Source organism: Odocoileus virginianus, chromosome 29 (genome assembly GCF_023699985.2).
Source record: "Odocoileus virginianus isolate 20LAN1187 ecotype Illinois chromosome 29, Ovbor_1.2, whole genome shotgun sequence".
NCBI classification, from domain to species: Eukaryota; Metazoa; Chordata; class Mammalia; order Artiodactyla; family Cervidae; genus Odocoileus; species Odocoileus virginianus.
Genome location: NC_069702.1, coordinates 18,258,288 through 18,384,615, shown reverse-complemented (window position 1 = coordinate 18,384,615; position 126,328 = coordinate 18,258,288). Strand labels below are relative to the sequence as shown.

General features: G+C 42.3%; 2 protein-coding genes and 1 non-coding gene across 4 annotated transcripts; all 3 read right to left on the bottom strand.

The window, feature by feature from the left end:
* Positions 1–3,878: 3,878 nt before the first annotated feature.
* LOC139032077 (U6 spliceosomal RNA) lies at positions 3,879–3,985 on the bottom strand. The gene has a single exon (XR_011484626.1). It is a non-coding gene; the product is annotated as a U6 spliceosomal RNA (small nuclear RNA).
* Positions 3,986–53,904: 49,919 nt separating this feature from the next.
* On the bottom strand, positions 53,905–74,337 carry COQ2 (coenzyme Q2, polyprenyltransferase). The gene is made up of 7 exons (XM_020892866.2): positions 74,036–74,337; positions 66,698–66,864; positions 62,530–62,651; positions 60,646–60,731; positions 58,987–59,120; positions 55,452–55,640; positions 53,905–54,582 (listed from the first exon to the last, which is right to left on the bottom strand). The coding sequence occupies exons 1-7, from the start codon at positions 74,286–74,288 to the stop codon at positions 54,418–54,420; spliced, it is 1,116 nt and encodes a 371-aa protein (XP_020748525.1). The 5' UTR covers positions 74,289–74,337; the 3' UTR covers positions 53,905–54,417.
* A 6,036-nt stretch (positions 74,338–80,373) lies between these two features.
* Positions 80,374–120,699, bottom strand: HPSE (heparanase). Of its 2 annotated transcripts, none has more exons than XM_020892868.2 (12): positions 120,447–120,699; positions 107,392–107,537; positions 104,743–104,868; positions 97,857–98,030; positions 95,345–95,513; positions 94,622–94,669; positions 94,054–94,147; positions 93,485–93,591; positions 91,872–91,986; positions 88,677–88,795; positions 87,377–87,523; positions 80,374–82,140 (listed from the first exon to the last, which is right to left on the bottom strand). In XM_020892868.2, exons 1-12 carry the CDS (start codon positions 120,674–120,676, stop codon positions 81,981–81,983), a joined length of 1,635 nt encoding a protein of 544 aa, XP_020748527.2. In that variant the 5' UTR covers positions 120,677–120,699; the 3' UTR covers positions 80,374–81,980. The 2 variants fall into 2 exon arrangements, with proteins under 2 accessions (XP_020748527.2, XP_020748529.1); XM_020892870.2 differs by lacking the exon at positions 120,447–120,699 and adding an exon at positions 107,961–108,142.
* Between the last annotated feature and the right edge of the window lie 5,629 nt (positions 120,700–126,328).

Here is a 126,328-nt window from a genome sequence, read left to right as displayed (position 1 = left end):
TGTAGTGTGGGAGACCTGGGTTCAATCCCTGGGTTGGGAAGATCCCCTGGAGAAGGGAAAGGCTACCCACTCCAGTACTCTGGCCTGGAGAATTCCATGGACTGTATAGTCCATGGGGTTGCAAAGAGTCGGACACAACTGAGCAACTTGCCCTTCACTTCACTGGGAACTAAGATCCCACATGCGGTGGGGTAACTAAGCCTGTATGCTGCAACAAGAGAAGCGTTTGTTCTGCAACCACTGAACCCATGTGCCCTGGAGCCCCAGTGTGCCATAACTTGAGAAGCCCGTGTACTGCAATGAAGAGCCCCCTGCAGCAATGAAGACCCAGCACAGACCAAAAAATAAAAACAAAAAGTGAGAAGAATAAAACAAATACAGGGTCCCTAGTTAAGTCTGAATTTCGGATAAACAATGAATACATTTTAAGTATAAGTTTGTCCCAAATATTGCATGAGACATACTTACACTAAAAATTATCTTTTGTTTATCTGAAATTCAAATTTAACTAGGTGTCCTGTATTCTTATTTGCTAAATCTAGCAACTCTACACCCCTTCAAAAGGGGAACAGGTAAAAATATATAGGAGGAAATGGGACTGGGAGGGCAAGTGAGAAGGGAGTGAGATAACTGTGTGAAAATACCCTAAAATACTACTTTTCACATCTCACAAAATCCCAGGCCCTTAGGTCTGTGTTGTGCTTAGTCATTCAGTCATGCCAGACACTTTGCAATTGCGACTCCATGGACGGTAGCCCGCCAGACTTCTCTGTCCATGGGGATTCTCCAGGCAAGGATACTGGAGTGAGTTGCCATGCACTCCTCCAGGGAATCTTCCCAACCCAGGGATCAAACCCAGGCCTCCCACATTGCAGGTGGATTCTTTACCGTCTGAGCCCCAGGGAAGCCCAAGAATACTGGAGTGGGCATCCTGTCCCTTTCTCCTGGGGATCTTTCTGGCCCAGGAATCAAACTGGGGTCTCCTGCATTGCAGGCAGATTCTTTACCAGCTGAGCTACCAGAGGTGCCTCCCTTAGGTCAACCACGGTGCAAATTTTCCTGAGTTACTCCAAGGAAAAAGATAGTGAGAACATGAACTCTTTCTTTTACCTTGCCCAGAGTGTTCTTTCTAGACAAAGATTTGATCCCTTCCCTACTTTAATCATTGATTTTGTAGGGATCTGCAAACTCTGACCCAGGCAAAATCCAGCTGCCTTCTTGTTTTTGTAAATTAGGTTTCTGGAATACAACCACGTTCATTCATTTTCATTTGGACTGTATCTGCTTTCGTGCTTCCATAGCAGAATTGAGTAGCTGTAGCAGAGATTGTCTGGTCTGCAGAGCCTAAGATGTTTACTCTCTGGCATTTTATTAAATAAAAAAAAATTCTTCCTCCTCATTTTTTCCTGGTAAAATCCTGCCCTAATGTGAGATGTCTCTCTATTTACACCCTATAATACATGCTTCTCTGTGCTCCCATAGTATTTACCCATCGCAGCACTTTTTTAAAAAGCCTCTTGTAATTACAGGTTTGGTATCTATCTCTTCTACTGGCAGTGGTTTTCTTGGGTTCCAGAAATCATATTTTGTTTTTCTTTGTAGCTTTCTGAGAGCCTAGTACAGGGAAATACATACTAGGCATCTGTTGAATAAATAAGAGAGAGAAGAGTCTGGGTGTTAGACACAAAAAGACCTATTTTGAGATCCAATCTCTTTCTTTTACTATCTACTTATTCAGCATTGATGGAACAAATTACTAAACCTTTATGAGCTTCAGTTCTCTCAGCTATAAAATGGGGATATAATACTTAGTGAAATATCAGTGAAGAGTTGACTCTTTGCTGGAAAAGACCCTGATGCTGGGAGGGATTGGGAGCAGGAGGAGAAGGGGACGACAGAGGATGAGATGGCTGGATGGCATCACTGACTTGATGGACATGAGTTTGAGTAAACTCCGGGAGCTGGTGATGGACACGGAGGCCTGGCGTGCTGCGATTTATGGGGTCGCAAAGATTCGGACACGACTGAGCGACTGAACTGAATTGAATGCATATAAAGTACATGGTGTATTATTCACTTTTTCTCTCATCCTGTTTGAGTGAAAGGAGAGAAGAGAGAATAAAGGTGAGCAGTGATTTCTAAAGAAGAGGTGGATAGAGGAAGTGATAAGGATACCAGATGGATAATTTACCAGCATCAGAAACCACTGAAGACTGACTTGTTTGATGTGCCTGTCTCCAGACCATCTCTCTGCCTGTGGTTGATTCTCTCTGAGCGTGGGAACAAGATTAGGTACCAACACAGATGTGTTGGGCTCTAGGAATAGGCACTGTACCACAAACCAAAGATTTGTCTGGACAGAGCCAGAAATACACACATAATGTCAAGATGCTCAACAAACCACATGGTCTCCATAGCTGGTTCTGATGACCCTTCCCCAGACTGCAGGCATCTCGATGCCTGAGTCTTCCAAGTCCATGCCACGTGTAAGCAGAGCTCTGCCTTGCCTTGTTCCTAATCTCGCTTAAATAGAAAACTTCCCCCCTAAAACTAGGAAGTCAGCCCTGAACCAATGGGTCAAAGAGTAAATCACAAGAGAAATTAAGAAATATATTGAGACAAATGAAAACAAAAGCACAGCATTGCATAATTTATGGGATGCAGCAAACACCACTAAGAGGGAAACGCTTATATGTTAAAACTGAAGTGAAAGTGAAAATTGCTCAGTCGTGTCCAACTCTTTGCGACTCTATGGCCTATACAGTCCATGGAATTCTCCAGGCCAGAATACTGGAGTGGATAGCCTTTCCCTTCTCCAGCGGATCTTCCCAACCCAGGGATCAAACCCAGGTCTCCCTCATTGCCGGCAGATTTTTTACCAGCGGAGCCACAAGGGAAGACCAAGATTACTGGAGTGGGTAGCCTACCCCTTCTCCAGCGGATCTTCCTGACCCAGGGATCAAACCTAGGTCTCCCGCATTGCTGGCAGATTCTTTACGAGCTGAGCCATAAGATAAGACCAAGAATACTGGAGTGGGTAGAAAAATCTCAAATCAAAAACCTAAATTTATACCTCAAGGAACTAGAATAATGAGAAAAAGCAAAATGCAAAATTACCAGAAGGAATGACTAATAAAGACTAGAGCAAAAATAAATGAAATAGAAAATAGAAAAACAAAAGAAAAAAATGACAAAAATAAGAGTTGAGTTTTTTAGCCCATTAAATTGTCAAAGCTTTAGTTAGACTAAGAGAAAAAAGAGAAGACTCAAAAAACAAGAATCAGAAATGAAAAAGGAGACATTACAACTGGTATCACAGAAATAAAATGGATTATAAGAGACTACTTGCAACAATTATATGCTAACAAATTGGATAACCTAAGAAAAGAGGTCAACTTCTGGAAACATACAACCCAGCAAGACTGAATCATGAAGAAATAAAAAACCTAAACAGACTTATAATTAGTATGAGAACTGAATTAACAGTCATAAACCTCCCAACAAAGAAAACCTCAGGACTAAATGGCTGGAGAATGCTACCAAATATTTAAAGAAGAATTAACACTAGTTTTCAAATTCTTCCCCAAAAGAAAGAAAAGGAAACCCTTCCAAATTCATCTTGTGAGTTTAGCATTACACAGATGCCAAAATTAAACAAAGACACTAAAAGAAAAAAATTACAGACTGATATCTCTGATGAACATTGAGGTAAGAATTCTCAGCAACATACCAGCAAACTGAATTAAACAACACATTGAAAAGATTATACACCATGTCTAAGTGGGATTTATCTCTGGAATGCAAGGATAGTTAAACATACAAAAATCAGTCAATCCAATACACTATATATATATATATATATATATTTTTTTTTTTTTTTTAATATGGAACGCTTCACGAATTTGCGTGTCATCCTTGTGCAGGGGCCATGCTAATCTTCTCTGTATCGTTCCAATTTTAGTATATGTGCTGCCGAAGCAAGCACCCAATACATTATATTAACAGAATGAAGGAAAAACTCACAAGATTACCTCAACTGATGCAGGAAAAGTATTTGACGACATCCAATACCTTTTTGGGAGAAGGAAAAGGTAACCCACTCCAGTACTCTTGCCAGGAGAATCCTATGGATGGAGGAGCCTGGTGGGCTACAGTCCATGCGGTTGCATAGAGTCAGACACGACTGAGCGACTTCACTTTCACTTTTCGCTTCTATGCATTGGAAAAGGAAATGGCGGCTCCAGTGTTCTTGCCTGGAGAATCCCAGGGACAGGGGAGCCTGGTGGGCTGCCGTCTATAGGATCGCACAGAGTTGGACAAGACTGAAGCAACTTAGCAGCAGCAGCAGCAATACCTTTTCATGAACTCAACAAATCAGCATTAGAAGGAAACTACCTGAACATAATAAAGGTTATATGTGAAAAGTCCATAGCTAATATCACACCCCAATGGTGAAAAACTGAAAGCCTTCCCTCTAAAATCAGGAACAAGGCAAAAATGTCCATTCTAACCATGTCTATTTAAAACAATACTGGATGTCCTAGCCAGACAATTAAGCAAGATAAAGAAATAAAAGGCATTCAAATTGGAAAGGAAGAAATAAAATATTTCTATTCACAAATGACATTATCTTGTATGTAGAAAAGTCTAAAGACGCCACCAGGGAGGGGATATATGTATACATATATTCACTTCACTGTGAATGTGAAGTGAATCACTTCACTGTACAGTGGAAACTAACACAGCATTGTAAAGCAACTATATTCCAATTAAAAAATAAACAGAATTGTGGGATACAAAATTAACACACAAATATCAGTTGCATTTCTATACACTAACAATGAACAATCTGAAAATGAAACTTAAAAAGGAATTCCACTTAAATATTAATAACATCAAAAATATTAAAATTCTTGGAAATAAATTTAACTAAGGAGTCAAAATTTAACTAAGGCTCCAAAATTGCCACTGATGGTGACTGCAGACATGAAATTAAAAGATGCTGGCTCCTTGGAAGAAAAGCTGTGACAAACCTAGACAGCATATTAAAAAGCAGAGACATTACTTTGCCAACAAAAGTCCATCTAGTCAAAGCTATGATTTTTCCAGTAGTCATGTATGGAGGTGAGAGCGGGAACATAAAGAAGGCTGAGCTCTAAAGAACTGATGCTTTTGAACTGTGGTGTTGGACAAGACTCTTGAGAGTCCCTTGGATTGCAAAGAGATCAAACCAGTCCATCCTGAAGGAAATCAATTCTGAATATTCATTGGAAGGATTGACGCTGAAGCTGAAGCTCCTATCTTTGGCCACCTGATGTGAAGAACCAACTCATTGGAAAAGACCCTGATGCTGGGCAAGATTGAAGGCAGGAGGAGAAGGGGATGACAGGATGAGATGATTGGATTGCATCACCGACTCGATGGACATGAGTTTCAGCAAGCTCTGGGAGTTGGTGAAGGACAGGGAAGCCTGGCATGCTATAGCCCATGGGGTCACAGTCAGACAGGATTGAGTGACTGAACTGAACTGAACTGAACTGAAGGAGTCAAAAAACATGCACTGTAGTAAACTACAAAACATTGTGAAACAAACTTAAAAATACATAAGTAAATAAAAAGATATCCCATGTTCTTAGATTGGAAGACTTAACATTGTTAAAACTGAACACTGCCCAAATTAACCCACAGATTTAATGTAATCCTCATTAAAATCCCAATGGTAGAAATAGAAAAGTCCATCCTAAAATTCATATAGAATCTCAAAGCACCTTGTATTCAAAAAAAATCTTGAGAAAGAAAAACAAAGCTGTAGGCCTTATACTTTCTGATTTCAAAATATATTACAAAGCTATATTAAACAAAATCATATAGTACTGGCATAAAAACAGACATGTAGACCAGTGGAACAGAATATACAACCCAGAAATAAACCATCACATATAATATATGGTCAAATTATCTTCAAAACCACAATGGGAAAAGGAGAGTCTCTTCAGTAAGTGATGCTGAGAAAACTGGATATCCACAGGTACAAAAATGAATTGGACCCTAACATTATGCTATATATAAAAAGTAACTCAAAATGGATTAAAGACCTAGATATAAGACTTAAAGCTATAAATATCCTAGAAGAAAACCTGTCATACATTATGATATTGTATTTCAGAATGATTTCCTGGTATGATGCCAAAAGCACAGGCAACAAAAGTAAAAATAGACAAATGCAAATACATCAAGTGTTAAAACGTCTGTTCAGTTCTGTTCAGCAGAGACAACAATCAGCAGAGTAAAAAGGCAACATACAGGGTTGGGAGAAAATATTTGCAAATCATATATCTGATAAGGGGTTAATATTAAGAATATCAAGGACTCAACAACAGCAACAAATCTCCCAAAAACCCAATTCAAAAATGGGCAAAGGACTTGAATAGACATTTCTCCAAAGAAGATGTACAGATAGCCAACAAGTGTATGAAAAGATACTCAAGATTACTAACCATCATGGAAATGCAAATATAAACCACGATGAGATATCACCTCACACCTATTAGGATGGCCACTACCAAAAGGAAAAAAAAAAGGAAATAACAAGTGCTGGCCAGGATGTAGAGAAATTGGAATTCTTGCATACTGTTGATGGGAATCTAAAATGGTCCAGCCGCAATGGAAACCAATATGGAAGTTCCTCAAAAAATTAAAAAAGTAATTACTATGCAACAGCAATTCTACTTCTGAGTATATATATATATATAAAAAACTGAAAACAGGATCTCAAAGAGATATTTACACATCCATGTTCATTGTGGAGTATTTACAATAGCCAAGAAGTAGAAGGAGAAGCGGTCCCAATGTCCTTTGAGGAGTGAAGGCATAAAGAAAATATGTCATATATGTAAAATGAAATATTACTCAGCCTTAAAAAGAAGTAAATTCTGTCATATGATACAGTGGATAAACCTTAAAGATATTATCCTAAGTGAAATAGACCAGCCACAAAAAGGCAAATCCTGTGTCATTCTACTTTTTCTTGTTGTTCAGTTGCTAAATCATGTCTGACTCTTTGTGACCCCATGGACTGCACACGCCAGGTTTCCCTGTCCTTCGCTATCTCCCAGAGTTTGGTCAAACTCATGTCCATTGAGTCGATGAGATATCTAATGTGGTCAAATCCACAGAGACAGAAAGTAGAACGGAGGTTGCCAGGGGCTTGGGAAGTTATTGTTTAATGGGTACAGAATTTCCATCTAGGAAGATGGACAATTCCGAGAGACGGATGGTGAGGATGGTTGCACATCAATCTGGATATACTTAATGCCACTGAACTGTGAACTTAAAAATGGTGACAGTGATGAATTTTATGTGTATTTAAACAACACACATGCAAACAGAAATATATATTTGAAAAAATAGATATCCCTAAATGGCATCCTGAGAAATCCTGGTTCAGTAAATCCAGGGCCCAGGAATACACATTTTGAACATGCAATTGTGGTGATTTGATATGTGTTAACAAGCTGCTGGGCTTCCCAGGTGGTGCTAGCAGTAAAGAACCCGCCTGCCACTGCAGGTTAGATGTAAGAGACATGGGTTCAATCCCTGGGTCGGGAAGATCCCGTGGAGGAGGACATGGCAACCCACTCCTGTATGCTTGCCTGGAGGACTGCAGTCCATGAGGTCTTATACAGTCGGACACAACTGAAGCATCTTAGCACGGACACAGGAAAATCAACGCTTATTCCTATTCTGGGAAGCCTCTCAAGTGAGCTGCCGGTGGAGCCCTGCATGGCTGAGACGCTTCCTGCTGCTGGACTGTTCCTTTTCCCTTTGCTGAGAAACTGGTTGAACACCACCAGTGTGTGAGGTGCTGTACTAGGATTTGGGTGGAGAATATGAAATCCAGTTTCAAACTCAGGGGAGACTGTCAGACACAGGGAAGTACAAAGAAATAGAGATCCTTGGTAACTTGCAGCACCGTGGCGCTTCCCGTCCTCTTCTGAGCAGTGGGGCAATGATGCCCAGCTCACAGAGTTGCTCTGGAGACAGAAATGAAATAAAAGGTGTGTGAGCATTTTTCAATTTTGTAACCGTTTATTCACTGTTTACTTTGAGGGCGAGTGCTTGCATCTTGGCTCCATAAAGCACCAGAGCAGAAGTTCTTAATCCTAGGCATTACCATTACCTGGGAAGATTTTTTACATTTTTTTCTTTTTATTGTTTTTTTTAATGGGAGTATAATTGCTTTATGATGTTTCTTTAGTTCCTGCTGAACAAGAAAGTGAATCAGCGATACGTATGCGTATGTTCCCTCCTTCCCTCCCACCACCACCCCCACTCCCCTATCCCACCCCTCAAGTCATCACAGAGCGGCAAGCTGAACTCCGTGCGCTAGACACCAGATGCCTATTAGCGATCTGGTTCACACATGGCAGTGCCTATGTGTCAAAGCTACTCTCTCAATTCGCCCCACACCCCCCTTCCCACACTGCGTCCACATATTCATTCTTGACATCTGCATCGCTATTCCTGGGGAATTTATTTTTAAACATCGCTATTGATTCACCCTCCACTGGGGTTCTCATTCCGTTGGTCTGGGGAGTGGCCCGAACATGGGCCCTTGTTTCAGAGTTCTCCAGTTTTTCAGCCAACAGCCATCTGACGAGCTATTGTGCCATGAAATACACAGAAGGGGATGCTGAGTTCAAACCGGTAGGATGGGAGAGGCTCACAGAGCCGGTCATGTCTGTGCTGGACCTTCGGAGGCTGTGTGAGATTGGGAGATCGTCTTTGGAGTAGTTATGTACACATGAAATAAAATTCAGAAGTTTAAAAGGATCTCTCTTGACAGGCTAATCCTTTTCCTCCTGGGCCCCTCCCCTGTCCTCCTCTCGGGGGCAAACACTCTCAGCAGTTCTTGTTTATACCACCGGAGATATTCCACACAGTTGTTAGTAGGAACTTGTCAGCTTGGTAAGTGGGAAGGAGAAGAGAGGTGCAGGTGTCGTTTTCTGTTTCTTTTTTTTGGTTTAGCCACACGGCATACAAGATCTAAGTTCCCCAACCAGGGATTGATCCTACACCCCTTGCATTGGAAGCATGAAGTCTTAACCACTGGACTCTAGGGAAGTCCAGGTGTCATTTTCTTTAAACACAGGTTTCCACCTGGCACAGAATAGCATCTGTGTGTAGCTTGATTGAGGAAGATCATCTAACAAAATAACAGAAAGGTGATTTTTCAGAATGATTTTCTTTTCTTTTTTTGAGGAGTGGACAGTGTTCTTTCTTCCTGTAACAGTACATACTGAGAAGCTTGGTTTTTCAAATCACACTTTTTATTTAGAGATAATTGTTGATTCACATCAGTTGTAAGAAATAATACAGAGAGATCCCATGTACCTTTTGCCTGCATGGTTTAATTTTAATTCCAGTACTAATCAAGGTACTTCAAATCCAATTTTTTTATGGTTTTGAAAAAACTGTGCCCAGGAAATGAGAGCGAGCTTGCAGCGGAGGGTGGTGAGCAGAGAGGAACAAAGTATCTTCAGCTTGCCCTCCTGGTTGCTGAGAAATCGAAACTTAACATCTGAATGTGCTTTCTTCTCCGTGATGACTCAGATCCCTTCTCGATCAGAGTGAATGCTGGTGAATCAGGGCCACACCAGGTGAGAACACCAGCTGGAACAGAGACTCCCTTAGAGCAGTCCAGCAATTTATAGACCAGGTTCTCTAGGTTGGAACTTGCAAGAGCACTGGGACTGCTTCTTTCAAAGCTCACCTTTCCGGTTTTCAGACTCCCAAGAGTGAACACATGGAGAACCATTCCTGACTTTCTCTTGGGTTTCCAGTATCCTCTGTTAAAAGACAGATGTCTTTGTTAAAAGACAAACAGATGTCATGATCACAGTGTCACTGCGATCCCTTCCCCTTCCTGGTCTCTTCCTCTCTGATCTGCAATGGCAGGGAAGAACAGCTGGTTGGCAAAATTGTGGGTGCCAAGTTGTTTCAGTCGTGTCTGATTCTTTGAGACTCCATGGACTGTAGCCCGCCAGGCTCCTCTGTCCATGGGATTCTCCAGGCAAGGATACTGGAGTGGGTTGGAAAGACTGATCTTCCCTCAATTCTCCTTCCACTATTTACCCACGTCCTGCATAGCAGGAGTTCTACTGATTGAAAATGCAAATTGTCAGGTTTGAGATTCTGTCAGCAAGAAGCTTCTGAGTTATACATCCCCACCCAATGGAAGAATTAGGCCCAGCATTTAGTTCTTACACTGATGTCATTTGTATTCACACTTCTGGATAAAATAATACTTTGTTTTATTAATACATGGCTTTCTTGGTGCAGGAGCAGGTACAGACATTGGTCTTCATCACATATGTTTCTTAAGATATTTAAAGACTATAACAGGGGGAAACAGTGGATTACAATCATTAATAAACATGACCTGGGGCTTTGTAATTATGTGAAATAGAAGACTATGCATGTGTGTGAGATTTAGACATATTGTTTTCTATACTGATAATAGCTATCATTTACTGGATCTTCAGTTCAGTCAGTTCAGTTCAGTCGCTCAGTCATGTCCAACTCTTTGCGACCCCATTAATCGCAGCACACCAGGCCTCCCTGTCCATCACCAACTCCCAAAGTTTACTCAAACTCATGTCCATCGAGTTGGTGATGCCATCCAGTCATCTCATCCTCTGTCGTCCCTGTCTTCTCCTGACCCCAACCCCTCCTAGCATCAGGGTCTTTTCCAATGAGTCAACTCTTCTCATGAGGTGGCCAAAGTATTGGAGTTTCAGCTTCAACATCAGTCCTTCCAATGAACACCCAGGACTGATCTCCTTTAGGATGGACTGGTTGGATCTCCTTGCAGTCCAAGGGACTCTCAAGAGTCTTCTCCAACACCACAGTTCAAAAGCATCAATTTTTCAGTGCTCACAGTCCAACTCTCACATCCATACATGACCACTGGAAAAACCATAGCCTTGACTAGATGGACCTTTGTTGGCAAAGTAATGTCTCTGCTTTTTAATATGTTGTCTAGGTTGGTCATAACTTTCCTTCCAAGGAGTAAGTGTCTTTAAATTTCATGGCTGCAATCACCATCTGCAGTGATTTTGGAGCCCCCCAAAATAAAGTCTGACACTGCTTCCACTGTTTCCCCATCTATTTGCCATGAAGTGATGGGACCAGATGCCATGATCTTAGTTTTCTGAATGCTGAGCTTTAAGCCAACTTTTTTCACTCTCCTTTCACTTTCATCAAGAGGCTTTTTAGTTCCTCTTCACTTTCTGCCATCAGGGTGGTGTCATCTGCATATCTGAGGTTATTGATATTTCTCCTGGCAATCTTGATTGGAGCTTATGCTTCTTCCAGCCCAGCGTTTCTCATGATGTACTCTGCAACTTAGGAGAAGGCAATGGCACCCCACTCCAGTCCTCTTGCCTGGAAAATCCCATGGACGGAGGAGCCTGGTGGGCTGCAGTTCATGGGGTCACTAAGAGTCAGACATGACTGGAGCGACTTAGCAGCAGCAGCAATGGATCTTAATATATTGGAGAAGACTCTTGAGAGTCACTTGGACTGCAAGGGGATCGAATCAGTCCATCCTAAAGGAGATCAGTCCTGGGTGTTCATTGGAAGGACTGATGTTGAAGCTGAAACTCCAATATTTTGGCCACTTGATGCGAAGAGCTATCTCATTTGAAAAGACCCTGATGCTGGGAGAGATTGAAGGCAGGAGAAAGGTACGACAGAAGGTGAGATGGCTGGATGACATCACCGACTCAATGGACATGAGTCTGGGTAAACTCTGGGACCTGGTGATGGACAGGGAGGCCTGGCGTGCTGCAGTCCATGGGGTCTCAAAGTGCCAGACACGACTGAGTGACTGAACTGAACTGAACTGAATATACCCAAGCAGAATATTAATGTTTTATATGCAGGATCTCATTTAATCCCTACAACATGTCTGTGATACATACTATTGTTGTGTGTGTGCTAAGTCATTTCAGTCATGTCCAACTTTTTGCAACCCTATGGGCGGTAGGTAGCCCACCAGACTCCTCTGTCCATGGGATTCTTCAGGCAAAAATACTGGAGTGGGATGCCATGCCCTCCTCCAAGGGATTTTCCCAACACAAGGGTTGAACCTATGTCTCTTACATCTCTTGTGTTGGTAGGAGGATTCTTTACCACTAGCACCACCTGGGAAGCCCACACTATTATTATCTTTATCTTATTGTTGGAACAACCAATGCTTGCAAAGGTGAAATAATTGCTAAAGGTCCACATGGCTGGTAGGTGAGGCAGGGATTGAACCCTGATCTGTCTGGCATTAGAGTAGGATCTCTTAACCTAAATATATGCTACATATAGGTGGAGAAAGGTGGATCCTTTCTTCGAGTAATGATTTTCAGTTCAGTTCAGTTCAGTCGCACAGTCCCATCCGACTCTTTGTGACCCCACGAAATGCAGCATGCCAGGCCTCCCTGTCCATCACCAACTCTGGGAGTTTACCCAGACTCATGTCCATTGAGTCGGTGATGCCATCCAACCATCTCATCCTTTGTCGTTCCATCTCTAGCTGCAAAGAATATAATCAATCTGATTTCAGTATTGACCATCTGGTGATGTTCATGTGTAGGGTCTTCTCTTGTGTGGTTGGAAGAGGGTGTTTGCCAAATGCATTCTCTTGGCAAAACTCTATTACCCTGCTTCATTCTGTACTCCGAGGCCAAATCTGCCTGTTACTCCAGGTGTTTCTTGACTTCCTACTTTTGCATTCCAGTCCCCTATAATGAAAAGGACATCTTATTTGGGTGTTAGTTCTGAAAGGTCTTGTAGGTCGCCATAGAACCATTCAACTTCAGCTTCTTCAGCATTACTGGTTGGGGCATAGACTTGGGTTACCATGATATTGAATGGTTTGCCTTGGAAACAAACAGAGATCATTCTGTCATTTTTGTGATTGTATCCAAGTACTGCATTTTGGACTCTTTTGTTGACTATGATGGCTACTCCATTTCTTCTAAGGGATTCCTGTCCACGGTAGTAGATATAATGGTCATCTGAGTTAAATTCACCCATTCCAGTCCATTTTAGTTCGCTGATTCCTAGAATGTCAACGTTTATTCTTGCCATCTCCTGTCCGACCACTTGCAATTTGCCTTGATTCATGGACCTAACATTCCAGGTTCCTATGCAATACTGCTGTTTACAGCATCGGACCTTGCTTCTATCACCAGTCGCATCCACATCTGGGTGTTGTTTTGCTTTGCTCCATCCCTTCATTCTTTCTGGAGTTAGTTCTCCACTGATCTCCAGTAGCATATTGGGCACCTATTGACCTGGGGAGTTCATCTTTCAGTGTCTTATCTTTTTGCCTTTTCATACTGTTCATGGGGTAATGATTTTAATGCCAAAAATAAAACACACTGAATTACAAAGAAAAGCAATTGTGTGGAACCATAGTTATCAATTACGGTAGGTTCAAGGGCTTTCCTGGTGGCTCAGATGGTGAAGAGTCTATCTGTACTGCAGGGGACCCAGGGTTCGACTCCTGGGTCGGGAAGATCCCCTGGAGAAGAAAATGGCAACCCACTGCAGTATTCTTGCCTGGATAATTCCACGAACAGAGGTACCTGGTGGGTACAGTCCACAGAGTCGCCAAGAGTTGGACACAACTGAGCAACTCAAGCTTTCACGTTCATAGTTATCAATTATGGTAGCTAGCCTTTAGGGTGATTCTCAATGATCCTGCCCTTGGTATTCATGCCCCCTCCCCTTATGTTTAGGGTGGACCGAGTGACTCACTTCTAGTGAATAAAATATGGCAGAAATTACAGGATGTCACTTCTGTGGTTACACTGTAAAAAGACTGTGGCTTTGTGGGGGCTTTCACTCTCTCCCTTTTGGCTGACTTCTGCGGCAGGGAGCCAGCTGCCCTGTCCTGTGGTGACTCTGTAAGGAGGCCCATGTGGTGAGGACCTAAGGCCTGACCACAGTCATGTGAGAGCACAGAAGCAAATCCTTCTCCATCCAGCCTCGACAGCACTGAAGCTTAGGCTGACTAACCCAGACCTCCGGGCTGAACCACCCCAGAATTCTTGACCACAGACACTGTGAAATAATAAATGTCTATTATTTTCAATCACTAGTTGTGGGTTATGAGCAAAAATAACTAACACATCAACATGTTAAAACAAATCTGGGGTACACGAATGGTAGTCGGTAATGAGAAAGTATGTTTAGAATTTAAGCAAATTGAACATCCCTGGTGGTACAGTGGATAAGAATCTGCCTGCCGAGCAGAAGACATGGGTTTGGTCCCTGGTCTGGGAAGATTCCACATGCTGGAGAGCAACTAAGCCCACATGCATCACAACTACTGAGCCTGCGCTCTACAGGCTGCACGCTGCAACTGCTGAGCTGATATGCCACAACTACTGAAGCCCGTGTGCCTAGAGTCTGTGCTTTGTAACAAAAGAAAACATTGCAATGAGAAGTCCTTGGCACTGCAACAAGGAGTAGCACCCATTTGCTGCAACTGGAGAAAACCCACACACAGCAACAAAGACCCAGCACAACCACAAATAAATAAGTAAATATAGTTTTTCCAGTAGTCATGTAAGGATGCGAGAGTAGGACCATAAAGAAAGCTGAGCATGGAAGAGCTGATGCTTCCAAATTGTGGTGCTGGAGAAGACTCTGGAGAGTTCCTTGGAGAGCAAGAAAATCAAACCAGTCCATCCTAAAGGAAACCAATGCTGAATATTCATTGGAAAGACTGATGTTGAAGCTGAAGCTCCAATACTTTGGCCATCTGATGTGAAGAACCAACTCATTGGAAAAGACCCTGATGCTGGGAAAGATTGAAGGCAAAAGGAGAAGAGGGTGGCAGAGGATGAGATGGTTAGACAGCATCAGTGACTCAATGGACATGAGTTTGGGCAGACTCCAGGAGATAGTGAGGACAGGGTAACCTGGCTTGCTGCAGTTCATAGGGTCCCAAAGGGTCAGACAAGACTGAGCCACTGAATGAAACAGCAACAAATAAATAAAAATTTAAGCAAATTAAAGCTAGATTGTATATTTTAAGTCACATCAGTGTGAAGGCTGTTTCTTAGCTCAAATCAGTCAGTTCAGTTCAGTCGCTCATTCGTGTCTGACTCTTTGTGACCTCATGGATGCAGCACGCCAGGTTTACCTGTCCATCACCAACCCTTGAAGCCTGCTCAAACTCATGTCCATTGAGTGGGTGATGCCATCCAACCATCTCATCCTCTTGTCCCCTCCTCCTCCTACCTTCAATCTTTCCCAGCATCAGGGTCTTTTCCAATGAGTCAGTTCTTCACATCAGGTGGCCAAAGTATTGGAGTTTCAGCTTCAACATCAGGCTTTTCAGTGAATATTCAGGACTGATTTCCCTTTAGGATTGACTGGTTTGATCTCCTTGCAGTCCAAGGGACTCTAAGGGTCTTCTCCAACACCACAGTTCAAAAGCATCAATTCTTTCTCTGGTGCTCAGCTCTCTTTATAGTCCAACTCTCACATCCATACATGACTACTGCAAAACCCATAGCTTTGACTAGACAGACCTTTGTCTGCAAAAAATGTCTCTACTTTTTAATAAGCTGTCTAGGTTTGTCATAGCTTTTCTCCCAAGGAGCAAGTGTCTTTTAGTTTCATGGCTGCAGTCACCATCTGCAGGGATTCTGGAGCCCCAAAAAGAAAGTCTCTCCCTGTTTCCCCATCTATTTGCCATGAAGTGATGGGACTGGATGCCATGATCTTAGTTTTCCGAATGTTGAGTTTTAAGCCAACTTTTTCACTCTCCTCTTTCACTTTCATCAAGAGGCTCTTTAGTTCCTCTTCACTTTCTGCCATAAGGGTGGTGTCATCTGCATATCTGAAGTTATTGATATTTCTCCTGGCAATCTTGATTCCAGCTCATGCTTCATCCAGTTAGACATTTCGCATGATGTACTCTGCAGGCAAGTTAAATGAGCAGGGTGACAATATACAGCCCTGACACACTTCTTTCTCAACTTGGAACCAGTCTGTTGTTTCATGTCCAGTTCTAACTGTTGCTTCTTGACCTGCATACAGATTTCTCAGAAGGCAGGTAACGTGGTCTGGTATTCCAAGCTCTTTAAGAATTTCCCACAGTTTGCTGTGATCCACACAGTCAAAAGCTTTGGCATAATCAATGAAGCAGATGTCTTTCTGGAATTCTCTTGCTTTCTCTATGATCCAATAGATGTTGGCCATTTGATCTCTGGTTCCTCTGCCTTTTCTAAATCCAGCTTGAACATCTGGAAGTTGGACACAACTGAAGCAATTTAGCAGACATGTAAGTTGAAATGAGACCATAAGGATGGACTCTGATATCATTGGTGTCCTATTTTTTTTTTTGATGTGGACCATTTTTGAAGTCTTCATTGAATTTGTTACAATACTGCTTCTGTTTTATGTTTTGATTTTTTTTGGCCTTAAGGTATATGGAATCTTAGTACCCTGAACAGGAATCAAACAAGCATCCCCTGCATTGGAAGGTGAAGTCTTAACCACTGGATCACCAGGGAAGTCCCCATGACTGTCCTTAGGAAATCTGGACAAACAAGAAACCCCAGGATGCACACTTACAGTGAACAGAGCACCTCAAGAGACAGATAGAAGGTGACCCTCTGCAAGCCCAGGAGAGAGGCCTCAGAAGACACTGCACCTGCAGACACCTTGATCTTGGACTTCCAGCCTCCAGATCTATGAGAAAATGAATTTTGTTGTCTAAGCCACTCAATCTGCAGTGTTATGTTATGGCAGCCTGAGCCAACTAATACAGTACACATCATCTTTCAACCCTGGGAAGATTTAGATTTTAAAACAGAATTTTTTTGTTTGTTTGTTTCCAAATGGTTATTTATTTATTTATTTTCCATGTATTTTTATTAGTTGGAGGTTAATTACTTTACAATATTGTAGTGATTTTTGCCATACATTGACATGAATTAGCCATGGATTTACATGTAGTCCCCATCCCAATCCCCCCTCCCGCCTCCCTCCCCACCCCATCCCTCTGGGTCTTCCCAGTGCACCAGCCCTGAGCACTTGTCTCATGCATCCAACCTGAGCTGATGATCTGTTTCACCCTAGATAATATACATGTTTCGCTGCTGTTCTCTCAAAACATCCCACCCTCGCCTTCTCCCACAGAGTCCAAAAGTCTGTTCTGTACATTTGTGTCTCTTTTTCTGTTTTGCATGTAGGGTTATCATTACCATCTTTCTAAATTCCATATATATGTGTTAGTATATTGTATTGGTCTTCATCTTTCTGGCTTACTTCAGTTTGTATAATGGGCTCCAGTTTCATCCATCTCATTAGAACTGATTCAAATGAATTCTTTTTAATGGTTGAGTAATATTCCATGGTGTATATGTACCACAGCTTCCTTATCCATTCGTCTGCTGATGGGCATCTAGGTTGCTTCCATGTCCTGGCTATTATAAACAGTGCTGTGATGAACATTGGGGTGCACATGTCTCTTTCAGATCTGGTTTCCTCGGTGTGTATGCCCAGGAGTGGGATTGCTGGGTCATATGGCAGTTCTATTTCCAGTTTTTTAAGGAATCTCCACACTGTTTTCCATAGCGGCTGTACTAGTTTGCATTCCCACCAACAGTGTAAGAGGGTTCCCTTTTCTCCACACCCTCTCCAGCATTCATTGCTTGTAGACTTTTAGATAGCAGCCATCCTGACTGGCATGTAATGGTACCTCATTGAAGTTTTGATTTGCATTTCTCTGATAATGAGTGATGTTGAGCATATTTTCATGTGTTTGTTAGCCATCTGTATGTCTTCTTTGGAGAAATGTCAGTTTAGTTCTTTGGCCCATTTTTTGATTGATTGGGTCATTTATTTTTCTGGAATTGAGCTGCAGGAGTTGCTTGTATATTTTTGAAATTAATCCTTTGTCTGTTGCTTCATTTGCTATTATTTTTCTCTCATTCTGAAGGCTGTCTTTTCACCTTGCTTATAGTTTCCTTTGTTGTGCAAAAGCTTTTAAGTTTCATTAGGTCCCATTTGTTTATTTTTGCTTTTATTTCCAATATTCTGGGAGGTGGGTCATAGAGGATCCTGCTGTGGTTTATGTCGGAGAGTGTTTTGCCTATGTTCTCCTCTAGAAGTTTTATAGTTTCAGATTTTAAAATAGAAAAGTTCAAGAGACTAACACTTATGGTATTAATATTTCTATGTGAATGTAGAACCTACACACACTTAGTGTTCTAATTTCCGCCCTGACACAGGAGGGCGGAGGTGGTCTCTTGTTCAGGTTCGCTAGTTCAGTCGTGCTGCAGGCAGATATTGCTGTGTGTGGGGAGCACTCACCGTGTTCCGGCCACACTGGGTTTGCCCCGCTCACGGGTGTGTGCTCTCCCAGTCTACGCTGCTCAGGCTCCCTGCTGCTGTATATGGAGCGGGCCCTGCGTTGCATGCAGTTCCAGTTTTCGGGTATTCCCCAAAAGCGCAGACTCGGTTGCGCCTGCGTTTTGTGCCTTCCCCGCCCGAGTGGCTCAGGCAGCCAGGAGCTTGACGGGCGCACTCTCCCCGGGTGCAGTGTGCCCTCTCCCCTCCGCAGCCCCAGCCTCAGTTTCCGCCCGTGCCAGTCGGGTGTGTGCGCCTTGTGTTTATCTGCGACCCTCCCGGCGGATGGCGACCATCCAGAATCTCAGCAAGTCTTTGGTTAGAAGCTGGAGGCCTGTTTGCAGTGTGGTAGGGGATGCAGTCCTCGGGGCCGAGCCTGCCCCTTTCCCCTGCCCCCTGCCTCCTGCCTCCGGCGGGGCTGGGCCGGGCCGGTCAGCAGCTGGCTAGCTCCTCTGGACTTGCTCGGTCCCTTTGTTCTGTGAACGGCCGGCAGTGTGTTCCGGCCGGTTAATTTTCTCTCTCTCTTTTGTTGTCCCACAGTTTAAGTTGGTAACTCACAAAAGCTCCCTCTGATTGCCCTCAAGGCACTCCGGCCCGGTCCTTACCCTAAGCAATGCTGCCCGTTCCTCTCTGTTCCGCCCCCACTTGCTGGTGGCGGATGCGGGCGTCTGGGGTACTTTTCTGCTGGGAGTTGCTTTTAGGCACGTAATCTACGGGTTTTATTTATTTTTCCTCCCAGTTAGGTTGCCCTCCGAGATTCAAAAACCTCCCCCAGACCCAAGAGTGTGAGGGGTTCCTGGTGTTTGGAAACTTCCTATATTAAGACTCCCTTCCCGGGATGGATCTCCATCCCTAGCTCTTTTGTCTCTCTTTTTATCTTGTCTATTTTGTCCTACCTCCTTTCGAAGACAATGGGCTGCTTTTCTGGGCACTTGATGGCCTCAGCTAGCGATCAGAAGTTGTTTTGTGAAGTTTGCTCTGCGTTCGATTGCTCTTTTGATGAATTTGTAGGGGAGAAAGTGGTCTCCCCATCCTATTCCTCCGCCATCTTGGCTCCTCCCTCTCGACTTCATGTTCTAAGTACCAATAAAGTTTAAGAGACTTTGTCCTGTTGGAATAAGAGATTAGTCTTGTGATTCTATTTTAAAATGTCAAAGGGAGTATAATTGATTTGATGCAATTTAAAGTCAAGTTCTCACTAGATCTCTTAAGAAATTAAAAATCATCATGTTCATTAGTTGTTTATTGTATTTGTATGTATTATGTAAATTCCCAGGAAAATTTTGAGATTAAATCAAATAATTATATATTTATGAATATAATAACATTAAATTTATAAAGGTACTTCAAGAGATTTTAGGGAGTTTATTTAATAACATTTAGAAATGATACCAAATAACATTTAAGGCCTTTCATAGTGGCTTTTAAAATTTGCTATATTTATAAAAGAAAAATAAAAATTTTCACTTGAACTTAAAATCCTAAGGTGAACTAGGTTCTTAGACTCAACTTAAGTAAATTAAGTATTAATTTTATAAACAGATGTAGGGACTTCCCTGACAGTTCAGTGGTTAAGACTCTGAGCTTCTTTTTTTTTTTTTTTTTTCATTTATTTTTATTAGTTGGAGGCTAATTACTTTACAATATTGTAGTGGTTTTTGTCATACAGTGACATGAATCAGGCATGGATTTACATGTATTCCCCATCCCGATCCCCCCTCCCACTTCCCTATCTACCCGATCCCGACTCTGAGCTTCTAATGCAAGGGGTGCTGGTTCGATCCCTGGTCAGGGAACTAAGTTCCCAAGTGTGGCATGGCAATAAATAAATAAGGATCACCATAGATCACTTGTGTTAAAATAAAGATCACCATAGATCACTAGTATTAAAAAAGATGTAACCTCTGAATTTTTTTATGCACAAAAAACAATCTCAAGAGCATCTACAGACTCACACTGACAACTTATAATTTGACTCTGTGATCCCTGGATATTGTGCACAGCACGTCCTCTAGAACGAGAAGGACCAGTGTATTGGGTAATTGCACTCAAGGGTCAGAAAAACGCAGCATTCTTCTTTGCTATAACTATTCTCTCTCGTTCTGAAAGTTCCATTTTCTCTGATAGAAAGATGATGTGATGGAATGAGGGTAGATCACCAAACACCAGCTCTCCATTTAAAGGTAAACAGAGGCAACTTTGTGTTCATCCAACCTCTTCTGGGTAAGAGCTCAGGTTTTCAATCATGCTTCTTTCTCCCTCTTCTCCTAGCCAAAATGGCATCTGGGAGAAGGAAGGTGTATGTATCCACAGAGCATTGAGTGGAGGGGTGACAGGCCCACAGTGAGCTTCTGTCTGGCCCTGTGGGCCATTCCTGGGCTCTGGTTGCAGGGTCTAGTCCCACTTAGCCCAGGACATCAGCATCTGCTCACACTGAATCCTCCTGGCCTCCAGCGGCATTTTTGCATTGACCTTACTAGTCTATTAGGTCTTCCATACTATTCCTGACTCATCCAAGGCACAAGGAGGCACCTTACCCAAGGATACATTTCATGGTCTCAGGGAGCTTTTCCAGGCTGTGCTTCTGAACTTCTCTGTCTGTCCTGCTTGTCTTCTACTCAAGACCTCTCCCTTAGGATGAAGTTCTGGTCTCTTTGGACGAGGCCCTTTATGTCAAACTGAAAGCTGCCTTATGTGGTGAGGGACTTAAGTCTTCCTTGGCTCTCATGCTGTAGCTCTGGGCCAGCCCTTCTCATTTCCAACTGTCTTGGGCCCCAAGATTCTGGACGGGGTCTGCAGCTGGGCCCCTGTTTCTCAAGGAGTTGAAGCGAAAGACATTCAATCTGGGAATGTCCTGGAATGCTTAAGAATTAATAGCTTTTGAAAATGATGCAATAAGAATTGTTAGGAACATGAAAGTTTACAGGGTACTAATTCTTTCAAAACAAAAATTTCTTCCTAATAAAAGTTTAAATTTGAAATAATTTGGAAGAAAATGTAATCATAGATCAGAGCTACTATTAGCCAAGTGATACTTTTATGAAAATTAGAGAGAGGTCCTTTCTTCTATGGAGGGGCATGTCCCTAAGCAGGACTCAGCTTGGCAAAGGAAGCAGAGCGCAGGCTAAATTCAGCCCTCACCCATCCCACAGCTGGTTGCTTTCAGGAAATAGACATCCTGCTCAACACTACAGGAGATGAGAGAGATGCTATTTCGATGCAGAGTTTTATTAACTGCCTGACTGGGGCAAACACATCAGTCCTTAAAAGCTTGGATGTCTTATATAACACGTGAACGGGTCATTACTGATCTGTAAGGTCCTTTTTATCTAAGAATGCCACGCTCCAGGGGCCACCAATTATTTTCAAGTGGGAGTTTTCTCAGAAAGTAGAGGAAGTAAGTACCAAATACTCACCACAAGAAGGAACCAGGCAGAGAAGTGGAAGTGATATGAATTCATGGGAAGAGAATGATCAAATTATTTTAGAGTTCATGATAGTCAGGGAGAGTTGGATGCATTCAGATACATACTCTAGACTTTGATAAGGCAGAAGTTTTTTTGATAAATGGTAGGACTTCCTGGAAAATCCCATGGACAGCGGAGTCTGGTACGCTGTGGTCCATGGGGTCGTTAAGAGTCAGACATGTCTGAGCGACTTCATTTTCACACATTGGAGAAGGAAATGGCAACCCACTCCAGTATTCTTGCCTGGAGAATCCCAGGGATGGGGGAGCCTGGTGGGCTGCCTTCTATGGGGTCGCACAGAGTCAGACACGACTGAAGTGACTTAGCAGCAGCAGCAGGACTTCCTGAATCAGTTCAGTTCAGTTCAGTCACTCAGTCGTGTCTGACTCTTTGCGACCTCATGAATCGCAGCACGCCAGTCCTCCCTGTCCATCACCAACCCCCGGAGTCTACCCAAACCCATGCCCATTGAGTCGGTGATGCCATCCAGCCATCTCATCCTCTGTCGCCCTCTTCTCCTCCTGCCCCCAATCCCTCCCAGCATCAGGGTCTTTTCCAATGAGTCAACTCTTCACATGAGGTGGCCAACGTGTTGGAGTTTCAGCTTCAGCATCAATCTTTCCAATGAACACCCAGGACTGATTGCCTTTAGGATGGACTGGTTGGATCTCCTTGCAGTCCAAGGGACTCTCAAGAGTCTTCTCCAACACCACAGTTCAAGAGCATCAATTCTTCAGTGCTCAGCTTTCTTCACAGTCCAACTCTCACATCCATACATGACCACTGGAAAAACCATAGCCTTGACCAGATGGACCTTGTTGGCAAAGAAATGTCTCTGCTTTTTAATATGCTATCTAGGTTGGTCATAACTTTCCTTCCAAGGAGTAAGCGTCTTTTAATTTCATGGCTGCAGTCACCATCCGCAGTGATTTTGGAGCCCCCCAAAATAAAGTCTGACACTGTTTCCACTGTCTTAGAGACCACCAAAAGAAAGATGACAAATAGGGAGAAGTACTTTGACATCCAAATCTAAATCTTGCAAACATGGATGATCTTGGATAGGAAGAAAAGGGAGAGTTATCTAAAGAGACATACTTGGCAGCCTAGTAATTTTCTATAAAAATCTGAGTTTAATTCAGATATCAAAGGACATGCATGAAAGATGGAAGAGGATTAAATTTCAAGTGTGGCCTTTTTGAAAGCCAATTTTCAGAAGTTCGATCTTCAGGATGATATGATACTTGTGAAAATTTTCAAAGGCAATGGAAAGGAATTAAAGATCAGATTTATTGGGATACCATATACAAAAAGGCATATTATTTAATTGGACAGCTTGATGAACTTCAACAAATGTAAAAGCCTGTCAAAATATAGAATATTTTCAACAACCTCAGAAGTATCCTTGTGCCCCATTGCAGTCAGCCATCCCTGACCCTGCCTTAGGTGTCCATGGATCTGATTTCTATTATAGATTTATTTTGCTGATTCTAGAATTTAATATACATAGAATCAAACAGTTTGAAATGGTATAGGTCATCTTATTTGCAAAGCAGAAATAAAGACATAGATGTATGAACAAATACATGGATATCAAGGAGGAAAGGGGGGTGGAAGGAATTGGGAGCTTGGGATTGACACATATACACCATTTATACTGATAAAATAAATAACTAATGAGAACATACTGTACAGTACAGGGAATTCTACTTAATCCACTGGAGTGACTGGAATGGAAGAAAGTCCAAAAGGGAGGGGATATATGTATATGTATGAGTGATTCATTTTGTTGTACAGTAGAAACTAACAGTATAATGAAGCAACTATACTCCAATAAAAATTAATTTATAAAAAAACCAGTCTGCATGTATCCCTGTGTTTTCTTAGAATAATGTAAAAGAACTATGAGCAAAGAAAGAGTAGAATTCGCGCCTTGAACCGAAGGATCCGGAGTGAATCAATAATGAGTGAATGTGGAATTCCGCTGTGATAGGCTAGAATGCTCTGCAAGGAATGTCGACTTTTGGAGCCATGTGGGCAAAGCCCATAGACCTTAAAACTGGCGATCAGTGTGTTCAACCTCAACACATCATCAGCCTATGGTCTCTGCTCCATTAACTTCATGATAAAGGGGAGGGAGGGCGAAGTAAGAGATTATTTATAAAAAAAAAAACAGGGTGGAACTACTAAAGCTGGCATTGGAGGGTTGGTTTGAGAGCTTTCATATAGACATCATAGAAGGAAGATGGCTGCCTAAGATTCACCAGACTTCAAGATCTGACTTGTTCTGTTTTCCTTATTTGTCTACACTACTTGACCAAATCAACTGCAATTGAATGTGGACATTATTTTGCTCTGAGTGTGTTCTAAGAAGTTGGAAAGAAATCTTCTATCGTGTACCCTACTCTGAGAGCAAGGATACTTAGAGTTGAGAAAACCAAGGTATAATCAGCTCTGGTGATGTTGGCTGAGGTAGCAAAAGACCTTGGACCTCCCTTAATAGACTTCAAAGATTGTCGATGTGAGATTCAGCAAAAATAACTACTATTGTCCTGTGTGGGCCTCATAAAGGATTTGCTATCAAAAAAGTCAAAATATCTTCAAGTACAAGATTCAGGAATTTCCAAATATTCTATCTAAGACATTAGCATATCACAAGGAGAGGACTGTCCTTGAAGGAGAAAAATAAACACACTGAGCAGGAATCCATAAAAGTGTCACCACTGTTTTCTTAAGTGTCTCAACTCTATTTTGATATCAGGAGACATGAATTTCTTATCTCACTGTCCCCTCTGATTTGAAGCGTGTGGTTAATGTATCAATGAGGACACGATGAACCATCTTGAGTGATGTGAATATCTTGCCATCATAGGAACCCAGACCTACCTCTGGACTAAGCATTACAAGGAGACTGTAAAAGAATAATAATTGGGGATCAGGAATCTCTAAGGTGTCCTTTGGTAGAAAGAATTTCTCCTGCAATAAGTACTTATATGTGTGTAACTGTGCTTAGCTTGGATGAAACCATTTTTCTGTCACTCCAATTCTTTAGCATTCAAGTCTTTCTTAGAAACAAGGTGGGGATTTTACTATCTTACTGAGGACTACCTTATTTTATGATACCACCAAAGATTACCCCAAAGATTAGCTTGTCTGTTAATTTTGCCATTAAGACCTCTACATCGGGGACTTCCCTGGTAGTCCAGTGGTTAAGAATCTACCTCCCAACACAAAGGATGCAGATTCAACCCCTGGCTAGGGAACGCCACATGTTGGGCAAACTAAAAGCCTTGGAGCCACAATTAGAGAGCCCGCGTGGTGCAACGAAGAGCAGCACCACCCCCCCCCAAAGACCTCTGTCTCATCTCTTTTCCTTCCAGTAAATTCCAGTAAAATGTGGAATTTTTATACAGTTTGCCATCTCCCAAGCATTCAAATCTTTAAGGAAAAAAGCTTCCTGTTAACTCTCCTCAGAAAAAAAAAAGAAGAAAATCTGGATGATGAGGCACAATGACAGGTAAGATATAAAATATCAACATAATTGTTGTTGCCTCCAGGGAGTTTATATAACTAGAATAGGAATGCATATTGAAACAATTTATCAGTGAGTAAGAACTGATATACTCACTGACAGAAATAGAATGTTACTCACTTCCTTTCAAAATTTTAAGTACTGACCACTTTAACCAATCCCTAGATTCTATTTACTACTTCTAGGAAAGCACTGCCAATCTTACATGAATTTATCCTAATCCCAATCTTAAGTACTGGATAAAGTTGATTTGGTAATGATCAGAAGAGATTGCAGTCAAGCATTTATTAAGTAAATTACACCTACACTACTGAAATGATGTGAACGGAAAGATCCAATGAGATAAAGGGGCTACAGGGACTTCCATGATGGTTCAGTGGCTGAGACCCAGTGTTCCCCATGCAGGAGGCCCAGGTTCGATCACTGGTCGGGGAACTAGATCCCACATGCTGCAGCTAAGAGTTTGCATGCTGCAACTGGGAGATCCTGCTTGCCGAAACTAAGACCTAACACAGGCAGAAAAATCAATAAATACTAAGGAAATATTTATTTTTTAAAACGAAGGGATTATTTTTAAAATGTACATGCACTTGACAAAAACTGAGATTAATATGTGTAACCTATGTCTCTTCCATCTTTATCCTCCCTCCACTCCCATCTTGAAGTGGGTAATCATCTAAAATTAAGCTATTTGCATAAAATTTTGGAGGTGAATGTAACACTAACAGAGGCAATTCTTTTTCCTCTCATTTTAGAAGCACAATATCTGAAGAAGCACGATAAGATAAATCTAAAGCAAACTACTATATCTTAGAAAATAATAGCTTTTTGTCTCAGGTAGCTTGAGACAGTTGAAACAAATTATCTTAGTTTTAGAGTCTATCCTTGAAATGTGTATCAAAATGTTTAAATTCATAGGTAAATCTGCTTCAAAAGAGATATATTTACAGAAACATCATTATTGGCTTATTTTTAGCATATGATATTTAGCACTCTCCTAGAACTTCATATCTGTTTTCATTTTCCTTGAGTGTTAAAGGCATTCCACAACTACTTTTTGTAAATATTTATTTATTTGGCTGTGCTGGGACTTAGTTTTGGCACACAGTATCTTTAGTTGCAGCTTGTGGGATCTATTTTCCCTGACCAGGGGTCAAACCCTGACTCCCTGCATTGGAAGCATGGAGTCTTAGCTGTTGAACCACCAGGAAAGTCCCTCCACAACTATTAAAGAGTCAACTAGTTTAAGTTTAATGAATACCTGATTCAAGTTAAATATTCACTAAAATAAAAGCAATTATGATGCTTGGTATCTGCAGAGCATATGCAGGAACTATCTCCAGATAGAGGAATGAATTAGAGAAATATTCACCAAGACATCCAGCAGACAAACTCAACGAGGTAGTTTAAAACCAGCTCTCAGGATCTGGGTTCAGAGGCAAGTACCCAGGTTGGGGTGTCTTATTGTAAATAAAAATCTCAGTCTCAGAATGAAATGAATGTTGGATTGCCACCCCGCATGCTTGACTCATTTCTTTTGCTGTTATTCAGAATGAGGAAGCCAGACAAGCAAAAAGGATGAACTGTATGTAGTTTGCTAGGAGTTGGTAAGCTGGAACAATGCAGGGGACAATTTTAGTTTCAAAAGCCTCTAAACATTCTGTTTCGAGTCCATCATTGTTGTTAAGGTGAATTACCTAGCTCCAGACCAAATTTTTATACAAAGCATTCTGCTGTGGAACATGTTGGACAAAATATAAGTTCAACAAGAAGTTCTCTGGAGAAGAGTGGCAAATTCATTCAAAAGAAATACTTAGACTTCTCTGTTACCTGAAATTATCACATTGTTTATATAACAAACAATATTTGTGTTATCACGATGTTTGTGTTAACACAGACAATGTTATCACAACACTGTTTTAGTTTGTACTGGGGTATAATTTTGTATTGGGTTTATGTATGTGTGCTCAACTGTGCCCAACTCTTTGTGACCCCATGGACTATAGCTTGTGAGGCTTCTCTGTCTATGGAATTTTCCAGGCAAGAGTACTGGAGTAGGTTGCCATTTCTGTCTTCAGGGATGAGGATTATACACCAATGCAAAATAAAAGTGAAAATAAGTGAAAGTCGCTCAGTTGTGTCCCATTCTTTGCCACCCTATGGGCTGGAGTGGGTAGCCTTTCCTTCTCCATGGGATCTTCCCAACCCAGAGCAGTGGAGTGGTGGCTGGGCAGCGCTGGGGTGGCCATGAGGAATTACTCCACATCCAAGGACAAAGGAGAAGCCTCAGCAAGAAGGTAGGAGGGGCGAATTCACATTTAGAATCAAACCCCATTCCCGACAGGGATGCTCAGGGGGCTCAAACATATCTTGTGCACACCAGGACCCAGGGACCCACAGAGACTGAGACAGAACTGTGTTTAAGTGTCTCCTGCAGAGGTACAGGTCAGCAGGGGCAGGGGCTCTGGGTGTGGGTATGGCATAAGTCTTCCTGGAGGAGGTGGCCATTAACCCCACCAGAGAGCTTCCAGAACATACACAGGACTGGGGAAACAGACTCCTGGAAGGTACAAACAGAACCTTGTGCACACCAGGACCCCGGAGAAAGGAGCAGTGACCCCACAAGAGACTGACCCAGACTTGCCGGGAGTCTCCAGCAGAGGTGTGGGCTGGTGGTGGCTTGCTGCAGGGTTGGGGTCACTGAGTGTAGCAGTACATACATGGGATCTTTTGAAGGAGGTCGCCATTATCTCCATCACCTCCATCATAGTTTGGCCCCAGGTAAATAGCAGGGAGGGAACACAGCTCCACCCATCAACAGAAAATTGGATTAAAGATTTACTGAGCGTGGCCCTGCCTATCAGAACAAGATCCAGTTTCCCCCTCAGTCAGTCTCTCCCATCAGGAAGCATCCCTAAGCCTCTTATCCTCCATCAGAGGGCAGACAGAATGAAAACGCAATCACAGAAAACTATCCAATCTCATCACATGGACCACAGCCTTGTCTAACTCAATGAAACTATGAGCCATGCCCTGCAGGGCCATCCAAGACAGATGGGTCATGGTGGAGAGTTCTGACAAAATGTGGTCCACTGGAGAAGGGAATGGCAAGCTACTTCAATGCTGTTGCCTTGAGAAGCCCATGAACAGTATGAAAAGGCAAAAAGATAGGACACTGAAAGATGAACTCTCCAGGTTGGTTGGGGCTCAATATGCTACTGGAGATCAGTGGAGAAATAACTCCAGAGAGAATGAAGACACGGAGCCAAAGCAAAAACAACACCCAGCCATGGAAGTGACTGGTGGTAGAAGCAAAGCCTGATGCTGTAAAGAGCAATATTGCATAGGAACCTGGAACGTTAGGTCAATTCAGTTCAGTTAATCGCTCAGTCGTGTCTGACTCTTTGCGACCCATGAACCACAGCACGCCAGACCTCCCTGTCCATCATCAACTCCCGGAGTCCACATGAACCCATGTCCATTGTGTTAGTGATGCCATCCAACCATCTCATTCTCTGTTTTCCACTTCTCCTCCTGCCCTCAATCTTTCCCAGCATCAGGGTCTTTTCCAGTGAGTCAGTTCTTCGCATCAGGTGGCCAAACTGTTGGAGTTTCAGCTTCAACATCAGTCCTTCCAATGAACACCCAGGACTGATCTCCTTTAGGATGGACTGGTTGGATCTCCTTGCAGTCCAAGGGACTCTCAAGAGTCTTCACCAACACCACAGTTCAAAAGCATCAATTCTTGGGCGCTCAGTGTTCTTTATAGTCCGACTCTCACACCCATACATGACTACTGGAAAAACCATAGCCTTGACTAGACAGACCTTTGTTGGCTGGCAAAGTAATGTCTCTGCTTTTTAATATGGTGTCTAGGTTGGTCATAACTTTCCTTCCATGGAGTAAGCATCTTTTAATTTCATGGCTGCAATCACCATCTGCAGTGATTTTGGAGCCCAGAAAAGTAAAATCAGCCACTGTTTCCACTGTTTCCCCATCTATTTGCCATGAAGTGATGGGACCGGATGCCATGATCTTAGTTTTCTGAATGTTGAGCTTTAAGCTAACTTTTTCACTCTCCTCTTTCACTTTCATCAAGAGGCTCTTTAGTTCTTCTCTTTCTGCCATAAGGATGGTGTCATCTGCATATCTGAGATTATTGATATTTCTCCCAGCAATCTTGATTCCAGCTTGTGCTTCCTCCAGCCCAGCGTTTCTCATGATGTACTCTGCATATAAGTTAAATAAGCAAGGTGACAACATACAGCCTTGATGTACTCCTTTTCCTATTTGGAACCAGTCTGTTGTTCCGTGTCCAGTTCTAACTGTTGCTTCCTGACCTGCATACAGGTTTCTTATGCAGGTTTCTTATTCACCTGCATACAGGTGTTCTGGTATTCCCATCTCTTTCAGAATTTTCCACAGTTTATTGTGATCCACACAGTCAAAGGCTTTGGCATGGTCAGTAAAGCAGAAATAGATGTTTTTCTGGAACTCTCTTGGTTTTTTGATGATCCAGCAGATGTTGGCAATTTGATCTCTGGTTCCTCTGCCTTTTCTCAACCCAGCTTGAACATCTGGAAGTTCACGGTTCACATACTGTTGAAGCCTGGCTTGGAGAATTTTGAGCATTACTTTACTATCATGTGAGATGAGTACAATTGTGTGGTAGTTTGAGCATTCTTTGGCATTGCCTTTCTTTGGGATTGGGATGAAAACTGACCTTTTCCAGTTCTGTGGCCACTGCTGGGTCTTCCAAATTTGCTGACATAATGAGTGCAGCACTTTCACAGCATCATCTTTTAGGATTTGAAACAGCTCAACTGGAATTCCATCACCTCCACGAGCTTTGTTTGTAGTGATACTTCCTAAGGTCCATGAATCAAGGCAAATTGAAAGTGTTCAAACAGGAGATGGCAAGAGGGAACATTGACATTTTAGGAATCAGCGAACTAAAATGGACAGGAATGGGTGAATTTAACTCAGATGACCATTATATCTACTACAGTGGGCAAGAATCTCTTAGAAGAAATGGAATAGCCATCATAGTCAACAAAAGAGTCCAAAATGCAGCTTTGGATGCAATCTCAAAAATGACAGAATGATATCTGTTTATTTCCAAGCAAACCATTCAATATCACAGTAATCCAAGTCTATGCCCTGACCAGTAATGCTGAAGAAGCTAAAGTTGAACAGTTCTATGAAGACCTACAAGACCTTCTATAACTAACACTGAAAAAAGATGTCGTTTTCATTATAGGGGACCAGAATGCGAAAGTAGGAAGTCAAGAAACACCTGGAGTAACAGGCAGATTTGGCCTGGAGTACAGAATGAAGCAGGGCAAAGGTGAGTAGAGATTTGCCAAGAGAACGCACTGGTCATAGCAAACACGCTCTTCCAATAACACAAGAGAAGACTCTACACATGGACATCACCAGATGGTCAATACTGAAATCAGATTGATTATGTTCTTTGCAACCAAAGACGGAGAAGCTCTATACAGTCAGCAAAAACAAGACCTGGAGCTGACTACGGCTCAGATCATGAACTCCTTATTGCCAAATTCAGACTTAAAAAGAAAGTGGGGAAAACCCCTAGACCATTCAGGTATGACCTAAATCAAATCCGTTACAATTATACAGTGGAAGTGAGAAATAGATTCAAGGGATTAGAACTGGTAGACAGAGTGCCTGATGAACTATGGACAGAGGTTCATGACATTGTATAGGAGACAGAGATCAAGACCATCCCTAAGAAAAAGAGATGCAAAAAAGCAAAATGGCTGCCTGAGGAAGCCTTACAAACAGCTGTGAAAAGAAGAGAAGCCTAAAGCAAAGGAGAAAAGGAAAGATATACCCACTTGAATGCAGAGTTCCAAAGAATAGCAAGGAGAGATAAGAAAGCCTTCCTCAGCAATCAATGCAAAGAAATAGAGGAAAACAATAGGATGGGAATGGCTAGAGATCTCTTTAAGAAAATTAGAGATATCAAAGGAACATTTCATGCAAAGATGGGCTCAATAAATGACAGATATGGTAGGGACCTAACAGAAGCAGGAGATATTAAGAAGAGGTGGCAAGAATACACAGAAAACTATACAAAAAAGATCTTCATGACCCAGATAATCACGATGGTATGATCACTCACCTAGAGCCAGATATCCTGGAATGTGAAGTCAAGTGGGCCTTAGGAAGCAACACTATGAACAAAGCTCGTAGAGGTGATGGAATTCCAGTTGAGCTGTTTCAAATCCTAAAAGATGATGCTGTGAAAGTGCTGCACTCATTATGTCAGCAAATTTGGAAGACCCAGCAGTGGCCACAGAACTGGAAAAGGTCAGTTTTCATCCCAATCCCAAAGAAAGGCAATGCCAAAGAATGCTCAAACTACCACACAATTGTACTCATCTCACATGATAGTAAAGTAATGCTCAAAATTCTCCAAGCCAGGCTTCAACAGTATGTGAACCGTGAACTTCCAGGTGTTCAAGCTGGGTTGAGAAAAGGCAGAGGAACCAGAGATCAAATTGCCAACATCTGCTGGATCATCAAAAAACCAAGAGAGTTCCAGAAAAACATCTATTTCTGCTTTATTGACCATGCCAAAGCCTTTGACTGTGTGGATCACAATAAACTGTGGAAAATTCTGAAAGAGATGGGAATACCAGAACACCTGTATGCAGGTGAATAAGAAACCTGCATAAGAAACCTGTATGCAGGTCAGGAAGCAACAGTTAGAACTGGACACGGAACAACAGACTGGTTCCAAATAGGAAAAGGAGTACATCAAGGCTGTATGTTGTCACCTTGCTTATTTAACTTATATGCAGAGTACATCATGAGAAATGCTGGGCTGGAGGAAGCACAAGCTGGAATCAAGATTGCCGGGAGAAATATCAATAATCTCAGATATGCAGATGACACCATCCTTATGGCAGAAAGAGAAGAAGAACTAAAGAGCCTCTTGATGAAAGTGAAAGAGGAGAGTGAAAAAGTTGGCTTAAAGCTCAACATTCAGAAAACTAAGATCATGGCATCTGGTCCCATCACTTCATGGCAAATAGATGGGGAAACAGTGGAAACAGTGGCTGACTTTACTTTTCTGGGCTCCAAAATCACTGCAGATGGTGATTGCAGCCATGAAATTAAAAGATGCTTACTCCATGGAAGGAAAGTTATGACCAACCTAGACACCATATTAAAAAGCAGAGACACTACTTTGCCAGCCAACAAAGGTCCGTCTAGTCAAGGCTATGGTTTTTCCAGTAGTCATGTATGGGTGTGATAGTCGGACTATAAAGAACACTGAGCGCCCAAGAATTGATGCTTTTGAACTGTGGTGTTGGTGAAGACTCTTGAGAGTCCCCTGGACTGCAAGGAGATCCAACCAGTCCATCCTAAAGGAGATCAGTCCTGGGTGTTCATTGGAAGGACTGATGTTGAAGCTGAAACTCCAACAGTTTGGCCACCTGATGCGAAGAACTGACTCACTGGAAAAGACCCTGATGCTGAGAAAGACTGAAGATGGGAGGAGAACAGGATGACAGAGGATGAGATGGTTGGATGGCATCACTGCCTCAATGAACATGAATTTGAGTAAAGTCTGGGAGTTGGTGATGGACAAGGATGCCTGTGTGCTGCAGTCTATGGGGTCGCAAAGAGTTGGACATGTCTGAGCGACTGAGCTGAACAAAATAAAAAGTTTAAAAAATCAAGAAATATGTTAAAGGAAAGACTTTGAAAAACTAGTGAGGATGAAGGGTAAGACCCAAGGTCAGACTTGAACAACAGAAGATGGCTGTAAAATTATTACCCATCAGTGAGGAGAAGTTATATTACTCCTGAGAAAGAGAAAGGAGAAAGGGGCAGGGGAGAAAGAGCAGGAGGAGAAAAAGAAGCAAGCCAAATGGCGCAATGCAGGCCAGTCCAGCCCAGAATATTTGTGGATTGGGGCAGGGATGTGGCATGTCCCGACAGGCTTAGGAAAGCCAGTTGTGCAACTCTGGCTGCATCATCATGTTGTTAGCTCAAAATAACCCATGGTGAAAGTGTGAAAGTGTTAGTGGTGTCCAACTCTTTGCGGCCCCATGGACTGTAGCCCACCAGGCTCCTCTGTCCACGGAATTCTCTAGGCCAGAATACCCATGGTAGAAGTGAATATTTATTCCAAGGACACTGTGAGCACTGCACACCAGGGTCAGCAAACCCACCCCTCCTCCGAGAGCCTATTTCACAGCACAGTGAAAGTGTGCCTCTGAGTGCGGGGCAAGTGGATGCAGGCATACACAATGTCAGGGACGTTGTGGCTTTGGTTACAGACCATCACAGTAAAGCAAACACAGCCATAAAGTGAGTCACACAAATTTTTTGGTTGCCCAGTGCACATAAAAGGTATATTTATACTATACTGTAGTCTGTTAAGTGTCCAGTAACACTGCATCTAAAAATAGTACTTACCTCAATTCAAAAATATTTTATTGCTTAAAAATGCTAACCATCATCTGACAACCCACAAGCCTTCAATTGTTTTAAAAAAAATATATCTGTGAAGTGCTATAGAGTGAGGCACAATAAAATGAGGTATGCCTATAAACAGAGGCCAACATAACATGTATAAATATTTTAAAGCTATAAATCAAGGTAACAAGCTATTATATAAAATATGTTTGACAAGTATACATTTACAATGACTGGAAAGTATAGATTCAAATTTAACTTTCTGTTAGGGTTCACAGCAGAATAAAGAAACAGTTGGCTCCCTGACCGCCCCTCCCTAGCCTAAAGCCAGTTCCTCTTCTAGTTCTACCCATTGCTTCGTCCCACACTGCAAAGTCCATAAAGCACGTTCCCCTTTGGCATCCACGAGGACTCTGGGCATGTATTTCGGCTAGCCGTCTGCCCTTGGAAGGACTGAATCAGGAAACAGGCTGCACAAGTCCTGAAGGGCTGGTTCAGGGCTGTTGTGGCAGGTAATTGTAATTCTGGGTTCTCGGGCGCCCTGAACATGGTATAGGAGGGAGTGGCTCTGGACCCAGGTGAGTATGTCTTCTGGGTCCAACAGGTTCCTTGTCCTGTAGAGAGGGTGTGGTCAGAGGAGGTCAGAGTAAGTTCCCTAAAGCCCTGAGCCCAGCCCAGGAGATCTTCCTATAGGTCTAAGGATTATATTGTACTGGGCATTGAACAATGACTCTCTTTATGGATCCTCCGAATTCTAAGTACATTCTAGAAGAATTATAAAATGTCTGGGTTAGTAGATTTCCCCCGCCCCCCGAACCAGTGCTGAGTCCTTGGTTGACAGAGAATGAAACAGAGGCCATACCTCAGGACATGATGGGCATGAGGGCTGGAGTGGCCAGCTGCCATTTAGCTTCTGAATACTGAGTTGGAAAAATGATTTCCTCTACCTGTACTTCTACCTGCTCCCCCAGAACCTTTAGTCCACCAACCATCTTCTCCTCCACATCTTCCACCCTAATTCTCTGATGGACTTTCCCGTCATTTGATCATTTCCCATCATTACTTAATTTGCTCAAATCCCTTTTGTGTGAACACAATACCAAATAACAACTTCTTTAGATAGAAAGTGAAAGTCACTCGGTCATGTCCAGCTCTTTGCGACCCCCTGAACTATATAATCCGTGGAATTCTCCAGGCCAGAATACTGGAGTGGGTAACCTTTCCCTTCTCCAGGGAATCTTTGCCACCCAGGGATCGAACCCAGGTCTCCCACATTGCAGGTGGATTCTTAACCAGCTGAGCCACCAGGGAAGCCCTCTTTAGATTGGTCCTCCTCTATTAACTCTTTTCGTTTTTTTAATTAAAAAAAAAATCTTTTGACTGCATTGGATCTTTGCTGCTTTGAGTGGACTTTCTCTAGCTGTGGCAGTCGGGAGCGTCTCTTTGCTGAGAGGTGCAAGCTTCTCGTTGCGGTGGCTTCTCTTGCACAGCACAGGCTCTAGGTGAGTGGGCCTCAGTACTTGTGGTTCCCGAGCTCTAGAGCACAGGCTCAGTAGTTGTGCACATGGGCTTAGTTGCCAGACCAGGGATCGAACTTGTATCCCCTGCATTGGTAGGCAGAATCTTATCCACTGTGCCACCAGAGAACTTCCTCTATTAACTCTTACCCTATTTCTTTCCTCAAACTCAGAGCCAAAATTCTTGAAAAGTTACTTTTCTTTCTTTTTTTTAATTCTCACCTTAAATCCACCACAGCCAGGCTGTTGCTGTCACCACACCATCCATATTCAGACTTTGCTTTGCTTACCCGCTCTCTGGCATCTGAAACTATTACCTGCTCTCTCACTTTTGATGGGTTCTCCTCTCTGGCTTCCAGGAAATCAATGTTCTGGTTAAAATTTAAATATAATACCAGCTCCTCATTTCCACTGCAGACACCTCTTCTGCCTCCATCCATCAAATGCCTGCTCTCTGTAAGAGCCTAGTCCTTCGATCTTCTCACTTCATGCTCTCCACTAAGGTCATCTCCATATGTGGATGATTCTCAAACCTTTATCCCCAAACCAGATCTCTCTCTCTTCTGATTTCTAGGCCTAAAGTATTTCACTCTGGATCCACCTGGATATCTTGGTCACTTTCAACTCAATGTATCCCAAACTGAATTCATCCCCTTTTCCCTTCATTTTGAAAATGTTGTGTCCTTCAGAAACCTGAGTTATTCTTGGTGTCTCCCTCTCTCTCACAGAGCTCAGAATGGACATGTTGCAAATTGACTTAAGTCTAACTGGCTGTTAATAACTGCTAGATTCTTAGTGGGAGATGTTGGAGCCCTCCAACAGTTAAAGGTAAGTGAAGGCTTCATGGGGCTTCCCAGGTGGTGTTAGTGGTAAAGAACCTGCCTCCCAGCGCAGGAGATGTAAGAGATTTCGGTTCAATCCCTGGGTCAGGAAGATCCCCTGGAGGAAGGCATGGCAGCCCCTTCCAGTATCCTTGCCTGGAGAATCCCATGGACAGGGGAGCCTGGTGGGCTATGGTTCATAGGGTCTCAAAGAGTCAGATAGGACTGAAGTGACTTAGCACACATGCTGCACCCTGTTACTGTAAGCTCAGCTCAATCCATTAGGCACTGTATTAGCTGAGGTAAGGCAGAGCTGATGTAGCAAACAGATCCAAAAGCAGTCCAGTAGTTAAGACAAGAGGCTGAAAGGAACATTTCAAGTCAGCTAGTGGCTTCTATTCCATGCAGTCTCCCAGGGACTCAGATTCCTTCTAACACGATTTCCCATCATCTCCAGGGCTTCTTTGCCTGCAGGGTCAAGGTCATAGCTACCCAAATGACAAGAAGGGAAAGAGAACACAGAGAAGGCATACTTATGGTCTTAAGGCTTAAGCTCAGAAATCTAGGTGCACATTCTCTTACATTCCATCAGATAAAACACAGCCATGTGACCATACCTATCCATTAGGTGCACTGGAAGTATGGTGTAGCCGTACCAGGAATGGATTTTTTTTTCATGGATGACCAGTTTTTACCTTGCCTGTCTAACACGCTAAGTCACTTTAGTTGCATCCAACCCTTAGAGACCCTTGGACTGTAGCCCGCCAGGCTCCTCTGTCCATGGGATTTTCCAGGCAAGAATACAGGAGTGGATTGCCGTGCCCTCCTCCAGGGGATCTTCCTGATCCCGGGATGCAGGCAGGTTCTTTACCACTAGTGACCCCTGGGAAGCCCTGTAACACCCCTGGCATATCGCCAAATATATTTCATGAAACGGTTAATCCAGACAAATGCAATAATATTCTAGAGGCAAGTCCAGCTCCTCGCTAGTCAGAACAGGGAGCAGAATCTTCAGGTCTAGACCATAACCAGAGCCAAGGGGGCTATTTTGAAAGGTAATCTGCTGGGCTCATAAATTCATAAACTCCAGTACATATAGGGGCAGAAGTACCTCTGCAGTATTGACAGTTAACATATACAACTTAAACACTGCTCAGTTTTCCAGTTAAAATTATTTCGATGGCTTCTTAAGCTGATTAACAATTAGCATATTCAGATAGAAATAGTTGAATTGCTTATAATAAGTCCTCTGGATTGTGGGGACCTGATAAAGGCATTTCAAATATATTCTGGAGAGTAAATACCCAAGGAGGGGTTTTCACATGCTTAATTATATGTCTAGAGTAAAACTAACAAACACATGTACGTCACATTGTCCGTGCTCTTAATGCATATTGCAAGCATTATACACACAATGCTGAAGATTAGATGTCAGAATAGAGGTGATAATTATCAGGTAGGGTTCAATCTGTCCAGTTATTAACATACAAATATTCCAAAGAGATTCTGTAATTCAGGATCTTATGAAGGAAAACAAAGGGATTTAAGAATGACTGAATCCAGTCTGCACATCAGATTGTCAATTTCCAGTTCCCCCTTTCTAAGAAACTGGCCATAACATCTAACCTCTGTGGCCAGGGGAATGTTTCCGGGATAGCCAGCATTCCCTTTTTTGGGGGTTTCATACTGCTCTCATCTCACGCCATTTGGGGATGTTTACTTATTGTTTCTAGGTCTTTATGATATACGAAAATGGTTCTTTTTTTTTTGCTTCAGTCCCGGCACAAAATACAGGATCACTGATACAGTCCTTATCATTTCCTTTGCATGTGACTGTGTTACTGCCTGTGAAAGGAAAATATGACTGATGGTTAAAGCAAGGACTCTGGACTGTTCGGCGGGGGGCTGAATCTCGGCACCACTGTTAAACAGCTGTGACCTTATACTCATTACTCAGCCTCCCTCTTCCTCTGTTTCCTTCCTATAAAATGAGTTACAGGTGCAAAGGACTCAGAACATTATCTGGATACAGTAGTACCAGATAGGTATTGGTTATTATCCTTGGTTTCTCCCAACACACCAGCAGATTGTGAGCCTTTGAATCCTTTCCATGTTATTATTATTTTTTATTTTAAGAAGTAAACCAGAAACAAAAGCTTTTTCACATTTTAAAATTTTATTTTTGGAGTGTAATTGCTTTACCAGGTTGTGTTGCTTTCTGCTGTACCCCACAAGTGAAGCAGCCATATGTATACATACACTCCTTCTCACTGAGTCTCCCTCCCACCCTCTAGGTCATCACTGAACACCGGATGAGCTCCCCATGCTATACAACAGCTTCCCACTAGCTGTCTATCTTACACACGGTAGTGTATGTGTCAATGCTATGTTCCCACTTTGTCCCACCCTCTCCTTCCCCCACTGTGTCCACGTGTCCATGCTCCACATCTGCGTCTCTAGTCCTGCCACGCAATAGGTTCACCAGTACCATTTGTCTAGATTCCATCCATGTGTTAATATACAGTATTTATTTTTCTCTTTCTGACTTATTTCACTCTGTATGATAGACTCTAGGTCCCTCCCTGTCACTACAAATGACCCAATTTCATTCCTTTTTATGGCTGAGTAATATTCCATTATATGATATACATCATCGATATATATCACATCTTCTTTGTCCATTCATCTGTTGATGGGCATTTCGGTTGCTTCCATGTCCTGACTATTGTAAATAGTGCTGCAGTGTAAATTGGGGTACATGTGTCTTTTATTTTAATTTTTTTTTTGCAAATAGTTGATTTGCAATATTGTGTTCACCATGGGTATCTTTTTAAATAACTTTATTTATTTTTGGCTGTGCTGGGTCTTCATTGCTGCTCGGGCTTTTCTTTAGTTTCAGCAAGCAAAGGCTACTCTCTAGTTGCGGTGTACAGATTTCTCACTGCAGTGGTTTCTCTTGTTGCGGAGCTCAAGCTCTAGGACTCGTGGACTTCAGTGGTTGCGGCTACCGGGCTCTAGAGCAAAGGCTCAATAGCTGTGGCACAAGGACTTAGTTTCTCCGAGGTGTATGGGATCTTCCCGGATCAGGGATTGCACCCTTGTCTCCTGCATTGGCAGGCAGATTCTTTACCACTGAGTCACCAGAGAAGCCCACATGTGTCTCTTTAAATTATGGTTTTCTCAAGAGTGTTTGCTCGGGGTTTCCTGGTGCCTCATACAGTAAAGAATCTGCCTGAAATGCAGGAAATCTGGGTTTGATCCCTGGGTTGGGAAGATCCCCTGGAGAAGGGAAAGGCTACCCACTCCAGTATTCTTGGGCTTCCCTTACCATTCTTAACATGTCACTCCCACTATCTACCCGTCAAAGAATCGCAGGTCCAGGTTTAGGCTGCAACTGGAATTGTTTTGAAATTTAAGATGCTTAAGATTGTGATTCCGGCATAGAAAAAAATTACTTTTTTCTTGTCGTTTATCAGTTATCTGCCTTTTATATATTTAACTGATTATCAGCCTTTCAAAAAAAGAGAACTGAAATAATTTTTTTGAAAGGAAAAAAAGTCAGTAGGCAGCTGTTGAAAGAAAGTCTAAAAGAGAGTTTTCAGATCACCCAGGAATTGAATTTGTGTACATACTCTTTGTTCCTCTCATTTTTGTTGTTTAGTCCCTAAGCCATGTCTGACTCTTTGTGACCTCATGGACTGTAGTCCACTAGGATCCTCTGTCCATGGGATTTCCCAGGCAAGAATACTGGAGTGAGTTGCCATTTCCTACTCGAGGGGATCTTCCCAACCCAGGGATCGAAACTGAGGTTCCTCTCATCAGCTTAACATCAGACTTTTACTGATGTTAAGATATTCTGCAAATTCTGAGGAAGTTATTTTTAAGTCAATTGTCTATGTCAGATTGTGTAATTTTGAGCTTCACATTAACTATTTGTCCACTGAGTTTCTAGTAAATATTTTACCGTCTTCTGATTGGAATCAATACTAATGCCCAAAAGATATATAACATTGTGTTGCTGTTTGTTGTTGTTTAGTCACTAAGTCATGTCCAACTCTTGGCAACCTCATGGACTGTAGCCCACTGCAGGCTCCTCTGTCCATAGAATTCTCCAGGCAAGAATACTGGAGGGGGCTGCCATTCCCTTCTGCAGTGAATCTTCCTGACCCAGGGACTGAACCTGTGGTCTTCTGCATTGGTAGGCAGATTCTTTACCACTGAGCCACTAGGGAAGCCCGGGTAAAATTTAGAGGATAGTTTATTTTTAAAAGTTCCACATAGACCAACACACTTGATTGTATCATGAAGTGGAGCCAAAATCGGCTAAGCTCAATTCATTGCTTACCCATTGCTCAGGTAAGAGCAATTCACCTTTCTGCTTTCCTGTACTCCTAGGCAATACAGCTGCTAGAATTTATGTGCCTGGATTACTGGCATATGGGGATTCTGGTTTGCCTGGGAGTTCCATAGTCGCAGCATGAGAAGTCCTAGTCACAGGAAACACCTCAGTTCTGATCAGGCCAGGATGTTCGCTCACCCTCGCTGGGGGGTAAGGAGGTTTCATGTGCCAGCCTAGAAAGCCCCGCGTAAAAGCAGAGCAGCACCTCGAAAACATCGGTGCCAAGTACTGTCCTCCATCTACAGGCTCCTAGGAGCCTTTCCTCCCAGAGAAGAAAAGAGAAGCAACAGCCCCAGTCACTCCCCGACAGTTGCAGGTCTGCCGCTCAGCATCTAGAATGCTGTGCACAATCGAGAACACCCACAGCTGGCTGGGTGAGCTTCAGCTGGACTCACAGGTCATTCAGACCAGGGCTGACTGTCTCATTACCTTGTGTCCCGCATGGAGATAAAAGATAATAATGGCTAAGAGTAGGAACTGGGGCTTCCCTGGTGGTCCAGTGGTTAAGCATCCACTGGCCAACCCAGGGCACATGGGTTCGATCCCTGGTCCTGGAAGATGCCGTGTGCCATGGGACATCTAAGCCCTCAAGCTGCAACTACTGAAACCCACATGCCTAAAGCCCACACTCTGCAACGAGAAGCGTGAGAAGCCCATGCACTGCAATGAAAAGAAAAGCCCGAGAGTGCATACTGTTAGCTGCAACTAGCGAAAGCTGGTGCAGCAGCAGAGACCCAGTGCAGCCATAAATAAATCAATCTTAAAAAAAAAAGAGAGAGTAGGAGTGGAATTCAAGGCCCTATTCTGTTCCTTACTGGGCGTGGTGGCCCAGAATTTCTTTCCCTGTGAAGCTCTGGTTAGAATGTGTCATAAGGGAGATTCTTCCTTCAAAGACATTCAAAGACATAAATTTACTTAGGTCGAGAAACCCAAAGTGAAAGGCAATGACTTGCCAAGTTTTGGGCGACCAGTCCTAGAGTTTGTCCTGTGTTAGAAATCAAACCATATGGCAACCTGTCCATTCTTTTCCATCAGTAAACCACTGCCAAAGATCTCTGTGAGCCAAAACATTCTGACTTCTGAGACATCACTGCCGCCTTTTACGGTGGGTGTGCCCACACATCTTGTTTTTGATGGTTAAACGCTGTCACTCGGCCTCTGCTAGCCTGGGGTGCGCTCAGCCCCATTCACATCAACGGGCCCCTCCTGATGGTGACGCCCTCTTCAGTCACACCTCGCCTATGAAAGAGAGCAAGGACAGAGACTGGCAAGGATGTAGGTGCCTTAGTGAAGGGACTGATCTTCTGGGCCTTTTCCTGGAACAGAGCTGGGAGGTGGATGTGACGATCACACAAGATGAATTAGGTCCAACATTCCTGTCTCCTTAAGCTTTTGCAGCCCTCCTCCACATTATGCCAGGAAAGCATTCTGGTAAGTGTACTCGGGTCAATACGTCTGGCCTGAAAAGTGAAAGTGTTAGTCGCTCAGTCCTGTCCTACCCTTTGAGACCCCACGGACTAGAGCCCACCAGGCTCCTTTGTCCATGGAATTCTCCAGGAAAGAATACTGGAGTGGGTTGTCATGCCCTCCTCCAGGGGATCTTCCTGACCCAGGAATCAAACCCGGGTCTCCTGCGCTGCAGGCAAATTCTTTACCACTGAGCCACCAGGGAATCCCATTTGGGATGACCTCGGGTTGTATCTCATTCTTCTGGTTTTAACATCTTGAAAATAAATTCCCACATGTGTTTCTCAGGTTTCTGATGAGCTGTATCAGAAAATGTGGCAGTTCTGTTGGCACAGAAACTATTTCTTCTTGGGTCATAATGTATACCTGTCCTGTGGGAACATGTTGAGGTTCAACCTGACTTATGCATCTAGTCACAAAACTGGGCTGCTGGGTCTTGAGAATGAAAGATCCCTTTCAAGACATCTTGAGTGGCCTCAGGTGGGTTTCTCTCAGGTATTTAAGCAGGGGAAGGCTTGTCTGCTTGCAAGCTACTGTTATAGGAAAGAGAGGCTCAGAAACTACGTTCCATCATTGTGATAATTCAGCAACTCAAACAATTAAATATTATGTTTATTTCTCAGTAGTACCAGCATAAGCTTCTTTTAGGGCTGTCATGGAAGAGTTCTAGTTCTCCAAACGTGACTTTTTGGTTGATGTTGTTATTTGGCTGTGCTGGGTCTTAGTGTCATATGCAGAATCTTCACTGGAGTACAAAGGATCTTTTAGTTGCAGCATTTGAACACTTAGTTGTGGCATGTGGGATCTAGTTCCCTGACCAGGGATCGTACCTGAGCCCGCTGTGCATTGAAGTGCAGAATCTTAGCCACTGGACCAGCGAGGTTCCTCTCCAAGTGTGACTTGAGCTCAGAGTTAAAAGATTTGAGTTGGTCATTTTCTTTCTTTAAAGTACTCAAGTGTACTCAGAAATAATTGATCTTGCACCACATTTCTTATTTCATCACTGACTGCTATAACAGGTGCAGCAACCACTTGGGATGCTAAGACATTTGTTTCACTTTGCACTTTAATACCATCAACCACAGGTGAGAGTTTGATTGTGCTATCTCAGAATGCCAGGAATTATTAGCTTCCTATACCCCACTAGGGTGCAGTGCTGGAGACCCCAGTTCAGTTCTTGAGTCAGGAAGATCTGCTGGAGAAGGGAAAGGCTACCCCCTCCAGTATTCTTGGGCTTCCCTGGTGGTTCAGCTGGTAAAGAATCTGCCTGCAATGCAGGAGATCTGGGTTCAATCCCTGGATTGGGAAGATCCCCTGGACAAGGGATACTGGCCTGGAGAATTCCATGGACTATACAGTCCACAGGGTCACAACGAGTTCGACATGACTGAACGACCTTCACTTTCACCCCACTGGCAAGGAGCTCAACACTGTGCTCAAATGCCAGGACATCACCAGACAAACTCCCAAATCCCATCTCTGCAGGTCTGCCTCTTAGGGCAGCTTCTAGCACTGATTGTGTAACAGACTGTAGCAATGAGTGTCCATGCATAATATGAAAGTGAAAGTTTAATATCAAGAATTACAGTGTCAGACTTTATTTTTGGGGGCTACAAAATCACTACAGATGGTGATTGCAGCCATGAAATTAAAAGACACTCCTTGGAAGGAAAGTTATGTCCAACCTAGATAGCATATTAAAAAGCAGAGACATTACTTTGCCAACAAAGGTCTGTCTGGTCAAGGCTATGGTTTTTCCAGTGGTCATGTATGGATGTGAGAGTTGGACTGTGAGGAAAACTGAGCACCGAAAAATTGATGCTTTTGAACTGTGGTGTTGGAGAAGACGCTTTCGAGTCCCTTGGACTGCAAGGAGATCCAACCAGTCCATCCTAAAGGAGATCAGTCCTGGGTGTTCATTGGAAGGACTGATGCTGAAGCTGAAACTCCAATACTTTGGCCACCTCATGTGAAGAGTTGACTCATTGGAAAAGACCCTGATGCTGGGAGGGATTGGGGGCAGGAGAAGGGGACCACAGAGGATGAGATAGCTGGATGGTATCACCTACTTGATGGGCATGTGTTTGAGTAAACTCCGGGAGTTGGTGATGGACAGGGAGGCCTGGTGTGCTGCGATTCATGGGGTCGCAAAGAGTCGGACACGACTGAGCAACTGAACTGAACTGAACTGAACAGAATAATAACTATGAGAGGTAAAGAGAAGTCTACAGAGTACCCTAGGACTGAGAAAAGTACCCGAGTGAGACGCAAACTTGGAATGGTTCCTGTTGTCAAGCTGGGACACAAACCTGTGGAACCCTAACCCTAACCCTAGAGGACTGGTTGTAGCCCATGGGATGGCCTTCAATTTAAACATCAGCCAAGCAGAAAATATTCTTCTGGGCAGGAGGAGGGCTGGCCAGGGAGTCACGGTCAGTAGGACTGGCAAGAGGAAACACCCCTGGGATACAAACAGGCAAGGCTGGCAAAGACTCTGGCGTCCAGGAGGACAGAGGCTGGCATGTGGGTCTGTGCGGGGATTTGGGGCACAAGAACCCATTTTCCAGTGGGTAGTCATGAGGCCTGACGTCAGGAGGGCTGCAGCTTAGCTGTGTTGGGACTGAGAGCTTAGCTTTGCGTGCACAGCTGGTGTCTTCGTTTACTAGGACTGCCATAACTGGGTACCAGAGACTGGGTGGCTTCAACAACGGGTATGTACTTCCTCATAGAACATGTGTATTTCCTGATCGCATGCTACTGGCAGCCACATGTATTGAAAGCAAGAAGCAAGCAGAAACACACCTGAATCAGGAAAGGGTGCCCCTTCCTCCTGCGATGTCCCTCCAGCACCCTCTACTGGTGAAGTTTTAATATCAGGCTGACTGCCAAGGAGAAATGCTTCCAGGGTCCAGCTCCACTGTCCCAGAGCAGATAATGCAGGCTGAATTTAGAGCTGAGAGGCAGTAACTAGATAACTAGCATGCCAGTTCTTCATTTCTGAGAGATTTCTGATGTTCTCTTGACAAACTTTCTGCTGAGATTGACCCGTTTGCAACTAAGAACTGATACCCTTGTGTTCTTGATTTTTTGACAGTAGTTGGGCATGATTGTATCTTCAAGTTATCATTTTGGGATAAATAGACCAAATTTCCCCTCCTATATTATTATTTTGATAAGTGTAAATTAAAATGATCTGAATTCATAACGGGTCATGATTATGGACTATGGGAACAAGACCAGAAGTCCAGCAATCTGGTTGCTCCTTGTATCTGCTTGATTCATCCAGTTTCAAGGCCGATACACTTGCTATCCTCTCTACCTGGAGCAATCGTCCCACAGCTATTACATAGTTCCTCCATCACATCTTAATCCTCTGTCCAGCTACTACTCAGAATGTCCTCCCAGGCATTCTATCAAAAATAGCCTCCTTTACCCTTAACCCAACTCTTTCCCTTTACCATGCTTTATTTTGCTTTACAACTTAACCACTATGCCAAATTATATTATTTTAAATAGTATATTTATTTATTTACCTATGCATTCATTCATTTATTTGTTATTAAAACCCAAGCTCTAGGGAGGTAGGGACTCATCTTGTTCATTGACAGCACATGGCATATAGTAGGTATCTGAGAAATATTAATTAAAGGAATGACTCTAGGTGTTAGGAAACAGGTGATTCTTCTGGAACATAAATCCATATGCAGACAGATGGAATTTTAGCTTCTAGCTTAATTATCATAACAACGTGATTGCATTTTGAGTGTTTTCACCTCACCTTGATGAAAGCGACGTTCATTTACTTTTTGTGTGTATGGTATAAATAACAAGTAAAATTCACCTTTGTGTGTGTGCACATTTCTATGAGTTTTGACAAATGTATACAATTGTGTAAAACCTTTGCAATCAAGATATGGAAGAGGGACTTCCCTGGTGATCCAGTGGTTAAGACTTCACTTTCCAATGCAGGGAGTGCAGGTTCAATCCCTGATCAGAGAGCTAAGATCCCACATATCTTGTGGACAAAAAACCAAAACATAAAACAGAAGCAATATTGCAAAAAATTCAATAAAGACTTAACAAAAGGGTCCACATCAACAAAAACTTAAAAAAAAAAAAAAAGATATAGAATAGTTGCAGCATCCCTCCAAACTCTCTCATGCCTTTTTATGCTCAACCTCTCCTCTGACCTCCAGCTTCCAGCAACCACTGATCTGTTTCCTATCCCCATAGTTTCACCTTTATCAGAATATCATATAAATGGAATCCTTACAGTACACTGCTTTTGGAGTCTGCTTTCTCTCACTTGAAAGTGAAAGTGTTAAGTATCTCAGTCATGTCTGACTCTTTTGTGACCCCATGGACTGTAGCCCGCCAGGCTCCTCTGCCCACGGAATTTTCCAGGCAAGAATGCTGGAGTGGGTTGTCCAGGGGATTTTCCCAACCCAGAGATCAAACCTGGGTCTCCCACGCTGCATGCAGATTCTTCACCATCTGAGCCACTAGAAGCCCTTCTCTTAACTTGGGATAATGCATTTGAGAGCCATGCCTAGATCAGTAATTACTTTTTATTGCTGAGTAGCGTTCCATCATGAATATGTGCCACAGATTGTTTACCTTTTACGAGCTGAAGGACATTTGGGTTTTTTCCCCCATTTGGGGTGATTATAAATTGAGCTACTGTAACCATTCACGTGCAGGTTTCTGTGTGAACCTGTTCCCTTTTCTCTTGGGTAAATATCTACGAATGGGAATGCTGCGTCAGGTGTTAAAAGCAGAGTTAACCAGGAGAAACTGCCAAACTGTCTTCCAAAATGACAGCACTGTTTGCATGTCCATTGGCGTGTGGCCACCATGAGTTATAACGCGGCATGGCACTAGGGATAAATAAGAAATCTGACCTTCTTGTTCCTTGAATCGGCTTGGTTTTTCTCTACTTCCAGGCTTTGCACTTGCTGTTCCTTTTTCTTAAAGAACATTCACACTGGTTACTGTAACTTCACTGACTTTGGAGGAGGGTCTACCTACACACACACAATATCCACCAGCCAGAGACAAATTGAAGCCACTCAGAAACATGAATGCAGGAATGGGGGAAAATTATGAAACTGTATGTCTTTTTCTTATGATCTTTTGCATATCATGAGATTGTAATAATTTTCAACTAGTGGTTAATTAATCTGTGCTGAAAACTATGTTTTCAGGAATTCCCTGGCAGTCCAGGAGTTAAGACTGTTCTTTCACTGTCAAGGACCTGGGTTCCATCCCTGGTCAGGGAACTAAGATCCCACAAGCCATGTGGCAAAAAAAAACCTTTCTTGTTTTCTAGTGAATTTATTTAAAATATTCATTGAGAATTCATTATGTTATGGCAGAGACATAAACTCATTCTTGATGCTAAAGTGTTATAGTTGCCCTTGTCTCTCTTCAAGGAAATAACGCAAATGGAAAGGAATTATTGTTTATGAGGCATTCCTGGAACAAGACTTGAACTTGGATCCCAGTAATTTTCACTGATACAGTGCAAGTATTTCTATTGCTTAAGCATAAAGGAAGTAAGAGTCACAATCATGTATTTTTGGTACAATGCTCACTGTTGCCTAAAGAAAAATTAAATGATAATTTTAATTTAATTTTGTATTTCATTATTTAAAAATATACAATTTTTAAAGATTACTTTCTATTTATAGTTATACAGCCAATATTTTATAATAACCAACAGTAACTTTAATTTTTACAAGAAGATTCCTAGTTTTAAACTCTTAACAACAGAAATCCAATTAGCATTAGCATAATTACTTTTCATTTCTTTACACTGAACTTGTACTTTATGAATGGGTAGGATATTTCCTTTAAATTTTGTCCATAATTTCAACAAGTTCTCTATTTTCTGTTCCCCATTCTCCCGCCCCTGAGAAATGGAAACCATTTAAGAAACTCAGGCTTAGGAACTGAATGTGAAAATCATTCTCCTAGAATAGAACTTTAAAATCAGCTATCTCTTAACTGAGTAGTTCCTCCTTGGTGATTTCAAGAAAGAGGGAGTTTGGAAAGAAAAGGAAAGCTGAAGCTGCCTGCAAACAATCACAATATTTAATAAATATGTTCCATGCTATAAAAAGCTTTACATACATGATTCATTCAACTTTATTGAAGGCTTGCTCTGTGTTAAACACCTTTCCAGTCATTGGATATAAGTAGTGGTAAAACAGGAAACATCCTTGCCCTTATGGAATTTAAATTCTAGATGATGAGAACAGACAATAAGTAAAATCAAATTATGTATGGGGCTTCCCAGGTGGCTCAGCTATCAGGAATCCACATGCAGAAGCAAGAAACAGGTTCGATCCCTGGGTTGGGAAGATCCCCTGGAGAAGGGAATGACAACCACTCCAGTATTCTTGCCTGGAGAATGCCATGGACAGAGAAGCCTGGTGGGTTACAGTCCATGGGGTCGCAAAGTGTCGGACACGACTGAGTGCCTAACACTTTCAGGTGGCTCAACGGTAAAGAATCCACCAGCCAAGTCTGGAGATCCCTGGTCCAGGAAGACCCTCCGGAGAAGGAAATGGCAACCCACTGCAGTATTCTTGCCTGGGAAATCCCATGGACAATGGAACCTTGTGGGCTACAGTCCATGGGGTTGCAAAACAGTCAGCCATGACTTAACAAGAATAGCAACGACAACAGCAAATCAAATTACACTGTGTTTTACTATGGAGAAAAATGAGCAAGAAAAGAGAAAAGGAAATTTGTCTATTTCGAGTGTATACTTTGAGAAAGGAAGACAAACATGCAGGTTTCGCCGAGACGGTGATAAGCGGGCAGAGCCTGAAGGAGGTGAGGGAGCAGCATTGATGGACCCCGCGGGAAGAATTCCAGGAACTGCAAGGAGGCCTGCAGAGCGGAGAGGGGAGCAGGGGAAGACGGGAAGGAGAGTCAGGAGGAAGCAGGCAGCCCATCACACAGCGCCGAGGGCCGTGCTTAGGACACTGGCTTCACATTGAGATAACTCGGGCGCCCCTGGAAAGTTCCGAGAGGCAAGACAAGGGCTAGCCTGTGTTTTCACAGGATCACCTGGTGAGGACAGAACGAGAGGGGGCAAGCGGAAAGGAGGGAGGCCAGTTAGGAAGTACCAGTATATTCAGGGCATATCACATAATACTTGTAGTATATAAGTATGTAGTTCAGAAAAAGATGGTGACGTGGACCAGGGCGGTTGAAGTGGAGGGAAGGAAAGGTGGGCTTCTGCACCAATTTTAAAGGTGGAGCCCAGAGGCTCTTGTGATGTCTTGGATGTGGAATGTGAGAGGAGAGGAACCATGGGCAATGCCAGGGTTTGGCCAGAACAACTGGAAGAGTGGATGCCATTACTGAGGCGGTATGGAGGGTGGGAGGAGGTTTGAGAGGGAAGACAGAGAGCTCAGTTTTGAACATGTTGAGTTGGCGGTACCTATTTGGAATTCAAGGGGTAGCATCAGGTAGGCAGTTTAACAGTCAATTCTGTTCAAGTTCAAAGGGAAAGTTTAGGTGCAGGCACACATTTAGGAATAATCAGTATACAGATGACATTTAAAGTCACAAGACCAGATGAGATTGTTTTCTTGTGCAATCCTTACACCACCACCACGAGGCAGGCAGTATTTTACTCATTTTAGATATAAAGCATCTGAAGCTGGAAAGATTTAGTTGGCTCTTAGACCGTTATTAAACATGTGGATTTAAATGTTCATTCTTATCTCAATTTTCACCTGGCAATAAATTGTTCTGTTGTTGCTTAGTTGCTAAGTCGTGTCCAGCTCTTTTGGAACCCCATGGACTGTAGCCCACCAGGCTCCTCTGTCCATGGGGTTCTCCAGGCAAGAATACTGGAGTGGGTTGCCAATTGCCTTCTCTAGGCGATCTTCCAGACCCAGGGATCCAACCCACGTCTCCTGCATTGGCAGGTGGATTTTTTAACACTGAGCCACCAGGGAAGCCCTATGGATAAATTACTGTAGGTAAATTATTTCCTTAGGCCTGGTTTCCTTTCATGCAGAATTAGAGGAGAAACAGTTTTCTGACTGGATGGTGTGAGAATCCCAAATCTCCCCGGCAGTCCAGCAGGGATACCCCTGAATGAAAAAGGCAGGCTCAGAGGAAGGACTCAGGTGCCTTCACAGCTCAAAGGGTCAAGTCTCTGCTTTAATCTGTAATTTATATATTGGGACTTCATGTAAGCTTCTATTTGCAGAATGCATTTCTGTTGCCTATTTAAGAAAAGTTTGAGAAATTCACTGGACTAGGTGGTCTCTATGGACACTGCTGCTGCTAAGTTGCTTCAGTCGTGCCTCACTCTTTGCGATTCTATGGACTGTAGCCTGCCAGGCTCCTCTGACCATGAGATTCTCCAAAGAATACTGGAGTGAACTGTCCTGCCCTCCTCCAGGGATGGAATCTGTATTTCTTATGTCTCCTGCATCGGCAGGTGGATTCTTTACAACTAGCGCCACCTGGGAAGCCCTTCTACATCCCCTACCTATTTCAAGAGTTCCAGTTATTCATCCAACAAGCAATTAGTGGGTGCTCCTATTGTTCCAGGCACTGTGCACTGCTTTTACGATTCTAGCTCAAGGTTGAGAAGGGAAGGAAAGCTAGGAAGTTTTTTCCCATTTTCTGATTAAAATGTCAATAGATGAGGTGGACTAACTGAATATCTATGTTTCTACTGGCCGGTTTATCCATCCATCCATCATCAATCTTCTATTTATCATCATCTCTCTCAACTAATTCAAGAAAAAGCACCCAAATAGAAAGACAATACTGTTGGTAGCACTGAACTTAGAAAGTGCTGACATACTGATTTGCTTCAGTGTTTTTCTTTTTCCATAGCTGCTTACCTTTCAAACAAGGGAATGGGGGAGAAAGGAGCTAACATTCTTTGAGTTTTTATCATGTGCCAGGAAATTTATCAGTTTTGCCTCACATCAACCAAGTGAAGTTAAATTTCCCCCCGTGTTTAGCAGATAAGGAAACTACAGCTCTGAGTTTATGTAATTTTTATAGATCAAATATTTTGCATACGGATGATCCCATATAGTGTTACTGTATATCAGAAATATGTTAGTGACTAGTGCAATGTTTTTCTAGTAGCCACATTTAAAAAACAGGTAAAATTAATTGCAATAACATATTTGACTCAATATACAAAAATGTGATTTCAACTTGAAATCAGTAAATTACTAATGAGACATTTTGCACCTTTTATGCTAAGTCTTTGGAATCTGGTGTATATTTAACACTTACAGGACATCTCAATTAAGACAAGCCACGTGTCAAGTACTTGATCATCTCATGTGGCCGGTGGCTCCACTGGGCAGTAGCATATACAGCAGGCCACCAGTTAAGCCCAGAAATAACACCTTGCTGCTGTTGTTCAGCCGCTCAGTCGTGTCCAACTCTTTGCGACCCCACGGACTGCAGCACACCAGGCTTCCTTGTCCTTCACCATCTCCCCGAGCTTGCTCAAACTCATGTCCATTGAGTCGGTGATGTCATAGGAAGAACTAAAGTTTACATTCATTTATTAGTTTAAAACATGATATTTAGGACCAGTGCCTATCTGATGTTATTATAAAACCTTATTACATATCTATTTTTCTTTAGTCTTAATTATATATATATATATATATATATATATATATATGTTTACTTATTTTAATCATGTGTACATGAAAATCTGGGCTTCCCAGATGGACTAGTTGGTAAAGAATCTGCCTGCAGTGCAGAAGACCTGGGTTCAATTCCTGGGTCAGGAAGATCCCCTGGAGAAGGAAATGGCAACCCACTCCAGTATTCTTGCCTGGAGAATTCCAAGGATAGAAGAGCCTGGCAGGCTATAGCTCATGGGGTTGCAAAAGAGTCAGATATGACTAAACGACTAAACAACATGAAAATCTATATTTTTATTATGGTGCCTCACAGTGTGAATTTTTTAATGTGTTGTTGAACACCATTCATAATTTCTAACGGTGGCAATTAACCCTGGTTCTGGCATGTATTCAAATGTTAGCTCATTGATGTATAATAAATTACAAATATTTATTGAATGCCTACAGTGGGCATTCTATACTGGGGATATTTTAGTGGATAAGACAAAGCCCCAGTTATCATGGCATCTGCTTTCAGACAGATGATTCTGAAATCTACAAGATTATTTTTAGCCCCGTTTGAGAAACTGAACCACAGGAAGATCAGGCAACTGGGATATGTTAAAGGAGAGACTCAAACCTCAGTGAGCTGTCACCTGGACTTGCATTCTGCTGCCACTGGTATCAAGAGTTCAGAGGACAGGTCAACAGAGCTCAAATAATTGTTCTATTAGTTTATGTGCTGAAGCTGCAATAAATTACCACAAATTTAGTGGCTTGAAACAACACAACTGATCTTACAGTTCTGGAGGTCAGAAGTCCAAACTCAGTCTCATGGCGCTAAAGTCAAGGTGTCGGCAGGGTTGGGACCGTCAAGGGGCTCAGAGGGGATAAGCAGTGTCCTTGTCTTTCTCAGCTTCTAAAGGTCACCCACATTTCTTGGCTTGTGAACCCTCTATTGCCTCACTTTAAACTCTTGATTCTGTCATCACATCTCCTAGTACTGACTTGACCTTCTTGCCTCCTTCTTGGAAAGACCTTGTGATTACACTGCAGTTGCCTGGATAAACCAGGATAATCTCCCTGCCTCAAGCTCCTCCTCAATTATATCTGCAAAGCCTCCTTACCATATAAGGTGATATATTTTCTGGCTCTGGCATTAGGACATGGACATCTTTGGAGGGTTGTATTCAGCTTACTATTGTTATGGGCACCATATGGGTTAAAACTTGTGCTTTGAGAAAAAAAAGTCATGGCTGGGGTGGAAAAGGGAGTGCTTTCTAGTAACTGCATTTGCAAAGTATCTTTTCTGTACAGTTCAGTACTACAGCTTGGTATTAACTTTGCTTGGGCTGTCATAACAAAAGGGTGGTTAAAAACCACATTCACTTTCTCATGTTCTGGCGGCCAGAAGTCTGAGGTCAAGGTGTTCAAACGGCTGGTTTCTGAAGCCTCTTTCCTTGGCTTGTAGACAACCATCTTCTCCCTGTGCGTTCAGTCATCTCTCTATGTGTCTCTGTGTGTATCCAGACGTCCTCTGAAAGGAACACCAGTCACAATGGTTTAGGGTTTACCCCAACAACCTCATTTTCACTTACTAACCTCTTTAAAGACCTTTTCACCAAATATGGTTATGTTCTGTGTTACTGAGGGTGGCTTACAAATTTACTATATGAATTTCAGGGCAAAACAATTCAGCCCTTGACAAGTTTTAACATATACCAAACTCTACCTAGTGGGGCCTTCCTGGGTGGCTCCTATGGTACAGAATCTGCCTGCACTGCAGGAGACTTGGGTTTGATCCCTGGGTCGGGAAGATCCCCCGGAGAAGACGAGTCACAGACAAGGCCAGATCATCATGGGCTTGCCAGGTGACTAGACTTTTAGTTTGTACTCGGTGACTGGGAAGGTCCTGGAGGGTTCTGAGCAGAGCAATGACATGATCTGATAGAGGACTTAAAAAAATGATTCTGGCTCCTGTGTTGAGAATATTCTGGAGGAGGCAAGGAAAGAAATAGTTATTATACTTAACCAATATACCACTATCCTATAAATTACAATCGGCTGAGATAAAAAACAGAAACTGAAATAGTCCCTGGTGACTGCCTGCCCATTCTAGTCCCTATGGTTGCACACAGAGGCTTTGCAAATAAATGTCAGGGTTGAAAATAACACCAGTATGTACACGTAGAGTAGGTAAAAAAAAAATTTATTTCCTTACTTAAATTCTCCTAAAACATAAAAACCAGAATGGTTTCCTGAATTACAGCTTTTGGCAGTAAGTAAAGGTCAATGCAAAGAACAGTAAACCCCGACTTTCTGTAGCAGCTTTTATTTTTTCCCCTAAAAACAGAGTCTACTTTCCCAGAGACATTCATTTATATGAGACATATATGAGTTTTTATTGCTAAAGTGCTAAAAACCATGTAATTCCTGTAACTCTAGATGAGGATTACAATAGCAAGAAAGCATTAAATACTCCTGGTCACCGCAAATCCTAAACAGTCCCTGGTTCCTGTGACAGGAGAAGAATCTGACATATGCATACTTGAACTAAAATCTAGGCCAAAATGCTCTAAAACTTCATCTACTGGTTTGTAATTTAGTAACATACTATAAGACTTATTCAAATCTAATTATGTGGTAACAAGACCTGAAAGTGTTTTGTAAAAGTTTGTTTCAAAAATTCCTAGATAAACTTAATCTTAATTTTCTATTCTATTTTCTATATTTTTCTTTGTTTCATCTGTCTCCTTTGCTTTCCACAAGTTCCCAAGGACAATCCCTAAAAAAATTATTAGTCCTATTGTTCGGTTGGAGGTGAACTTTTCCCAACAGTCTTCAGGTCTGTGGATGTCCAGAGTGTAAATCTAGGAGGAAAGAGACATGCTTGGTCTCAGCATCACAGATAAATATGTCACTATGAAGAAGATAACGTAGAATTTTAAGCAATGGGAAGCCTTTAATGCACCTGAGAGTATTTCCCAACGTAGGAAACAATCGACCATATCTTTCAATGGCTAGCCTCTAAGCTGTCCTAAAAACCAGCACTTGACAGGTGGAGGAACACGTGGAGAGGCAACGCATGCTATTTCTAGTTCTATTTAGAAAGTTCTTCCTTACACTGACTGATCTAAGATCTGCTTTCCCCAGCTCCTACCCTCCATTTTAGCTTTATTCTTTGGAGCAGTTTCTCAACAGAAGAGCAAGTTACATTTGGGCAGGACAGCGCTCTACTGTGCAGGGCTGTCCAATGCATCGAGAGATAGTTAATGTACCTGGCCCTCCCTCTGTTTACATCTTAGCATTCTGTTCTTATCTTGCCTTGGTCTCAATGCCAGTGGGACCCGAACATGTGAGTGATTAGTTTGCAAACCATCAACAGATGCCCACATTTAAAAAACATGGTTATGTTGATCAGTTTGCCTTCAGAGTAATTCAACTTGAGTCACAGGCTTAAGACATTGCTCAAAGTTTTCTAGACATGCATCAGAAATAATTACAAGAAAATCAGAAGGAAAAAAATATCTAGGTTTAGGTTTATACTGTTTTTCTAAAATAATACAGCTAGCTTTTTTATATGGCATACTGGGGCAGGGAAGGGACAGTCAATCGGTATAAACCAAGCAATTGTTTTAGGAAGTGTCTTGCTTAGTGAAACAGAGAGGGCATTTGGTTTAAGTGATTTTTATAATTTATGCCAAGGGAAAAAGAGGGAAAGGAAAGAAAAAGACCAAACCTGGTGAGCCAGATGGGCTCCTACGGCAGCCAGGGCCGCGTAGTAGGGCGCAGTCTGGCCGCTGCTCACTCCCACCAGGCTCAGCGCCCCCAGCATGGCCACACTGAAGCCAGTGAGCCACTTCCTGGTGTCTTCACGGAACCGCAGTGCCGTGGACTTAAGCCCGATCAAAGCATCATCTTTCTTATCCTAACATTGGAGAGCAGTAAGAAATAAATTTTATTGGGATTTAATTCACATCCCACAAAGTTCACCATTTTTAAGTAGGTAATTCAGTGCGAGTGTGCGTGCTCAGTCACTTCAATCAAAGCCAACTCTTGGCAACCCTATGGACTATAGCCCACCCAGCTCCCCTGTCCATGGGATGCTCCAGGCAAGAGTAATGAAGCGGGCTGCCATGCCCTCCTCCAGGGCATCTCCCTGACCCAGGGATGGAACCCACATCTCCTGCATTGGCAGGTGGGTTCTTTACCGTTAGGGCCACCTGAGAAGCCTGGTGCGACCATCACTAACGTCTAATTCCAGTAGAAACTGTGACTTAAAGACCACGCCGGGACTCCCACGTGGTCCAGTGGTAAAGAACTCGCCTTCCAATGCAGGGGCTATGGGTTCAGTCCCTGGTTGGAGAACTAAGATCCCACATGCTGCAGGGCAACTAAGACCATGTGCTGCAATAAGAGCCCGTGAGCCTCAACTAGAGAAACCCATATGCCACAACAAAGACCCAGCATAACGAAAAAAATAAAAACATAAAAACCATGTAGATATACCGTAAGTTGTGAAAAATGACAATAACTCAGAAACACAGTTGATCAAAAATGAATGTGCAGGCCAAATCGAAGTTAAATATTACTGCTAAAATGATGTTCCAGGTCTATTTCTATGTATCACTGTACTTTTACAATCCTATACGGACTTCTACTAAATTAGAAATCAAACTCAAGTCTAATTCTTCACATGGCTCTTCTTTACTTCAGAGTTCTCAAATCTTGATGATTTCCTATATATTTCAATCTTGCTAAAATCAAACATGTAGAAAAATAATCACTTGCTACCTAGCCACATCCATTCAGATTTCACTTCCAGCTCAGTTTATTCCTTGCTTCTCCCAACAAATCCTTCCTGTTTAAGTAGAGCGAGGTCTTGATGATTAACTCACACATGGCAGACTGGTCTGCTCTAGCAACTTTATTTGTAAGCATTTCTATTTTTGTTGTAATCACGGTCATGTGACATTAGAGACTGCATGCAAAGTGGGCATGGAGGGAATGTACCTCAACATAATAAAGGTCATAAAAGACAAATCCACAGCAAACATACTCAATGGTGAAAATCTGAAAGCTGTCCTTCCAGGATCAGAAACCAGATGAGGATACCCATTCCTGCCACTTTTATTCAACATAGTACTGGAATTCCTTGCTAGAGCAGCTGAGCAAGAAAAAGAAAGAAAAGACACCCAAATTGGAAAGGAAGAAGTAAAACAATCACTATTTGCAGATGACGTGGTTTCATATATAGAAAACCCTGAAGATGCTGCCAAAAAACTATTAGAAACTATAAATATGTACAGTAAAGCTGTAGGGGACCAATCTGATATAGAAAAACTTGTGTGTTTCTATACACTGAGCTTGCAGAAAGAGAAATTAAGAAAATAATCTCATTTACAGTCACAACAACAAAATACCAAGGAATAAATTTAACCATGGAGGTAAAAGACCTGTACTCTGAAAATATGAGATATTGTTATAAGAAATGAAGACACAAAGAAATGGAAAAATATTCCATGCTCATGGATTCAAAGAATTAAAATTACTAAAATATCCATACTTCCTAAAGTAATCTACAGTCAATCCAACCTCTTTCAAAATACCAACAACTTTCTTCATAGAAACAGAAGAAAAAATCCTAAAATTTGTATGGGACTAAAAAAGACCCTAAAAAGCCAAAGCAATCTTGAGAAGAAAGAACAAAGCTGGAGGTATCATATATCCTGATTTCAAATTATACTACAAAGCTATCATAGTCAAAATCACATGGTATTGGCAGAAAAACAGACACACATAGACCACTGGAAGCAGAACTGAGAGCCCAGAAATAAGCTCACCTGTACATGGACAATTAATTTACAACAAAGGAGCAAAGAACATAAAATGGAAAAAACTTTCTTTAATAAATGGTGTTGGGAAAACTAGACAGCCATGTGCAAAAGGAATGAAACTAGACCACTATCTTATATCATACATAAAAATGAACTCAAAATGGATTAAAGATTTGAATGTAAGACCTGAAGCCATAAAACTCATAGAAAAAAACATAGGCAGTACACTCCTGACTGATGTCAGTCTTAGTAATATCTTTCTGGATATATCTTCTCAGGTAAGCAAAACAAAAGCAGAAATAAATGAATAAGACTACATCAAACTAAAAAGCTGCCTAGCAAAGGAAACCATCCACAAAGTGAAAGGACAAACTACCCAACGGGAGAAGATATCTGCAAATCATATATCCGGTAAGGTGTTAATATTCAAAATATATAAAGAACTCAACAAAAAAAACTCTAGTTAATAAATGGGCAAAGGGTCTGAACAGACATTGACCTGAAGAGTTTTTCTAAAGAACACATACAGATGGCCAACAGGCATATGAAAAGATGTTCAGCATCGTTAATCAACAGGGAAATGCAAACCAAAGCCATGAAGAGAGATCGCCTCATGCTCGTTAGAATGGCTATAAGAAAGACCTGAAATAACAAGTGTTGACAAGGTGAGGGAGAAAGAGGAGCCTCTGTGCGCTGCTGGTGGGAATATAAACAGGTGCAGTCAGTGCGGAAAAGCAGCATGGAGATGTCTCAGAAAGTGAAAACAGAACTACTGTATGATCCAACTATTCCACTTCTGGGTACCTACTAAAGAAAACAAAAACACTAATTCAGGAAGATGCCCATGTGCCCCAATGTTTATCACAGCATCATATACAAGCTAAGATATGGAAGCAGCCTAAGTGCCCATCAACAGATGAACTGACAAAGATGTGTTATATCCACACAAAGGAATACTATGTAGCCATAAAAAGATAAAATCTTGCCATTTGCAATAACACAGATGGACCTTGAGGGTATTATGCTAGATAAAACATTATATTAAATAAAAAGTCAGACAGAAGAAGACAAATACCATACAATTTCACTCACATGTGGAATATTAAAAAAATAAATGAACAAACAAAGCTAAACACAAAGATAGATACAGAGAACAGATTAGTGGTTACCAGAGGGGAAGGGGCTGTGGAGAGGGCAAAATAGACAAAGGGAGTCAGCAGTATGGAGACGGGTGGAAACTAAACTTTTGGTGGTCAGTGCCCTGAAGTGTACACAGAAGTCAAAATACAACACTGTACAATGACACGCGTAACATGATAAACCGATTACCTCAATTTTTAAAAAAAGTCTAAAGAATAAACCTTTCCTTTTAATTTGCTTCTTAAAGTTTCTAAGACAACAGTTAAACCAAAGTTACAAAAAAGGATATTTCTTTACCTGATGGGCATAGATAGTATCATATATCAGAGTCCACATAATTCCAGAAAAATAAAGAGGAAGGCAAACAGATGGATCACAGGAGCCCTTGACAGCAGACCATCCAAGCAATGCTCCCCAATTAAAGGTCAACCCTACAATTAGTGAAACAGAAAGAGAAGAAAAGTCTAAATGTACTTCAGAATCCACAGGGAGGGAAGGAGGCAGCTGCACGTATTGAGTGCTTCCACGTATTAGGCTCTGTGTGCTGTTTTCTCATGTTTCTTTCTTAAATTCCCCCAAGTGTCTATGGTAGTTATTGGCAACACTTTACAAAACAGGAAAACAGAACCCGAAAGGTTAATTAAAAACTACATTGCTAACAGAGAGAATAATACCCCACAATAAATAGGGGGTTCTGTGGGAAGAACATGTGTCCTACCTAGTACGACGCCTGGCATAACCAATAAATAGTAGAAGCCTTAGGGTTTGCACTCAGGCCTGTCTGAGTCGAACTCCTGGGTCCTTTCCTTTATGGCTGTATTTCCCCTTCAAGTTACAGAAACAAGAGTACAGACAGGAGCACCGTTCCTTACACCCTCTCTAAGGACCAAAACCAAACATCCACAGGGCGACAACTGCGAAATATCTGTGTGTCAGCCTAATCACCTCCCTCAGCTTTGGATCAGATACTGAACTGCCTGCTAGACATGTCCAACCTGCAGGTCCCTCAGGCACGCTGACACACGTGCTCCGTGGGACCGCAGACGAGAGGCACTTATCAGCTGAGGAAGAGGGATTCTAAGTGGAAACACGCAGCACAGAAGGAAAAAGAAAAGGGAATCTGAGGCACCGGAGAGACTCGCTCCTTAGACGGTGAACGCCTTTTGGTCCTTTTTATTTTTCTAGTACTTGGCGTGATTTCTGACACAAAGTAAGAGTTAGGGTTTCAATAAAGACTTAAAGTAAATGCACCAGCTTTCTTAACACTCTTCAAGATTATTCTAGGAATAGAAGAAAAAAATCTAGGAACAGTCATTCCTGCAATAGATTTTGACTTACGTACCTATCTTCCTCTTTCTACCAACATATATTTGTTGAGAACTGTGATGTGCCAAGTGCTATGTTAGATGCAGCGCCATCCATATACAAAGAATACTTTATCTTCTAGGCGTCTACAGTTTATTAATGGGGAGAGAGGGCAGGCTCTCAGGATCTTCCTGTTAATTGCTGCTGTTGAAATGAGTAAGTGCCATATTAGAGTGCTATGAGAGAGGCTGGCTAAGTCTAAGGAAGGCTTCACAGAGAGGGAGGAAGCGCTCACAAACTGTGACCCTAGTTCTCAAGTCCACGGCATCTTCAGGACATCCACATCAATCACCTGAAGAAACCGGTAGGCTTGAGGCAGCCAATTTTTTTCTTCGTGACATACCCAGATTTTTACAAACATTTCAGGAAATAATGATGATGACCTTGGTAAACGTCCAAGATTTTTTAACCAATAAAAGCAGCTAACTGCCCTCTTTTAAAATATGAAAATCTATTCTTGGTTTGCAAAATTTCAAGACTGACCTGACACTTTATCTCTGTCACATTACACACACATCTGTATGATATTATATATAAAAGTACAGCTTGAGGGTATTGAAGGAGATACTTATGTAGTTATTTCAAGCTCACCCAAGGCTAACTGAGGCCAGTATGTAATTCGTTTCATTAGCGGGTAGGTGATGACAAGCAGTAGGGAGGCTGCTCCAAGAGCTATACTGAAATCAAGAAAAAAAATATTACAAAGATTAGTGTCACCATCTCTTAAAAATTGCTAAAAGATATCAACAGTAACACTAATTAGGAAATGATTTATCTTGACTTATACCTTTTTATTTGGTAAAATTTTCTTCCTAGACCTTGATTCCTGAACTTTAATTAGTATACAGGATGATTAGAAAATACCTGAAGTGCTATACACAGGGAGCTCAGCTCAGGGATCTGTGATGACCTAGGGGGGCGCAATGGGGGGCGGGGGGTGAGAGCGAGGCTCAAGAGAGAGCGGGTATATACGTATACTTACGGCTGATTCGCATTGTTGTATGGCAGAAACTAACACAACACTGTAAGGCAATTATCCTCCAATTAAAAATAGCTTAAAAGAAAATATCTTCAGTGTTATAAACACCCAACCAAAATAAGAATAGCTGACACATATATCGCTTTCATGTATTAGGACTACTCTAACCGCTCTACATATGTGAAGCCATAATAATCTTCACCACAACCCTAAGAGATGGGCAGTTGTATCCTACATGGTTGGTTGGTTTTTGTTTTGTTTTTGGCAGATGGAAAAACTAAAGCACAAAGAGAAAGTAATTTGCCACGTGTTGTAACAGCTGGTCAGCAGCAGGGTTGGACTCAGGCCTAAGGCATCTGGCCCCAGTATCCAACATTATATTCCCCATATGCTCAGTTCAGTTCAGTCGCTCAGTCGTGTCCGACTCTGTGACCCCATGAATCGCAGCATGCCAGGCCTCTCTATCCATCACCAACTCCCGGAGTTTACTCAAACTCATGTCCATCGAATCGGTGATGCCATCTAGCCATCTCATCCTCTGTAGTCCCCTGTTCCTCCTGCCCCCAATCCCTCCCAGCATTGGGGTCTTTTCCAATGAGTCAACTCTTCGGTTAGGTCCCATATGCTACTGTCTGTCTACATTTCGCTTTAAAACATCGAGACAGCAGGTAAACTGAGATGTCCTAACAGAGAATGGGAGTCCAAATACCCCTTCCTGTATGCATGACAAGGCATTATTTCTCTGGAAGATAAGGTCACAGAGCACCTAGGAAAGGAGGACAACATGAGAGGTTTTCAGGAGCTCACAGCTCACCTGGCATTACCCCTCCAGGAATAACCTTTCAAAGTGTTATCACTCGACTGATAAGATATCACTTGACTTTCAGGATAAGATATGCAGTAAGTCTAGCCTCCATATGCTTATTCGCTGAGCTCCTCCTCTTTTCTGTCTTACTGAAGCACTATATGGTAAGCAGCCATCTGATACACAAAAGTTTAATTCTGTCTGTGTTTAAGAGGTACACAGATGAGTCCTCTTTTCTTCTGTCGCTGATTAGGGCTATGACTCTGGGAAAGACCCAGTTCCTCTTTTTGCAAAGTGAATACCATCATTCCTGCCTCTCCTGCCCCTACCACTTCAGAGACACTAGGTGGATTGGAAAAACTATACAAATGGGTTTATACACACACTCCCACGCATGCACCTGGAAAACCTAGGGAAGTGCCCTGAGTCCTTCAGGCAACACACAGTGCAAGTCGTGGAGGTGGTGTAGGATAAACAAAATTGCTGATCTCGTCATTCCTTTGGCTGAAAGCATTCCTGACTTTATACAATATGCGGTGATTTACTTAGATTGTTAACTCAGACTGTTAAACAGATGCTTGATTAGGTAATGAACAACTTTGTGATTCAGGTATTTCAATTCTACCTTATATCCACTTCTGCACCAAATGACAGATTTTATGCATGATCATGAAAACCACATCTACTGTACCTGTAGTGATTGAGACACAGAAGAACGCCCAGGGCCAAGGTCAGCTGTCCCCCAAGAAAAGCAAAGGACTGAAAAGTTGAAATGTCTCCAGCAGCTATTGGGCGACTTGCTGTTCTTGTAACCTTAACACATAAAACAGATCCCTTAGCGTCGAGAAATAGCTCAATTATTTACTTAGACATTGACTCAAATGACTGGCCCACAGTACCAACTAAGACAGATACATGAATAAAAAGTGAAAACTGGAAGTACTGGCAAGAATCAAAGTTCCTATTTAAAACAGCTTTGAAAAGAACTAAAAAGTCCCACCCTTCATTCCTCTTTCTGCCGCCCATCCCCATCTACAAACAAAACAAAGCAACATCCTGATCTAACTATTTAGCTATCCAGCTTAGCAAGTATATGCTCTATTTTCAGATAGCAATGAGGGACAGAAATCACGGGACTGTCAGGAAAGGAAACTGCAGAGCATGTCAGATAAGGGTGCTATCACGTGAATGCTATCATGAGTATGGGAAGCACTGCAATCAGATGTCAGATATGAAGAAAGAAGACAGATTATCTGAGTCTGAAAGTGGGAATGGGACTTTCGTGGTGGTCCAGCGGCTAAGACTTCGAATTTCCAATGCACGGAGCCGGGGTTTGAAACCTTGTGATTATTCTAAACTCAACCACAAATAAACAGCATAACCAAAATTTTCAGCACAGCTGGAAGCTGAGAACTCAGGATCTGGTATCAGAGAGCCTAGCATTTGAATCCAATTCCATCACTTATTGGCTCAGTGAATTCTGGCAAATTACTTGACCTCCCTCAGGTTTAGGTTACTGACTTACTAAAGGAAAAAGAAAAGAGAAGAAGAGGTAATAATAGTGCCTACCTCACAGTGCAATGTCTGAAGCCATAAATATTAACTATAATTAATATATTTTTGTATGACTTATATCAAGGGTTTAGCAAACTATGGCCTGTGAGCCAAATTCAACCTTCTGTTTTTATATGGCACTATGAGCTAAGAATGGCTTTTACTTTTTTTGGTGATTGAAAGTAAATCAGATAAAGAGTAAAGTATTGTGCCACATGCAAGTAGGTTGAAATTTAAATTTCAGTGTCCACAAATAAAATTTTATTGAATCAGTGACACGCCCATTTTCTTACATACTGTATGTGTCTGCTTTCATGGTGCAACAGGATGCAGTAATTATAACAAAGACTACATGGCTCACAAAGCTAAAATATTTACTATCTGGTCCTTTACAGAAAAAATGTGCTGACCAGATTTAGAGCATGCCTCACTGTGCAAAGAAATAGTTTGTCAGAAACCGTAATGATTCATCTTGGTTAGTGCCAGAACTGAATGTTTTATCCTCAATTTGGTTCTTGTAGTTTCAAGTGGAAATAATATTTATGTTCTTATATTTGAGTTATGATATTATGCTTATTCCTGCCAGTAGTTGAGTGTTACAGTATGCTACTTAATCTAAGAGTTATATTCGCATCGCACTGTTGAATCCTTATAACAACTGTTTTTAGCCACTCGAAGTTCTTGTCCCTTCTAAGTTTCAGGAAACTGAGACAGAGAGGCTCAGTAACTTTCCAAGGTCACAGATATGAAGGTGGCACAGTCAGTCCAGTCCCACCAACCACGGTATTAATCACAAGGTTACACTGCCCTTTCAGTATGATGGAAACTGCCTGGCTAACTAAACGTGAGAGCTGAAAATAAGGCACTCATCAAAAGACTAAAAACAATGTAACATGATGATTTAAAAACACATCTATGAAACTAGCATGCTCACAGCTGACAAAATCAAATCATTAACACCTGTGCACTGAGATTTTTGGACATAATGTTTATCACATGACTAGCAGACTGCATACCTCCATCAACAAAACACATTTAACCCATATAACCTGATAGCAACTCACTTATCATTTAATGTATTAGCAATCTACTTAGTCATCTACTACATTAACCAAATGGAGAAGGAAATGGCAACCCACTGCAGTATTCTTGCCTGGAGAACTCCATGGACAGAGGAGCCTGGCGAACTACAGTCTATGGGGTTGCAAAGAGTCGGACACGACTAAGCAACCAACACACACACCTATTAAGCAAAACCTTCAGCCGTAACATATACTTAAGGATTTACAGCCTTTAAGAAACTATAAGGTAAGCATGACAATTTGACCAAGGTTTTTAACCCACTCCCTCAAAGAGATGCTCATAACATTTTAAAATTCGTGTTAGCAAAACCACAGCTATAAAACACTCACTTAAGTGTTCTGCTGTATGTCAACCTAGACTCTGGATTCTTTTAATCAGTGAAAAATGGCATGGGGGAGATGTGAGATATCTAAGCAGTTCCCTTTTATCTAGGGAGGAAAAAAAAAATCACTTAAGAGAAAACTAAAATGGCTCTACTTTGTTAATTTTAGAAGTAGAAAAAGTTAGTTGATTATGTTATTTAAAAGTTAATCATGTTATTTTTTAATTAAATTTTTAATTAAACTTTTTTTTGGAGATAATTTGTGGATTAATATGCAATTTAAAAAAATCTCTGTATTTTAAGAAATATAGAAAGCCTATGTATCCATTATCCAGTTTCCTCCAAGGGGAACATTCTGCAAAGCTTTACACTATCACAATCAGGAAACTGACACCAAGCTGCTCTCAATGTGTTCAATAGCTATTCCGAAGGGATATACACTAGAAGCCTCATTCACATGGTTATACAGAATGAGAAACCGACCAGGATGTGCAAACCCCCAACTTTCCAATTAAGAGAGTGTGCATCACTTGGCATGGATCAAGGCATCCCAACTGGGTCAGCGAGACACAGAGATGCCTTTACTGTGCAACACGTGACTCTCTGCCACTGTCCTACCCTCCAGCCACACACACACAAACCCAGAGTTGCAGGCATCAAGCATCACAGACTTTAGCTCACAGCCATGCCTCTCCAGAGGCAGATCCAGGTCTGCCTAGGGTGACCTTCACCTTCCAGCCAGCCTTTATTTTTGGCATCTTATTCTGTCATAGTTTGAAGGTCACCTCACCTTACCTGAAAAAGTTCTCTCTAACCCCGTCCATGATGCTATATGGACACCATCTCTTGATAGCTAACAGTACTAAACTGAAGTCAGCAATGATATCTTTCATCCACGCAATCCCAGAATCTGTCACTGTGTCTCATTCACAGTGGGTATTTGATAAATGTTTTTGTATTAAAAAATATGGATGGGGAATACATGTAAATCCATGGCTGATTCATGTCAGTGTATGACAAAAACCACTACAATACTGTAAAGTCATTAGCCTCCAAGTAATTAAAAAAAAAAAATACTAATGTGAACTAAAAATTATAGGTGTGCTTTACTTAAGGAAAACTCACACTCACAGGAAAGGCAAACCCGGGAAGATTATTCATGTTATGTGTTATATGATTATTTACTTTATATAATTCATCCTGGATTTCTTACAAAGTGAAAGTTTACTTGAGTATTTACTCAAGCATTTAACGAGCTTGTACTTGTTACAGTATGGCTGCTGGAATAAAAGGCAAACAAAATGGACCTTTCCCTTGAGAAAATAAATATAATATATCAAGTTTTAAATGAAGTTTTCTCTGGGGGCTTGGGGAAGGTGGATAAGGAAGACTGGCATTTTCTATCCTTTCTAATTTTTATACTGAGTGTTTCATAGTAAGCATGTATTGTTTTTTCTAAGGAGAAAAAAAATGATGAAATTATGTTTTGCAGATGCTAGTAGGGCTGCCTTGGTTCATTTAAACTAAGGTTTGATTTACATAGGAATAGTTATGGTCCCCAAAGTTCTCAAAGGAAGGGCTGACGGTTCTTTCAGGCACCCACGGGTTCAGGATGGAATTTTCAATCTCACTTCCAATATCCTTACTCTGCCCTTCCAAGTTTGAATTTATGCTGTGAAGAGGAGGTGCACACGGCCCCCACCGCCCCGCTCCTGGGTTGAGAAAGAGCTCCCCGCACTTTGCAGCAGCAGTTGTTCAGAGGATACCGGCACTTGTTCTGCTGATTTCAGCGAGGACACTGGGTGACCCCGGCCCTTTATGTGGCGTCCAAAAGGCAGGCGACGGTCTTACTCTGCAGAACTGAGAGGAGCCCCTCTGTGCCCTTCTGGGACGAATCTACCTTTTTATCAAAGTCCTGGTCCCACATGTCGTTAATAGTGCAGCCGGCTCCACGCATCAGAACAGCTCCTGTGCCAAACAGGGATAACATGTACCAATCTGGGAGACAGCCTGGGTCCGCTGCCAGACCAATGCTCCAAGTACACGGCAGATATAGCAGCCAGGTTCCTGAGCAAAAAGAGAGAGACAAACAAGCGTGCAGATTCAAGTTAGCTAACTGCTTTCATTTGCTTGAATGCTGCATCCAAAAGAAGTAAGGAACACAAAGTCAAAAGCACATGACAAAACTGGGAAAAGAAACTTGAAACTCATGTCACAGAGGACTATTCTCCCTAATATGTAGGGTTCCCAGAAATTGGACAGACATCAACAGCCCAAATGAAAAAAATGGACAAAAAACATAATGGAAAATGCAAATGGCTTTTCTACCCATGAAAAGATAGTCAACCTGATAAATACACACCAAAATTACATTGAGATAATATTGTTCACCTATCTGGTTGACAAAACCCAAAGTCTGACACATACTCTGGGGATTTGGATACTCATGTATTTCTGATGACGTTACCAATGATCCTATGGAGGGCAAGGTGAGAATTTTTACTATATATGTGTGAGTACGTGTATATATAGGCACATGCATACACATATTAAACAAATATATACATTTGAACGTGTGTTCACTATGTCAGGAAGGACACATTAGAAAGTAACATATGCTTTCAGGGAAGAGAACCGGTAGGGAAAAAGGAGTGGAAGACGTAGTTTTCACTTTACACCCTTGTACCTTTTGAATGATGTCATATGCATTATTATATGTATGTATTACCTGCTCAAAAAAGTGAATAAAACTTTATTGATTGCTGTTAATACAATATAATAAAATGACTTGGGGAGAGAGGGATTAACCTTTTTTTAAAAAATATTTTGCTAGAACAATACATGCACAAACGTGAGTAGTTCTTGTACTCAGCTCCTAAATGAGATGAAATTAAGCTAAAACCAAGGAGACCATCGGGATGGAGATTTCACACATGGACTTTAGTAGATATCCTATGATCAAAAGAATAGATATCCTATTTTCAAAAGAAAACTTTTCAACGACTGTTTGGATATAGTGACTATTAGATAAGTTCTAAGCTTTCCTTTCCTATTGAGAAATATAAGAGTACAACAACCCCCCCCCTCCCCCAATCCCTCAAATGTGTCCCTCTGGCATGAGGATTAATTTAGGCTGATTACCTTTAAGAAACAGAAGACTGAGGAAGTTTTCTTGTTATAGAATAGCACTATCATCACATAACTGCAAAAAATATGGGCTAGGTGTGCTGCAGGAAACTTGGTAGGGCAGGGAGACCAGAAATAACTGTTTATTGAACATTTGCTTTTCTATCTCCAGTGAATTATCTTCCTCCCCAACCGTTTGAGGTTCCAAACCACTACCTGCAATATCCTGCCATGTCTTTAGCTGAAGATGGTATTTAAGATGAGGATATTTTGACCATTTTGGTGAGTTGCTCAGTCTTCTTGGGTCTCTCTCCAGCATTCATACAATTAAACTTTTGTTTGATTATCTCCTATTAATCTGTCTCATGTCAACTTAATTCTTAGACTTAGAAGGGTGGAGGATAATTTCTTCCTCCTCCAAAAGTGAAATAGGACACGAGGCTAAAGAAATCAGATACTGCACGAAAATGGTCAGATGACAACGCCCTTAGGATCATGTTTAAGTCTCATTAAATTTAAGCTTTATTCATCTGCAAATATTTATAAAGCGCATGCTTTGTACCAGAGATGTTCCAGGAATTGTGAATACAGTGATGACTAAGAGAGAGATGGCTTCTGCCTTCGTGCAGCTTGTAAATCAAAAGGGAGAAACCCAGCTAAGCAAACAATAACAATAAAATAGACCAATTCAACAAGAGGGCAAGTGCAGGATCCCACAAAGGCATAAAACAGGGCTGCCCAAGTTAACTGGGGATGGAGCAGGGAAAAATGAGGAAAGCTTTTCCCAAAGGGGCTTAAACACACGCTGCAGCAAAGGCAAGGAGAGGCGAGAACACTGGAGGGAGCCGTCCAGAGCGGAATCAGCTCGTCCTGGAGACTCACACTCAGCACGTCCCATTGCAAACAGCACCAACAACGACGTTCGGCACGGCTCCTGATGCTCTCTCTGTGCAAACTCGTTTAATCGTCAAAGACACCCTCCTAAAGCAGGCACTATTATTACTCCCATTTCACAGATGAGGAAACAGATGCACAGACAGGTTAAGTAATACACAGTGGGTGGTTTCAGCACTTCCTTTTCCCTTTTCCCTGCACCTACCAGGAGAGTTCAGAGGGACAGGAGTGGCTAGCTGAACCTGTTCTGATAGAAAAGAAAGGACGCTACTTCACAGGCATTTTCCTGGTGCAGTAAGAACTGAAGGTTTCACTTAAAAGAGAATTCTAAAGACAAAGTTGTGTAATCACCTATAGCATTTCATGTTGGCGTCAAGATTTCCTTGGCCGTAAGTCTGTGTTATAGGTTCCGCATGCATGGATGGGAAGCTGTAGGGTACTCCTACAGATGAGGAAGGTTTCTCTAGTGAAGGTTCTAGTGTCTGCTCCTAGCAAGTGATACCAGACACTCATGTATATTAAATCTGAATGTTCAGTCTTTCTTATCTACAAAAGAGGCGAAAGAACATCTACCTCTTAGAGTTGTTATGACAATGCTAATGACAGTGATAATGAAAAAAACAACTACAAAGTCAGCGTTTGCCGGTGACAGGTGCTGTCATATAATACTTTTGATTCTCACAATAAACATATGCGGTAGGCTATTATACTTACTTAACAAACACAGAAACTGAAGCATTGAGAAAGCAATCTGCCCAAAGCCACACAGCCAGACTTAGCCAAACCTGAACATGAAACAGTGAGTCGCTCAGTCGTGTCTGACTCTCTGTGACCCCATGGACTGTAGCCCACCAGGCTGCTCTGTCCATGGAATTCTCCAGGCAAGAATATCGGAGTGGGTTGCCATTCCCTTCTCCAGGGGAATCTTTCTGACCCAGAGATTGAACCCAGGTCTCCTGCACTGCAAGCAGATTCCTTACCTTCTGAGGCCCTAGGCAGCATATTAAAAAGCAGAGACTTTGCTGACACAGGTCCATAGAGTCAAAGCTATGGTTTTTCCAGTAGTCATTTACGGGTGTGAGAGCTGGACCATAAAGAAGGCTGAGTGCTGAAGAACTGAAGCTTTCAAACTGTGGTGTTAGAGAAGACTCTTGAGAGTTTCCTGGACTGCAAGGATATCAAACCAGTGAATCCTAAAGGAAATCAACCTTGAATATTCCTTAGAAGGACTGATGCTGAAGCTGAAACTCCAGTGCTTTGGCCACCTGATGCAAAGAGCTGACTCACTGGAAAAGACTCTGATGCTGGGAAAGACTAAAGGCAAAAGGAGAAGGGGGAGGCAGAGGAGGAGATGGTTAGACAGCATCACGAACTCAATGCACATGAATTTGAGAAAACTCTGGCAGATATTGAAGGACAGGGGAGTCTGGTGAGCTGCAGTTCATGGGGGTCACAAACAGTCCAACACAACTTAGTGACTGAACAACACCATAGACAAAACATGGCAGAATTCAGTGTAGCTGGAATTCCAAGTCCAGGCAGTTTGCCTCCAGACTATCACTCTGGATATCTAAATCTCTACATAACCATAAATTTTTCCTTTTTCCCTCCTGATACTCAGCAATGTGTTTTTGTCTTCCCTATGACACTTTAGCGACTGATTATCAACATGACATTTTCTGTTCTCTCCCATGAAGAAAGATAGTGAGGATACAAATAGGTTTTAGAAAGATATACTCATTACAGAAAAAGTAAAACTTTCTGCACAACAATGTGACTGTACTTAGTCCCACTGAACTGTACAGTTAAATATGGTTAAAATAGTATGATTTATGTTATGTGACTTTTACCACAATACAATTTTTTTAAAAAAAGAAAAAGTAAAAACTCTCTGGGAAATTACAAACAAATTGAGCAAGCATTCTGAAAGGTGATGAGTGGACCAGAGAACTTGTATAAACTGAGTCTAAGATTCATGTACTAATAGACACTCTCTTCAAGACAACACAACAGCCACAAATGCAGTAAAACCAGTTATACCACCAATTTAGTGGAAAGAGCGCCACCTGCTGAAACTTCCTGAAATAATGGAGTCTGTGACATGGTTGTAGGAAGTTGTAATCCCTTCTGAAAAACAGTGAAACCCACTTTTTAACAAGAGCAAACTTCAGCAAATTAAAACATCACACATAGGGGCTTCCCTGGTGGCACAGTGGTAAAGAATCCGCCTACTAACGCAGGAGACATGGGTTCGATCCTTAATCCAGGAAGATCCCACATGCCACAGATTAACAAAGCCTGTGCGCCACAACTACTGACCCTGTGCTCTAGAGCCCGAGAACTCCCACTACTGAGCCCACGCGCTGCAACTACTGAAGTCCACGGGCCTAGAGCCTGTGCTCTGCAACAAGAGAAGCCAGCACAGTGAGAAGCCCACGCACCACAACCAGAGAGAAGGCCCTGCTCACTGCAACCAGAGAAAGACCCACGCAGCAACCAAGACCCAGCTCGGTCAAAAATAAATAAAATTATAAAACCATACACATAATACCCACAGAAGAATTTAAGTAAAGAAAAATCAAATCTGGAATTCTACTACTGGCAATCTATTACTCTTGGCAAACAGCAGGGACTCAAAAAAATGCTTGCTGAATGAATTCTAATAGTACTGAGACTGCCTGGGTGGGGCTAGTGGTAAAGAACCTGCCTGCCAATGCAGGAGATGTAAGAGACCTGGGTTCGACCCCTGAGTTGGGAAGATCCCCTGCAGGAGGGCATGGCAATCCACTCCAGTATTCTTGCCTGGAGAATCCCGTGGACAGAGGAGCCTGGCAGCGACGGTCTACAGGTTCACAAAAAGTCAGACACGATTGACGCGACTTCGCACACAGCACAGTACTGAGACTGTTACTAGGTTGTCTGAAAAGTCCTACAGTCATCTTATTTAGAACCAAAGCAAGCAGGCAGGTATCCTCCTAACATACCTAATACTATTTATCCAATCTTCTCCAATTCCAATTTCTCAAGTCATGGCTAACATTCTCGTGCATTTATTATGTCAAGCACTGTTCTAAGGACTTGACACTTATTAATGAATTCTCATGACAACTTTACAAAATCAGTATTCTTAGTATTTTCATTTTACAGATGAGACAAGAAGGCCCAGAGGGGTAAAGTAACTTAACCAGAGGTCCCTCAAATGAGCAGAGTGAAGACTCAAAGAAGTCTGGCTCTAGAGTTTTACTCATATATAAACTCTTTACAGTCTTATTATGTGGTCCAGCCTCTAAGGGAGAAGCCAGAGATTTATGGAAATGGGACTTACAGCAGTTGCTGATATTAGATGTCCATAAGCCTACATGACGGCTCTGTAACATAGATCCCAACAACAGAATAACAATGATTAGGCTTCAGGTTAGAACTAGGCTTAAAATTTTATGCCTATCAACTTGAATCTGGCCCCAAAACGTCACGGGTCATGATGGCAGGACTGTGCCTATCATTTAATTGACTTTTACACTTTAATTGCTGATTGTTATAAATGCTTAGTGCTCTGATCTCAAATGATAGTGCATAAATCTAGAATACAAAAAACAAGGCCTAATTTGGGGGTCTTAGCTGAGCAAAGGTGGCGGGACTATATCTAGGCATTTGAATGTATTTACCATTCACTGCAATGGTACATGCCGTCAGCCAGATTACCTAGAGTTCAGCCTCCACCCCTCCCTCTCCTCTGTCCATTCTTATTCCGTCCAGCTCTTAACCAGCCTTGATGCCCACTATTCTCTATGCTCAACTGGGGTTCCAGACGAGCTTATATCCTTAGTGTACCAACCCTCTACCCTTGAGTCGTTGCAGAAATAATTCCCCCACCAATGAGGAACTCTTTCCTCCTCTACAAGATCTACCTGTCCTTTGAGGCAGGGGTCCCCAATCTCTGGGATCTAATGCCTGATGACCTGAGGTGAAGCTGATGTCAGAATTATAGAAATAAAGTACACAATAAGTGTAATGCACGTGAAAAGTGAAGTCGCTCAGCTGTGTCCAACTCTTTGCGACCCCATGGACTAAACAGTCCATGGAATTCTCCAGGCAAGAATACTGGAGTGGGTAGCCCTTCCCTTTTCCAGGGATGGAACCCAGGTCCCCACACTGCAGCTGGATTCTTTACCAGCTGAGCCAGCAGGGAAGCCCAAAATGCACTTGAATCATCCCCAAACCATGCCACTCTCCCACAACCCCCAACACTGGGAAAAACTGTCTTTCTCGAAACCAGTCCCTGATGCCAAAAATGTTGGGGACCACTGCTTTGAGGTACACTTTCTTCTCAACTTTTTCCAACAATGAAGATTCACAATACTTACTCTTTTCCTGCTGTACTTACTATCTGTATCACTTATATTTGATCCCATACTTTCCCAACTCACCCACTTTTTTTTTTTAACCAGACTGGGAGTTCTTTGAAAGGACAAAGTTGCCCAGCTCTTTCTATCCCTAAGGCTAGGTGATGCTGTAGGACTTCAATCTTTCAATATTACTGCCAGGCTCTTCTAGATATTAGAAATAAAAGTCCCATATAAGTGGAGTTTATGCTGTATTGAAAAAGTGTATCAACCAATAAATGTATAAGGCTAGCGGCGAAGATTATGAAGAAAAATGAGAGATAAAGAGAGAGAGAATGAAGTGAAAGGTGAATACGTTACACAGAAAATTCAAGGAAATCCTCCCTTAGGAGGCGACCGTGAGCTGATAAGTAGTACACAAGTGCAAAGCCTGCAGCATTCGAATGAATTAAATCTTTGGGCTACAAACAGTGTAGGGCAAAGAGCTAAGAAACTCAGCATCACCCGGTCTGGCTCTCCAAAGAGCCCTGGTTTCCTCTGCATTTGCTGTGGGGGCCTTGCAGCATTATGGGAAAGATGAAACATAATTAATGTGGAAGTGCTTGCAAACTGTAAATCTGCGCAAATGCAGGGATGCGGGCACGGAATTTCCGCTCGATTCACAACTTACAAACACGGTCTGTGCAACGAGCGGAGTTTCTGCCCCGCTCCGGTGCTCAGGATTCAGGGAGGCGTGACAGCCGGCCGGGCACTTCGGAGATCGCCCTGTTCGGGTTTCTCGAGGGTAACGAGCACCTGGAGGCCAAGCCGCGGCTTTCGGGCTTCATTTTCTCGACGCCCGCAGCCCCCGGACCGCCGCGTCCGTCCGCACTCACCTATGGGCTTGTCCAACCGCATGAGGCGCAGGTAGGGCTGCAGAGGGCGGGGCGCCGAGTTCACGACCGCGGCTGCAGACAGGCTCAGCGGACGCCTGCGCGGCCCCCGCCCGGCCGACGGCTGCCAGTCCGCCGCGTGGGGCCCGCGGGCCGCGTGCAACAGGGCCAGGGAGCGGCCGCGCGCGCCCCACAGCCATGCCTGCGTCCCCGCCCGCAGGGCCCGCGCGAGTCCCGCGCTGCCCGCGCCCAGCATGGCGCTCGGGAGAGCCTGGACCCGCAGGGGCCTGACGTCATTCCCCAGCGTCAGGTCAGCGGCAGGCTGCGCGGTGACGTCAGCGGGATGACCGTCCGCGTCGGTCTGGCCCCACGGCTCAGTGGCCTGCCTGATCCTTTCGAGTAACGTGAAGTGGAACGCGTCGCGGTCACCTAGCGCTGTGAAGGAGTTCCTCAGAGAAAGGAATTCCTCAGAGAAAGGAATTCCTGGTATCAAAATACGTAGCAGTTATTATAGGGAAAAGGAAAATAAAACCACCTGAGAAAAATCTACTGAAGCCCAATACTGGTTTGCAGTAGCAACGGTTTCCTTTTTAAAGCTAAAAGGTCACCAAGCGGCCAAAAGCCAAGAATGTAAACTAAAGCCATATTCAGGGTTAAGGGACATTCATTGCGCAAATGAAAACCTTAAATTTGATAGTCAATTCACAGTTCGTATAACCCAGAGGCAGCGAGTGTATGGGGCCCTGTGAGCTTGCAGCTGGAACATCTGGTCTGAGCGCTTCTCCTAGTCAACTCCTGGGGGGCGCTGTGTCCAGGCCCCTTGACAGGCACTTTACATGTATTATCCCATTTAATCATTACTGAGTGACTGTGGGCAAGTCTCGCGTTTGAATTTTAGTGTTCTAGGGAATTAGTTTAGTCTTTAAGTGCCTATCTTTAAAACCCCGATCAGTAATTCAGTGATATCTTGAGTCTCCAGTGGTGGTGGCCTAGGAAATAGTCCTTAATAAATTTAGGAAACTAGTTCACAACTAGTTCAATAACTCCGGAAGCTTGCTCAAACTCATGTCCATCCAATCGGTGATGCCATCCAACCATCTCATCCTCTGTCTTCCCCTTCTCCTCCTTCCAGCATTATGGGAAAGAAGAAACATAATAAATGTGAAAGGGCTTCCATACTGAACACTCTGTTCAATTGTAGACAGCAGGATCCAGGCACTGGGAAATTTTATTCGATATTTGTAAAGGAAAAAACATTCTTCCGTACCTGTTTATTCTCAACTACTGCACTATATGACTTGTGACACCAGACGTGTGGATTTTCCACACAACAAATGCTTCTGCAACACCCAAGTGTCCTGAAATTTTACTCAATTCTGGAGCTCTCTAGCTGGAGTTTGCATCAGCTCCCACAGGTTTTAGGCTGAGTCCTGTAAGATTGGTGATAGCCCCCTTTCAGTGAAAGTGGCTCAGTTGTGTCTGACTCTTGGGGACCCCATGGACTGTAACCCACCAGGCTCCTCCTTCCATGAAATTCTCTAGATAAGAATACTGGAGTGGGTTGCCATTTCCTTCTCCAGGGGATGTTCCCAACCCAGGTATCGAACACAGGTCTCCTTCAGTGCACGTGGATTCTTTACCTTCTGAGCAACCAACGAAGCCCATCAGAAGTCCAGATTGTTACCTGTGCTTCTGACCTATCCTTGTTGGGGAGGAAAAAAGTTTTCCTCTGCCTCTCTAGATTCTTTTGACTAGTCTCAGACTTAATTGACATGAGAGATTAATAAGAGAAAGTAAAATTTAATTACATTTGTAGGAGGAATCCTAACATGAGAGCCCCCAGAGACAGTCAGGTAAAATGAGGTATATACGATCTCCTGGACTAAAGAGAAGGGGGTAGGGGCCTGGGACTTCAAAGAGAAAGAAGATATTTCACAGAGAGAATGAGAAGAGCAAATGTTTGGTAAACAAATATTTGCTGGGCCATATAGAAATAATAGGACACAAAATTTTATTTTTTTATTGAATGTTTTTTAAATGAAGTTTTATTTATTTATTTTTATTTTATTTTGGTCATGTGTGCATGGCTTCTGGGATCTTAGTTCCCTGGCCAGGGATTGAACCTGTGGCCCCTGCAGTGGAAGCTGAAGTCCTAACCCCATGACAGCCAGGGAGTTCCCCAGACAGAGAATTTTAACAAACAGATTTTGTTAGGTTCCTCCCTGTCTACCATTGTACTGTACTTATCTATGGTGATAGCTCCCTTCCTGGAACACATCCTCTTTCTCCAGTTTGTAGGCAGTTGGAGAGGGAAGGAGGTAAAAGCTCTTCCTTATCCATTTGTTTGTTTGTTTTTTTAAAAAACAACCAGTCTACAGTAACCCTCATGCCAAAGAGACATATTTTGAGGTGATAAATTTTGCTCTCAGGTGGCACAGTGGTAAAAGAATCCACCTGCCAACGCAGGAGACTCAAGAGACACAGGTTTGATCCCTGGGTCAGGAAGATCCCCTGGAGCAGGAAATGGAAACCCACCCCAGTATTCTTGCCTGGAAAATCCCACGGACAGAGGAGCCTGGTGGGTTGCAGTCCATGGGGTTGCAAAGAGTCAGACATGACTGAGAATGCATGCATTTGCCATTGTCATACTGGCTATAAATCGAAGATTCCCAAGACCCAGATTAATTTACTAGAGTGACTCAGAGAACTTAGGAAAACGTTTCACTCACCAATTATCAGTTTTGCTTTTTTTTCTTTTTTCAATAAAAGAACATAACTATGAAACAGCCAGATGGAAGAGATGACTAGGGCAAGCACAGAGCTTCCACTCTCTCTAGACAGATACCACTCTCCCATCACCACCATGTATTTCCCGACCCTGAAGCCCTTGAACTCTGTTCCTTTGGGGTTTAATGGAGGCCTCATCATATAGGCATGATAGACAAAATCACTGGCCGTTGATGACTGAACTCAGTCGTTTGTCCTTTTGCCCCCTCTGGAGGTCTGAGTGGGAGTAAAAGTTCCAACTCACTAACAGGTGGTTGGTTCTTCTTGCTACTAGCCCCCATCCTTCAGGACGTCCCACTCCAGTATTCTTGTCTGGAGAATTCCATGGACAGAGGAGCCTGGCTACATACACTCCATGGGGTCACGTAGAGTCAGACACAACTGAGCGATTAACACCATCACTTCTAAAAGTCCCCTCTTTAGTATAAATTCTGCTGTGCTCAAAGGGAGTTCCTTATGAATGAGATAAGACACTCTTACCACTCAGGAAATTCTAACGGTTTCAGGAATGTTATGCCAAGAACTGGGGGCAAAGATCAAATCTTTTTCTTATATGACAATATTATATAAATATTTGTAAATATATGTTCCATATATAAATGTTATATATACATGGATATGTATATAGAAGTCAGAGGAGGACTTAAAGGTATAGCCATTCTAGTCCTAATAGAAACTAAACCTGCATAAACTTCTTCCTTTCTTAAAGAAACAAACAATCAAGTGTTTGCAATCAGGTCACTAGATTCAGCTTAGGACATTTTCTGTGAAAATAAAAGACATGCCCCAAGGACGAGAGAGCAGTAGCATGCTGAATCGTACTTGTTCCAACTGGCTTTGCAACTTACTCTTTCAGAAGCTGGAAACAGATGAGCTCACTGTTAAGGACATATAGGTGGAGGCCAGTGATAAATAGTAACCCAGAGACTGCCATTCATTTGCAGCCAAAACAGATAGACAGGCAGATAAGCACTTCAGGAAAAGGTTTATATGCCTGCCTCTGGGGATGAGGTACATTCTAAAGTGACTGCCTTTGCTGGTCTAGCCATCTAGAAAATGGGTAGCCATTTTCCTACCTGTCCTCCGCCAGTTATAAACATTACAATATTTTGCCAGTTGGGATCTGCTACAGAGGGGCAGGCGTTCTTGCAACCCTGATTCAGTGGAGGACAATAAAGAGCTTCTAAGGATACACTGGCCCTAGGATAAGGGTACTCTTTGGGGATGTGGGTCTTCATAGGGTGTCTGGGGGACAGGTATGATGTTTAGGCCAAGGGTCAGCATTGCCAGAGAGTACGTCCTGATCACACAACCATCCTCCTCCATGTGTTCTGTTAAATTAATTAAACAAGGAGGTATTAGATTGATGGGATTCTGTGCTGCGGTGGTCTAAATGCATACGTGCATACCTGCTCAGTCACTTTCGTTGGTAACTACTTCAGGGTTAGGCGATCAAAATACTAAGGATAACGAGTCACAAAAAAAGTTTCAAGTGATAGTCAGATAATTTCTTTTTTCCTGTTTTCACACTTTCTCTGTATGTCTTTCCCTTGGCTCCTGTCGGAAGAGAATTCCTAACCATTTTCACTTTGGCCTTAAAACTATTTTATGCGAAGCAGATGTTCTTTGTGAAAATTATAATTGACAATAAAGTGAATATGAAATGATAGCTGCTAAGAAACATGAGAATAATAAGAGGAAAATTATGAAAGGCATCCATGTTTCTCAGTGGTACTGGTGGAACTGAACTCTAATTGCCTATTGCAGCAAATTCAACAACAAATCTCAATACTGGCTTTTCCTTTTCCTCCATCTCACTCTCCCTGATCTCTCATGCCTGCTTCCTGACATCCCAAATAAACTACTGGACCCCAAGTCCTTGTCTCAGACTTTGCTTTAGATGACCCCAACATCTGCTACCTAAGCATAGGAAGGGGTTGAACCCAACATGCTAAGTGGTTCCATATCCTGTTTCTAGATTCTTTAATCAAATGCTAATTGTTACCATACTTGGTAAAGAGGCACTGAACTGATAATTCTGTTAACTCTGGCTAGGATAGTAAATTTGTAACTTTGGCAGGAGAAAATGACATTTTTGTACAAATTGTGTTTATATAGGTTTATATAGGTTTTGTGTTTATATAGCTGTTTAACTGCTTAGGGAACTTGATCTACTAAATTTTTGTGTGACTTTTTTTAGATGTATAAGAATTTTTTAAAATTGTGTTTTAAATTTTTTTAAGGTGTGTTTAGAAATATTACATTAAATATGCAGATTTGCCTTATTAAGTTTGTTGTGCTGCAGTTTCAGGTAAACTAGCTTTGTTAGTGTCCTTTGACAGGTCTATGGGAATGTAAATAAACATGTAAGTTGCATTTAATAAAGTAAGCTGAGAACTAATTTAAAAACTAGTGGACTGTCATCAACTGTACAAAAATAAATGTCTAAACTGCTATAGGGAGCAAAGAAATATGACTAAAGCTACTCAGATGATAGGGGAGGCATTGAAACTGCTGTTTGAGCTGGGTCTTTTCTCTTTTTAAAATATTATTTATTTGGCTGCACCGGGTATTAGCTTCAGCACAGGGGATCTTCAATCTTTGCTGTGACGTGTGGGATCTTTGGGGGTTCCCAGGTGGCACTAGTGGTAAAGAACTTGCCTGCCAATGCAGGAGACACAAAAATGTGGGTTCAATCCCTGGGTGGGGAAGATCCCCTGGAGGAGGGAATGGCAACCCACTCCAGAATTCATGCCTGGGAAATCCATGGACAGAGGAGCCTGGTGGGCTATGTAGTCCATAGGGTCGCACAGAGTTGGACACAACGACTCTGAAGCAACTTAGCACGTACGTGGGATCTTTAGTTGCAGCATGTGTGATCTAGTTCCCTGACCAGGGATTGAACCTGGGCCCTCTGCACTGGGAGGTTGGAGTCTTAGCCACTGGACCACCAGGGAAGACCCTGAGTCTTAATAAACATAAAAGTTAGAGAGGAAGGTTAGAAGAGTCCAGGTGGAGAGAAGAAGGAGCAGCACTAGACGCACAGAAGCAAAAGGTGAAAGAGGCAGTTTGTCCAGATCGCTCAACCAGTGTGTGGGCGGGAGAACAGAATTCACGGGGTAAGCAATAAGAATCGAGGCCAAAGAAAACAGCAGGTGCCAGGTTATGGAAGGACCTATATGCTAAGGGAACAGACAGCCACTTTAATTTTTAAGCACATTTTAAGCCAATTAAAATTTTAAGAATTTTAAGCAAAGTCAAGGAGACCAATTAGTAGATTGTTACAATACCAGTGGAAAATTGGGCCTTGAATTTATTAAGTGGCAGAGGGGACAGGGAGAAGAAAAATAGACTGGATTGAACTTTGATCATGATCCAATCTCCATGATGAGGGAGGATATTATGTTTGTGCCTGATGATCTCTTTTCTTCAAGGTCAACTCTTGGTGTAGGGAAGGCTGAAAGGACAAACAAAGGTCGGGGCATAAACAAAGTAGTGAAGGAAACAGGGGATCTGAAGGCTTATGCTTTATTAAAAGAATAATCATTGTAATATTAGGTTACAAAACTTACTTTATTTCAAATGTGAAAATATAAAAACCACTGATATATAAAATTTAAGGATATTAAAGCATCCAAACTTTAGGTACCAGTTTTAGTTCCTTATAAATGTTCTTAAATGAGACACTATTCATAGCAGACATAAATATAAAGAGACTTATATTTCTTAGAATTAAGACACAGGGGAAAATAATACATTCTGTTACTGATAAAAGCAGGGAACTGTAGTGGTCAGTGTCATAAACTTCTCAACACCCTCTCCATTCCAAAAGATTATTAGGAGACAATTGGAGGAATCTCATTGATGTTGGCAGCTGGGGAAAATGGCTATGCAACCCCCTCTTGGCTAATATGACCCAAGGAGACAGGAAGAGAGGTTTGCTGAGAGAACCTCTGAGAAGTTCAAAAGTCTATGAAGAAGACAGAAGAAATGGCTCATCTTTCTCTGGCTACTGCCAGCTCTGACTGGGCCCATGGAATTGCTATAGACATTGTGCTGCTATCTTGAGAATGAAGCTGGTAACAGAGCAGAGACAGAGAAGCAACCTGTTTCTTTGGTGACATTTTCAGCAGTGGAGCTCACCCAACCTGAACTTCCCATTATGTGGGATTACGAATGTCTGGTGGTTTAAGCCCCTGGAATCAAGGTTTTCTGTTACTTGCAGCCAACTAAAATAAGAATTTAAGGTAAATTAAAGGTAAACATGGGGCTTCTTTGGTGGCTTAGAGAGTAGAGAATCTGCCTGCAATGAGGAAGACCTGGGTTTGATCCCTGGGTTGGGAAGATTCCCCGGAGAAGGGAATGGCTACCCACTCCAGTATTCTTGCCTGGAGAATTCCATGGACAGAGGAGCTTGGTGGGCTACAGTCCATGGGGTCTGTTGGACACGAATGAGTGACTAACAGAGGTAAACATGAACAGATGGTTGTAATGTATGGAGTTAAATTTTCTCCTCCTGGTAAATCAATTTCATTTGCAGTCATTTTTTATTTCATTTGAAGTGTATATAATCCCTTCCCTCTGAATTGTCATTAAACTTTTTAAAAAATACTGTCACATCTAGCCATCTGTCTTCTCACATGGTATTACTGACAAACAGAACAGGGAAGAGAAACAGCAACTGAACTCAGCTCTCTGTTAAGATGCAAAGAGATTGTCTCTCTTTCATAGATGATTTGGAGTTGGTGATAGTAAACTTTTTCTATAGCAGCCCATAGAGATAGCATATGGAGGGAAGAATCTGACAGTTTTCTAGTAACTGTTTTATTTTAAATAAAAACAACTAAATACTTTCTTGAAACTAGTATATCCTTCACATACTTGCCTCCTGGCTGTATTATATTATGTACATTTTTAATAACCTTAAAATAGTACATGCAAAAATATAAGCATGGTGTTTGGCATTGGCTTATTATTAGCAGGGTTCTACTTAGGACATAATTCTGTGCTAAATCTCATACTGAGTGTCTCCCAGGGACTCGAAATCTCCCACCCGTTGGTCTGTAATATATCTGCTCGCCTTCCTATAGTTTGAATTTTGCTTTCCTCTTATCAATACACTCAAAAGTTCAATCTCCAGGCTAGTACATGTCTTTCATTTTCAGATACAAGCAGCAACTTTAGCATTTCTTATCACAAAAAATCCATACGAGAAAGGTGGCATGCCCAGTGAACTTCCTGGGCGGAGAGGTTTTTCTGTCAAAGCTGGCAGGGTTTGTTCATCCACCATCTTCAGAATTTGACCATTGAGCTGGACAGATCTGCAGAGGGGAAAGATGCGTCCAGGTTAGCCAAGCTGTACATCTTCCATCTACTCTATAGAAGTCCTGAGAACTTTTTAAGGCCCAGATTTTTTTCTGTGGCAGGTTATATTATATAACTTGTATTTGAACACTATGTCAGATAGGTATTTGGCCGAGATGACCTTTAAGCTACATTGGTAGAGCTGAACAGTTGTAACAGAAACCATATGGTCTGCAGAGCCCCCAAATATTTACTATCCGGCCCTTTACAGAAAATGAAACACACACAATCCATACTAGGCAAGATGACAGAGGTGTAAAAAGGATGAAGATGACATACGTCTGGATTTGTGGCATTTGGGGGGTGGTGGTAAGTAATTGTAAACATTTATATATGAAGCAAATATATAGGATAGAATGTGAGTTGCATGAATTTAATATACAAAATGATTGTCAATTTCCCACTTATAACTATATCTGTAAACCCTCTTACTCCCCTTCTCCCAGGAGGTATATGTTCATTTTCTTAAGCTGTTAATCTGCTTTGGTAGAGTATATATTGCTGCGGTGAAGAAAAATGATTTTCTTTAGCTAAACCACAGATTTAAAAAAATAATTATGTTTTCTTTGCATCTCACTATCAAAATTTAAATTAAAAACTGAGTCAAAAAATAGAAAAAAAATCAAGGACAAGTGTTACGTATATTTATTATTATTGAAATCAAATTAATATATTCTTGGATTTCCCTGGTGGCTCAGATGGCAAACAATCCACCTGCAATGTGGGAGACTGCAACCCAGGGATGCAATGTTCCATCCCTGGGTTGGGAAGATCTCCTGGAAGAAGGCATGGCAACTCCAGTGTTCTTGCCTGGAGAATCCCATGCACAGTGGGGTCTGGTGGGCTACAATCTATGAGATCACAAAAAGTCAGACACGACTGAAACAACTAAACATAGCAAAATATATTCTTATGGCAACAAATCTTATATAAGGAAGAGCTTAGGAAGAAAAGCTTTAGTCTACTTTTAGTTTCATTGATACTTCCATAATTCTAAGTGATATTTTTATCTCTTTTATCTTTTTCTTAAATGGTTTTTATATTATGAAATTTTTATAACAAAAAAGTTTTTTATTGTTGAATATTTAGATTAATACCAAAGTTTATGTCATACATGTAATACATATATGTAGAACATTTATAATAGCACCTTGTACATATAAGCATGTAAAAGTATTATCTATCATCATCTTTATTATTCAGATAAATAAATATAACAGAAGCAACCTATCTCATCATAACCATTTTTAAGATTTTGATGTATATTGCTTAATCTCTTTTCTATGTATGTATGAACATACATATTTTCATATGGACAAAAATAAGCATACAGTATATAGTCTCTTAAAACTTGATTCTTTTCCCCTTAACATTTCCTAACATTTGCTCACACCATTAAACATTCATCCACTGCATCATTTTAATGACTGCACAAGATTCCATTGTACCAGCATATTAGTTTATTTACTGAATTGTCTAGTGTTAGACACTTGTTTGTTTCCAATGTAGCATTATTATAAAGTTTTCATTTTTAAAGATCTCTCACACTGTATCCTTACTAAGTATCAATCAACAGAGAAATTAGTTTCCATTAATCCTTGCTTAAATGTCCAGTTGTGGGCTCTGTACCTAAAGATGTAATTCTGCTGCTTAAGTCACTTCAGTCGTGTCCGACTCTGTGTGATCCCATAGATGGCAGCCCACCAGGCTCCCCCATCCCTGGGATTCTCCAGGCAATATCACTGGAGTGGGTTGCCATTTCCTTCTCCAATGCATGAAAGTGAGAAGTCAAAGTGAAGTCGCTCAGTTGTGTCCGACTCTTAGCGATCCCATGGACTGCAGCCTACCAGGCTCCTCCATCTGTGGGATTTTCCAGGCAAGAGTACTGGAGTCGGGTGCCATTGCCTTCTCCAAAAGATGTAATAAGATAACCATAATTGTGCTGAAGGCTAACAAGCCTGCATTGCAGTTACACTCAGCTCACATGCACCCGAGCTTTGTCTCAGCACCTATATCACAGCACTTCCTGCAAGGGGTGGAGGAGGAAACGCCATGACCACCATCAGGAAACCACAAACAAAAATAGGTCTTGACAACATCTCTAAATGGTGATAGTTAGAGCTCTTTTGCAAGAGATTGAGGACTGTGACAAGGGTACACAAAAAAGTTTCAGAAAGTCTTTAGGAGAGGTCACAATGTTTAAAGCTAAGTCTGATCACTGTAAATTAATGCTGCTCTGGGTTAAGATGAAACATGGGCAAGATAATACCTAATCTACCTGTCTATACTGTTTAATCAGCTCTGAATATAGCTAAAGGATGTTATCAGTATACTAAGTGTAAGCTTAAAGCATGCAGAATATGTCCTCATCAGGCTGGCCAATAAGGGTAGGGTTTTATTTGAAGGTAGTATCTTATTTCCTATTTCTAAGCTAGTAATATGGTGACAAGAAATAGAAGACATGCTTGTCAAGTTTCAGATGAAATAGAGATGGAAGGAATTAGCAAGCAACAGATTTGGTAGAATTGGAGACGGTGGGCAAAATTCATCTGAGATGACTATAAAATACTGCTTTTATGTTAATGTATATTCAGTTCAAGTATTTATTAAATACTTATGATACAGGACCTTCTATGGGCACTATTCAAGTTATTTAAGTGAAAACTAACTTTTTAAAGGTGATCACTATTTAACCCCCTGAGGTCGTTAGCATGAGCATGTGTGCAAACTGTGCATTCATTAAACCTATCTGGGATACTTTTGTGACATTTTAAAGAGAGATAAAATATCTCTCTTTACAGATATTTTAAAGAGAGAAAAATATAAGTAATATATAGTCATCAAAGAGAACTTAGGGTAATACAACAATGTCCACAATTTCACCAGTTTTCCAAGTATAAAGCATGAAATATATGATCATAATGCAACAGGGTCTGGTAAATACAGCAAAGAGAAGAATCACTGAAAAAACTAGGCATATTGAGCCTGGAGAGAAGACAGTCCAGTTGTCCTTCAAATATTTGAGTTATTCTGGAGAAACAGAGCATTCTGTGTTGTTTCAGATTAAGAGTGGCAAACCCAAATGCCCTCGGGGTCAAGGAAGCGACATGTACCAGCAGTAAGACAGGCCTATGACAGCAGGGTCACATAGGGACTAAGGGGAACAGAGAGCTGGATGTGTTGTCTAAAGTGAATAATCCCAGTTCAGCTCCATCGAATTGGGAAAACACCCCAGAGTTGCCAGAGCACTTATTTTCAAAGAAAAGCTAGAAATCCAGGTATTTAATACTTGTCAATTTTTACAACATTGACACCTAATTGGAAATAAAAATTAACACAGAGTGTATGCTACCCTCCCCTACCAGAAAGAGAAAAAAAAAATCCTCTAAACCCACTTGTCCATAGCCGTGAGGTGTAGATTCCATCTGCTCCAGAGAATAGAACTAAGAGCAGCAGATGAAAGGCAGAGAGGTTTACCGTATCCTTGCCACAGAGAGCAGTCACCAGCAGAGGCTGTGAGATCCAACAGAGAGGAAACAAACAGGGCTGAATGGCCTTAGATACCCATCTAAGGCTAGACTAAAATGATCTCTAAGACTTTGTTGTTTGCTGTGCCACTCAGGATCTTAGTTCCCCAACCAGGGATTGATCCTGTGACACCTGCATTGGGAGTACAGAGTCTCGACCCCCGGATCACCAGCGAAGTCCCTCTTAAGATACATCTAACTCTACAACTATTATTTAGTTACTTCAGAAAAGTTTTTCCCTTCTCGGCCTCAGACACAAATAGGATAAGAACTTTAAAAAGTGTCAAAATCCCCAAAGAGAGAAGTATCTGTTATTCAAATATACATTATTTATTACGGGGGAAAAAAGTATGGGAAAAAAAACAGTAGGAAAATGAACAAGTAAACCATGGTATTTTATAAAACGTGCAGCCCATTAAAATGTCTACAAAGACTATAGATGGAAAGATACTTGGGAAAACTTGTGGGTTCTCCTTCAATTTCTCCTATTAGAAGTTGTATGATTACAGTTATATATAGTAAAATAAGGGACAGGAAAAAAAATCATAGAATGGTACTCAGAGTTAATAATACTTGTCTATGGGGATAGGACTTTGTTGAAAGCACGTTTATGACACTTTTTCAGGTTCTGATGCTGTCACTGAAAACAACACTCATAGAGCATTTGCAGAGATGGGAGACCCACTAGAGGAGGAACTGGCAACCCACTCCAGTACTCTTGCCGAGATACTCCCATGGACAGAGGAGCTTGGCGGGCCAGAGCCCACGGAGTGGCAAAGAGTCAGACACAACTGAGCACCTGAGCACACACACACAGTGTGAGAACAGCCATGAAGAAAAGAGCTCCTTCCAACACACACTGGACAGAAATCTTACAATCTGTTGTGCCTAACTCATTCTTGGGTATTCTGGTTTTATAAAAATATTTATTTATTGGGCTGTGCCTTATTTGCACATGCAGGATCTTCAGTCTTTGTTATGGCATGCAAACTCTTAGTTGCAGCATATGGGATCTAGTTGCCTGACCGGGAATTAAACACAGCCCCCCTGCATTGGGAGCATGGAGTGCTAACCACTGGGCCACCGGGAAGTCCCTTGGGTATTCTGTTGACTATAGGCTTTTTAAGACATATTCAATCATGGGCTTTTGAAAGTAAAATGTTTAAGAACCAATTTTAAATAGTTCACTTAAAAGGCACATTTCTGACACTCTTTTTCTTCACTCTAACCAATAACAAACTATTCTGATACTGTAAGAGAATCACATCCATGACACATGATATTTTATACCAACTCCTATGCCTTTATATAGCAATTACATACAGGTATTTTTGCTTTAGTGACTGCATTACCAAGGATTATTTTTTTGGAGCAAAAAATCTAAATGCATTGAGTGGATCCTGATATATATCAAGTTGTTTTGAAATGAAAACATTTCTGTATGATAACTGCCATTTTGTCTTCCCATCCTTCTGCTTTCATTCTCTGAATGAGTTACACCTGTATTAGTGTGTATTCACATATAATTTCCTGAATATTAAGAATTGTTAGAACTTGAAATAGTTGAGTTTTTTCTTTTACTCCCTGTCAACACACAGTATTCTGACAAACACCAAGAAAATTCACTTTAGGTGAAAGCTTGAAATGAACCAAGAAAATTACTCACTTGGAAAGTAAGCCATCGGGTCCTGAAGGTTTTATGAGGTATTTATCCACTTGCTTGTTAAATAAGGGATGTGGTAACTGCAAGCGCTTGGTGACATTATGGAGGTTTAAGGCATAGAGAGTTAAATCTCCTTCTTTATACCTTGGGCTAAAAGCAAATACATGAACTCAATAAAAGTGTTTATTTAATTTAAGCAATTAAGTAGTTGGTTACAATATAATCATGGATAATACGAAGTGTATTTAGTATTTATAGTGATGCTGCACCCTCTTCGTATCTTCCAGTTATGCTAATATCAGACTGCTGATGTGGTCCTGTGTGGAAAACGTGATGAAACTATTGCTCTTTACACAACCATTGCCTGGGCTTCAGCACTTTGTGATCTTTGCTGCTTTGCCAGACCGACTTGTGAGGAAGTCAGTCAGCTCATACATGTTCAAAGTTAGGAAAGTTAAATGGTAAAAGGGAAATTTTGTGGGTTCACATGAATTCATATTATAAACCATATAAACCAAGACTTTTTCTAACCTTATGAAAAGACTGACACAAATAAGAAAATTAAATCTACTGACATTTTACAGAATTTATCCACCTAAACCATTCCCCACCATTCCTAATGGGGCCACTCACCAGAAACAGAGTTCCCTTTCAATGAAACTGGAAACCGTGGGTAGCCTTTGTAGCTAAATATTTTTAGCATTATCCTATCAGGAAAGACAGACTGAAACCAAGATGAGAAAAATCTCAAACTTAGGAATATTTTTTGCTACCTAAGGCCAGAGCACTGTACTATAAAAATCTCTTATGGCCTCTCAATTCTAGAAACTGAGTTAAAACTTTTGAAAACATGAGAGTTGTTATCAGTCACCTTTTAATTTTTCTTCTTTATTAATCAGATATGATTCAAAATGATAAGTATAGTCACATAATTATTCATTCATACGAATTCATATTTATAGTCATCCATAGTCATTCAACTGATTAATCATTCATATGAAATCTGTTTTATGTGCTTACATTTGTGCTATTCTTTATTTACATTCAGGATATATTTTTATTATGTATTATGTTAATCAAATCATTGTCAAATCTTTGCTGAACTGTAAATGCCTACATTTAACCTTTTTTTTTTTTAAGCTAGACTCTGGCACCATATCACTATGAGAATGAAAAGAAATAAAGAACAATGATACACCTTAGACCCACTCTATAGATAGAAGACAGCAGGGTGTTAGAGTAGGAAATTGTGTGTTTACTTATTAAAACTTGTTGATTGGTAAAGGGTGTGTTACACACTTACTGGTTGATGTTTGTGCAATGAAGATATACTCGAAGTTTGCTTCTGTCTGGACCTTTCACACTTGCCACTAACACTTTGGTGCCCACCAGTTTCTTGAACAGAAGAGACAGCCAATAATCCTAGTTGGAGTGATTGGGGAGGGGTGGGACAAAAGTAGATTTTTACTTACTTTTTAACAAAAACAGTGTCAAGCAAATAGCTATCCTACAAACAGTGTGACTGTTATCCTAGAGGTATTTAAGAAGGATTCATCTTTTGGTCTGTATTGCCACCGTGAACCTGACGGCAGTATCTTGTTTGCTGCTGTTCATCACCAGAAGTCTATATTTCCATGATTCAGAGGGCTATGTCTGCTAGGAGATAGATCTCAAGAATACAACTGATTGCTCAGAGGCAGTTTAAATAGTCCGTGTTGTCTGTCATCCAAGAATTCAAAACTCAAAGCAAAAATTTTAGATACACACACACTCACAGACACGTATACACATACAGAACCAAGTTTGAAAGATAAAAACTTCTATCTGTTGAGCAGACTAAAACAACTGCCTGTGAAGCCTTAGTAAAATGCAGAATGTGGAAAACATTATAGAACAAATTACCTGGTTTGTTTAATTAATAAATCCCAAGAGACAAAAAAAAGAGAGGGAGGGAGAAGTTAAAGATTAACAGGCTTAAAAGATATAACAAATGCAAATGCTTAAAAAAGAGACATAATATATGCAATATATGCACCTTGTTTGGATTCCGATGTGAATAAACTAACTGTTAAAGACAGTTGAGACAGTAAGGAAAATGTGAAACACTGACTAAATATTTAATGATATTGAGAAGTTATTGTCAATATTTTAAAGTGTGATAACTATATTGTGTTATGTTTTTCCAAAGGGGAAACATACTGAAATACTTACAGATAAAATGATATACCTGAGGTTTGCTTAGAAGTAATTCAGTAAGTGGGAGGTGAGGGATAGGTAGGATTATGGATTATACAAGATTAGGGCTTCATATATTTTCCCCTCTACTTTGAAATTTTTCATAATAAGAAAGTTATTTTTTAGTTCACTAGATATATATACGTCAACCCAGGTCTCCCACATTGCAGGCGGATTCTTTATCAGCTGAGCCACAAGGGAAGCCCTTGAACTGAGACAAAGCAGACTTACTAGGCAAACAGCTTTTGTTTCTCTGCTTAAGATTTTACACTGGAGACTTAAGATTTTACAGAGAAGAATCAATTAAATGCTTTCAAAAGAGACATAACTTTAGCACGGTTCTGTGAGGGGAGGTGGGTGGGTGGATAGAAAGCAAGCAGGTTCAGAGCCAGGATTTGTATAGGATTCTTTAGAATAACAACAAGACAGTGTGACCTCCAGCAAATCCCACAAGCATCCCTTAATTTGAACATCCCCGTATGAAAAACGAAAAAGAAAATCCACGCTGAATATTCACTGGAAGGACTGATGCCGAAGCTGAAACTTCAGTACTTTGGCCACCTGATGCAAAGAGCCGACTCATTAGAAAAGACCCTGATGCTGGGAAAGATTGAGGGCAGAAGGAGAAGGGGATGACAGAGGATGAGATGGTTGGATGGCATCACCGACTCAATGGACATGAGTTTGAGCAAACTCCAGGAGACAGTGAGGGATAGGGGGGCCTAGTGTGCTGCAGTTCACGGGGTCACAAAGAACAGGAGACAACCTAGTGACTGAACAACAACAACATTTGAAAGATGGGGGAGTCCAGCCTGTGATGACCTGAAGGGGTGGGATGGGAGGGGAGAGGGAGGCTCAAAAAAGAGTGGATATATATATACACACACATATATAAAATTATGATTTATTTGCATTGTTGTATAGCAGAAACCAGCACATTATAAAGAAATTATCCTCCAATTAAACAATTAATAAATAGAAAAATGAATCTAAGACAACTGTGTTGCCACCTTCTAGGACTGTTATGCAAATCAAATAAGAAAACAGACATGTACAATAGGTTTAAGGCTGATTGCCTAGGATCCTGCAGATGTCAATGGTACCATTTACTCTCCCACGTTTTTCTAGCTGACTTGTAAACCTTAAAGAAGAAATATATTTAGCATATATACAAAGAATTCTTAAGTCAAAAGTTTGTGTTTGAAGCTTTAGATAACATTATAAATAGTATAAAGAGTGACAGGGTAAGGTAGCTAATTTCTAGATATTATACTTAGAGCACATTGTGAAGAAATTATTTACCTCTCTTCCTTGTTCAAGGTCCATTTAAGAAACGGCCAGTAGTAGATTTTGGATATTTGTTCAATGAAATGATCACACTTGGTTTAACTCATTTTATAAATGACTTAGGGAAGAGATTCCTTTTTGTACAAAGACATTTTGCTAAAAATTTTATTATGAACATTGTGCTTCATGAACTTGGGCCACTATAGATTAAAAGCAATTTTAGGGGGATATCTACAAACCACAAAAGCCTAGCTTATATTTTGGCATGTGCTTTTTGCAGACTTTCTTAGCTTTCCTATAGTGTTCAAATAATTCCCGTAAGAATTATTCTTAGAAAATAGATATTCTCAAATGCTATTTTAGACTGTAAAAATCAAGGTCATACTTCTCAGAGCTATATCTATGCTATTCATATATATATCTTCAAGGTGGCCTTTATATGAAAGGCTACAGTTCCTGATTTAGCACCAGATATAGTTGGAAATAGGGTGGAAATGAGACTCTATTCATAAATACCTTGAAGATTATTAACAAAATAGCCAATCTTAGGGTGATATTTCTGAACAAATACATGGTACTAGCTTATCTTAAAAGTTAAATAAATGATGATTTCATGACATAAAAACATTTTGAAACTTTGGATACTAATGGCAATTTCAACTTTGATTTACTTTGCAAAATAGTTGATTCAAGTTTGTTATCATGTAAAATTGAAGTCATAAAATTTCAAATTACCCCTCTTTTTTAAAAAATCTCATGCCATACCCCAAATGACTCACGTTGAAATCATTATTTCTGGGTCTCAATTTCTTGAGACACAAAAATGTTACAACGGGTTTCTTCTAAGATTTCTTCCAGTCCACCTTTCCATGGTTTGGCTACTTACTAAGAGCACTGAATTTAATGACAGAATTGACTCTTCAGAAAAGGTAGACTTTAATTGACTCACAATAACAGGAAAATAATGATCACTTACAGGCAAAGGTTCAAAATTTTCATCCACTAAGTGGTAGTTCCCGGCTCCAAACAACACTTGCCTCATCACCACTTCTATGCCCATTCTGGCCGACAGGCCCAGTTTATCCAGCCACCTGGAACAGAGTGAGGCCAAGCTTTCTTCAGATTTGGAAAACAAAATAACTCCATTTTACCTCTACACTGTTCTGATTTATTCTTCTGTGTGGGAGGAGCTGACAGGAAACCAGAAAATTAGTATTAGTCATGAATAAGACATTCAGATGAAATAGAGACTATCCTTTTCTTTATGCGCTCTCACACTCCTACATGATAACAAATTCTTGAAGACTATTAATATGCCATAGGAGTCCCTATCAGGGTAGGACAATGTCTACAAAGCCATAGAAGCCTACAGCTATAGACAATTGTACAATATATATAATTGTTCTCCATCCTGTCGGATCCATGCCAACCCACCTCCCACCCGCAACCTCTCCACCTCCATCCCCATGTGAGGATAGAAGTAAAGGTTGCTGGTGGTCAGTGAAATGCAAAATAATAAGCTTCTATGGACACTTCTTTCCTCCTATTTTTTTTTTAATGTGAACCATTTTTAAAGTCATTCTTGAATTTGTTATAGTACTGCTTCTGTTTTATGTTTTGGTTTTTCTTTATATTTTAATTGGAGGCTAATTACTTTACAATACTGTAGTGGTTTTGCCATATATTGACATGAATCAGCCATGGGTGTACATGTGTCCCCATCCTGAACCACCCTCCCCCTCCCTCCCGATCCCATCCCTTAGGGTCATCCCAGGGCACCAGCCCTGAGCGCCCTGTCTCATGCATCCAACCTGGACTGGCGATTGGTTTTCGATCTAGAGACATGTGGTCCCCGACCAGTTGATTGAACCCACACCCCCTGCATTGGAAGGCAAAGTCCTAACGACAGGACCACCAGGGAACTCCCCTCCATCTTTATTTAGTGGCAAAACAAACACCTCCACTCTTTTCTCTATTCCTCATGCCCCTACATAAAGATAAAGATGTGTGCTTTATTCGGGGCTTCTAAGAATGAGGGTAGGAGAGGAAAGAGAATAAAACCCAGAGAGGATACATATGTTAGGTTAAGAGCATTAACCGAGTAATAGAATATAACTAAACAAGTTGGTTTTCAAGCAGTCAAGTTTGTGGAGGTTGGACAAGGCGTTGATTTAGTAAATCTTTAAACTCATTGGCAGCCCCTCAGGTGTGACCTCCTACTTCCGGGTTCGAAACGGCCTTGAGAATCTATGAATAGAGCTATAAGTACTCCGTATCCTCCTCAGGGTCAAGGCTCTTGATACACTCTTTTACCATGTACTTCTTTAGAGAAAGGAATGCCTCACATAGTTATGGGCCATAAGTAAGGAACAAAACTTCTGAAGCAGTTCATTCATACAATGATTAATCTGGGGCACGCATTAAAGATGTCCAACTAATTTAGTAAATCATTTTATTGCAAAATCTGGCATGAATTTTGGAGTTCAGCCATAGAAACTGTCTTTGATTTTTGGCCGATGAGTTATTTCAGCTGAATAGAAGAACAGGAGAATACTATCCGGTCCCTGAGACAACTGCGGGTTCACTCACATAAAGCCAGCGGCAAAGGTGTTGGACAGCAAGGGCGCTCCACCCCCAAATGCAGAGCTGGTCTCTCCTAACCAAACCTTCTTGTGGGGTCTGGTCTCCTCAACAACCTATGGAACAGAAAATCTCCTTAGTAATTGCAAGCAAGAGGACCAAATATGATGCTAAAGATTACGCCACATTTAAACCTTCGCATTCCCAGACCCATCATCCAATACAGTTACAAAATATGTTCATAGTCATTTAGGTTTGGGGTAGTTAACTTTTATTGGAATACTAGGTGTGAAAGGAATGCAAATAACCCCATTTTTACAAACTATGAGAGTTTATTCTACTGAAAGGCTGTGGGAAGTATTTTTAATTTCTAATCAATAAACATGAGTAAGACCCAATGCTAACAGGAGGAAACTGAAGGTAAATAAGACCTAGTGCCTGTTCTCTAAAACTGAAAAAACATGTAAATTTATATACCCACAGAATTTAGGACTAGCTAGACTACAAAGTACTTTGGTTTAACATTAAAAAGAGAGAGAGAGAGAGAGAGAGAGAGAGAGAGAGAAAAAGACTATTACCTGGAGAGTTTTTTGCACAGATGAAATAAAAGTGTCCAGTATATCAGGGTTTAGGAAATCTTCTTTGGTAGCAATTCGTCCATTCACATAGTAGCTGAATTATTCAGAAAATATTCAGGAATATTCAAACTTTACTTTCTGTTTTTAAGTTAATTAACAACCTTTGCCCTCCTTTCTACTTCTTCCCACCCCTGTGCTATTTAAAAAAAAAAAAGGCAGAGGTTCTACTAAGGCAAGAATAAGATGGGAGGAGACCAGTTACTCTGTCTTGAGAAAACATAGTCACAAGTGTAGGTATTGTGGGTTATCCGTTCTTTGGCAAGTATATTCATTTTAGCCACTTATCTGCTTCATGACTTAAATGAAAGTGTGCTTTGACCTTGTAGAAACCACCATGTTACTTAAAATTAGTTAAAAATTTTGCTTTATTAATATTAAAATCCTAGTACAATGCTGCTTTAGACACTATAAAGTCAATTAGCACTTAATGAAAACATTGTTTTGAAAACTAGGTCATAAGTAAAGCTAGCTGTACTTTCTTAGTATTAACAGTAGGAGACATACTTACTGATGCCATGTAACTGAATCAATCACTTCTCCCCCAGCCTTTAGGAAACTAGAAAAAAAAAACTATTATCACTTAATCCTGATATGGATAATATATGCACACAATATATGCACACGAGTTATTTTCCCTAGAAATGGGCTGGTTATTACTTTAGGATAAAGCAACACAAACTTCCTAATTCTAATACAAATTTTTATCACAGGTGCCATTTGCCCCAAAATCTTTGATACTCTGAGCTAGTCAGTATTTGCTCTTTTGGTAAACCATCCAGTCAGGCAACAAATTGGTTTATTTATTTATTTTGGCTGCACCATGTGGCATGTGGAACTTCCCTGACCAGGGAGCAAACCCTGGCCCCCCCTGAAATGGAGGCACAGAATCTTAACCACTGGACCACCAGGGAAGTCCAAAGATTATTTAATAATAGGTGGTTTAGCCCAGGTTGGGTACATGAGACAAGTGCTCGGGCCTGGTGCACTGGGAAGACCCAGAGGGATCGGGTGGAGAGGGAGGTGGGAGGGGGGACTGGGATGGGGAATACATGTAAATCCATGGCTAATTCATTTCAATGTATAACAAAAACTACTGTAATGATCTAAAGTAATTAGCCTCCAACTAATAAAAAAAAAAAAAGGAAAAAAAAATAATAGGTGGTTTATTGAGGATCCTCCACCAAAGAAAAATATTTTTAAGAAAAGTGGCTCTGCTTCCTCTAGCTCTTACCTCTTCAGCATCTTTACAGTCTTTCTTCTAGGCTGGCCAACATCAGGACCATAGAGTTTTGCATTTTTGAAGGTAGATTTTCCTAGAAGTTTATGCAACTCAATAAAATCTTCTCCTAACTGCCATCCATCGATGAAAATACCAGCCTTCTTCTGGAAACTGTTAGGTTCTGAAAGATAACAATTCTCAAAATAAATGCTCACCTAAAATTTTTTTCTATTTAGAAGCCAACATAAAAGCAACAGAGCATTTTTCACATTCAAAACCTTAGAATCCAAAGTCAAGAAAGGTAAATTATCTAGTTATAAAGAATATATTACAGGAAAACAAAAATTTAAATTATATAATTGAAGTATGAGGGGGTAATAAAACAGTTGGAAATTAATGATGGGTACATTAAACCAATGGATATTCAAGAAATAGTCTGTACACAGTATTTAATAGCCTAATTTACTTTTAAAAGATTGTGCAGGGAGAAGGCATTTAAAAACCCATTTCTACAATGTAATTAAGACTTACTGAGCTTATATTGTTTATCTGTGAAATGCCAAATGCATGTGTCATCTTCACTAGTTAGAATTTTTTGAAGCTCCATATTGCCCTTATAATATCAAAAGTTATCTTAATAGCAAATAAAAATTAAGATAAATTCTTAAAAAAAAAGTCTTATTGAGAATTATAGGGGCAAATTATGTATGCATGTGAATCTGGAAGTAACAAAACTGAAGAGATGGGAGGAAGGCACAGAAAATGTCTAATCTACTTTCCAAATTACTTTATTCTTCTGCTTTACCCTGGAAACCAGACCTTCTTTGCAAAATGGAATACAAGGAAGAGGGACACATGATGACATCACTGTTTTATCTTGCCCTGAAAAGCAGAAGGACTTGGCGATGGGTAGGGTAGAAAAGTTGGGGCGGGGGGGATGTACAGAGACAGGTAAGGATGACCTATGGTTCACATAGTTGCTGCAGTAAACTTGGTCAGAACATCTACCTAAGACATGGTTGTCTCTATCCTTTCTTCTATTCTGCTTCAGTGCTTCACCTTGTCAGTTATCCTCAGCCACCAAACCCCCAAATCTGTGGCTAGACTTTATCATAACACATACCACTATAGATATGCATCACTTCTTTGCTTGCTTTCTGGTAGGTCTGGCTCCTTACCTCCAGAAGTCTCAAGAGAGCAATGACCTCGTTCTAGAGCCAGACTGCCTGGGTTCAAATCCTAACTCCTCTAAGATTTCTCTAACTCATAATTACCTAGCATCATAAGTAAAGAATCTGCCTACAGTGCAGGAGACAGGAGACGTGGGTTCAATCCTTGGGTTGGGAAGATCCCCTTGAGGCAGAAATGGCAACCCACTCCAATACTCTTGCCTGGAGAATCCCATGGACAGAGGAGCCCAGTGGGCTACAGTCCATGGGGTCACAGAGTTGGATATGATTGAGCGACTAAGCACAGATGTACGCACACAGCTATATATTTAGCTCACATTTTTGTGTCTCTTTGGTCATCTATGAAATGAAGGTCAAAATTGTATTTACCATCTCACTTTCCATTTTATGTTCAGTTCCATTGGCTGATGTATGGACAAAGCACTGTCAATACGTTTGAATGAATGTGGCTAATTAGCACTTTGAAAGTGAAAGTCTTAGTCACTCAGTTGTGTCTAACTCTTTGCAACCCCATGATTGTGCCCGCCAAGGTCCTTGGTCCACAGAATTCTCCAGGCAAGTATATGAGAGTGAGTTGCCATTTCCTTCTCCAGAGGATCTTCCCCACCCGGGTATTGAACCTGGGCCTTCTGCATTGCAGGCAGAATTCTTTACCATCTTAGCCACCAGAGAAGACCCACTTTAATTAGAATTGATAAGTTTCTTGCAAAAAAAGAATGAAGAAGGAGACACTCAAGAGCCTGACCTAGAGGGAACTCTGTCCTGGAACTTCTAGCTTGAACCTATTATGAATGTCAGGATGGGGTTGCTGAGATTAAATGACAAGCAGAGAACAGAGGAAGGAATGGAAAGGTAGAAGCAAACTGCTTGAGTCCAACCTGCCAAGTGACCCTAAAGATCTCAAAGGAATCAGGGAGCTGTGCATGCTAAGTTTCTTCAATCGTGTCCGACTCTTTGTGACCCCATGGACTGTAGCCCGCCAGGCTGCTCTGTCCATGGAATTCTCCAGGCAAAAATACTGGAGTGGGTTGTCATTTCCTCCTCCAGGGGATCTTCCCAACCCAGAGGTTGAACCCTCATCTCTTACAATCTCCTGCATTGGCAGGCAAGGGAGCTGTGGAAGTGCTCAAATGTAAACTGGGATGAGCAATAACATCTGGGCTACATAAGGAGTTTTCGGCCACAATTAAAACTTGCACCGTTGAGCACTTACACAACTATTCCAAGACAAAAGGCATATTTGCTATTATTAAAAAGGTCATAAATAGGAACAAATAATGCCAAAGGGAAATCTCCTTATTATGGAAATGTTTCTGGAGGTGGGAGGCACTTACCATTGCCTAGTTCCCAAGAAATGTTGTAATTCTTGGAAGAGCAGTAGTCCAGCAGTAACCGAGCGTTGGAACTGTCCCAGTGCATATCTGCGGTTCGTAGCAATGCATTTAGACCAAAGATCAAGTTCAGTCCTGAGCAACTGGCAAAAGTGTACAGCATATCCACTGAGTGTTCTAAAAGAAAATGTTGCCAGTTCATGGTTAGGTCAGCACCTGAATGTCAAAGTGATGAAGACTTCCAGATTTGCTCCTCATAATGAATTACTATTTCTGTAGTTAAATGGAAGGAATTCTAGTCCTAATGAGTGCTTATAATGATGAATAGGAGTCCCAAAAAATTGGATGAAAAAAAAAACCCAATATGACTTTATTTGCTTTAGCTGCTGAATCAAGTCCATGCAACGTACCAGAGGGTTTGGTCTGACACTTGGGTTTTGCTCAAGTGACCTCAGGTGAACTGGGGAAACTCTGTGCCCAGCATGCAAGGCCAGACTTTTCATTAGTCAACACAAATTCCACTCTTCATAACCTAAAAATCTCCACTCACAAACTCAGTCATAAAATGACTTGGTAATTTTGATTAGCTTTTTAAAACATTGTTTGAAAAAATCATGTATATAATTTATTAATCCAAAATATTAACAAATGGAATTTTACATTTAAAAAACTGGCTTAGGGCTCTAGGGATGTGGTTTCCAAATTCAGTGCCAAGGTAGCCTTTTGTTGTTCTTCAGTTGCTAAGTCGTGTCTGACCCTCTGTGACCCTGTGAAGTGCAGCGCGCCAGGCTCCTCTGTCCCCCACTATCTCCTGGAGTTTGCACAGATTCACGTCCGTTGAGTCAGTGATGCTCTCTAACCACCTCAGCCTCGGTTGACCTCTTTTCCTTTGGCCTTAAGGCACCCTGGGGAGTGAATTTACTGGGACAGTTTAGGAGATGAATATATAGGACATCTGACATCAGTTAAATTTGAACTTCAGATAAATAATGAATAGTAATTTTAGTGTATGTCAAATACAATATTTGAGAAAAACCTGCAGTAAAGAAATGATTGTTTATTTGAAATTAAAATTTAACCAGGCAACCCGACTTACAAGGCATTGCAGGATCTTTTAAATTTGCAAGGGAACACATCGACATCTGTTGGACATGATGGAAACTATTACTATAAGGTTGTTCGAACCTAACAGTTTAATTGAAACTCTTAGGCATTTCTTTTGGGCTAGATGTGCTGTGAAAAAGAATTACAGAATCACTAAGGGATTATTAAAGCTTTGGAACTTTTGAACTCAGTTTTTTAACCATTAGCTGGCCTATAATCTCTTTCTGAGAGTGGCAACAGTGTATTTATTTTATTTATTTTTATTTTTGGCTCTGCTGGGTCTTTGTTGCCGCACAGGCTATTCTCTAGCTGAGGACGGTGGTGACTACTCTCTAGCTGTGTGCACTGGCCTCTCACTGCGATACCTGCTCTTGTGGAGCTCGGAGTGTAGATAGCTGACTCAGTAGTTGGTGCACGTGGCCTTAGTTGCCCCGTGGCACGTGGAATCTTCCTGAACCAGGGATTGAATTCTGTGTCTCCCGCTTTGGCAGGCAGATTCTTTATCATTAATCCACCAGGGAAGCCTGGCAACAATGTATTTTTGAGTGTCATCTTTAAATCAGTATCTGCATAAATCTGGTGATCTTAATGTATATTTTAGAGTTATGTATTAAACAGAAACTCACTCCTTTAGTTCAATTTCTATCTTTTCTGGCCATGTCCTGTGGCAAGTGGGGATCTTGGTTCCCTGACCAGGGATTGAGCCTATATCCCTATATGGGGAGCTCGGACTCTTAACCATTGGGCTACCAGGGAAGTCCCTTCCCTAGTTTTAAAAAAATCTGCATCTGGCAGATTTACCCCCTTTCTCCTTCAAAGTGGTTTTGTTTCTAAGTCTTCGGCCTGAACTACTTGGGTTACCATAGCAGTGAAACCATAAATTTAATACTGCCCATAATAGCTGAGGAGCGGTAATGACACAAGCAAGCTATTTTTGGTGTTTTTGATATTTGCTGTGTCACCCACTTCCACAAAACTGCTGCCTGTCATCAAGGACTTACAGACATCGGGGGCTGAAAAGCTCTCTGAGTCTTGCAGCTTCTTCCTGGGATCTAGGGCTAGAGTGGAGGACAGCATGGGCCTTTATGGAGTCCTTTATGGCCTTTATGGAGCCCTCCCCAAGTGTGGCAACATCTATGAGCTTCTTAGAGACTTATTCCTACAGTGAATTGGTGCCCATCCTCATTTTTCTATGAGGAAACTGACACCCAAAGAAATAAAGAGCTTTGCCCAGTATCACAGAGCTATTTGGTGACAGTCCCATATTACTTGGAGAAAGCAATGGCAACCCACTCCAGTACTCTTGCCTGAGAAATCCCATGGATGGAGGAGCCTGGTAGGCTACAGTCCATGGGGTCACAAAGAGTCGGACACGACTGAGCAACTTCACTTTCACGTTCATGCACTGGAGAAGGAAATGGCAACCCACTCCAGTGTTCTTGCCTGGAGAATCCCAGGGATGGGGGAGCCTGGTGGGCTGCCTTCTATGGGGTCGCACAGAGTCAGACACGACTGAAGCGACTTAGCAGCAGCAGCAGCGGTTGTGTTACTAGAGCCTGTTATAAAGGCTCTCTGACTGTCATAGTCACAGCTATATTTTACACATCTATAGCAAATCAAGTTGAGAATGTGTCCTCAAATCAAGAATCACATACCTGAGTTTGGGCCTTACCCTCCCACTTAAAGACTGGATGATCAGCGATGACCCTTCAACCTGCATAAGCCTCAGGTACTGATATACAGATCTGGAACTAGTACCATCATCCATCTACCTCACAGAACCAAGTTGAAATAGCACATGGGAAAACCCTTTGTAAACCACAGAAAACTGTTACAGATGTAAAAGCACTGTTACTGCCTAGAACCACAACAAAAGTTACAGCATTTTCAAGAAACCTAGAATGTCTACATTTCTGAGTATTTATTCAGTTCATACCTTACTCTTCCTCTATCTCCTCATTTTTCCAAATACACTTTAAGTAGCTTCACATTCTATAGCAGTAACGTCTCCTAGGATAAGGGCTGTATCTTACAGAGTTCAAATCCACTCTTGACAAATAAAACTGCAGGACTTCCCTGGTGGTCCATTGGTTAAGAATCCGCCTGCCAATGCAGGAGACACAGGTTTGATCCCTGGTCAGGCAAGATCCCACATGCCGAGGAGCAACGAAGCCCACCTGCGGTAACTGTTGAGTCTGTGGTCCAGAGCCTGTGAGTCTAGACGACCGAGCCCCTACACCACGTCTGAAGCCCTTGTACCCTAGAGCCTGTGCTCCCCAACAAGAGAAACCTCTGCAGTGAGAGGTCCTCACACTGCAACTAGAGAAAGCCCTGGCAGAGTGGCAAAGACACGGTGCAGCTAAAAATAAATAAATTTTTAAAAACCCACCAAGTTGTGGGGGGGGGGGGTTGGGTGGCTTGTGAAGGATGGGGTGAATTGGGAGATTGAAATTGACATATAGACACTATTGATACTTTGTATAACATAGATGACCAATGAGAACATACTGTGTAACTCAGGGAACTCACTCAGCACTCTATGGTGATCTACCTGGGAAGGAAATCCAAAACAGAAGGGACAGAGGTATACGCACAGCTGATTCATGTTGCTGTACGGTGGAAACTAATATACTGCAAAGCAACTACAGTTCAATAAAAATTAATTTTAAAAATAAAATAAAACTCACCCAACCTATTCCCTCCTCAAAATAAGAATAAGAAAGCTCATAGTTAATTATCCAATTCCCAGTCATTATCCAGTCTCTTATCTCTCACTGTCTGAGAGGGTGGAAAACTCCCTGGGACCAAGATAATCTAAATGAACCATTAAACATAGGCACCAACTATTGTGCCATTTCCATTTATGTCAACTGTGTCCAGCATCCAGTCTGGGAGTGGGACAATGAGGAAAGAAGGTGGAGAAGAAAGAGAGAAAACAATTAGCTCATTAAAGATGATTATTTTAATAAAGGAATCCTCCTTTCTGCAGTCACACGCAAAATTATACCTGTAACACTGCTTCCTTTTCCTGCCCAGACAGGTTTACAATGTGAATTTATATTCTCATGACAAATGTTGTTGTCATCTTCTACTTAAGTGAAACACAGCATCCGATGTGTCCTGTAATTAGAAAACTTACCTAGAGCTTCTAGGACACCTGTTTCAAAGGGGCAGGCCATTAACTAAGCAAAGAACACAACAGACTTTTGCTACCTCTTCCATCATAGCATGCCACTCTCAGTTATTCAGACATTATCAGCCTTGGCCACAGATGCAGAACCAGGTGTAGCAACATCTATGAGCTTCTTAGATACTTATCCCTACAATGAGTTGCTGCCCAGACCAAACACATTAGATTTCTATATGTATGTTTCTAAGACATGCGGATTAAAATAGAAATTTTAAAATCAGAAGTCAAAATATTTCCAAACACAATTAACTCTGCGTAGTATTTGTCATGCATTGTAGCACTGCCAACAGGATGGCTTGGATTATACTAACCCAGCAACACAGTTAGTGGAAGAAGGGCTTTCCCCTGGTGTAGAAACTAGGAAGGTCCAAGTTCCAGGGGGCAGGGAAAAGATGCTGAAAACCTACCATCTTGGTTCAACAAGATCATGTGAGGTGGCAAACATTTTTAAAGAAAAATGTAAGGTAAATTGGCATATGTTTAAGATGACTAAAAAAAAAATTGCGACTCTATATGCCTAATAGCATGGCATCTTCTAGCAGGCCTATATGATGATTTATTACAAATGAGACCTTACTGCTGCAGGCCTCTTGGACTTCTGTCATTGCTTTAATGGGATCTGAGAAGGCCCTATCATGCCAAATTTCGTTCGACCGTGGATCATATTATTTTTTTTAATCTTTTTTTAAAAAATATGTTTTATTTTTTGGCCACACCATGCAGCATGTGGGATCTTACTTTCCCAACCAGGGATCAAACAAATACTCCCCCCACTGGAAGTGTAGAATCTTAACTACTGGACTGCCAGGGAAGTCCCATAGATCATGTTAGTAAAGGATTAGAAGATTTCCCCCACAGCCCTCTGCTTCAAAATGCAAAAAATAATTTAGAGGACTACATTTTCTATTAGCATATAACCTATTTTCTGATTTCTTACATGTTACTTTCCTCCTGTACCTTATACCTAAAAAATATTTTAAAAAATTCATTGGATACACTGGAATCCAGATAGTTTATAGTAAAATCTTACAAATAAATAATTTGGTGTCAAAAATATACTCTTAGAAATGTTGACTAGCCCAATTTAACTTCAAGATCATTTATTTCTCAGAAGTCAAAAGAAGATAGTTGTAGAGTATCTACGCAGGACATTTTCTTAACTGAGATCTGGGGCAACATCATCCCTTAGTTGGGTATAAAGCATCAATTTTCAGATAAAAATATATTTTACAGTTAGATAAGGATTGCTTGTTTGTTTTAGAGATCTGCGTAACAACATCAGGTGGTGGAGTGGTAAAGAATCTGCTTGCCAGTGTAGGAGATGCAAGAGACACGTGTTTGATTCCTGGGTTGGGAAGATGCCCTGGTTTAGGAATGACAACCTGCTCCAGTATTCTTACCTGGAGACTTCCACGGATGGAAGAGCCTGGCGGGCTACAGTCCATGTGGTTGCAAAGAATCAGACACGACCGAGCACACAGCACACTCACACACACACACACACGTGACAACATCATCCTATTTAAACACTGGAAAACTGTTTCCATGAATGGAAATAAATTCCTGGCTAGCTGAGCTAGTCCTGTGTTTGCAAAGCCATGCAGGAAAGAAAACGAGAAAGCTGCCCTGCCAGTGATACACAGTTCTGGGAGGGGAAACAGAATGGACAATGAGGTGTGAATGATTTCACATTTCACTCTTCACACTTTTTTGTATTTTACTTTTTCTTAAGGAATGTATTCGCGTCTTCCTTGACTTCCTAGTTCTTCAGAGCAGTTAAGGTCATTATTAGCTCGTGAATGAATGATTCTTTTTATAAATTGTCACTGCTTTACAATGTTGTGTTAGTTTCTGCTCTATAGCAAAGTGAATCAGCTACACGTATCCATACACTCCCTTTCTTGAATTTTCTTCCCGTTTAGGTCACTCCAGAGCACTGAGCCGAGTTCCCAGAGCTATACAGTAGGTTCTCATTAGTTATCTACTCAGGAAAACAATATGTGTGTGTGTATGCGTGCTAAATTGCGTCAGTTGTGACCAACTCTTTGCGACCCTATGGACTATAGCCCACCAGGCTCCTCTGTCCATGGGATTCTCCAGGCAGCAACACTGGAGTGGGTTGCCATGCCCTCCTCCAGGGGATCTTCCCGACCCAGGGATCAAACCTGAGTCTCTTATGTCTCCTGCATTGGCAGACAGGTTCTTTACAACTAGCACCAGCTGGGAAGCCCAGAAAAATGGTATAGATGATCTCATTTGCAAAGTAGAAATAGAGGTACAGATGTAAGAACAAATGTATGGAGAGCAAGGGGGAAAACTGGGCGTGCGGTGGGATGAATTGGGAGATTGGGATTGATATTTATACACTATTGATACTATGGATACAATAGGATGAATGACGCCCTGGCTAGTAGGCAAAGTCAGATAAAGAAAACAGAAACTTGGGGTTCAAGATTGTCCACTAACTCTTGCTAACATTTGAGGATTATGCAGCTTTCCATGACTGTTATAGGGTTTCTTAAATTTTAGCCCAAGTTCAAGCCATCCAAACATTTCAGGGGTTGGGACACCAGAAGGGTACCTTTCGTTTCTTACTTGAGTAGGTACTGTTTTTGAACTTTTTCTGATACTGTTCTCTGAGCAGCAGTTGCTCCTGGAAGGGCCATTCCAACCGCAGCTTCTTCTCCACCTCAGAAGGGATGGATCCGGATTTGCAAATATCTGCAAATGGAAGGAAAAATTCAGAGAATCTACTTTTACAATGATAAGGTTGACATCCCGTACACTTATTTACCTAGCTATATATGTGAACTAAAGCAGGATAGCTGAGTTTCTGGTTTGGGGGTCTAAGATCAGAGAAAGATGTATTCTGTTACATATGTCAAATTTGCTGCTTGACCAATCACCACACAAAAAAACAACAAACAGCCAAAGGGCATGTTTCCTAAGAAACACCACACATATACTGGTCACAGATACACTGCACATAACTTCAAGTTATTTATCAATTCAGGAGGCTCCTCGGAAGCTTGAAGTTACTAGAGGAACCCCCTGGAAGACAAAACATTGTTCAGTTCTCTTAAGGTTCATTTTCAAAATACACAGCAATTTGCTTTGCATGGACTATATCTGCTTTGTGGCAATTTCCTCTTGCCAAAATGGTAGGACAGGGAATGCTGACTTGTATTCCTTCATATCTGGTATCATCAAAGCACCCGAGACCACAGCGTGTGTACTTGGACAAATCCACCCCATCCTGTCCGGCAGGATAGTACTTGTCATACTTCTTTATCACAAGGCAGCAGGGCTGCCAGGCTCAAGCTGCGAGGACTGGCTGACCCCTGTGACTTCCTTTCTCAGAAGCTTCACATTCTGGCTTCCTGACAGCTGGTGCCTCATCCATCCTGTTTTCATAAAAACGATGTTCCAGAAAGTGTTGGTTGCTCAGTTGGGTCCGACACTGTGACCCCATGGACTGTAACCCACCAGGATCCTTGGTCCAAGGGATTCTCCAGTCAAGAACACTGGAGTGGGTTGTTGTTCAGTCGCTAAGTAGTGTCCGACTCTTAGAGACCCCATGGACTGCAGCATGCCAGGCTTCCCTATCCTTCACCATCTCCCAGAGCTTGCTCAAACTCATGTCCACTGAGTCAGTGATGCCATCCAACCATCTCGCCCTCTGTCGTCCCCTTCCCCTCCTCCCTTCAATCTTTATCCCTACCACAGTTTGGCCTCAGGTCAAACTACAGGGAGGGAACACAGCCCCACCCACTGGCAGAAAATTGGATTCAAGATTTACTGAGTAGCATTCTCTGCCCATGAGAGCAAGACCCAGTTTCCCCCACAGTCAGTCCTTCCCATCAAGAGGGATCCACAAGCCTCTAATCCTTATCCATCAGAGGGCAGGCATAATGAAAACTACTGGAGTGGGTTGCCATTCCCTTCTCCAGGGGATCTTCCTGACCCAGGGATCGAACCTGGGTCTCCTGCATTGCAGGCAGATTCTTCACAGCCTGAGCCACCAGGGAAGCCCCTCATAAAGGATGTTTCAGAAGCACTTGGATAATCCCAGTGATCCTCTCTGCCCACCAGGATGAAGAAAACTGATGAATGATGGACAGACTCCTGTGTAAACTTATGAGAACTTCCAAACGCATATGACTGACTGGGGAGAAAGGGCCAGGTCTAAATATATTTTGACATGTTACTCTAAAAAAACCCTCCTGCTTTTGTTCATTTTTTCCTAATTACTATTCTATTAACTTTGGCCCAGTTACTGATTAACTGTTCTAAACACTTCCTAACCACAAAAAAATGTAATATATAAAATAGCAAAATATTGTTCATTAATATATACATAATACATTATTGTAATTCAGATGTATATGGTATTTTCAATAATTGTTAAGATACTAATTTAACTTCCATTTGATGTCTGTATAGCACTTATGAAAGACACAGGGCAAATCCTCATGGTGCCTTAACGTGTTTCTCAGATGAAGCCCACAGACTCCTAATATTTAGAATCACAAGCAGGAGCTTGCTCGATTTGTAATCTAAGGTTGGCGCCCAGGAATTCAAATATTCAAACTCCCCCTGGGTGACTGTGTATAGTCGATAAAGTCTGAGAACCACTGCCCAACAAATCAAGCCTTAAAATCCATTCTTAGACACAGAGCGTATCTCCACATCCCCTTATTACACCTTTCATCCACATTTTCCGGAATAAATGAGTTTCAATCAGCGCTGTCTCTTCAGCAGGGAATACTCTCTGTTTTGGTGCATTTCTCCCCACAGGTTGCTCGAGGCAGCTCTGCCCGTCAGTTATGATCTTTGTTCTGTTTATAGCACAACTAACTCTCTTAAGGGCTCCCCTGGTGGTTCAGATGGTAAAGAACTCTCCTGCAATGCTGGAGACCGGGGTTCGATCCCTGTGTCGGGAAGATCCCCTGGAAGGCTACAGCCAACAGGGTCGAAAAGAGTCCAACAAGACTGAGGGAGTAACACTAACTCTCTTAAAGCCGTGTTCAGCACCTTCCCCGTGCCCCCCACCTCTCACATTCCTGAGAACATCAAGAGGAGGAAACCTGCCCACTGCTTCCTCCTTTTGTGTAGGCATCCCCACAGTTCCACTGGGAACCCTTCATCTCTTATCAATTGGTGATGTGACAAACAGCTCTCTGAGAATGCTCGTGACCGACTCAAGCGAATTCAAATAAATGGGTAATCTTTAAAAAGTTTCACCCTGGTTGACTTGAGATAGCCAGTAACTTCTCTCTTCAAAGGCTGGTTCCTTCTTGGGGTCAAAAATGAGAAAGTCTGCCTTGGTGCCACCAAATCTTAGGTATGCAGGAGACAAACCTCTGGCCAAGGTACGAAGTTTTGAAGAACTGTTATGAAGACAAGCAAGAAATTAAAATTATTATTTTTTCCCCCAAGACAATGACGTCTACACATTGACTCCCTTCTCTCCTGGTGGACCCAATTTCTAACATGTAGCTGTAAGGGCGCTGGAGAGAGAAGTCATATCACTCTAACGGGGACATCGTCTCAATTGGAATCTTCCTAATTGCAAGGCTGCTCTGATAGGCATCTGAAGGCAACTGGGAGGCATCTGACTCAGCCACGAGCTTATATTTCAACCTGACTAGCAGGATAGTGTTTAGTGCTTTCAGAGAATTCATAATCTTCTGTGACTGATGGAGGAAAAGACGCAAGAGAGTGGAAACTACAGGAAAGATGACTCTGTGTCTCTTTGAAAACTATATTGTCTTCAAAAATTTATGTTCCCAGAGAAGTTCATAAAGACTTACGAGTCCTTCTCCTCTCCCTCACCAAACTCCATCTCCACCCCAAGGAAAACCATCCTTTTCAATTTTAGTCAAATGACTTAGAATGGTGTAAGATTCTAATTCCTATCCACCAAGAACACTTCCAATTCAAGAAATTCTAAATGCATATGTCATCAAGCCAAAAACACTCCTGTTAGGTGCTCAGAATGGTAGAGAATGTTATAGAACCGAATTCAAATGATTTATAATCCATTCTCTCAGAAAGATGAAGATGTCATGAATACTTAAGTGAACAAAACTAAGAAAACAGAAGACGCAGGTAACAGGAACAAGCTGCCATGTATTTCTGAAGCCTCACATATGGGATCCTGGCCACCATGCTCTCTGGAAAGCTCTTAAAACACATGGGACTGGTGCTGTGTTTTCTCAAAATGGCCCATTTAATTAGTTTATGTGTGGGTTTGTTTCAAGTTGGAAAATCATGCCAGAGAACTATCTAATTGCCAATATTTCTTGACATCCTGTTCCCCCTTCCTGCAGTTTAGTTTTATTTGGATTCATAGCGAAGTGGAAATTACTTTCTTCTGAAGCCTTACTTGGTCCGAGCTAACATTCCCATTTATTTTCAAGAGGTTCTGAGGATTTCCTGGCAGATGCCACCGTTCCCAGAGTTCTCTGGTGCTGTTGGGGATTTCAGTCAGTTCCACAGTGATAACATCCCTGAATGAATCTCACTTTGCGTTTCATCTCCTTGTGCCAGGACCCACCATAGGTTCAGGGACCCTCAAAAATACTTCAAGTTCTTTTAAGATGCTCAAGGTGTGGCTTGAGCCTGGAGACTGGGGGCAGGGAGGTTCTGGGAGAGGATAGACTGGAGAGGCAGGCAGGACCATATCATGGATGGCTGGTGAGCTGCTATGTCCAGGAATTCTGGTTTATAAGATGGTGGCCATGGGAGGATTTAAAGCAATGCACCAGACTTTTGTTTTAGAAAAGAATCCCAGGCTGCCATGTAAGTCACTGAATAGAGGGACCAAGACTGTGGTCGTGTTAATATTGAAAGTAAGTGATGGGCTGAGGTCAGGTAACAAAAGTAGGGATGAAGAGAAGTGGATAAATTCAAGACACAAGTGGAGACAGAAATATTAGTGGGCATGCATGCTTAGTCGTGTCTGACTCTGCGACCCCACAGACTGTAGTCCACCAGGCTCCTCTGTCCATGGAATTTTCCCAGCAAGAATACTGGAATAGGTTGCCACTTCCTCCTCTGGGGGATCTTCCCCACCCAGGAATTGAAACTGTACCTCCTGCATTGGCAGGCAGATTCTTTACCACTGAGCTACCTGGGAAACCTAGAAATACTAACTTGAGTATTTAACAGAATGTTGGAGAAGGATCCAAGATTACTCCTGGGAAGCATCTTGGAAGATGGTAATATCATTTGATGAGATGAAAAATAAATAGGCGTTAGATTGGAGACAGGGATGAAGGCAGGCATGGGGCTCAGTGTTGCAAGATACCAGTGGTGCACCAATAACCATTTCCATCAGGCCCTTGGCCATGTGTGTCTGGAGCTCAGAAGACACATAAAGGGGAGGTGAGTCCTCAGTCTAAAGGTCAGTGAATGCTCAGTGTGAACCACTAGTGTGGTTACCCTTTAGTTATTGTTCAGTTACTCAGTCATGTCCGACTCTTTGCAACATCATGGAGTGCAGCATACCAGGCTTCCTTGTCCTTCACTATCTCCTGGAGTTTGCTCAAACTCAGGTCCATTGAGTCAGTAATGCCATCCAACCATCCATCCTCTGTCGTCCCCTTCTCCTCCTGCCTTCAATCTTTCCCAGCATCAGGGTCTTCTCTAATGAGTCAGCTCTTCGCATCAGGTGGCCAAAGTCTTGGAGCTTCAGCTTCAGCATCAGTTCTTCCAATGAATATTCAGGACTGATTTCCTTTAGGATGGACTGGTTGGATCTCCTTGCTGTCCAAGGGACTCTCAAGAATCTTATCCAGCACCAAAAGCATCAGTTCCTCGGTGCTCAGCTTTGGTGCTTTGGCTAGTGTGGTTCCACTAATGTGAACCACTGGTGTGAACTAGTGAATCCCTAGCCCACAGGCAGAGTTGCAGCCCTAAACCTGATATAAGGAACTTCTGCAGAGTCACTTCAGGCTGGCTCCGATCCACTGCTTTTTGGCCAGGCACTGATACTGGTCCTTGATTTCAATTTTGGTTGTGTGTGGTGACAGAGGAAGTTCTTTTAGATTTGTGGGGCTGATGTCTGCAAGCAATTGAGATGGGACAGCAATTGAAATGGCGCTGTCTGGGAAATGCAGGGAACACGAATGCAGGCAGGAGCTGTGGGACCTCAAGCCGGGTGTCCCTGTATAGCCTGCCTCTGAAGTTGGAGCACCAGAGCCTGGCTTCTGGAAGGGGTGGCTCAAGTTACTCTTGACCACATTCCCCTGCCTTTGTTTTCTTCTGAGCATCCAGCAGTCTCTGAGATTAGCTTCTATTGCGTTTCCTTGGATTATTATCTATGTCCACCCCCACCTTGAGCTAAGTTCTGTGAAAGGAGGGACTCGGTGGCTCATCAGAATCTCCTCAGTGCCCAGATAAGCACCTAGACAAGTACTTGGCATACAGCCGGTGCTTAATAAAGGTTCATATTCTTGCCTGAGGAATCCCATGGACTGAGGAGCCTGGTGGGCTATAGTCCATAGGGTCGCAATGAGTCAGACACGACTGAAGCGACTCAGCAAGCACGCCCAAGTGCATGAACAATCGAGTCCAGCCTGACAACAGGGCATGGGGGGTCAGATGTAGACCGTTTCCTGAACAGAATTAAAACCCAATGCTGTGGCTTCTGCCAAGTAAACAAAATCACCTGTTTCAGAGTATTGTATCAAGGGCCTTTTTGTCTGTCTCCTTTGCAATGGAATCTTTTCTTGTTTTGAGAAACAATATCGATGCTCTCTGACAAAAGCCAGATTTAAAACACCTGCGAGCTTGTCCTAAAAACAAAACTGAACAAAGTACAGTATTTCTATCACACACGGAAAAAAGAAAGGAGGAAAATAATTCACCACTACCACCACAATGACATGGAAATAACCGAACACACGAAAGCTGTGGTGGGTGTTGTGTTTCTGGAACTTCGTTAGTGGAAAGAAATGTCTGCAGGTATTTTTATTATACTGTATGTGTAAAAATAAGTTGCTTATCTCTGACACAAAAGCGGAGGTGTGTGGGAGCACCCTGCACAGGCTGGTACCAGCGTGTGAGAGCCAACCGTTATGTTTTGAGAACCAGTGTTTAACTGTTGGCAGTTTGAAATCAGCCATGGCGGGGGTGTTTAGACTACAGAAATCAGAAAGAAACATAAATCAGTCTCCTCTCCTCTCAGAGAGGCAGTTGTGAAACATTGCTCGACACACCACTGTCTGAGCAGTAATTCAAGTGATGAGGTGAACCAGTCAGGAGATTATGTGAAGTGAAAACACAAGGCCTTGGCATTTCCCCGGTGGTCCAGCGGCGAAGTGCTCCCGATGCTCCCAATGCTAAGTGGTCCAGTGCTCCCAATGCAGGGTGCCCAGGTTTGATCCTGAAGAGTTCGCATGCTGCAACTAAGACCCAGCACAGCCAAATAAATTAATGAATATAATAAAAAGAAGGAGAAGGCCTAGGTCAGAAGCCCGGGGAACAGCACCATTGAGACAAACCAGAGGAAGAGGTGGTGAAGAACCTGAGAGTGGTGGGATAAACCCCCGGCCACGGCAGTGACACTGATCTGAAGGGGTGAGAAAGTATTTCAGTTGTCACTCTTGCTGAGTGCTTCTGGGAGACTGAATTGGTTTGCTAGGGCTGTAGTCGCAAAACACCACAAACTGGGTGGCTTGAACAACGGACCTGTTGTTCTGGAGGCAAGAAGCCTGAAATCAAGATGTTGGAAAGGCCACACACCCCCCTGCAGGTGCTGGGGCAGGATCTACTGCAGGCCTTTCTCTGGCTTCTGGAAGCTTCTCAGAGCAGAACAGCTCCAAGTATGTGTACTTGTGTACACATACTTATGTATGGTGTTCTCTGTGTGTGCGTGTCTGTTTCCAAATCCCCCCTGTTTATAAGGTCACCAGTCATATTGAATGGTGGCCCACTCCATTCCAGTATGACCAATTCTTAACTAATTATGTCTGCGTGTGGGCATGCTTAATTGCTTCAATTGTGTCTGACTCTTTGTGACCTTATCAGGCTCCTCTGTCCATGGGATTCTCCAGGCAAGAATACTGGAGTGGGTAGCCATTTCCTACTCCAGGGGATCTTCCTGACCCAGGGATCCAACCCGTGTCTCCTGCACTGGCAGGCGGGTTCTTTATCACTGCACCAGCTGAGAAGCCCAATTGTGTCTGCAATGACATTTTTTCCAAATAAGGTCACAGACTGAGGTATCAGGAATGAGGACTTCAACATAGGAACTGTAGGGGGCCATGCAGACATTCAACCCATAACAGAGGCAAGTAAGACAAGGACTGAAAGGTATTTATTGGATTTCTCAATAAATGAAGGTCACTGATCATGTATTGGGCTTCCCTGGTAGCTTAGGCGGTAAAGAATCCGCCTGCAATGTGGGAGACCTGGGTTTCATCCCTGGGTTGCGAAGATCCCGTGAAGAAGGGAATGGTTACCCACTCTAGCCTGGAGAATTCCATGGACTGTATAGATTCCATGGATCTTACATTAAGTGAAACTTAAAAATGCATTCCAATATACATTAGGTGCAAATACTGTTTGAATCCACTTAGGCAAAGTACCTAGAACAGTCAAAAATCATAGAAAGTACATTGGTAGATGCCAGGGGCCAAGGGGATGGGGTGGATGGGGAGTTAGTTCTTAAAAGGGACAGAGTTTCAGTGTAGGAAGGTGGAAAATTCAGGAGATGGATGATGGGGAGAGCTGCACGACCACAAGAATGTACTTAGCGCCACTGAACTGTGCAGTTAAACATGGTTAAAATTGTTGTTGTTTAGTCGCTAAGTTGTGTCTGACTCTTTTGCAACCCCATGGACTGTAGCCCTGAAGGCTCCTCTGTCCATGGGATTCTCCAGGCAAGAATACTGGAGTGGACCAGCATTCCCTTCTCCAGGGGATCTTCCCAACCCAGGGATCAAACCCACATCTCCTGCACTGACAAGCGGATTCTTTACTTCTGAGCCACCAGGGAAGCCCCGTGGTTAAAATGTGTGTGTTAGTTGCTCAGTCGTGTCCGATTCTTTGCGACCCCATGGACTGTAGCCCACCAGGCTCCTCTGTCCATGGGATTCTCCAGGCAAGGAGACTGGAATGGTTTGCCATTTCCTCCTCCACATGGTTAAAATAGGATGCTTTATATGACTTTTACCACAATTAAAAAAAAAAAAAAAGCTTGAAAAAGTAAGGTCCCCGATGATGTTGGAGAGATTGAGTTTTTGACATGATGATGAGGTCATCATGCGGGTGGAACACGGAAAGCATGAGCAGTTAGAAAGGCTACAAACAGGAGGAGAAAGACAGCAGTACCTGCAGAGGTGCCTGAGAGGGGAAAGACTTGAAGTTTCTGTGCTAAGAAGAAGGATCCAGTAATAAAGGAGAGGTCAAAGATACAGGAGAGAGGAGAGGTGAGTGCTAGAGCAAAGTCCTTGGGGAGGCAGGAATGGACAGGAGCAACAGCAGAGCTAGAAGAACTGGCCTGAGAAGAGAGGAAGGAAGAAAGCTACACACACCCACGCTATGCCTGTAGGTTCGATGGCAGGAAGAAAAAGAAGTTCCTGTCTGACAGTGAAAGTCGCTCAGTTGTGTCCGATTCTTTGTGACCCCATGGACTATACAGTCCATGGAATTCTCCAGGCCAGAACACTGCAGTGGGTAGTCTTTCCCTTCCCTAGGGGATCTTCCCAACCCAGGAATGGAACCCAGATCTCTCGCACTGTGAGCAGATTCTTTACCAGCTGAGCCACAAGGTAAGCCCAAGAATATTGGAGTGGGTAGCCTATCCCTTCTCCAGGGGATCTTCCCAACCCAGGAATTGAACCGGGGGGCCTCCTGCATTGCAGGTGGATTCTTTACCCACTGAGCTATCAGGGAAGCCCAAGTTCCAGTCTAGTGACTTGATTTTCTTCGGGAATGAGAAATTTGGTCACAGGCTAAGAGTGATGAGTTGGAGGTGGGATCAGAGATTTGAAGGAAGTGGAGAGGGAGAGAGGCAGGGAAAGGAGCATGAAGGAGTAGCATTAAAGACCAAGTTAGTCTGGGGGCTTCCCTGGTTGGTTCAGTGGTAAAGAATCCACCTGCCAATGCAGGGGACCCCTGTTCGACCCCTGTTCGATCCCTAAGCCACAACTATTGAGCCTGGGCTCTAGAGCCTGGGAGCTACAACTACCGAAGCACGTGTGCCCTAGAGCCCGTTCTCTGCAACAAGAGAAACCACCACAACGAAAAGCCTTCACACCACAACTAGAGAAAAATCCGTGCAGCAAGGAAGACCCAGCACGGCCATAAATAAACAAATTAAATTATAATAACACCTCATCCACTTAAAATTGCTTTTAAAAAAGAGCAATTAAATCTGGAGGCCTGGAATTTCCAGTGCAGCATCAATCCATGTGGCTGGGAGATTCCGCTTTGCCCCTAAGAGTGTAACAGCCCAGCTATACAGGGTATCCATTGAGATGGGAAGCAGAGGCAAATGCCTAAAACTGGTTTATTAATACACATGACTATTCATGATTAGGTAATGTTTTCCATTTCCAGGCTTTATGGCCACCTTGTAGAATCCCAAGAGGGAAAATATAGCTAGATTAAGCTAGGTTTGGGTTTTAGCAAGAAGAAAAATGAGACAGGAGGGGTGTTATCATAAGAATGACTCATGGAGTAAACCAAGAGCCCTAAATCAGATATGGAACGAATAGAAAAAGAAAGAGGCTATTCAGTAGAGGTACTTTAAAAGCGGCTGTACTGGGATCTACAGCCGCAAAAAAACCTAAGAGAATGAGGAATATAGTCCAAGAGTAGAAGCTTTAAGAGTTCAGACGTTGAAAGGTTCTTAGTGATGGAAAGAGTCCAGCCACAGGCATGGCATCAGGTGGCTGAAATGAACTGGTGTGTGCTAGGAAACTGCCCTGTTTTTTGGGGTTTTTTTTTTTGCATTTAACAATTGCCATGATGTAAATATTCCCTTCAGGGCTGATTTCAAGATAATGGTACTAATGTCACTGGATGTGGAGATGGGAAGAAATGAACACATTTCACAAGCCAGTGGAAGCTGGTTCCAATAACACACTGAGTGAAGATTATTAGAAAATGCGGATGTGAAGAAACTGAAAGACAGTATTCAAGCGGACTTGAAGTCACCTAGGAAGGTGGTGGGGTGTGGGAGTGCAGAGGAAACTGAGACTAATGCTGGTCATCAATAAAGAGAAGTAAGTAAGAGGGGAGAAGATGCAGTGGCAAGGAGCCGATGAGGAGAGCCAGACGTGGAGACAGTGAGCCTCACATGGATCAGGACAGTCCTCTCCAGCGGGCAGCAATTATCCACGCTGGATGTTTCAGACACTTTGCATAGATTATTTCACTTCATCCCCAAACAACCCAAAGAGGTAGCTGTCTTTATTACTCTCATTTTACAGACAAGGAACCTGAACAAAACGAGGCTAGGTCGTCTGCTCAAGGTAACAAGCCACTGGGGATTTGAATCACAGCAATCTGGAGTTCAAACCAGTGGGCAATGATCTAGAAGCTGCCCTGGGTAATGGGAAGGGGCTGCAGGGTTGGACAAGGCACAGCTTCTACTCCAGAGGTTACTTCAGAGGAGGAGTGGCATCTATTTCTCCACTTGGGTCTTCAGAGAAGAGCTCAGTTTGAGCTAAGGCAAAGAAGAAGCAGGAATGTTCTCCAAGGAGGATGTAGCAGGGTTACCATTTTGCATGGTTCCAGGCTACCATTTTGCAGGGCTCCAGGCTGCACGGTGAATGGTTTGGGAGGGAAGGGAACCGTGAGCACTGTTCAACCAGGGGGGAGTCTCAGGGATCAAAACATATGAGCCTATGGCTTGTGATTGTCCTCAGTTGTCTTGTTGGCCACGGTTCTTTCTTTCAGCAACAGGCACACAGGGTGAAGTGTTAGTCGCCCGGTCATGCCTGACTCTTGGCGACTCCATGGACTGGAACCCACCAGGCTCCTCTGTCCATGGAATTTTCCAGGCAAGAATAATAGAGTGGGTTGCCATTCCCTTCTCCAGGGGATCTTCCTAACCCAGGGATTGAACCCGTATTCCTGCATTGTAGCAGATTCTTTACTGTCTGAGCCAGAGGGAAGCAAACATCAGTTATACAAACATGCATTTGGCATTGCTGATAAGTGCTTTTCCCAAGATGAAAAGCAACTTTGTCAATGAAGACAAAGGAATCTGATTATTGAAAGTTACAAATAATAAGTATTTGTCAAATTGGCAAAAAGGGATGCACTTTGCTGAAATAAAATAAGCAAACCATTTTTCTTTTTTTGGTCATGCCACGAAGCATGTGGGAACTAGTTCCCTGATCAGTGATGGAACCTGGGCCCCCTACATTGGGAGCTCAGAGTCTTAACCACTGGAACCAAAGTTTAAATCCTTTTGAAAAGCAAACACTGCTGCATTTTTACTGCATAGTCACTGTGTAGCGCCACTGTTTTTTCTCTGTAGCACTCCTGATTTCTACCACTGGCTCAGCACTCTAATTTTTATCTTGAATTAGTGAACTGTGCTTGATATGTGCCTTGATTGAAATGTGGCTACACTGCCAAGATGGTAACCACACACAGTAACCCTTGACATGTGGCTAGTCTGAACAGAGACGTGCTGTGAATATAAAATACACACCAGATTTCTTTGAAGACTTGGTTCGAAAATCAGTGTAAAATATCTCATTAATATTTTGCATTGATTTGTATGTTGAATGATAATAATTTGGATACTTTTGTATTAAGCAAAGTACAATATTAAAATTAGTTCTTCCTGTTTCTTTTTACCTTTTTTAAGTATGGCTACTAGAACACTTTATACGAGGCTTGCGCATGAGGCCCACACTCTATTTCTATTGAGTTGTGTTGGTCTCTGCCCTCCCGTCTTTGAAACCAAATCTTCAGGCTTAGGAAGTTTTTGCCAGGGTTGTCGATGAATTTCCTCCGGGAAGAGGGCAAACTGAAAAGATGCTCCTTTCTGATTCTAGATTGTTCTTTCACTGGCATTGAAGTGCTGTGTACTCCATGTTCTTTAATTGCAAATGCGGGAAACAAAGAAAGAAAGAAACAAACAAACCCTAAAATACATCTGTCTGCCGTTATGGGAATCCGGAACCAGAACCATCTGACTGAATTTGCTGAGGTCTCTTTTGAAGTACCGTCGAGGAATGGGCCTTGAGTTTCCTATTCTCACTTCCTTCCATCAATCGTCTCAGTTTGTTTCCAGACAATCTTTTTCTCCCATCCCTCCTCTGCTGCCTTTAAAAAATATGTAAACTGCTTTACTTTCTTTTTGTGTCCTTGTGTCTGTGCAATTAGCATCTGGTTTCAAATTCTGCTCCTTCATCTCATAGCTGGCTGACCACGGGCAAGCTGTGGAATCTCCCTAAGATTCAACCTCTTCATTTTAAAAATGGGGATAATAACAGTTCTGACTTTAGAGCTTTGTAGCAAGGACTAAATGAACTAATACCCAGGAGATGCTTAGAACGGGGGCTGGCTTGTGACGACAGCTCAATGAGTGTCAGCTATTTTTATAATCCTTTCCTTCTTAGTATTTCAGCTTTAATCTGCTCAGTTCTTCACCCAAGCAGTTAAATTTGAGGAAATGAAATACAAAGATGTCCATGTGACTCTCTGATCCTGTGACAGATAAGCCCTGGGTCGTCTTCTGTGATGGAAGCTAAATATTTTGTCTTCTGAGATGACAAGGTCACTTCGGGCACTGTGCCAACCACCCTGGGGAGATGGACCCGCCAGAAGCTCTAATTCAGAAGCTCTGTCCTAGGTGAGAAGGGGAGGGAGCTTATGCCTCCTGAGCTGGAGTCTTTAAGGTCTCAGATGAGAATTGCATGGATATTCCTGCAGATGCCTCTGGGAGTAGACATGGAAGACAGGAGCTCATCTGGGAGCCAGCCCTGGAGCCCGTGTGAAGAACAATACTCTGTGTAACTGTTTGTAAGCAAACAGTTTTATTAATTGCACTTTATGCTGTTTTGGTTTTCATTATCCTCCAGCCTTTAACAAAAAGGTGGAGACCAGTGGGGGAAGAAAGAGTGCTACGAGAAATTAAGAGATGCATTTAAGAAGAGGAGAGGGTATCCCACTCACTAAATCACAGGATGGAAGTTGTATGTGTGTGTGTGTTTGGGACTGGGACTGGGGCGGGGGTGTGGTGGGGAGGGTATTGCTTGTGAGTTGGTTAGTTTGATTGGTTAGGGTGATCAGACCTGAACCCCAAAAGTCATACTTCAGGGGTTTTTTTGGACTTGTTTCCCCAGGAAGGGATCCTCAAATGCTCTTCTTTGGGGAGGGGAGGGGTAGGGTATATGCTGGCCACAGTAGCAGAAAAGGACTTAAGTTCTCACATTTCAGTAAATGGTTATTTACTTAAGTCTTTCTGTTTGCAGTAAGGCACCTCCCATTCTCTCTTCCCCTATCACATCCTTCCATCCCCACTCCTCACTTCCCTTCTAGGCCTGGGGTCCTCACATATGGAGTCGTGTAGCCCAGTGTTTCTCCAGAGTAATCTTTCTCTCAACCAGTACCAGGGGCTGCCTAGTATCAGCTCACTAGGGGTAAGGGGAAGGGTGCAAAGTGGGAACTCCTTCCCACCAGGAAATTCTTGGTGGAAAGATAGAGGTTAATGACCATCGAAAGAAATCCACAGAGAACTGATGAATGGTTAGCAAATACTCACCAAGTTCTAGGAAGCAATTGACAAAAAAGCAATTAAATTAAACAAAAAACAATTAAAAGAAGCAATTAAAATTTGAGCACTGTCAAACATTATGCTAAGTACTTTATTATCTCATCAAATGTTCATCACAATTCTACAAGAAGGTTTTAGAAGTTCCACTGTAAAATGAAGAAATCAAAGCTTGGAGTTGCCAAACAACCTGTAAAAACCAAGCCAAAGGGTTTTGACAGAGTTGGGAATCAAGGCTGGTCTCAGTGTAGCTGTGCGACCATTAGGCTATCTGCTTTTATTTGCATAGTGCTGCGGCTCCTGCTTAGTCGCTCAGTCGTGTCTGACTCTGTGCGACCCCATGGACTGTAGCCTTCCAGGCTCCTCTGTCCATGGCATTACCCAGGCAAGAATACTGGAGTGGGTAGCTATTCCCTTCCCTAGGGATCTTGCCGACCCAGGGATCAACCAGGTCTCCCGCATTGCAGGCAGATTGTTTACCTCTGAGCCCTATTTGCATACTAAATAACTAGAATTAGCAATGGCCGCAGAAGGCCAGCCTGTAGGTGTTTGGTAATGGCAGGACTCCCGGTAGTTTTGAGTTGGGTGAGAGATGTGGCATTCTCTGGAGGCTCTCATGACCCAGATGAATGGCCTAGATGACCTGGGTCTGGCAGTGCCCTGTCTCAGGATCAGCCTACACTCACCGGCAGGGGCCAGGGAACCTGCCTACACCAGGCTCAGTCTTCCTCCAAGGAGAAAAAAATTCCAGCTGACAAAGCAGCGCCACATTTTGCAGCCTCATCTTGGAGAGAGAGCTTTTTGTTAAGGCTCTGTAAATCACTGTATCTCCCAGGTATTACTGATATAACATTAAAAAATTTTAAATGACTGTATTATGGGAAATTTCTGTCTCTAGGGCACGATTTTGCTGTGAACCTAAAACTACCGTTTAAAAGTTTTATTGGGAATTTCCTGGTGATCCAGGGGCTGAGACAACCCAAGAGGCACACTCACTCACAATGTAAGGGGCTGGTTTCCCATCCTTGTTCTGGGAGCTGGACCCCACACGCGGCAACAAAAAATCCTGAGTGCTTATGCAGCCAAGTAAACATTAAAAAAAAAAAATAAAAGTTTTCCTCTAGGATAATAAATAAGCTTATTCTCCGTGATGGCCTTCTCCACCTCCTCCTTCTTTCTTTAACCTTCCTACCAGCCTGTAAGAGCCTGGCACAGTGGGCAGCAAATTCAAGCGCTCAAAGCCCTCCGGGTGCGCTTGGCGGGTCCCCGCCTGCCGGCGAGTGTCTGGGGCAGATGGAAAGTTTCTTTTCTCAATTTCTCCCCTAATATCTAGCCGTCAGTTGGCGCTCAGGCACCACTTGCTGAATGAATGAAGGCGGGAAAGGGCGGTTCGGGGGACCCAGCAGCGGGGGTGGGCTGGGGAGAGACAGAGAGAACGGAGAGAAGGGTCGTGAGAAGGTCCCGGAGTGAAGGGAGGAGTGGCCGGCGGGCCGGCCAGGGACGTCGGGAGGGCAGGAGCGAGGAGGCCAGGGACGCGCAGGGCGGCACTTACCCCAGGAAGGTGAGGAAGCGCGGGTCCGTGGCCAGGTTGGCGTCGATGGTGAAGGACAGGAACGCGGGACTCACCAGGTGCAGCGGCCGCTCGGTGGAGAACTCGAGCTCCGCGGTGTCGTCGGCCGGCGCGCCTGCGGCTGGGGCGCCCGGGGAGCAGGGACCCAGCGGCCCCAGGAGCAGCAGCAGCAGCGGCGGCGGCCGCAGCCCCGGCCTCCCGCGCGCGAGCATCCCCGGCTCACCTGGCCGCCCCTCCCGCCGGCCGCGCGCAGCCAGCGCCGGGACCTTGCGCACTTCCTCCCGCCGCGGGCGCGGCGTCCTCTCCTCGTCCTCCCCGGCTCCCTCCTCCCCTCACCCTCCCACCGCGCCCGCCTCCCGGCTCACTCCCGCTTCCCGGCACGCTTTCCCCGCGGTGGCTGTGTCACGTCCACTTACGAAATGACCCTCACCCCTTCGAAGGGTGCGGACTTGGCCCTGATCCAAGAGCCCGGGAGGCCCGGAGAGGCATCTCCCGGCAGGAGCGTTGGGCTCCCGGGACCTGGCTCCGTGAAGCATGAAGTCAGCTAGCGAAAAAGCCAGCGGTTCCTCCTTCCAGGTCCTCCCGGCGGCGCCCACCGGGTCTTCTGACTTCAACTAAAGCCTCCAGTGAGCATACATCGCTTCACTGTCTTCTGGCTTTGGAACACTTGCCGGCCACTCCGTGCCCCACTCTTTGCCACCCCCATGGACTGGGGCCCGCCAGGGACCTCTGTCCTCTGTCCATGGGATTCTCCAGGCAAGAAGAACTGTTGTGGGCTCGCATTCCCTTCTCCAGGGGATTTTCCCGACCCAGGGATCACACCGGGGTCTCCTGAATTGTAGCCGGATTCTTGACCAACTGAGCCACAGAAAGTGAAAGTTGCTCAGTCGTGTCCGACTCTTTACAACCCCCATGGACTATACAGTCCATGGAATTCTCCAGGCCAGAATACTGGAGTGGGTAGCCTTTCCCTTCTTCAGGGAATCTTCCCGATCCAAGGATGGAACCCAGGTCTCCCGCATTGCAGGCGGACTCTTTACCAACTGAGCTATGAGGGAAGCCCTTAGAGCTTGCCAAGATCTGATTAACTGTGTATCTTCTGGCCGGAGTGCTGTTTCCCAGTCATCTAACTTTTGCCTGAAAAAAAATCTGACCTTGGCATTAGCTAACCTACACCTGGAAAAAGATCAAAACTCCAAACATTTCTTATCAATTTCTCATGAAAACAGTATTTATCAGAGCATAAACCTATTCGGTGAGTCAACATCTGAAACTCAGGACGTAAAGCCATACAACATGTTCAACACTGAAATCAGATTGATTGTTTTCTTTGCAGCCAAAGATGGAGAAGCTCTATACAGTCAGCAAAATCAAGACCTGGAACTGACTGTGGCACAGATCATGAAATCCTTATTGCCAAATTCAGACTGAAATTGAAGAAAGTAGGGGAAACGACTAGACCATTCAGGTATAACCTAAATCAAATCTCTAAAGATTATACAGTGGAAGTGAGTAATCGCTTTTAAGGGACTCGATCTGATAGAGAACCTGATGAACTATGGACCGAGGTTTGTGACATTGTACAAGACAGGGAGCAAGACCTTCCCCAAGAAAAAGAAATGCAAAAAAGCAACATGGCTGTCTGAGGAGGCCTTACAAATAGCTGGGAAAAGAAGAGAAGCGAAAAGCAAAGGAGAAAAGGAAAGATATACCCATTTGAATGCAGAGTTCCAAAGAATAGCAAGGAGATATAAGAAAGCCTTCCTCAGTGATCAGGGCAAACAGATAGAGGAAAACAATAGAATAGGAAAGACTAGAGATCTCTTCAAGAAAATTAGAGATATCAAAGGAACATTTCATGCAAAGATGGGCTCAATAAACGACAGAAATGGTATGACCTAACAGAAGCAGAAAATATTAAGAAGAGGTGGCAAGAATACACAGAAGAACTGTACAAAGAAGACCTTCATGACCCAGATAATCATGATGGTGTGATCACTCACCTAGAGCCAGACATCCTGGAATGTGGTCAAGTAGGCCTTAGGAAGCACCACAACAAAGCTAGTGGAGGTGATGGGATTCCAGTTGAGCTATTTCAAATCCTGAAAGATGATGCTGTGAAAGGGCTGCACTCAATATGCCAGCAAATTTGGAAAACTCAGCAGTGGCCACAGGACTGGAAAAGGTCAGTTTTCATTCCAATCCCAAAGAAAGACAATGCCAAAGAATGCTCAAACTACCGCACAATTGCACTCATCTCACAGCTAGCAAAGTGATGCTCAAAATCCTTCAAGCTAGACTCCAACAGTATATAAGCCAAGAACTTCCAGATGTAAAGCGGGATTTAGAAAAGGCAGAGGAACCAGAGATCAAATTGCCAACATCCGATGGATCATCGAAAAAGCAAGAGAGTTCCAAAAATCATCTATTTCTGCTTTATTGACTATGCCAAAGACTTTGACCGTGTGGATCACAATAAACTGTGGAAAATTCTGAAAGAGATGGGAATACCAGACCACCTGACCTGCCTCTTGAGAAACCCGTATGCAGGTCAGGAAGCAACAGTTAGAACTGGACATGGAACAACAGACTGGTTCCAAATAGGAAAAGGAGTACATCAAGGCTGTATATTGTCACCCTGCTTATTTAACTTATATGCAGAGTACATCATGAGAAATGCTGGTCTGGATGAAGCACAAGCTTGAATCAAGATTGCCAGGAGAAATATCAATAACCTCAGATATGCAGATGACACCACCCTTATGGCAGAAAGTGAAGAAGAACTAAAGAGCCTCTTGATGAAAGTGAAAGAGGAGAGTGAAAAAGTTGGCTTAAAGCTCAACATTCAGAAAACTGAGATCATGGCATCTGGTCCCATCACTTCATGGCAAATAGATGAAGAAACAGTGGAAACAGTGGCAGACTTTGTTTTTTGGGTCTCCAAAATCACTGCAGATGGTGACTGCAGCCATGAAATTAAAAGACGCGTACTCCTTAGAAGGAAAGTTATGACCAACCTACATAGCATATTAAAAAGCAAAGACATTACTTTGCCAACAAAGGTCCATCTAGTCATCTATGGTTTTTCCAGTAGTCATGTATGGATGTGAGAGTTGAACTATAAAGAAAGCTGAGCACCAAAGAATTGATGCTTTTGAACTGTGGTGTTGGAGAAGACTCTTGAGAGTCCCTTGGACTGCAAGGAAATCCAACCAGTCCATCCTAAAGGAAATCAGTCCTGAATGTTCATTGGAAGGACAGATACTGAAGCTGAAACTCCATTATTTTGGCCATCTGATGCGAAGAACTCATTGGAAAAGACCCTGATGCTGGGAAAGACTGAAAGTGGGAGGGTAAGGGGATGACAGAGGATGAGAAGGTTGGATGGCCTCACCAACTCAATGGACATGCCATGAGTTTGAGTAAACTTTGGGAGTTGGTGATGGACAGGGAGGCCTGCCATGCTGCAGTCCATGGGGGTCGCAGAGTCGGACTCGACTGAGCGACTGAACTAAACTGTACTGAAAGCCTTACAAACAAGGGGTAGCAACTGTCCCTTGAATGTAGATCCTTTGCCAAGTTTCCTCTCGATGCATTTTTCTTTAGCTGTTGGCCAAATTTTTATTCAGTTTCCCTTTGATCCCTCCACTGATGATTCATCATTGAAGGAGGAAACAGAACAGGCTCTATCTTGAAAGCAGGACTCCAACTTGGGCTGGACTGTGAACTTTGAGCTATGTGCCCAGTATCTATGGAAACGACATACCAACTTGAAAACTCGGCCCCCAGAACCCGACACCTAAGAGAATACCCTAATTATCTGTGTAACCGAATAGAATCATACATTCTATTATGCTTATTGGGGTATGACCACAGTCCTATTGATAACTGTATACTGTTCCAACTACCTAGGCTTAAGGCATATGAATCATGGGTTAAATTTGATTGTATCTTTCTTTTCCTTTGTTCAGACTAGTTTCAGGGAATTTGGGGAAGTGGGTTTGGGCACATACTCCTAGGGTATATAAGGTTTTCACAAAAACTGGTCGGGGTCCTTGGCTAAGAGGAAACTCTACCTTGGGCCCGCTGCTGTAATAACTGCACTCCACTATCTGCACTGTCCTTCTGAGTGAGTTTGTTTCCCAGAACGTGTGGCTACAACATTATTACAAGCACCATGTGCTTGCATGTGTGCCTGCTCAGTTGTTGGACTTTTTGCGACTCCATGGACTGGTCTTCTCAGGTGACACAGTGGTAAAGAATCTGCCTGCAATGCAGGTGTCTTGGGTTTGATCCCTGGGTTGGGAAGATTCCTTGGAGGAGGAAATGTCAACCCACTCCAGCATGTATGCCTGGAAAATCCCATGGACAGAGGAGCCTGGCTGGCTACAGTCCATGGGGTTGCAAAGAGCTGGAGGTGACGGAGCACACCTGGGAAGTCCAGCCATGCCCTTGGGATTGACTGTGCCCGGTACCACAAGAGATGCTTCTCGTGGTAAGTGATGTCTTCTCACTTACTCCCACAACACTGATAAGTGGGTATTATCTTCATTTTACGTGTGAGCACCCAAGCTCTGAGACATTGACATTTCCAAGAGTCAGAATCCGGATGGGAAAGCACTTATAGAACCCAGAGGAAACAGCAGCCTGTCTCAGCTGAAATGTTAACTTCCTCAAAGACTGCCTGAATCTCCAGGCAGCTGAATTCCCCCAAGACACACTCTCGCAGCATCCTGAACTTCATAGAACTGAAACCACATCTGTTAGCATTGCTCCCCTATTGGCCTCACCTGCTGGATTATAAACTCCAGAGATGGGGTTTGTCTTGCCTACTGCATTCATGGAAGCTCAAGTCACCCTCACATCAATCAACACTGAGCAAGCAAATTACACTAAAACCTTTAGAATTTTCTGCTTAGATTGTGCCTCCAATAAAGCAATAAGTACAAATGGATTATTCTGAAATTTATATCTAATTTTCACAGATCAGTCTATTCTTAAAAAATTTAGAAGTTTTTTTTTTTTTTTTTTCATCCACACCATGGGGCTTGCAAGATCTTAGATCCCCAACCATAGATGGAACCCTGGCCCCAGTAGCAAAAGCTCTAAGTCCTAACCACTGGGCCTCCAAATTCTCATTAAAAATTAAAAGTATAGTTAATTGAGGAAGGTTACAGTTTGGAGGTTTTACATGTGTATATATCCATTACTTAGTAATTTTATAATTTGAATCAGGTTTATATCCTTCAGCAATCCATAAGAAAAAAATTCCTGCATAAGCACCAAATTCCCAGGAGATCACATGGCCACAGACACGGAAGCGGAAAAGCAGATGTCTGGGCTCTTTTTCTGCCTCTGTCATGACATTGCTTCTACAACCACCACACCCCACCCCACCCATGCCCTTGTTGTCATGGGGCAAAAGGCACACCAGTTTCTCTGGAATATTTGGGCGATTTGAAAAACTGATCATTGCAAGTTTCCTAAAGAAGTCCTTGTGACGTCCTGAGATGTGGGTCAGTGTGGTCCACATGCGAATTACTAATATGGAAATGGGGAAAACATCAATGAGGAAGTGAAGAAAACTGACTTGCATAAATGATGGTTGAGATCCAATGAGTTCCTGGATCCTGATCTCAGTTGGTTTGATCCACTATGCCAGATAAGAATATATTAATAACATAAGAGTATACAGGCACACGGGAGAGAGGCTATATGGTGATATTAATAAATCTTGTCATTTCAGAGACACTTTATAATTAGACTCCTTACATTTTTATGGCAAATTCCAGCTTACATACATCCTAGCTGCTGCTACTGCTAAGTCACTTCAGTTGTGTCCAACTCTGTGCAACCCCATGGAC

Coding starts and splice junctions, on each gene's coding strand:
- HPSE (XM_020892868.2), bottom strand. CDS start 120,676: ATGCTCGCGCGCGGGAGGCCGGGGCTGCGGCCGCCGCCGCTGCTGCTG. Junction 88,796..91,871: donor AAAATTTTGAACCTTTGCCT/GTAAGTGATCAT, acceptor CACTCCAACTAG/GATTATTGGCTGTCTCTTCT. Junction 87,524..88,676: donor CATTGCACAAACATCAACCA/GTAAGTGTGTAA, acceptor ATTTGCTTTTAG/CCCAAGGTATAAAGAAGGAG.
- COQ2 (XM_020892866.2), bottom strand. CDS start 74,288: ATGCTGGGCGCGGGCAGCGCGGGACTCGCGCGGGCCCTGCGGGCGGGG. Junction 66,865..74,035: donor GCGGTTGGACAAGCCCATAG/GTGAGTGCGGAC, acceptor CTTTTTGCTCAG/GAACCTGGCTGCTATATCTG. Junction 55,641..58,986: donor ATACTATCTATGCCCATCAG/GTAAAGAAATAT, acceptor CTCCAATGTTAG/GATAAGAAAGATGATGCTTT.